Source organism: Eumetopias jubatus, unplaced genomic scaffold, assembly GCF_037043125.1.
Source record: "Eumetopias jubatus isolate StellerSeaLion01/CBP00866 unplaced genomic scaffold, mEumJub1_p1.0 scaffold_14, whole genome shotgun sequence".
Classification (NCBI taxonomy): Eukaryota; Metazoa; Chordata; class Mammalia; order Carnivora; family Otariidae; genus Eumetopias; species Eumetopias jubatus.
Genome location: NW_028274820.1, coordinates 2308141 through 2448098, shown reverse-complemented (window position 1 = coordinate 2448098; position 139958 = coordinate 2308141). Strand labels below are relative to the sequence as shown.

Sequence of the window (139958 nt, the reverse complement as noted above, 5' to 3'; positions counted from 1 at the left end):
AGCTTATTTAGATACATTCTTTATATTCCTGTCATCTCCACAGCAACCACCTCATGTAATAACTTGTCTATTTTAAAATTAATTTATGCCATAAAAAAAGTATGTTTTGTTCACAAAAAAATTAAAAGTGACATTGTATCACATTTGGTTTGGTAAACACTTCTATATTACAATGTAGACCAGAATTGAGTTTCACGTTATAGTCTTAAAATAGGCAGAATTGTTTGTAATTTTTGTATTTTACAACATTTCAAATACTTCATATTTTTCACATCTTGATTCTACATGTCAGGTTAAAAGCAAGTTTGCAGGTTCTTATTTGCTTTCCCCTTATTTGCTTATCCTGCTCTCCTCTGATAGACGGTCATTCCCGACAACTCTCCCCAGTTTCCTCTTTCTTCTCCGCAAAATAGCATTCCTCTCCTTTCTTCTATTCCAGTGAATAAACCCATGTTTTTTGTTGGTGAAAAAAAGCTGACTTCTATTTTTAAGGGTTAACGATCCCAATTTAAAAATTTAGATGTAAAACCATAACTCATCAAGGTGCTGTCATCAGAGCCAGGAGGGCGTTCTAAAGCCGCCCTAGGTCAGGGAGGTATACATTTAAGTGATAATTTTATTTAATCCTTTATAAATAAACCACTGATTTCATTTGTAATGTTTTACAACAATTGGGAAGAGGTGTCAGAAGGTTCTTTCAAAATGCGAAGTCTCAGAGCACGTCTCATTCCTGGGGGTTGAGGACGGCGGGGTCACGAGCAGCAGAGGCTGCTCACGCCGGGGCATGAGCCGAGACCAGCCCGCCCCGGGCCCGACCACAGACCCCACTGCATCCCGGCGGCGACGGGCACGGGGCCCCGGGCTCCGACCTCTCCGCATGCGGCCCGAAACCCGACCTCGCCTTCCGGGGATGCGACCCAGAGTGTGTGACCCTGGACCCCGCCTTCAAGGAGGCGTGACCCCGAGTGAGACCCGGGACACCCCTCCCCCGGGGGCGTGACCCCGAGTGAGACCCGGGACCTGCTTCTCCCGGAGACCTGACCCCAGGCCCGCCTTCTCCGGGCGGTGCAGTGGGACGCAGGACCCGCCTCCCCCGGGGGCGTGGCCCCGAGTGAGACCCTCTCCGCCCTCTCTCCCGGAGGCCCGGCCCCCCAACCCCGCCTCCCCCGGGGGCGTGGCCCCGAGTGTGACCCTGGGTCCCCGCCTTCCCCCGGGGCGGGCCGGGCGGCGGAACCAATACGCGCGCGGCGGCGTTTCCGGCGGGACGCTTAGGGGGAGACCCGGGCCGCCTCCGACCGACGGCCAGCGCGGGCCCGCGTCCCGTCATGAAGTTTCGGGCCAAGATCGTGGACGCGGCCTGTCTGAACCACTTCACGCGTGAGCGGGGGGCCGCGTCCGCCGCGGGGGGGCGGAGGGGGGCGGAGGGGGGCGCGGGGGGGCGCGGGGGGGGGCGGAGGGGGGCGGAGGAGGCCGCGTCCGCCGCGGGGGGCGCCGGGGGGCGGAGGGGGGCGCAGGGGGGCGCAGGGGGGGGCGGAGGGGGACGCAGGGGGGCGGAGGGGGGCGGAGGGGGGCGCAGGGGGAGCGGGGGCGGAAGGGGGCGGAGGGGGGCGCAGGGGGCGCGCGCCCGGGGGGGCGCGGGGGGCGGAGGGGGGCGGAGGAGACCGCGTCCGCCGCGGGGGGCGCAGGGGGGCGGAGGGGGGCGCAGGGGGCGCGCGCGCCCGGGGCGATGGGCAGGGGCGGGGATGGGGCCTGGGGGCCGCGGGAACGCGGGGTGTGGGGCCAGAGCGGCGAGAGTGCCCGTCAGCAGGGAGCCATGGAGGCGGATGGGGCTTCCCCGGGGTGGAGGGGCTGGTCGGGGCTGGGGCCTGGCAGGCAGGAGATCAGGTGCCAAGGTGCCAAGGCTTATTCCCCAAGTTGATTTGGATCACGTAGCTTCGGGCGCCGACGTGCCTTGGTGGTGGGGCCCCGGGGGCCGTGGGTCCTGCGGGTGCCCGGCCTGGCTCTGGCCCCCAGGCTGCAGCCCCCTGCGGGCCTCAGTGCGGGTTGAGTGAGTGAAGCCCTCAGCTAGGGGCCAGTTAACCCCCCAGCTGGCTTTCCTCATCCGGCCACACCTGGCAGGGCTGTGGGGAGGCCCGCATGACCTCGGTAGCAGAGGGCTTTCCCCGGGGGAACCAACAGACAGGGTTGTCTTCCCACCGGGCAGTGTCACCAGGCCGATGCCGCCGTCCCAGCTGAGTTAAGCTCTGGGACACTCGATGTGCTTCCCGCTGATTCCTCGCTTTACCCTGCCGCAGGGGTCAGCGCCACGATAGCCAAGCTTGCCAAAACCTGCACGCTCCGCATCAGCCCGCAGAAGCTGAACTTCATCGTCTCGGACAAAGCGGCCAGCGGAGGGGTGAGCATGTGGTGTGAGCTGGAACAGGTGAGCAGACGGTGCTGGAGGCCTGGGAACGCCACCCCTAGGCCGCCGGAGAGGCCACACAGGTCCCTTCTTTTCCTTCCCTTAGGAGAACTTCTTCAGTGAATTCCAAATGGAGGGGGTGTCTGCGGAAAACAACGCCATCTATTTAGAGCTGTTGTCGGAAAATTTATCTCGAGCGTTGAAAACGGCCCAGAATGCCAGAGCCTTGAAGATCAAGCTGACGAATAAACACTTTCCCTGCCTCACGGTCTCTATAGAGCTGGTGAGTAGGAGGGAGCATTTCGGACACTTCCCAGAAGGGATGCAAGTGCCTGTAAATCTAGGCTTTTCAACGATATGGAGAAAGCTAGTTGGTTTTATTAAAAGGAAAGATGTGTGCACACGTACTTGCTTTCTGTTGGAGTCAGGCTTCCTCGTATTTTAATAGTGTTGTGGTCATATTGCATTCAGCTGGGACCCTGCCTTTTCCCGAACCAGAGCACTCCTGCACCTTCTCATGTCTGCGTAACCCCGCACAGAATCATGCTTTCCATCCAGTTCCACCGTGGAAGGGTTTTCCCCCACCTCCTTTGTGACGCCTTTGGGTGACCTCTTGTTCTCCCAGAATGCACACATCTTCAGTGCTGCTTCCAGAAGCCTCTATCACCCGGCTCTCCTCGGGACACACACCCCACAGGCTCTCCTGGCTCACAGGACAGCGTTCACATGCCTTCTTACGGTGATGTCCAGAGCCCTGCACTCCTGGCCCCACCTGTCTTGGAGCCAAATCGCCAACTACCACCGTCCAAATGGTTTCCCAGAGTGTCCCCTTTTTGCCCAGCTCCCAGACTTTGGGGACCCTGGGGCTCCTGCTTGGAATGTCTCCCCTTCTGCCTCCCTGAAACCTGCAGCCTGGTGCTGCTCCTCCCCACCTTCCTTCACACTGCAGCTTTTTAAAAAAAGATTATTTATTTGAGAGAGAGAGAGCATGCAGGGGGAGCAGCAGAGGGAGAGGGAGAAACAGGCAGCCTGACACGGGACTCGATCCCACGACCCTGGGATCATGACCTGAGCCGAAGGCAGACACGCCTGTGTGTGTTGGTTTCTCGCTTATTGACCCACGTGGGCCCCTGGAACATGGCGACCTGTCTTACTCACCACATGTCCAACTCCTTACGGGACTCGGAGCAGAAAAGGTGCGCCATAAATATTTGGTGAATAGACTTTGATGAAGGAATTAAGAACATTCCACTTAGATTCGGTATCAGTGTCTGTTTATCCTTCGGTTACTCTGTTTGCTTATTTAATGTTGACACTATGTAAATATGTTTTAATTTTTCTCTTGGCAGTTATCTGTGTCGAGCAGTAGCCGCATTGTGACACATGACATCCCTGTTAAGGTGATTCCCAGAAAATTGTGGAAGGATTTGCAAGAACCTACCGTCCCAGTCTCCGATGTGAGTGAGGCCCATCGTCTTCCGCTCATGATGTGTTCTGTGGTGTGATTAGAATTCCCTGATGTTAGTTCTGGGCTCACAGTATATTTTATTTAAAAATTGTATAGTACCTGAGGGGAAACACTAGTCATTTTTAAAGAACACCCCAGGAAAAAACTTGCGGTATTTGCCTTTCATTGTTTACGTAAAACATCTTAGGACAGTGTTGCATATAGTAGAAACACCCCACTCTACACACAGGAGAGCGAAGTGCTTGGATCGTCGTGCTTGAGTAAAACTAACCTAACCTAGCACTTGCGGGGCCAAGAGGGGGGCTCCTCCGGTCCTGCTGGCAGGAATCCCAGAGCCCCTGAGAGGAACAGTGATACCAAAGGGCCCTCTGCCTCTCGCTCACAATTTCTGGAGGAAATGTCGAGAGGAGATTGGGTAGACTATTGACTCTTGCTGGAAGGCACCTGCGCCGACAGCGCCGTCTTGGGCATCGTTTGGAACCCAGTGCCAGCGCCGGGGCCAGACTTGCTCGCAGCGTCTGTCAGGGTGGGGGGAGGCCCGGCGCGTGGCTCTGGCCCCTCAGAGGACGGGCCCCCACGGGCACTGGGTGTCATCCCCTGGGCGTGTGCAGCGGCATCTCAGCTAAAGGGCTGCATCCTGGCCCTGGGAGGATGCCCCCAGGGACACGGTCGCCCAGGTAACCAGAGGCCAGCAGGAGGGAGCAAAGTTGAAAAGTTGTGTTTTTTTTTCGTGTTTTGAAAGGAGCTTTTTTCAGACAGCTTTCCAACAGGATTTCAGAGCATTTAAGCAGACACACATTCCAAATGCAGGTAGCGAGCACCTGTCAGTACTTGACCATGTTCATGTTTTTAACACTTCTGATGTGTCTTGTTGGTTTTGTAGGTTAGTATTTATTTACCAGTCTTGAAGACAATGAAGAGCATCGTGGAAAAAATGAAAAACATCAGCAATCACCTTGTAAGTGATGCCTTCTTTACAAAAGCGTAGTCCACGTCTTTCAGAAGTGTTCGATTCGGGCTGCGTGCCCTGGGAGGAGGCCTGGCCTGGCGGAGGCGTGGATGCCTTTACGCGCAGCCCGTGGTGTCCCGGGGGCTCCCGGGACCTGGCCTGTGTGCAGAGCCCGCCGACCCACAGCCGCCTGTGGATCCCTGTCCGAGCGCTTCTCCACCCCCTTCACCGGGGAGAGTTCCGTGTTTGCCTTCGTCCCTCCTGTTTATCTCCATGGCACATTGAGAGTACGTTCGTCAGTTCGGGCCTTGGTTCCTTGGACAGCACATTGCATATTTCATCTGCTAACGTGTCTCTCTCGACGGAATCACCGGTGCTGTGGCCGGGAGTGGAGTGTCCTGAGGCAGGGCTCTGCCCAGAATGTCCACGTGCTCCTGTGGCTCCTGTGGCTCCGGTTGTCAGGCTGGGAGCGTCCTCTGGGCCGGCTCTGGGCACCTCCGAGAGGCTCAGAGTGGCCCAGGAGGGAAGAGGCAGGGCAATTAATCCGAGGCTCTGGTGGTTGGTTCTTTCGGTCCAGTGGAAATGACTCAGCAAAGTGGCCCAGACAGAGTCATCAGAGGTGTTTTTTGTACCTCCAGAATGTGTAAAAACAGAGATTTCATGGCATGGCTGCTCCAGTCTAGCATACTCGGTGGAAAGTGTGTTCCAGAGTGGCCAGACGCACAGTGAGCATGACTTGGTGACTAGAATTCTGCGTCTGAAGGTCGTAGGGAGAGAAAGAGTGGAAAGGGAGGGGCTCAGCCCGGAGGTGCTCTGGCGCCCTCGCTGAGACCCTCGCCCTTTCCCCACCTCCTGCAGGAAAGAATGCGGCCCGTGGGGTGGTGCGCGGAGCACTCGTGCAGGAGCAGGGGAGAACTGCACGGGCGGGCAGGAGACCACGCCAGGCTTCCGGTGGTCCCCCTCCCGCTCCAGCTTCTGGGGTCTCGTGAGGCCAGCTGAGGTTTTGGTTCAGGAGGTGTGTGCCGGGGTCTGGGACCCGGTCCCGATGTGCTTCCAGGCACCGTGTCCGGGGCCGTGGTGGGAATTCTTTCCTGCTCTGCCTCGCCTCCTGGCTCAGAAGCACGTTCGCAGAGCCACACGTCAGCTTCGTGGTTAAATTAGGAGTGACGGGGTCGTGACATGGTGACAAAGGGGGAGTCCTCAGGGCCACACAGGTGCGGGACCCTTCCCAGCCGCATCGTGCAGCCCGTGGGACCCGTGCCAGGTGTCACCGGAAGTGGGCAGGATAGCGTGGCTTTGCCGGGGCCTTGCTGCTCTCTGGGCGCAGAGAGGCACTTCCTGTTGGGTGCCCAGCACACCGGGTCCGTCTTCCAGAAGTGATAGGTGATTATCAGTCAAGAAATCGCGGGAAGAAGTAAGGTGTTATCCAGACCCGTAAGAGAGAGAGAAACGCTGGAGTGGGGGGTGTTCCCGATGACAGTGACCAGTGCTCAGAGAACCAGCCCTTCATTCCTTCCTTCACTGCGTTTTGGTGGGGTGACACTGGGGGTGCTCAGGGAGGGGGTTTAATGTGGAATCACTTGGGTGTTAGGACTTGGAAGAAAGCCGAGAACAGCCTGGAGGGCTGAAGTGAGTCTCAAACCATGGCAAGCTGCTTTCCTGAATTAAATCTTTATATAAATCAGTTTTTCAAAAGCAATGAGAACCCACAGGTGGTTTTATATTATTTCAGTCAGGCATTGTTTCTGGATTCCAGGAGGGTGGGCTTAGAAATACGACAGCATATTTCTAGGTTCACTTATAAAGTTGACAGCAAATACTTAACATTTGAGGGCACGTTTCTGAGATGATGCAACGGTTAGTTGGAGGGCTGTTTTCTATTTAATTTCCAAAGCCTCTGGGGTGCCTGGCCAACTCAGTCCGTGGAGCATGTGAGTCTGTGCCCGGCTTCTGGTGGGCCTCCCACTCACGGTCTCATAGTCATGAGTTCAAGCCCCACATTGGGGGTAGAGTTGAGTTAAAAATAAAATCTTAAAAAAAAACAATCCTCAGAGATAAGTGCTCACTCAAGTTCAGACAGGTTTTCACGTTTGTTTCTAGAACGAGAAATACTCAAGAGTTCACCACTGTTAAGGAACAGGAATGAGGAATACTAGACCATGCTCATGATGTATAGAGACGTGGTGGCCCCAGAGCCGTGTGGGCAGGGCGCCTTCCACTGCCCCCCGGTCTCAGACCTCTGCCACCCCGCATGTCTTCCCACGGGCGTCCTGTGTTGGTGGGTGAACAGACCTCCGCCTTGCAAACGGCTACGTGGATTCCCGAAGACCTGCGGCCTTTAGGAAGGGGCAGGTGCCGACATCCTGGAGAGCAGCACACCGTGCCAAGGGTGGAGCTCTGAACTTCACTGGTGGATCTTGTCCCCTTACAAAAGCCCACTGGTTGGTGGGGGAGTCTGGAGCTTGAAAGGAGTGCTGTGTGTGACCTTGGAAACGTCACGGGCAGGGATGGGAAGGGAGGGCGGGAGGCGGGTACCAGAGAGCGGCCGGCGCCTGTCACCGAGCCCAGGTCACCGAGCCCAACCCGTGAGCTTGGTTTTTAAAGAAGGGGTTATGTTCCCAGGAAGTTCTCAAGGTTTTGTGGTGGTGGTTAGGATACAGCTTAGGCCGTTTAAAGAATAAGGCCGTGGGTGAGCGTCTAACTTCCACGTTCCCCTCCCGCTTGTAGCCGGTGCACCACGTCTCCGTTGTCAGAGTGTAGAGCGGTTCCCCAGGACTCTGCCCCCACAGCCCCCTGTAGGTGTGGGGTGCCGTTTGCACCCTGTAGGGACAGCAGACGGCCTGTGGGCTCGTCGAGCTGTTGGCTAGCGGGCCACTTGGGAGGGACTTGCGGGAGCCGCGTTGCTTCGTGTCCCCGTCTGGGCGAGGTCAGCTTGGCGGGATGGGCCACTCTGGCTTGCGCCGCGTGCTCTCTCTGCGTCACTGTGAGTAGTGTGGCTTTCGTGGTGGGACAGGCGTGGCGAGGGACCTTCTCTGGAGCCGCTGTGAGCCGCTCCGGCCGGTTTTCCTTAGCGCGCGGGCAGCAGCCCCCAGTCCCCCCGGTCCCGGAGCGCGGGCAGTGTCCCCTGTAGGTGCGTCCCTTCCCGCGCTTTGCCCCCCACCCCCCCGTTTCCGGGGCTCCCTGTGGACTGCAAGTCCTCCTTGTGTTTCACTGGGGTCCCCGTCAGGCCCTTCGGTCTCTGTTGCTGCCGGGCAGTCTCTGGGTCCTGTGTGTCGTCCTCACTGCCTCATTGCCCACTGCGGGGCCCGCCTGCTCCCGTCCTTCCGGTCTGGTCTCCGCTGGTGAAGTGTCCTTCCCTTTCCGAGTCCGCCTGTGCCTGCGTGAGGCCTGGCCAGGCACTTCTGAGCTCCCCTGACTCTGCCTCGGGCTCTGCGTTCTCCCTTCTGTCATTGGTGTTTTCCCCCCACGGGTCCTGATGGGGTCCCTTCCGCTCTGTGTCTCCGAGCGCGCCCTTCGGCCGCTGTTTCTGTCTTTCCTGAAGGTCTTGGTGTGGGGCTTGACTACAGTCCTACCAGGAATCCTCTTAGAGGACGGGTTTTCATTTTCGGGGTGGGAGTGGGACCAGCACGGTTTGAGCTCGAGAACTTAGGGTTCTCTGTCCCTTGTGAGCACAGCACGCTGCCTCCCCCGTAGCGTCCCCTTCGGCATCACGACCTCTCTCTGTCTGTCTTCCCCCCCCCCCCCCGTAGCGTCCCCTTCGGCATCACGACCTCTCTCTGTCTGTCTTCCCCCCCCCCCCCGTAGCGTCCCCTTCGGCATCACGACCTCTCTCTGTCTGTCTTCCCCCCCGTAAACCTCATGTCCCCGTTCTGCTCACCTGCGCTTTTGCTCCTGAGGCGTCCTGTCACCGCTGGCTCTTCCCTGGGGCTGGGGTCAGGCCTCCCGTGCCCTCTGCCAGTTCCACTGCTTCCAGTGGGGGTTTTGGAATGCCCCGGGTCTGCAGAGGCCCAGTGGGTCTCGCTGCCGTCGGGAGTGGTCTGGGGCTATGGGGCTGCCTCGTCACCTGGTTTGGCAGAAGCTGATGTCCCCCCCTCCCCTTTTGCTTCCCTTTTCTTAAGAATGTAAAATACTCACTTTGCAGATTATCGAAGCAAACCTAAGTGGAGAATTGAACTTGAAAATAGAAACAGAACTAGTGTGTGTTACAACTCACTTTAAAGATCTGGGGAACCCTCAGTCAGGTAAGGTTTTTGCTGGTTCATGTTTTTGCGTGTAATACATTGTTTCGGGTGGCACAGCTTGCTGAGCTCTCTGCCTGGAAAATGGGAGAAATCTCAGTTTCATGCCTGGGGAGGGAACAGGCAGCTGAGGCCCACGCGGGGAAGGTCGGTCTCCCCGGCCTGAGGAGTGGCACCTGCCCCAGTGGTCCCTGGGGGACCCTGGTTCTGGGTCTAGCCTGTTCTGCCCATTTTTCACCTGGAATGGCATGACGTAGACAAGGTTTGCTTCCTCCCACTTTTAGCCCCTAGTATTTACGAAATTAGATTAGCAGGTGGCAGCTTTCCTTGCCTGACCCCAGTTTTCTTCCCCTACACAGTAACAAAGACCATGGGACCAATTTAGTAGCGGCAAAGGACAGGGTAACTGACCAGACTGGGGGAACAGGGGGGACCCGAGTGGTGCCCACAGAGCTCGTGGCCAGGGACGGCGCACTTAGAGGGTGCTAGAGCGGTTGGCGGGCGGGGCCCCGGGAAGTCCGCTGATGATGTGCAAACTGGATTAGTCCCACGCATGTTCTTTTCTTTTCCCCTCAAGATTTTATTTATTTTAAAGAGAAAGTGAGTGGGGGGAGGGGCAGAGGGAGAGGGAGAAGCGGACTCCCCACTGAGCGTAGAGACTAACAACGTGGGGCTCCGTCCCAGGACCCTGAGATCATGACCAGAGCTGAAGGCAGATGCTTCACCAACTGAGCCACCCAGGCGCCCCCCCGCCACGCATATTCTTAACCACACGATAGACCCACCACTTTGCAGTTAAAATATGTAAGTGCAGGTTGGGTTATCAAAGGCCCATCAGAGTGGCACAGCAAAGGGTTTTACTTTATAGTGAAGCGTGTATGCCAAGTGAAGTGCACACGATTAAGGCTTTGCTAAGTGCTGGGTGAAATGACTGCTTTCAGTGTTACTTGGTTTATTTTAATAAATTACAGTAAGGGTCTTGTCTCTGATGCTTGCCCAGGGTCGAAAGGATCTTTTCTTTCTTTTCATTCCCCTTTCGAAGGAGCGGTCTTGGGTCAGCTCTGTGTGGTCCTGCTCCTCAGTACGTTTCAGGGAACTAATAGGGACCGGTTTCTTGGACCAAAATGGGGAGAGTGGGTCATATTTCAGGACACTGTAAAGGAAGATTCGCTGGGAATTTGCCTAGCATTTTAGAGAGAAGGACTTGGTACCTGCTTGCTTGGCCAGTGACGGTGTTCACTCCTTGGTGGTGTCTCCAGGCTGCGCCAGCCAGCGAAAACGTAAATCATTCATTTCAGCTGTCATCATGCTGCCCCGGCTTCCCTGTCTCGTCCCGAGCTGTTCATGTCTTTGTAGCCTCTGAAGATGCCTCTCAGGATAGAGACCCAGAGCAGATGGCTGAGGTGCACATAGATATCCGGAAGCTCCTGCAGTTCCTCGCTGGGCAGCAAGTGAATCCCACGAAGGCCGTGTGCAGTGAGTGCGCGGGGATCTTGTTCACGTTTCCGATTCCGTAATCAGAGGCAGGCTCGTGGCGGTACGCGGTCTCGTAGCGCAGACACAGCTCAGCCGCAGGGACCCGGTGCTCTAGGGCAGGTGGGGGTCTGGGTTTTCCTGGATTCAGCAGCTCCTGGTGGCCCACCGCCACGCTGGCTTGGCACGGGGCTGTGGCCGCCTCACCTGGCCGTCATGTGGGCGTGTGTACCTGGGGAGAAGCTTCCGGAGAACGGGTGCCCGTCGTCCAGTCCTGCCGTGTTGGTCTGACCGGACGCGAGGAGCCTCTGACCCCATAAATTGTGCTTGGACTGAAGGTCCCCTGCTCTGCCTTTGTTGCCTTTCCGGGTCTAAACCTGAGCAGTTCCTGCAGTTGTCCCATATCTGGGCGTCCGGCTTCCTCTCGCCTCCTGATTTTTCACAGTGGTCCCTTGATCGGGGTTGACCCCGTCTAACTCAGCTGTGCACCTGCCTCTCGGCTCTCGTCAGTTATTGGCACATGAGGAAGGGCTTACTCGCCCCCGAACTCTTTAAGGCTTTTTCTGTCTCCTGGGCAACGAAGAGGGAGGTCCGCCTTTCATGGAAGAACTGTCAGGTTGAGCACTCGGCCACCAGGGAGTGGAGCTGAGCACAGCCCAGGTGTGCACCTGACAGTTGGCAGATTGCCAGCACTCAAGACAAGGAATAGAGAATTCTAGGGCCCTGTGCCAAGGAACGACAGCCCTCCAGAAGGAGAGACATGCAGCGAAGCAAATCACAGGAAGGCAGTTAGCGCGTTCAGAAGGCACTAGATGGGGTGATGGGGCACAGGAGGTGGTGTGCGGAGGACAGAGGGCCCGGGTTAGGGATGGAGACGCTGGAATGGCTGGGTCCCGGGGCAGGTGCCAGTGTCCCCATGCGCTGCATCCTGAGAGCCCTTGGCCTGGCCTGTTGCCTGTTCCTGGGGCTGAGGGTGGGAGCTGCACCTCAGCGTGGGGTCCGCGCAGGCTTAAGACGGCCCCCGCATCTGCTGACGAGCTCCAGACAGGCTGCTGGCTGTGGTCCTGGCGAGCCCTTTGCATGGCTCCAGGGTAACCCAGCCGTGCCCCGTGCAGAGCAGCAGCCCGGTGGTGGGGTGGCATTGCCCTTGAGCATGCCCTCGTGGACCACTGAGGACAGAGGGCTTTCTTGGTTCTGGGCCAGGTGGCCAGCTGAGCTCCTGGTGCCCTCGGAAAGGGGACTTAAGGGTCCCCAAAAGTGGCAGAGATGGACCAGGAGATTTTGGCACAGCAAAATTTGGATTTGGATTTCTCCTACCCTTTCCTGCCAGTAGTTTCTTCCCCTGGGGTGGCATCTTCCAGGTGTCTGATCCACTGCCCCCACGCCCTCCGTCTCCACCTGCCGCCTCTCCTGGGGGGTGTTTCTGCTGGTGCTGTGCCCCTTCCCCACCCCCCGTCCCCTGGGACCAGTCCCTCTTCGGCCTGGCACTTGGCCTGGCCCACCCTAATGGGCTCCATGTGGTCCCAGCTGCTGGCCTCGGAGGCCTGGAGAGCAGCCTGCCCTCGGCTCCCTGTGCCACTCCCGTCTCCGCCTCTCACTGCGGTTGAACCGAGCGGCCCCCCGGGGAGTTTGCCCTTCACCCTGCGCAGTGCCCGACCTGGGCCTCGGCACGATATGCACCCCTCCTACACCTTGGCACACACCGCATGTGTGCCCTGGGGGAGGTGGGCCCTGGTGCTGGGCCTTCTCTGCACACTTAGGTTGCCCTTGGGTAGGAAACTGCATTTTCCTGGAAGGATCCTGATTTCAGTAAATGGGGCCTTTTCGCCAAAGTCCTGGGCCTTGTCCCCACTGCCTGCGGGCCGGTCCCGCGGCGGGGAGCGGAGCGCGGGGAGGCCGGGCTCCAGGAGGTGACGTAGGGGCTCAGGGAGAGGGGTCTTCGCGGTGACGGGTTTTCTTCTCTCCGCAGACATTGTCAGGAACAAGATTATCCATTTTGATTTGCTGCATGAAGACGTTTCCCTGCAGTACTTCATCCCGGCTTTCTCCTAGACCTCCTTGCAGCCCGGGAGCGATGTGTCTTCACGGCCACGCACATCTGTCCATTCTACTTCTCTTCCCTCCGTGATCTTTTAGCTAAAAATTGAGTTCATGGAAGACAGTTGGATAAACATACTACTTTATATGACTTCTTTGTTCTCGTGTCTCTTTTGTTGTCAAGACATGGAAAATGGGGACAAAAGCATGTATTTATCCAGACTTCAGGTAGGTTGAGGCTCCCAGACACTGTCCAACTCTGGCTCTGCTCCTCGGAGCCTGATAACTGGCCGGGGCTGCGCTCCCGCTGCCTGGGGCACGCAGAGGTCCCCCAGAGCAGCAGGGGGCTGTCCGGGGGTGTCCGACTGCGGCACGTGGAGCCTGGGGGCCGTGCCCGTGAAGGCCAGAGTCCCTGGGCTCAGCTGCTGGACCTGCCAGGGTTCCTGAAACCCGTGTGGGTCCCCAGTTACGGTCCTTACCACCCGTCTTCCACACGTAGCGCTCGGTCATTCTGGAAAGCACACCTGTGCATTTAGACAAAGAAGAGCTCCGCGAGCCTGTGTTCAGGGCTGAGACTACGTCTGTGTGTCTGTTTGCACGGGCGAGCCGGCCTGGGCCCTGCTGGGTCTGCTTCCTCATCCCTCACGCCTGTCTCATCACATCCCATGGTGGGGGAGTCTCCTCTGCCCTGTGGATGGGACACTGTGAACAGTGTTTTAACTCCCGTGACAGAGCCGAGCAGCGAGGCCGTGGTCTAGGGTAAGAGGAAGAAGGGGGAACTGCGCAAGTGGAACATTCTTTTGTGGCCTTTTCTGAGTACGGGGTCAAACCAGAACCAGTATTTGAGCCCATCTTCGGATGCTTATCAACGGGAGTTCACGTAAGATGTAATACTTGTTCAGGTAACTCTTGAAAGCCAGCATACCATTTTCATTTTCAAGCCTCTCTCCTCTCTTTGGCTGCCGCGGTAAAACTTAGAAATCATGATGTTCGATGAAGCAAGGTCTGAAAATAGTTCATAAATTTTTTTCTTTTTTTTTGGTTAAAGAAAATGTAGTAGTCAGTTACCGATCCGGGAAATTGGTGCCTTCTGATTATTTAAATGATGTTTAATGTATAATGAAATAAAATACTGGTTCTAGTATAAGTTAGTGGTAAAACGGCCCCTCTCTTCACCTGTCTGATGGCGCGCGTGCTCGGTTCTCTGCCCCAGCGCGTAGCATGCATATTTCTGGCATCTTGTCCTTAGGCATCCGGGGTGTGGGCAGGGCCTGTCCAGCCAGAGTTGCACAGATACTTGAGATTCTGGCAGATTATTTGGCAGAGTGGATCTCGTGGCCTGCCCGGGGCCACACGGCCCGTGAATGGGATTAGGATCCAGGCGTCTGACTTGCGATCGGTAACCCTCTCCTCCAGGCTCCGCTGCGTGGCCGGAATAATGAGTCCTGCGTTTCAGACTCAGTGTCCACCAATCATTTCATGAGTCTGGGAAGAGGGTCTTCGTTATAACTCTGCTTTAGTAAGGCAGCTTCGCTTGCAATTTCTAAGATGTCCTAAAACCACATGTAATTTCCCTCTGATTTATATAGTGTCTGTTTAAACAATACCTGATTGTGATGGTTTTAGGGACAGCCCGAGTCTCCGTGTGCGCATGGCCACGCAGGCCGTCCTTGGGGGTCAGGGTGTGGGGGTGTCTGTTTCTGCTTCTCGGCAGCACTCCTTGCTTCATGCTGGCCTGGGCCTCAGCCCCTTGGAGCCTTGACCGAGGATGGCCCCCCGCCATGGGCTTAGGGAAGCCACCGTGCTGCTTTACTGAGCAGTGTACCACGGTGAAGTTCTGTTAGCCTAGCTTGGAAACATGAGTATGATTTGAACAGGTAACCTATTTTCAAGACTAACACCTCCCAGTGCTGAGGTCTCTCGCCCGTGTCCTGCACTTTAGAGACACGCTCTGCTGGCTGTGATTGTATGGGGATGTCCCTGGTGCTCAGGCTCAGACGTGTTTAAGAATCCCTGACCCAGCACCTCGTGACTAATGTCCGGTGACTCGTCACCCTCCTCCCGGGTCCCCCCGGGCCTGGCAAAGACCTACTCAAGCGACCCTGGCACTTGGCCTCCGTGTTTTCCTGGGCCGGATGCGTGGTTCTGTCCAGGTGGTGAAGACGCTGAGTGGCATTCCTGTTCTTGGTGGATGTCGCCCAATGGGTGCAGCTGCATTTTGAAAAGACACAATCGTGTCCTTGAATGTGGATTCCAGTGGGGGGTCTGAAAGAAAGCCCAAGCTCCGGTGGGTTTTTCAGCTTCTCAGAGTCCTCCTTGAGCCAGGAGGCGGGAAGTCTGTCCAGATGGGATGAGAGGCTACATTAACCCCACAGATACCCTGGGGTCCGGTTGGGTATTGACTGTGTGTGGAAAGCCTTAAAAAGTCTGGTGTGCCCTTCAACCCAATACTTCTAATTATAGGAATTTCTGCAGAGATTATAATCAAAGGTGTTCTAGTATTCTTGTACTACAAAATCCTGAAGTATCCTAAATATGAATCCCTAGGGGATTTGTTAAATAGTCTGTCGTGTGCCAGTATTCCTGCTCTAAAAGTAACGTTACAGAAACAGTGTACTGATGTGGCTCAGTGTTAGGATGTGTAGTTACAGGTGTGTTACCGTCAGATTCCGGTTCTGAGAATGATCATGTGTGTGTGTGTGTGTGTTAGAAAAAGGTTGGAAAAATATACACCAGCACTTAAACCTGATTATTTGTGGATGTTTCATTTCGGTCTTTGTAAACTTAAGTATTTTCTGAAACTCTTATAATCGGTTTTGTAACAAAAAAATAAATTATTTTTTAGGGACTGAGTAACAATATTTATTATCTGAATGCAGTCCGTAATCGCTGGCAAAGGCAGTTTCCTCACCATTGGCCTTGAGACTCTTCGTCTTCACGCGTGTCCTTTCCTGAGTAGAAAAGTAAACTCTCAGGCGTCGTGTTGAAATCACAGGAGGGTCACAGCGCTGAGTCCCTGAGTCGTGCATCAACAAGGTAACAGTGCACTGCAGAACGATTGCTTCCCGGCCTGCGAAGGAGCCAACCCGGGGGTAGCCGCGTCCGTGGTGAGGAGAGCGTGACAGCCGCTGGGGCCCAGGCTACCGGGCTGGGGTGGGGGGTGCTTCGCACATCTGTGATGCCCGGAGGGAAGACCCCTGGGAGCCCGGGGCTGAGGCCCCTCCCCTGAGCCCTGCTGAGTGAGCCCTGGTTCCCTCAGAGACCCGGGGAGATGCGGGAGGACGTGGGGAGACGCTGGCTCTGCGTTCCCGTCCCGCCCCGTCCCGGGTTTAGCATCTCAGAGGCCGCCCCTGTGGGGTTGAAGGGAGCGCAGCCCTCAGGGATTTTCTGAGTGGCGGAGGGGGGTTAGAAACCAGAACCCCGTCCTTGTGGGCCTGCCCAGTGGCGCCCAGGAGGGTCTGATCAGCACTTCCCAGCACACCCTGACCACAGTGCTGCACTCCTGGCAGAGGGTGACCAGAGCCCCTCCATCCTCCTTAGGGAGGGAAACCGCAGGGCTGGTTTTCTGGGTGGGGTCCTCCCCACCCTCAGGCAGCAGGAGGAGCCCGGAGGGTGACAGTGGGACTGGGCTAGGGCGTCCCCTCCTGCTTTTGTACCTTTGTCTTGCTCCTCCCACTGGGGGCAAGCCTGCAAGGAGGTGGGGGGCACGGCCCCCCGCTCACCTTCACCCCCTGGCCCAGATCCTGCGGCCTGGGCTCCACCAATGCCTGGAGTGTGCCGGCTTGTCACATCACACGCTCAGGGTGATTTGGGGGGTGTTTGGTGGCTCAACTGCTCCTAGGGATGCAGGGCACCTCCCTTCGTAGTGGACACGTCTGAAGTAACCCGGAGAGTTGGTGGTGGCTCCCGCTCGGCTGTGCAGGAGCTTCCAGAGGCTTAGAGGGGCCCCTGCCCGGAGGAACCAGGGGCAGGGGTGTGTCCTGAAGCCCCTTGAAGGAGCACACCCAGTGTCTGACTTTCATCACATGGCCTGGGTGGTTGGACACAGCAAAGGCTTCCAAAGATGATGTTATTTCTATTTTACAGTATATCGGTTGTCTGTAACAGTAGTTTTGATGGGTGCAGATTTCAGGGAGAAGCTACTCCAGATGGAGGCTCAAAGGAAGAAAGACACCAGCAGGCGGGGCTCACGCAGCACTGGGGTGCCGGCCGCAGACCTACTCTGTTCAGTGTGTGTCGTGGACCCTACGGAATCCCCCCAATCTGTGTGTTGTGCTTTCCTTAATGACTGCCTTGGAACAAGGTGAATGCAAGAGTGGTGATGTTATTTTCCTGCTCATAATGTATTTTGTAAGAGAAAAATCAAAGTGATCACTGAAGTCTTCAGTCCTGAATAATGGCTTCTGTGATGAACTGTGTCCTGTCAGTGTCCCTGTGACTTTGCAGAGAAGGAGAGGGACGGGGGTGTGGGGGAGAAGGGGGGAGGGAGGGGGAGAGAAGAGGGGGAGGGAGGGGGGACGAGAAGGAAGGGGGAAGAAGAGGTAGAGGGGGAGAGAAGGGAGGGAGGAGGTGGAGAGGGGGAGGGGGAGGAGGGAGTGGGCAGGAGAGGGGGCGTAGGAGAGGGGAGAGGTGGGAGGAAGGGGGTAGGAGGGGGGAGGGCAGGCAGGAGGGGGAGGGGGGAGGAGGGAGAACAGTTAGGGCCCAGGTGAGGCCATCAGGATGGCAGCCCTACCCCCCAGGTGACCAGAGCGCCCCAGGCATCACTTATGATCCCTTAAAAATCCATTTAAATACTGACTTAGGGACATTTAATTTTCTTTCGAAGCCGCGGGGAGAAGAGGAGATCCTAGAGGGACTGATCCAGCGAGTGAGTGTGTAGGACAGTCGCTCTTCCAGTGCCAGGAGTGGCGGATGTTCCTCGAACCTGGAAAAGGACTTTGCAAGGACTTTGCCGGCGTCCTTTCCTGGCCTCTGCGGGAATGCAGGGCGCCCCCTCGCTGTCACCCACTTTATACGGCGCCTCCCTGGCTGGACCTACACTCTCCGCCGCTCGTTCACACCAGGTCCGTCGGCTCCTCTGAGGGGCGGGTGCCCGTAGGCCTCAATGGGGGGAGGGCGGAGCTGGGGGCGGGGCAGGGAGTGGGTGGGTGACACCCAGCCCCCCCCCCCCAGCAAGCTCCCGATTGGCCAGTTGGCCGGGGGACAAGGTGCTAAGGGCCAGGCCCTCTTCTGCTGGGACAGGAGAGCCGTCCAGCCGATACAGTCCCATTGTCGGTACCTGCCACAGTTTGGGGTGCGAGCAGGAGGCCCCATGGGAGCGGTCTGCGGGGGTCCAGGCTGGAGGGTGCTCCTGCGAGTCCTGCCCCTGCTCTTCTTGCTGCAGCCCCTTCCTGGGGTCAGCTCAAGGGAAGGTAAGTCCACATCTACCAACATCTTAGCAGCTCCCCTCACCTTTCCTGCAACACGATTACCGAATTCACCCCCCTCTGAGGCTGTGTGTGCTGGTGGGGGAGGCTTGGGGCATCTAAAGAGGACAATGAATGTGTGCATGCCCGCGTGTGGGGTCTCTGGGAGCAGAACGCACGTGAGGGTAGGAGTAATGTGCCTGGTGCGAGCCCAGCTTAAGCTCCATCCGGGGGCAGGGAGGGGGGAGGGAGTCCCGTCTGTGGTCACAGCAGAACCCAGATCTGCACTGAGGTGGACCGTGTGTGGACCATGCTGCCCTTGTGCACTGGGCATTAAATCCCAAATACGGAATTGGTAGTTAAAAAAAATTCTAAATAGGTGGCTTTTATTCATTGAAATTTAGCAAAAACCACAGGGGATTGGATGGCTGTATCGGGTACTTTGCCTCCTGGAAGGTTCTCCCAGGGGTTCAGTCCTGGTGCAGGGAAGCTGTGGGGAGAAGTCTCCAGGACAGGTAGGTGACTTCCTGGCAGAGTCGTGGTGGCTCCTCATGAGGAGCTTCGATGGCCGTTTCTTAAAGCCACTAACTGATTCCATCCGGAGCATCTGTCCTAAAAGCTCCTATGACATTGTCCCATCTGCTGCAGAGCGGGCCACCCTCTCACCTCCGTGGCGCCCCTGCGTCCTCAGGCTTCCCGTTCCTGGGGCGGCCTGGCCCACAGCCCCTCACCGGCCGCAGGGGCTCCTGGCACCCAGAATGTTCTGTGTCCCACACTGACCCTTGAAACGTGGCTAACGTGATGGAGACATGAAATCTTACTTATTTTAATGAAACTCAGCCCCAGGCGGCTACGGCGTGGGGGAGGGTACAGGGACATTTCTTCTCTCCGTGGGTCATTGGCTCCTTACTGTGTCCCAGCATATCGGGAGCTTCAAGCCCGGACCCCAGGGCCCGCCCAGGAGGGAACACCCAGGAGCACATTGCCCCCCTGCAGGTGCTCACGCCAGCTCGGGGGGTGGTGGAAGTGAGCCTTCATATCCCCCCGGGAAGGTGACAGCTGCAGAGCTTTGGAGAAGGGCTTTGTTTGCCAACTCGGTGGGTATTTGATTGCATGGATCCTTCCTGTGTGCACAGTTCATTTGAAAGCCTTTCATGGTAAAGCTGGAAAGTGCAGTTTCCCTGCAGAGAAGAGCCGAGGGGGCTGGAGGCTCTGGGGAGGCCCGGGGTCGGGTGTGCGGGCCCTGAACCCACCAGGGGCTCCAGGCCCTGTATACTCACCTGCCTGATTGTAGGGCCCCAGCAACACTCTAGAAATCACAGGACTGCGAGAAATCTGCCCCAGGAACTGGCAACCTCCTTAGTCTTCCTCCCGGGACCCTCCCACCCTCCCCACCTGGGAACCAGCTTCTGCCACCAAACGTGCCCCCATGTGGCACCCTGTCTTCTCCAGGGCCTTGTGCACCCATAAACACTCCTGAGCAGACAGAAAAGTGGTCTAGTTTTCTAGGGAAAACACAAAATAGGACTTCTGTAAAATCCCTATTCAATTCGAACGTCGACATAAAGAATTAAGGAAATTGACAAATAGACAAAACAGAGAGACTTTTATCCCGAGGCGAGCCCCGGGAACGGTGAGCAGTGGTGGGGCGCAGGTGGGAGCAGGGACAGGGCGGCGCCCAGAGGCCGTGGTCCCCCGTCAGCCCTCCGCCCTGACGTGGTGTCCGTCCTGAGTGCTGGGGTTTCTCTGACTCTGCCGCCAGGCGCCCTCTTCCCCTGGAGCGCTGGCCCGGTTCAGACCGACTCACAGAGACCCCTGCACTTAATAAGAGAAGCTTTCTGTGAAAGTATTAGGGAAGCAAGCTTTTCGGATGGGGAGCATGTTATTGGCAGGGTTTCTGCTCCGCCACGTGGGTCGGGTGTCTGGGTATGAGCATTAGCTCCCCCCCCCCCGACCACTGTCTTCCAGGGGACGCAGGGGGAAGCCAGCCCGCTGACTGCTGTGGCCAGAGCCCGGACCCAGTGACACCGGGAAGGACCTGGGTCCCGAGGGCCCAGGGATCCCCGAAAGGCTTTTCGGGTGATCTGGAGAGGTGAGCAGCGCTGGTCTCGGGGACTTTGATAAACTGTATTTTAAAAGGTGCACTCAGGACTTTTTCTTTCAAAAGAAATACTCCACGGAGTTAGGCTTAACGTGTTTGTGTATTTGCCCATGTGTGTTTGCCTGTGTGTGTGTGTGATTCTGTGTATCCATCACAGTGTGTGCTGTGGGTATGGGTGTGTATCCGTGTGTGCAAGTGTCTGGGTGTGTGCTGGCCTGTTTGTGAGTGTGCACATGGGTGTGATTACAAGTGTGTGTGTGTGTGAAACTGTGCCGTGTGTGCGTGACTCTGACTGCTCGTGGTCCCAAGTTCTTCCTCACAGGACCCACGGTCCCCTTACAGCCACGGGGCTCAGGGGCACAGTCCCTCCCTCGGAAACCACCCAGAGGCACCGGACATCCACGGCCTCTGAGGATTCTGTGACGTGTGACTCCTACCCAGGAGGTGGTGCTGGGGTTGATCCTGTTGAAGGACCTTAGCGGGGGGCATTCCCGGGGCACAGACTCCTAGCCCAGCCACTGAAGGAACAAACGCGGGAAAAGAACAAAAGGCAAAGCAGATAGATAGCGCTTCTGGGCAGCTTCCCCCCAGGGCCTGGCCAGATGCAGATTCCTCTGCTTCCCCCCCCCCCCCCCCGTGCGTCTGTTCACTCGGGGGGGGGTCTCTGCTCTCCCCCCTGGTGCGTCTGTTCACACGGGGGGGTCTCTTCTCTCCCCCCTGGTGCGTCTGTTCACTGGGGGGGGTCTCTGCTCTCCCCCCTGGTGCGTCTGTTCACTGGGGGGGGGTCTCTGCTCTCCCCCCTGGTGCGTCTGTTCACTGGGGGGGGTCTCTGCTCTCCCCCCTGGTGCGTCTGTTCACACGGGGGGGGGTCTCTGCTCTCCCCCCCGGTGCGTCTGTTCACACGGGGGGGGGGTCTCTGCTCTCCCCCCCGTGCATCTGTTCACACGGGGGGGGGGTCTCTGCTCTCCCCTCCTGGTGCATCTGTTCACACGGGGGGGTCTCTGCTCTCCCCCCTGGTGCGTCTGTTCACACGGGCGTCTTATAGCTTTGGGCGTGTGTAGGTTTTCCTTGATAGAGCTGATCAACAGAAGTGTCCCCCATACCACGTTCTCTGAGTCCCTGTGCCTCTCCCGCCCTCGCCCCCGCCCCCGGAGAAAGGCCAGGCAGGTGGGGGTGGTGCAGTCAGAGTCGGACCCGTGGGGTCCTGGGCTCAGCCGCCCCGCCCAGCCCTGGAGAGGAAGCTCTCATTCTTGGTGCTGGTGGAGTCTCCGTGGCTCCTAGTGAGGAGCTTTGATGGCGGTTTCGTAAAGAAAGCCGCTAACTGATTCCATCTGCGTGGGGGGCAGGCCTGGGAGGCAGGAGCCTGCCGTGGGTAGAGGTCCCCTGGGGCCTTCCCTGTCTGATCTGCCCCTGGTCCTCACAGAAATCCCTCCAGTTTTGCCGTAGGATGTGTGCCATTCCAAACGGTCTCTTTTCTGCTCTTTCCTTTTCTCAGTTCCCTGGCGTGTGGGAGATAGGTGTGGTCAGGGGTGGTAAGGAGATCCTTGGGATGACTCACTCAGCAGCTGAACGGAGGCCCTCCGCCCGGGACCGTCCCCATTTGTCAGAACTCCCGGGTTCCCCCCCACCCTCCGCTCACCCCACCCGTCTCCATAAAGGGTCCTCCTCTGCCCTCTGCTGGCAGCTACCTGGTCATTGCATCAAGGAGCTGGTTTCGTAAAAATAGTCTTCCCTTTGCAGAAGTCCTTGCTTAAATTAAAGTGCATACCCTCCCCGCTTCGCAGGCGCACAGAGAGGTAAGAAACCGCTGGCTGCAGAGTCTGCACGTGTTCTCATGGGGAGGCAAGCCCCAGCCTCGGGGATCAGGATTCACACCTGCAGTGCAGATGCATGTAGCCCTTGTGGGGGTCGGGCATGGGTGGCATCCCCGAATGGCACGCCATGGCTGGTCAAGACCCCAGTCCCCGCACCTCAGTTCAGGGCTATTTGATTTGCTGCACATGGATCTTTCTGGAAGGCCAGCAGCCCTGTGGACGCAGACGCGGGTGCCCCTGGCCCTGAGAGGCCACAGCATGTAGGGGAATAATGGCCAGTGGCCACCCCCCCCCCCACCACTGGGCTTCCCAGCAGAGGTCTGTGGGCCCAGGGAGCCCAGAGGAACGCGCACCGCTGTGCACCGCTGGACACGGGGCCACTGGAGCCGTGTCCTAAGCTCTGCAGGCGTCCCCTCTGGGAACGGGGGAGACTGCAGTGAATTGTTGGCTCTGGAGGCATCACGTTTAAAGGCAGTGCGGCTGAGCAGAGCTGTCTGTCTTCCACAGCCTCCCCTGATCTCACCTTAAAACGTACCTACACTCCCCCTCCCTGGTCCGTGGTGGGGATCACACGGGAGGGGTACACTGGCGCGTCGCTTTGTGACTGTCACGTGGTGCATAGTCTCATCCCCGCTGGCCCGGGCCCTTCTGTCCCGTGGTGGGTCAGGTTTTGCAGAGGGGGAGGAAGGTGGCCTGGGGACAGGGGAGTGGGGCGGGGGGGGGGGCGTGGGCCTGACCTGCTCTGCTTTCTGCTCCTCAGTGCTGAAGCTGGAGGGAGCAGGGAGGGAGGGAGGCCGTTTTACTATATTTTCTATTTAATTTTTATTTTTTAAGATTTTATTTTTGTGAGAGAGAGAGAGCATGAGCGGGGGGTGGGGGGGAGAGGGGAAGGGGCAGAGGGAGAGGCAGACTCCCCCGCGGAGCAGGGAGCCCGATGCGGGACTCCGTCCCAGGACCCTGGGATCATGACCTGAGCTGAAGGCGGATGCTTCACCGACTGAGCCCCCAGGCCTTGAGAGGCTGTTTGAAGTCACGGTTTGAGACCAGGCCCCACACTTGGAAAACACTGTCAAAAAACCGTAGAAAGAACTTGCCATCCGTGTGCAGCCAGTTGCGTCCTTTGTTCGTTTAGGCACAAAGCACAGATATGGATGGAAGGGGGGCACAGGCTGTCTGTGAATAAAACTGTTACTGAATGCAGCACCCTTCGTTTGTTCCCACCCCGTTAGGTGCGTCTGGGCCGCCTGCTTCGGGCCGTCCCACGGCGCCGCGCCCTGGAGAGCCTCTGATGGAGTGCCAGTCGGTAAGGGCCTGGGAAGGGGAGCTGGGACCAGAGCCGCTGACTGGGGATCCTTGTGCGGGGACCCCAGCGGAGGCCACAGCCCTGAGTCCACTCCAGCCCGCACCTCCGGGGAGGGGCCGTCCTAGCCCCGTTTCTGGTGAGGAAGTATGGACTAGAAGACACTAGGCTGCTTGCCCGAGCTTGCCAGTCAGGGATGCTTTGGGCTTCAGAACTCCTGTCTGGACCCAGACCCTTCCTTACCCACCTCTCCTGGGATCTCCAAACTCGAGGGCATCAGACTCACTGGGGGGCTCATTGAAACCAGATTATGGGGCTTGCGCCAGACATTCTGCCTCCGGGGTTCTGGGAGGGGGCTGCTTGCTGCTGGTCCAGGGGCTGCACCTTGAGAACCACTGAGTCTGTGGGGGGACCCAGTGGAGCCACGTGATGGGGGTGTCCAGGTTGGGGGGGTGGGATGCTTCATGGCCACAGTGCTGGGGTTTCCCCCGTGCTAACACAGGACGATATTTCCATTATTAATCTTCCAAAATAAAAATCTTAAATGGTTGCTTGAAACTAAATTTCCAGTGTTACTTTAGGTCGAAGGAATATTTGAGTTCTCCACTTGGACCATGCCCTTGGCAGACGTGAGGAGCTTTAAATACCAGCAGGGTGGATGTACATGGTGTGTGTGTTGGCAGGAGCAGGGTTCTGGCATCCGGACTGAACCCATCACGAAACTAACCCTCGTGATTCTTATGTGTAGATCGTGGGGAATGGATTTTTATTTATTTATTTATATAACAGAGACAGTGAGAGAGGGAACACAAGCAAGGGGAGAGGGAGAGGGAGAAGCAGGCTTCCCGCTGAGCAGGGAGCCCGATGTGGGGCTCGATCCCAGGACCTTGGGACCATGACCTGAGCCGAAGGCAGACACTTAACGACTGAGCCGCCCAGGCACCCCTCACTCAGCGAATTTTTAAAGAAGCCTCAGGAATATGGCTATAGGTTAATTTGGGTCGCCTTTATTAGCCTGAGGTACGAATCCACTGGAGTCTTGATAGTAATAGTGGTGTTGACTCAAAATATTTAAATTGGACTGGATGTCACCCTGGAAGGCCGGGGAGGTTGAAGGCCAGTGTTACTGCCCGGGCGGTGCTGGGAACGGCGCTGGGGGGGTGTCACTGCCCGGGCGGTGCTGGGAACGGCGCTTGGGGGGGTGTCACTGCCCGGGCGGTGCTGGGAACGGCGCTGGGGGGGGGTGTCACTGCCCGGCGGTGCTGGGAACGGCGCTGGGGGGGTGTCACTGCCCGGGCGGTGCTGGGAACGGCGCTTGGGGGGGTGTCACTGCCCGGGCGGTGCTGGGAACGGCGCTGGGGGGGGTGTCACTGCCCGGCGGTGCTGGGAACGGCGCTGGGGGGAGTGTCACTGCCCGGGGGGGGTGTCACTGCCCGGGCGGTGCTGGGAACGGCGCTGGGGGGGTGGTGTTAGGGCTCTGGTGGCAAGGTGTCGGCACCCACGGCTTGGCTTCCTGCTTCCAGTGGTGATGCGGCTGATGGAAGCCTGGGGCTGGGTGTTGGAGGAGCCCAGAGGGAAGCCAACCCAGAGCACCCCCTCCTTTCCACCTGTCATCCCGGTCCTGCTCTGGGGACCTGCTCTGGGGGCTGCATGTCTCCAGATAAAGGGTCCCAGGCTCTGCAATGGGCCAGGGCTCCGTAGAAATACTTCCTTTAGCTTTTGATTGTGGACGTTTCCAAGCATCTGCAGGACTAGAGAAAAATGGTCTCGCAAACACCCTTGAACCTGGCATCAGCTTCAGTGGTTTTAAGCCGTGTGCAATTCTTGGGTTAAAAATCAAAATTCCAGGGTGCCCGGCTGGCTCCGTCGGTGGAGCGTGTGACTCTTGATCTCGGGGTCACGAGTTCGAGCCCTGTGTTGGGCGTAGAGATGGCTTAAAAAAGAAGTTTCACCGAGTAAGTGGGAAGATCTAATTGGCTTTGTTAGGCAATTCATGACTCTGGCAACATCCCATCTAGCAAGAGAAGATATGCTCTCAGGAATAGTGCAAAATGGGAGATTTTTATAGGAAGGATGGTGCGACAAGGAAATTATTAGCAAAAGACAAGCGAGGATTGTTCCAGGCAAGGTGACCTTCCCTTAGGGGAAGGGCAGGGGGTCTTGTTAGGTGGATTACCTCATCTTCCTTTGGGGAGTGGAGGGGGCCACGTGCCACCACTGATGCTGACCCGGAAATTCCTGACTGACTGTTAAGACGGCTTTTGGGGGAGGCTAGAGGCGCAGTTAGGTTACATATGAAGCCCTGGTTTGCTGACTTGGCCTGAGTGGTTCCATCTGTGGCCTGTGACCTTCTTTCTAACGCTCCATGTGCTCCCGGCAGGTGGATCCTGGCCTGGATGGACCCAGGAGCTGGGCAGTGCACATCCAGAGCCCTCCCGTGGGAGCATCCTGGCTCTTAAACTTTGGGGCGTCTTACTGGTCTTCATGTTGGCCCAGCAAATCCCCGCCTGGTCTTTGGGACTGTGGTTCCCTCCGTTTTGTGACCATTTCCCTGATTTGGAAGCCTTGAGCCCTGGAGGAGAGAGGGACAGCCCTCTGGGTGCGGTCGTGAGCATGGGCTCTGGCGTGGGAGCTCCCTGACCTTGCCTGACGTTGGCTTACCTCCGAGACACTGTATTAGTGAGTTAGAAACAGAAGAGGCACCACACGTGGACACGGCCCCCACTCAGAGGCAGATCCCACAGGCACCCGACTCCATGACCCACGGGAAGGCAGGTGGCATTAACCCGAGTGTGACTTCTGCTCACGGCATGCAGGATGCGCCCTCTCCTGCCTGCACATTGCGGTCTTAAGACCTGGTTTTTCCTTTTTCTCTAGAGGTCTGCGCTAATCCCGCACCTTTTAGGAGCACTGAGAAGGTGAGCCGTCCTCCGGGTCCACTGACATGCGGGAAAGAAGACGCAGGACTGGAGCATCCACCCCTGCTGGTGTCCTGGGACGAGGTATTCCTGAGAGCCAGCCACCTCCGTACGTGGGGACCTCGGGCTTTGCTTCCAGAAACCGCATGTGTGTCCCCTTACTAAGGCTGGACTAGCTGGATGTAGGAGCAAATGCATCTGTGCATGGCCATTGGAACGGCTGCCGGAGGTGGGGCGGTGGAGGGCGGCACAGGCGGTCTCCCGGGTGTGAGGCAGTGTCTGAGCACGCTGTGGTGGGTGAACAGTGCGCGGTGGCCCAGAACAGAGCTGCCCGTGTGTGCGTGACCCTCTTCTGCTAAGGACAAGCTCAGACTGTGAGTGGATGGCGCAGTCGGCCCGGATCGTGTGTTTCTTGTCCTGACGTGAAGGGGCCAGTTCTGCAGATGCTCTCGGAACCTCTGCACCCCTGGCAGAGATTATCCTGCAGCTCAGTTTCCAGTGCTCCTAGTGGGGGCCCCCAATGCTCCTCACATGGGGCCCGCAGTGCTCCTGTTGGGGGTTCCCAGTACTTGTCATGAGGATCTCCAGTATTTCCCATTGGGGGGTCCCCAGTACTCATCATGGGTGTCCTCAGTATTGCCCACAGGGTTCCCCAGTACTGGTCATGGGGCCCGCAGTCGTGCACACAGTACCTCTAAGGGCATTTGTGTCTGAAAATTAACCGTATCTCAGTCCACCCCGTTCCTGTTGGGAACTCTTCCAGGCTTACCTGCCACTTTGGGAAAGTTCAAAGGGGGGTTTTCACCTGCCTGTGCCTTTGGGGTTTCCGTGGCGGTTCTCTTTGAGCCTGAGCTCACCCACGCCCGCACGAGCCCTCAGGGCCCTGCTCCCTGGAGCCCCAGCCTCAAGTGATGACCACAGGGAGCTGCATACCAGGGCCCTGGGCGGGTTTGATGATGAGGCGTTTTTTAGCATCGCCTCATGCAAACTTGAGACTCTGTATCGGCTTGTAAAATGCTTCTGCTCCCTGGGAAGAACGGATAGGTCTTTCTAACTTCAGGAGGTTATGTCGGGTGTCTCCTCTTGGTGGGGTCGATTACACCCCAATTAGGTAACAGTCACGTGCCATATCGGGATTTAGAAGAAAGACAGATTTGGTCATCCAGAGGACCAAACTATATTTCTCATATGGATGTGGTCTTTGTCCATGGCTTCGGGCTCCCTGCTCCCCAGACCCTTGGACTCCTGGGTAGCAAAGGGCCAGAGGGTGTTTTGGGTTATGTTAATGGAGACTTTAGACCCCTCCCCAGGGCTGGGAGGGCTGGTTGCCAGGGGAACCAGCCCTGTGAATCCTGGGTTGAAACTCCCAGTCCCACCCCCAGCTCCCACCTCTGGCTCCCTAAAAACCCCTGAGGACGGGATCACAGAGCTTCCAGGTTGGTGAGCACGTGGAGACTGGGGACAGTAGGCCCTCCCGGGGCCTGGGAGCCCCATGCCCCCTCTTCCTTTTCCATCTGGCTGTAGATTCGCATCCTTTATTGTATCCTTTACTGGTAAACACGACCAGTGGTTTCCCTGAGTTCTGTGAGCTGCTCTAGCGAATGAAAAGAACCTAAGGAGGAGGGTGTTGGAACCTGCCATCTGTAAGCAGGTAAAGCAGAGATGACAGCCTGGGCCTCCTGGCTGGCGCCTGAATGTGTCGGGGGCAGCGTCGGGGACCGAGCCCATCACCTGTGGGGTCTGACGCTGTCTCGGGTAGAAGGTGCCAGAAGTGAGTTGAATTCTTACTGGTATCTGAGAATCGCTTGGTGGTGTGGGGGGACCCCACCCCCCACTCTGGAATTGGGTCTGGGAACCGTAAAAGATCATAGTTTGTAGGTTAAATGTTACATAAAAAGTTGATGAGCGTATTTGATTTTCTGGAACAAACACAAATGAGTCAATACAGTTTCTTACCCCAAGTGCATGTTATGGGCAGTTAAGGTTATAAAACCCACTTCTGTAGTTCACGTGGCAGATCGGGCATGATTTTTGGTAAATACATCTTGAGTTTAGAATGACAGGACTGGACGCACTGGGGCACTGGGTGGATGAGCCGGGCCCTCACCCCATCCTGACTCCTGGCAAATCCTGGGCTTTTCAGGAGGGGAAGGCATACACCCCGTCTCCTTGTCTTCAGCACAGAACAGTAAGGGCTATAGCTTAGCACTTTCTGTTCTCAGGACGTCTTGTTCTTCTAAAAACTGCTTCCCGTTAAAGCTTGGGGCCCCCTGATTGGAATTATGTTTTCATTAATGCCAAATAAAATATTTGGGGCTTTTAGTAACATTTGTCTGATAGTCAGTCCTGCCTCCCACAGCCTCAGGGGGCCTGTGACTCAGGTGTGGGGGGGTCCTCGGGGTCGTGGGCGGAGGGTGGCTCATTGGCCTTCCCAGTGGGGTACCACCTTGCCTGCCAGCCCTCCCAGCCCAGAGGCATCCCCACCTGGTTATCTGTTGTTCCTTCAATTTGTCAAGTTTACCATTAGCACAACTGTTTCAGCACAGCTCTATTCCTGCTCAGAACACCCTTCCTGTCCCGGGGAGAACACAGCATGTAAGTTACTGCTGAGGCGTACACTTTGGGGAGAGGTGCACAGTTGGGCCTTCTCGTGTGAACTGTGGTGGGGTGCCACCCTGCGGACCACCAGAAGGTTCCTAGACATCTCAAGCCTTTCAAAGGCAAACAGTGTTTAAAGTTGCACTTGCTGATTTATTTTGTGCTCTGCGGGCATAATTTGATGGGTGCTGTAAATAGAAAATGGGTATAAATGCAGCATCGAACCTTGTAAGGATTCTTTTACACCTTTGTATCTCCCTAGATACGTTTTTCTGAGGTCCTCCTTGGGAACTCTTGAACAACCTGGGCCCTTCCCTGGAGAGCTGTCCTGTGGTGGTTTTCCCCAGTAGAAAGCCTGAGTCTCAGCATATGCACTGCACGCTCCCCCCTCCCCAAATTCCACCTTCTCAACAGCTGGAGGTTTTCCCCTCTGGGGAGCAGAGCATCTGGCCCGCACTCAGAGCAGGTAGAGAGCGCGTGTGGACAGTTCCGTGGGATGGGTCCCCGGTTGTTGGCTAAAACCACTTGTGCTAAAACTCACGTCAAGCTCTAGTTGAAGCTTGGGCCCTCAGTCCAAGGATGGTGGGGCACTGCTCGGGGCCTGGGGGCTCTGGGAGTGTGGGACACGAGGTGGCAAGCCCCGAAGGCTCTAGCGGCCCCTCCCCGCTGTTTGGCTCCGGAATTGTGGATTTTTGTCTCGGGAAGCCGCTCCCGTGGGGCATGGGGAGGCCAGTGACAGCATCACAGCCTGGTGCCCTCCGGGCGCCCCGCCTGCACCCTCCCAAGCCCTTGGCCTCGTCCCTCCGCTCTTCCTCCTGCTCTGTCCTGCTTCCGCCCCAGCAGCCCGTCCCGCCCGCCCTCGCTTCTGCTCCTCCGGTGTCCCAGCCCAGGCCCTCCTCGCCACCTGCTAGACCACCACCCTGGTGTGGCCACCCTCATCGGAGCCAGTCTTCTGCACGGGCTTCCCAGGGCCGCCGGGACAAATCTCCACTAACTGGGTGGCTTCCCGCAGCAGAAACGTGTTCTGTCTCATCAGTTTTCTGGGGCCGAAGGCAGGGTGTTGGCAGGGTCACGGCCCCGGAGAGGCTGGGTGGGGAGGGTTGTGCCTTTTCCAAATTCTGGTGCGGCTGGCATTGTCTCTGGTGAATGAGCCCCAGGGATGAGGCTCTGGGGCGATTTTCAGGAGTCAGCCCAGTGGCTACAGGAGGTAGGGATTTCTTGGGGGCCAACATAGATCCATACGCAGCTCGAGCTGGGAGTTCGAATCTCTGAGCTTACTCTTTCTCTCCCTGCTTTGTCCAGCGTGGTTAGGAGTAGCCAGCCACTCTCGTTATACAGACGGTCCTGGACTTAATGATGGCTCATCTTAGGATTTTTCGACCTTATGATGTTATGAAAACAGTAGAAACCATACTTGGAATTTTGAATGGGATCTCTTCCCGGGCGGGCGACGTGCGGTACATCCTCTCTGGGATGCTGGGTGGCTCCCCAGCAGGTGCCCGGTCCCAAGGGTCAACAACCCATGCCCTGGCAACCCTCTGCTCCCACAGAGCCGCTCTGTTCCTCGCCTTCAGTGCAGCATTCAGTCAGTTACAAGAGTCAACCCCTTATTATAAAATAGGCTTTGTATTCTAGGACCTTGCCCAGTGTAGGCTCATGAAGTGTTCTGAGCACATTGAAGGCGGGCCAGGCTAAGCTCTGATGTTCGGGAGGCTGGGTGTGTCAAATGCATTTTCCACTTAACAGTATTTTTAACTTACGATGGGTTCATCTGGATGCAGCCCCACCGTAAATCAAGGAGATCTGTGCTGGTTAGTTTGACACAAATGTCCTACAGCGCCCTGCCTCTTGTAAGGATTCCATCAGGGGTACCCAGTGGTGCTGCCTTACCCATATCAGCCCTGGAAACAGCCACTCGGGTCTCTAGGGCCGATGCAGTGTCTGAATTGAGAGCCAATTCAGAATATTTCCCTTGGGATTCTTGTCTCCCACATCCTTTTTCAATATGGCGGCCAGGCCATGGGTCAGATTATGCCACTCGGGTGCCCACACCCCTGTCTCATTCAGAAGGACATGCCGAGTCCCAGGTTTGAAGACCCCATCGGACGTCCTCGCCTCCCCCGGGAACCCCTACCCTCCTGGTGTCCACAGCTCTCCTGCTCTCCAGCTGGCTCCCCATGACCCCGAGACCATGGGCTCTGGGAGGACGGAGGGCTAGCCTGCTTTGTTCTCTGCCTGTTCGCTACAGCCCAGCAGGTCCGGCTGCTGTCCTTGAGTGAAATAGTGTTACTTTCCCAAATTCACTGGGTTCTTATAAGCAGCTCTCAAGTTACTACTCTTTGTCCCCCTCCCAGAACGTTTTGAAAACAACCAGCAGAGCAGTGCTAAGTGTTGTCAGCAAGAGGACGTGGGCTGCTTCGGATTGGGGTGACCGTGCCGACAGGTATGTCTGCGAGCCCTAGTGGAGATCTGCTCTGCACAGGCACGTGGGCGTGCAAGGACCTGCCCAGGCCAGGGTGAGCTCTGGAGCGCCGTCTGGGGTGCGGGGGGTTGCAGAGTGCACAGAACACCGACCTTGGTGGAAGAATGGGTGACTAGTCTTCTTGCGGGTGTGACACGGGTAAACTTGAAAACAGTGGCATCAGAGGGAGCCTGAGCCCGGGGCGCTAAGTGGAACAAGCCAGTCACGGAAGGATGGGTATTGCAGGATTCCATGTGCATGAGGCCCCTGGAGCAGCCAAGTTCCTAGAGATGGAGGATGGGTCGTGGGTGCCAGGGTGGAGGGCGGGGACCGAGGACCCGGTGTTCAGTGGGTGCAGGGTGGAGGGTCCGCAGGATGTTTAGGATGAAGAATCCTTGGGGTATGTTTCACAACACCAGGAAGGTACCAAGCACTGATGAAGTGCACATTTCAGAATGAGAAGCACAGTCGATTTTATGTTATTATTTTTTTTGCCACAGTAAGAAAGTAGCACTGGGCCATCAAAAATTGGAAGTAAGCATACTTCTAAAAACACGTGGCCTGCTCTTGGATTCTACCTCACGGTAGTCCTGAAATCTATGGTTTCACTCACCCTAACGAAAATTAAACATTGACGCATGCAGAAAACAGACGTGATCTTTCCTAAAGGAAACACCGGGTGCCCGGATACAGACATTTCTTTGTCCTTCCTGGTGATTAGCACATTTCCACCATGTTCGCTGCTGCCAGCCCCCCCGCCCGCTGCCCCGGGTGGCCTACCTGCCAGGCTGCTGTAACAGCCGTGTCCCCCAGGTCTCCCCCTGGACCTCAGTGCACCTGCTCTCCATTTATTTGCACCATTCCTCCTTCTCCACCAAACGCCATCACTATTGAGGCCCACCCTAGAGGCAGGGTTTGGGTTAGAGCGGAGACTAATAAGATCTTGTCCTCCACTGGGGGACCCTAAATCCAGTGCAGGAGGGAAGCGTAACCCAAACAGCAAATAGGGCAATGCGGGACCCTCCGGACCTGACGGAGATGCACGGGGGGTGTCGGCCGTGTCCACGGGGTCGGGAAGGCCTGGGACTGGGGACTGAGCTTGAGGAGTGAGCTGGAGGTCCATTAGGTGGAACCAGGGAAAGGAGTCATCCCAGCAAAGCGGGGCACGTGGCCCGTTTGGGGAAAGTGGGTAAATTGTAGGGACAGGTACTAGCCGCCCCTGAGAGCAGTGCTGCTGGGACAAGCCGCTCTATTCCGCTGGGGGCTTTGCCTGGTGACAAAGGCTCCTTTCTGTGTCCTCTGTGCCCAGACGAGGCCCTGCACCCATGGCCTCTTCCTTCTGGGATCTGGCTGAAGGCGAGCTGGATGCACATCAACAGTAGCACCTCTTGATGGCCCTTGAAGCCTCTCTCAGGAGTGGCTGGTGTCCCTTGGGTGCGAGTATAAGCCCCCAGCAGGGCGGGGACCCGAGGCAGCCTACCCCACTGCTACCCGAGCAGGGGAGGCCAGGGAGGGTGGGCAGGGGAGGAGGTGTGGGCGTGCGAGAGGTTTCAGCTCTGCAGCTGCGGGCCCGCAGGCTTCCGCAGGGAGGCCAGGTTTATGTGTGACTCTGACTTGTCACGCACAGAGCGGATGCACATGGCCTTCTGTGTCCCTGCGTCGCCCCGCCGGGCCTTAGCCGCTGCCCTAACACTGCAGAGAGCAGATTGGAGGGGGCGGGTGGAGGCCCACCCTCACAGAGCACACACACGGCAGGGGACCCAGGCCTGGTCCAACTGGTGACTATGGGGACACGGCAGGTCAGCCACTGTGGGAAAACCCAGAAAAATAAAACTGACGAGGGCCCCTGCTCCCCACACCTGTCCTTGTCCGGCTCCGCCAGCCCCTGTCACTGCTGGCTGCAGTCCTGGGGCGAGTGGGGCCTGCCAGGTGGTCTGTGAGCCGTGCCCCTGGGCGCGTGGCCCAGGGCGGTGGTGTCTGGAGTCCTCCGTGCCGACCAGAGCCTTCCTCCCCTGGGAGGGGCCGTCCGGGCATCTGCCTTGCAGGTGTGGTAGCTCCGGCCCGTTCGGCTGGCTGTCCCCTTGCTGGTACAAGTCACTGGGCGGACTGATGCGTCGTCTGGGGCCCTAGCTGAAGACTCACTCTTCCTCCAGTGAGGAACTTCGGGGTTGATTGTTGCGAAGCAATTTTGGAACTTAACCAGTGTGTAAGTAAATGTGTTCTGCTAGAGAGAAACCCCCGGTTGGAATTCATGCTCTCATGCGCCACCAGGCTCTCAGCAGGCCGCGGGCATCCTTGGCCCTCCGCTGCACGAAGCGGGTGCTGGGCAGCTAGTCTCAGCCGCGCACGCATGGGGGAGGGGGCCTTCCTCCCAGAAAACTCTGGAAACAGGTCTGAGCAGAGCAGCACTCTGGGGAGGCGCTCCCTCTCTGTCTACTGGAGGCTGTGCGAGCTCAGCGGAGACCTGCGGGGTTTTAAGGAACATCGGCGCATTAACAGCTAACAGGGTATGGGAATGGGTAGGAAGCCAGCAGCCAGGACAAGCGGACTAGGAACTGTGTCGCGGGAGGACGGCTGGCTTGACTGGCTGCAGAGCCCCTGGGTGGAGAGAACGGGTGACCCTGGTGTGCACAGGGAGGGCTCCCAGGACCTGTGGCGGCTGTGCTGTGATCTGAAGTCTGTGCCCCTTCCCCATTACCATGGCTGGAAGCTGGGCGCCCAGAGCCCAGATACTTCCTGCCCAGCGTTAGGACAGCCTGGGCCGGAGATGTTCAGCTTCACCGGCCCCAGGACAAGGACCCAGCCCTGTAGCAGAGGAGGGGGGTGGCGTCCGTGTCTGAGTGCCCTGGCCTTGACCAGCCTCAGCACATCCCTCCTGTAGGGCCCACGGGTCGAGGTAAACGGGGTCCTGTAACATGGGACACGAAGGAGACCCTCTAAGAGGTCCTCGTCCTTGCTGGCTGTGGTCATGCCCCTTGCATCCCATTCCCAGAACCTTGGAGGGCACCAGACTCGGTGAGCTGCCGCCATGCACGGGAGCAGCCCTGAGTCACAGGTGAATCCTGCAGAGGCCTGGCTCTGCCTCACGGGACAGCTCCCTGTGACCCGAGCCCAGGCAGCCACCCCTGGATGGCAGAGCACGTTAGGACAGTGACTGCCCTTCGGGTGAGCCATCTGAGGCAGGGTCCCAGCTGGGGACAGATGTTAGTAAATGGCTTTAAATATGCTTCTCCTCAGTGACACTCCTTTCCAGAACACTGGCGCAGCCTTTGTGCGTTCAGCTTCTACCTGCAGACACCCCGGTGTCACCCCGGCCACCGATGAGCAGGTGTGGGTCACAGAGAGCCCTCCCGTGGTCTCATGGCCACATGAGTGAGCAAAGCACAGCCAGCCTTCCTGTCTCTGCCTTTTCCCCTTCGTATCTAGAAACTCCCGGGGACCTTCCGTGACAATGGCGAACTTCTGGGGCAGCAGTGGCCCCTGTGGCCGACAGATGTGTGCGGCTGGGAAAGCCAGTGGTGACTTCTGTGGTCTTCGCCAGGTGGGTGTGTCTGCCTGACGTGGGGGAACATCTCCAGTAAGCTGCCGGTGGGTCAGGCGGCCCTGGGGCTTGGGGGTGAGCCGTATTTCCAGCTGCTAGTCCTTTGGACGCTGCTCAGCCGGTTTGAAAGTGTAATATGAATTGGATCCTCACTAGCAGGAAGTGTGCACCGCATTTTTGATGTCTGCAGGAGCATCCCCTCTCAGCCGTCCCCTGTGATTTGTAGCTGACCCCTATAAAGGAGCTCATTTGTGGTCACTTTGCCGGGAGCAGCGTGAACTCGGGACAACAATGGCTCCCCAGGCTCCCGGTGGTTGCCGCCAGTGTGCCCTTGGTCACGGTGCTGGCGGGTGCGAACCCTCTCCTGCACCCCGTCTGCAATGCACGGGGCCACCCTGAGCTAACCCACCTGGATGAGGGAGCCCGCAGCCTCACGGGGACCCTTTATTCTCCAGCTTCCTGACCATGCAGAGACCAGGCTGACTGACGGCAGCCTAGACCCCGTCACAACCCCTTACTCATTCACCTCTTAAATTCCAGTGCACCTGTCCCGCAGTGGGCTCCCGCAGCGTGAGCACGCGGATCCCCTCCTGCCCCCTGGGACGGCAGCGCTCTGCAGAGGACGTGGCCCCGGTGCAGCTTCCAGGGACCGAGGTCACAGCAGCCACCGTTACGATGGGGGCCCCCATCTGGGTGGCTGCGTCTGTTCAGACCCACACTCCAACCGGACCTTTTCCCACCTTACCGGGAAGGTAGGGTGAGGGTGGCGGGGAGGCCAGCGTCCTCCCTAGACCCTGATTCTGGAGGCACGCCCTGTGAGCTGGCAACTTCACTGTCTCCCTGTTCACCTAGTGGTGGTTGCATTTGTGGCCAGTTCAGCCCCAGCGCCCTGGACCACACAGCTGGCCACTGTTTTCCCCACAAGAGCCCATGTTACTGGGTGGGCTTTGTGTTTTGGATCGGGCACACGCCCATCCAGACTGGAGCTGTGAATGATTGCGTGTTCCTAGTAGACAGGCAGGGCACTCGCAGCAGGAAGGGCCGCCGGTGGAAAGGCTGGTGCCCAGCCCACGTTGGGCGTTTTCACAGAACTATCAGGTAGTGACTTTCAGGGAGCATACCTTGTAGGGCCCTTACTTCAGCGATGAGGGAGAGCATTTGCATCATGGCTGGGATTGTAGCCGGAGCAGGGGCTCTCAGATTGTAGGTGCCCTCAGCGTCCCCTCGGGCTTGCGGGCCCACGCGGGGCTTCTGACTCCACGTACCTTGCATTTCTCACCAGTGCCCGCTGATGCTGGCACCACTGGGCCCGGGACCCCACTTTGGGAGCCAGGGAAAGTAAGCCCTGCCATCAGGTTCCACAAAGCTTGCTCCCCTCCGGTCTCCGTCCTTCCCGGTAGGACTGTTGTGTTCTCTGAAGCTGTCCCTCCTCTCTCCCCACAGCTCCCTCGGCCACAATGGCTCAGCATCCTGGCCTTGTCCCAAGCAGCTCTGTCTCCTCGCTCAGTGTCACGCTGGAGCCATCTCCGTGCAAGTTCCTGCTGACACAGTGGATCCCGCCGTCCATGGCTTCCCAGACACGGACGCTCAGGCGCCTCCGAGTCTGGGCTTCCAGGTCCAGGTGGCTTCCCAAGCAGCTCTGTGTCTGGTGATGGATTTCGGGGACAGCTCTGGGGTTCAAGTGGCGATCCGCAATGTGACCGGAGGAATGGCGGTCACCGCCTACCACCAGTTCAGGAGAGGTAGGGTGCTCGGTGTCAGGATGTGAACCCAGGCAGGGAATGCAGGTATGGCAAGACCCCAGAGATGGCGCTGGCCACACTGGGGCCGAAAGGAGACCCCACTCCTCCTGGCGCCCCCTGGTCCGCACCCCCCCACCCCCCGTGCCTGCCGTGTTCTGGTAACGAAGGCCCGGGAGCCTGCACTCTGCCTGCTCCCATACACTGTTCCTCACTGAATCCCGCCATCGGCCCTGTTCTCCATTTGGAGGAGCATGGGAAGGCCACAAGGGGCAGGGATTTGTCCTGAGGTCACACACCTGGTGAGCCACGTGACCCCCTCCACAGGGAAAGCTCTGAGCTTTGGTGTGAATCGCTGACACTGGGTACACACACACACACACACACACACACACACACAACGTTGCACGCTTAATCTTCTGCACTAAATTGTCAAACACTTTGCATTCAGACAAAGTCACAAAAACCATTTTTCTCCAGACGTCTTGGTGCTGGAACCAGTCTTCATGGAGAAGCCCCCAGCGCTGACGTTGGGGGGTGGGAGCGGGTAAATTCCAACCTTGTCCTGCTCACCGGCATCATGTCACTGTTTGCTCTCTTTATTTTTTTAAATATGGTACGTTCTCAAAGTTCAAACCCCCACCTATAGGGAGGCATGTAGTCATGGGTGCCTCCTCTCAGGCGGCACTGCTCCTCTGTCTCTGAGATGTCTCATGCGTGTGCAGTACAACTATGATCTTTCTGTCTGGAACACAGACACGTGCACCACGCGGAGCCCCACTCCCTGTCGCTCACGTGCTCGTCGGCATCCAGAGCTCTTCCCACACGTGCCTTGTGGGTGCAGAGGGGTCCAGTAGTGCAGTACCCCAAATCTGTCTCACCATTCTTTCATGGGTAGACCTTGAGATTGTTTCCTAATCTTTCAATATTGCACATAACGTGCAGCCACTAAACGCATGTATGTGCTATTTCATAGAAAAGGGAAATTATTGCCTCAAATGCTAGGTACATTTGTAATTTGCTGGTTGTTGCTAAATTGCTCCCAAGAAGGGTTGGCTGGTTTATAGTCCCCGGAGCAGTGTAGACATCAGTGTAAAAGGTGAAAACGTATCTTTCTGCGGTTTTAATTTGCCTCATACTAGGCTCAATCCTGCGAAAGTGCCAACATTTGCCATATTTTACCAAGAAGAAGAGTACTTTCATGGTTCAACCTGATATGCTGTTTGTATGAGCACTTTTAGTAATTATGATAATTAGTCCTTTTCATCAGATATAAGCTGCAATGAATGTTTTTCTCATTTGTCATTTGTGTTTGGGCTTTGCTTATAGCTTTTTTTCCTTTCATGCAGCAATTTTAATTTTTAAGTATACTTTCTTTTTTCTGATATGGTTTCTGGGTTTTATGTCATAGAGAGAAATCCCTTCCTTAATCCAAGTTTGCAAAATAATTCTATCGTGGTATCTTGCAGTATTTGTATGATTCTGTTCCACACAGTTGAATATTTAGTACGTTGGAGTGTGCATTCTGATGACGAGTCTGAGAGGGCAGATTGCATTTTATTTTTCTCTGAATGGCCACCCCTGGGTGCTGCTGGCCCTGCCCCCGGGGATCTGGAGAGCGCCAGCCTCCACTGGCCACCCCCAGCCTCTGCCAGCCACCCTCAGCCCTCCCTCCCCACCCCTGCTTGTGGGTTGGGTTCTGCTGTCCATGCAGCTGGGCTCCCCTTCATTACTCATCCTTTCTAAAATTATTTTGGTTATTTTCACTTGTCCACTTTTCCACGTGGACTTTAGACTCCCACTGGTTCACGTAAAAACACCTTATTGGCATTTTTATTCGAATAACGTTAAATTCATGAATTGATTTCTGCAGACTATTTATGCTCAAGAATCTCCCTCCTCATGAAAATACCTTTCTCTGTCCAAGTGTTCCTTGGGTGTCTGGAAGCATTTAAAGGTGTCTTCATATGGGAAGTGCACAGTTCTCAGAGGACGTTTTATTTTTCGTGCTGGGGTGTATGAGATCTTTTCTTTCATTTTCTTTTCGAGTGAGTTGTTTGGATGTAGAAGAGTTGCTGGTATTAACTATTAATTTTGTACCGCTCTATCGCTCTGAATTATCACATTGTGTGTAGTTACCATGACGCTTACTCCTTAGTGTTTGTCAGTTATATGAACGGTATTTACAGACGGGTAGGTGCCATCCCTGCAGCTCCAAGCTGACACCTGTCCTGCCCTTGTCTCACTCAGCTTGGCTGCTCCTTCCAGAACAAGGTGGCTGAGGACAGATGACAGGGGCGTCTTTGTCTCAAGATGCTTTCGGTGTTGCCCATTAAACTTGGTACCAGATTGGGGGCTGATAGAGCTTCTCGAATGTTGAGGAGCTTCTCATCTTGGGCCCAAGTCCTTCTGATCGAGGCCCAGAAAAAATAAAAATAAAAATAAATAAATAAATAAATAAAACAAAGGAGCTTCTCATCTTTCCTCCTTTATCAGGACTTTTTTTTAATGTTTTTTTTTATTTTAAATTCTAGTTAGTTAGCATACAGTGTAATATTACTGCAGGTGTACAATATAGCAATTCAGCACTTCCCTACATCACCCGGTGCTCATCACGACAGGTGCGCTCCTTCCTCCCCATCACCTCTCTCCCCATCCCCCACCCACCTCCCCTCTGGTCACCAGCAGTGTGTTCTCGAGAGTCAAGAGTCTGTTTCTTGGTTTGTCTCTCTCTCTCTCTCTTTTTTTTTTTTTCCCTTTGCTTGTTTGTTTTGTTTCTTAAATTCCACATATGAGTGAAATCATCTGGTATTTGTCTTTCTCTGATTATTTTGCTCAGCATTACACTTTCTAGCTCCATCCACATCATTGCAAATGGCAAGATTTTATTCTTTTTGATGGCTAATATGCCATTGTGTATGTATAACCACATCTTCTTTATCCATGCATCAGTCGATGGACATTTGGGCTTTTCCCATAGTTTGGCTATTGTTGATAATGCTGCTATAAATATCGGGGTGCATGTGTCACTTTGAATCAGTATTTTTGTATCCTTTGGGTAAATACCTCTTAGTGCAATTGCTGGATCGTGTAGTTCTATTTTTAATTTTTTGAGGAAACTCCATACTGTTGTCCAGAGTGGCTGCACCAGGTTGCATTCCCACCAACAGTGTAAGAGGGGTCCTATGAAGGACTTTTTAATTTTTAAAATTTTTAAATTTTAAATTTTTAAAAGACTTTATTTACCTTAGGCACACAGAGGGAGCAAATGAGCAGGGGGAGGGCAGAGGGAGAGGGAGAATCTGAATTGGACTCCGTGCTGAGTGTGGAGCCCAATGTGGGGCTTGATCCCAGGGCCCTGAGACCACGACCTGAGCCAAAATCAAGAGTTGTATACTCAGGGGTCCTGGGTGGCTCATTCGGTTGAGCGTCTTCCTTCGGGTCAGGTCATGATCCCAGGGTCCTGGGATGGAGCCCCGCATCGGGCTCCCTGCTCAGCGGGGAGCCTGCTTCTCCCTCTCCCTGTGCCCCTGCCCGCTCATGCTCACTCTCTCTCTCTCTCAAATAAATAAATCTTTAAAAATAAAGGAACCAGTCTTTGAATTTCATTGACTACATTCGTCCCCTAAGTTTATTAATTTCTGCTTTTATCTTTACTGCCTACTTCCTGCTCTTATACAATGCTTTTGTTCTAGATTTCCATTTTGAGTTGGATGCCTACATTATTATTTATTATTCAAGTTTTAAAATTGCCACCTGTCGTATGGCCTTTCTCGTGTTCTGGCTTCATTATTAATTCATGGTTCCAGCCCGTTATGATGAGTGGATGTTTTCTCCCATTTTGCTTAAAAAAAAAAAATGCCAAGGTTGTCTTTGTGACTTAAAATGTGGGCAGTGTTAGGAATGAAACGATGACAGCTGGTGGGTTGTGGGGCTGCCATAGCCCCATGCCCCTCGATAGAGCGGGCGTGCTGGCTCCCAGCATCTTCATGTCCCCAGCACCCGCACTTACCCTCCGTCTGGTCCTTGTGATCACATCCCTGCCGGGAATGCGTGTGTGTGTGTGTGCGTGTGTGTGAGCGTGTGAGGAGGAGGAAGGGGGCCTGGCCTGAGGCAGGATTCGGGGTGTCCTCCCCCTCGGCAGCACCCTGTCTGGCCCACACCCCTGTGATGGCTGGATCCTAGAGTAAGGGTATATTTAGTTTTAAAGAAACCACCCAATTGTCCCCCAAAGCAGCTGCGCCATTTTTTTTAAGTTTATGCATTTATTTATTTAAGTCATCTCCGCCCCCAACGTGGGGGTCTGACCCACGACCCCGAGATCCAGAGTCGCACGCTCCTCGGACTGAGCCGGCCAGGCGCCCCACAGCTGGGCCGTTCTGCAAACCCACCAGCAGCGAGCGAGCACTCCTGGGACCCCACATGCTGGCCAGCAGTGGGTGTCATCGGGGCTGATCCTGGCCGTCCTCGAGGGGCGTGGTTCCCGCATGCACGGCCTCGACGCGGGACGCGGAGCGTCTTGTCACGTGCTCCTCTGTCGCACTGTCTCCTTGGGTGACGCGTCTCCGTCCGGAGCTCCTCCGTCCACTTTTTGAATCAGGCCGTCTGTTGGCTTATTTGTTGAGTGTCGAGAGTCCGTTGTATGTTTTGGATAGCAGCCTTTATCAGATGCGTGTTTTGGAACAGATGTGTTAGAAAGACTCATGGAATAAAATTCCCACTTCTTCCATATTCGAGGCTGTTATATGTGAATGGCAACTTGCTGGCTCTTCCGTCCATGGCCACACATTCTTTTCTCGAGGAACGGAGGTGTTTCTCTGCTCCAGTCTGGCCCGAGTGGGGTTTTTGGACCGACATCATCCGTATCTAATGTCAGGATAAAGTGCAGATTCTCTGGCCGCAGACATACAGACTCAGAAATGCAGGGGCTGGATCTCAGCCCTCCATGCTTCGGGGAGCCAGCCGCATGACCCTCCACACTTGCCATGCTATGGGGGCTCTACGCTCAGCTTCCTGTTTCCTCTGTCTGCATGACTTGATGTTTGGCTCAAAGTCATTGTTTATGTTTGCGGTCCCGTAACTTTGTGGAAACACGTCTCGGTGCTGGCCATTCCAGGTCAACGCGCTCTGGTACATGGTGTGCCTTTCCAGTATGTAAGTGTGCTTTGTTTTCCTTCATTTCAGGAAAGATTTTTGTTTAAGATTTTATTTATTTGAGAGAGAGAGAGAGCATGAGTGGGGGGTGGGGGCAGAGGGAGAAGGAGATGCAGGCTTCTGGGACCCTGGGATCATGACCTGAGCCAAAGGCAGATGTTTAACCGACTGAGCCACCCAGGCATCCCCAGGAAAGATTTTTCTTTTTAAAAATTATGTCTTTGAAACTATTTCTGTGCTGGCATTTCAGCTTTCTTTATGGAAGACGGGCCATGCACGTGCTAGGTCCCTTTGCTTCCCGAATCCTTTCTGCTCATTTCGTCTTGCTTACCGTTCTCGCCTTCCCTCCAGATCCCTCCAGTCCAGCTCTCTGGTTTCTGTTTCCCGCCTGCCAGCCGGCTCCGCCCCACACCTCGTGGCCCACCCCTCCCTTCATAGAAGGCCAGTGTGTGTGCGTGTGTGTTTGTGGTCGTCACAACCGCTGCATTCTTTTGCCTCGCTGCGGGGTGGCCGGTGTCTGTTTGCATCCTCGTGAATATGTTCGACTGCGTCGTTCTCGGGTCCCAAGGCGATGTGAGAATGCAGCACCCTCGGTTAACACAAATTATTAAGATGTTCATGACTGCGGAGCATGAAAGCACACGCCGAGCCCTGTCGTGTGTCACGTGCCCTGCACGGGTCCCCTGCCACAAGGCAGCCCCTCCTGCAAGAGAAAGCCACCTGTGCTGGGTCCGTGCCCAGAGCACTCACCCCTCATTGCCCTTGCACGGATGTTCAGTGTTGCACGTGCTTTTCATAGCTCATCATGTGGCTGCTCTTGTGTCTCTTCCCAGAAGGCGTCTATGTGCTCAAGGCACATATCTACAACGAGTTTTGTGGAACTGAAAAGGAGCTTGGGCCTTACTTTGTGGAGATTGGCCCTGCGACCGTGTCTGTGTTCATGAATTCCAGCAGCATCCACAGGGACGAGCTTCTTGTCTTTGCTGACTCCAGGACAGGTCAGAAGGGTAAGAGACACGAGTGGGTTCCGAAGCCCAGGCCCGCCTCTGCTGGGGGTACCTCCAGGTCCAACTGCTTCTCCGCTCAGACACGCCTTCAGCCTTTACCCCGCCTTGTCCAGGACACACTGATTGCACAGTACTGTGCTCTGAGGGGCACGTGAAGATGAAGTCCTACAGGTCCTGGTCTCAGGATTTACGGTCTACGAAAGGCATCGAGGTCTGTGTCGGAAACACAGGGCCTTGACGTGGTGCTGCCTCTCAGGGCGTGGCCAGGGCCTGGGACACGTCAGGAGGGAGGGTGTGTCACCGCGGGATAAGGCAGTTCTAGGGTAGGCGGTGGATCCATCATGGGCCTTGGGGAGGGGTCCAGCGGGTGTGGGGAGAGCATGTGGGGCTGACAGCTGGGCAGGAACTCCAAGCACAGAGATTTGGCCCCACGGGCGCTGGGGATGGATGAGTGCTCACGGGGGGCCAGGCGCTCTGCTTGCACTTCGCTCCCATCAGGCCCGACAGCCACCGGCGAGGGACTCCCCATCCGCTCAATATTGTAGGGGAGGCACTGGACTCGGGGGCCGGCGGGGTGGGAACGGAGAACCCCAGCCAAGTGTCAGCAACATGTGGAAGGAAGGGTCATGGGCACCCGTCGAAGACAATCCCAGAGTGCTCAGCCTGAGTGGATGGAGGGATGGGTTACGTTTCCCAGAAACGGGGAAAAGGGGAAGCCAGTGGGTGTGTGTCCAGATGTGCTCACTCACCTGGAGGTCTTTGTAACTTGTTCTCCACACTGACTGTGCAGCTTCCATGCAGTTAGCCTTGTGAGAGCCTCTCTACCCAAGAAATTAGAACACACATGTGGGGGCGGGGGGTGAGCCTGGGCCCGGTCGTTCTGTGTCAGGAGTTAGAATCGGAGGGTCCGGCACAGATGCGTGCGAAACGAGGTGTTCCCGTGCAGATCCCTATGTGTGCTTCCTCCTGCGGCCTGATACCGCATTCCCGCCAGAATGAAGCTTCAGGTATTGCTCATGGGATGGTGTCACTCTCAGTCATGGGGTATTTATTCTTCAGAAATTCTAAAGCACAGATGAATGAAACACCCACTCTGCGTGATCATTGTTATAAATGAGCATTTTCCCCCTCTAAAGGGAAAACCTACACAGGACAACAGTCTTTGAAAGAAAAGACCCACCTCCTTTCCTCATATAGACACATGGATTGTTCTGAGTCTTCCCAGACATGCCAGTCCTCCTCTGGGTCCCGGCAGATTGTTTGGTAGCTGCCCTCCTGGTGCACACATGCGCGCGCGTGCGCGCACGCACACACACACACACACACACACACACACACATGTTCTATATGTGTGGCACCTTGCATTGTGTGTCTGAGGGGTTACCAGCCCAAGGCTCGCCCCGGGGCCCCGTTGGGAACCTCATGCAGTAAACAGCCCTTAGCATGCCCTTCAGGGAGATCCTTCCAAGACAAGGCCAGCAGCAAAGGGATGAACACGCTCACTCCATGCAGGGCAGGTCTCAGGAGTAGAAAACACTTAAAATGTCAGAGACATTCTGGATAAGGCTCATGTTCTGCAGGCCTGTCTGACTTCAAGTCTCGCGCATCAGAACTTGGAGCTCGTGGGAATTCAGAGAGGGAAAGTAAGAGATGGAAAATACTGATCACCTACGGCGTGAGACAAAGGAATGGACTTTAAGGCCCTTACATGTGTTTCATTTTGTTTTGTCGTCCGTTCAGGCACTGTTGTCTCACATCGATTTCCAGCTGGTCCCTTGGGTAACGTGGCCTTCACTTCTCAGAGCCGAGCAGGGGGCAGCCAGGCTTGGCGCCGCGTCACGGTCGGGTATCACATGCAGCGTACGTCTTCACTCTGATTGCAGGCTTGTTAGGGTCTGTCGAGGTCACAAGGGCCCTGGAAAGCACCGGATGCTGTGATTAGCTCTGCTGAGATTTGCATTTGTCCTTGAACCAGCTCGGTGTTGACCCACAGTTCATTCTAGTGCTTTCTAGAAACCACATGCGTCGAGGCTTCGACCTGAAGGTGTGGGGTGGGTCACGGTGCAGAATCCTCTGCATGCCTCCGGCCCTGTCCTGTGCTCTTTCGAGGAGAACTCACAGGGATGATTGCTCTCATTTTGTGAGCTATGGTGTGGCCTTTGATCTGGGGCCAGAATCGCCCAGCGGGTTCCCCCTGCAGCCCTACATGTGGGCTGGGGACCCTCCCTCCGGCCGTACTGTGTGGGAGGTGAGGATGCTGGCGTCCCAGCACGGCCCCCGCCCTCCGCGCCAAAGCTTCTGTCTCTCTCCCACTCTCAAAGCTGTCTCTGTCTACACAAATGGAACCGTGTTTGCCACCGACGCCTACATCACTTTTCTGGCTGTTACCGAGGAAATGACCCCCCTGGAGTTCGTGTGGTTGTTCGGAGAAGGTCCCCCGGTGAAGACAATGTCCAGGAGCATTAATAAAAGACTCAGCGTCCCCCAGTGGTGAGGAAATGGGAGTCATTTGGCCTTAGCTCGTCTGCAGATTGCCCAGCTGTCGCTCGAGTGATTTCGGAGCGCTCCTGTGAACGGGAGGGATGCACGTGGAAGGTTCAAGGATGACGAAGTCCCTCCCGCTTGAACTAGGGGCGGGCGTGGGGCTTTGGAACTGGCTTCAGATCCCCCCTCCTCCACCTAAGTCGGTCCCCATCCGAGCGAGGGTCACAGGTGACCCTGCCGCTCTGCAGGCGACTGCGCAATGACAAGGGGGCGGTCCGGCGTCTCTGCCACCTCTCCCCAGAGTGGGGAGCCGTGAGGGCTGGGGGTTCCCTGCAGATGAACTGTCTCGTCCCTCCCCTCTCCCCTCGGGCTGCTCTCTCCTCTGACCTGCTCTTGTCTCCCCACCGCCCTCCCGGCCCCTCGGCGGTCCCACCGCAGGTACCGCGTGACGGTGCAGGCTGCCAGTGGGCTGGGCAGCGTGGCCTCGGAGCCCCGCCGCATCAGGACGCAGCGGAGAATCGCCGCCAACCGGCTTGTGTCCCCCTCCTCGGCTCTGCCGAACGCCAGCGTGACCTTTGAGTGCAGACTCAACTTTGGCACCGACGTCACTTTCCTATGGGACTTCGGGGACGGCACCGCGGGCCCCGGGGACAGCTCTGCTCGTCACACCTACAGCAGGTGAGCGGCTCAGGCCAGGCACGGCCCTGCGGGGGGCGGCCGGAACGGCCTTTGCGAGGTGTGAGCTCCGGTTCTCCTCAGCCGACCTAGCAGTCCACGCACTTGGCAGATACTGAAGAGAGACAGATAAACGGACGCTTTGAGCACCAGGACACATGGACAGGGCTGTGGGACACAGGGTGGAGGGCAGACGGAGGTAGAAGGTGCTCGGAAGGACTGCCAAAGGCTCACTGTCCGCCTGAGGAGCTTGGGCCGTGTCCTTTCATCCGGCATTTACTGAGCACCTGCTGTTTACCTAGAATCAAGCATTATGGAGATCCAAGCACAGCTGGGCCTGCCTGGGGGAGGCGGGCATGCCCACGGGAAGCCACCGGGGCAAACGTCAGGATCGCCACTGTCAAGGTCAGGAGGGTGACAAAGGGCAGGCCAGCCAGGTCCGAGCCTGAGTCTCCTCCCTGGCTGGAGGTGAGCCCTAGCCTTGGGCACCTGGTGGCCGAGGCTGTGGAGACCTCTGGATGGAGCTGAGCCTCAGGCTAGCGTGGTGCCATTCTTGCTGCTGTAATGGACTAGTAACATGTACAGAAGGGCCCAGAAGCGAGGCCCCCATGGCCAGCAGCAGCAGGGAAACAGCAGATGTGCCTCAGCGCAGGACTTCCTCGAGAGCCACTGTGGCCTCGCCACGTGCGAGGACATGCCCGAATGGCCCCGTCACTGGCTCTCAACCGTGCGCCTTCTCCATAGGAGGTGGGGGTTCACGTGGGGAAGGAGTTGAGTGATGGCGCCCAGGTAGGCTCTCTCAGGTGGGCACCTGGGCCCGGGACCTGGGAATGTGCTCTGTGGCTCAGGGATGGACATGCACCACTCTGCGCCCCTGCCTCATCTCTGGAGTGTCCCAGGGCTCCCCAACCACCTGGACCCTGAGGGGACCCCACAGGCTGCGCTGTGGTCAGCGGGACTTGCCTTCCTTATGGACGCACCATGACAGCGGGTGGCGCTCTGGTCCTGAGCCTCAGGGAGCAGAGCAGGAAGATCATGCCCAGACTTCCCAGTTGAGGGGCCGGGGTGCCCATCACCCCATGGTGCACAGAGGGGCCAGGCCATGGCCGCCGGGAGGTGTCCCCAGTGGAATGATTGTTTCTCCGTCAGCAGGTGACATTGGCTTGGGAGCTGGGCATCTGGCTTGCCCTGCACTGGGCGGGCAGCCGGCATATTAACTGGGCAGCAGGTGGCCCCTGTGGACACCAACCCCATGACCCGGGTGTCCTCTGTTCTCACGGATGGGCCATCTGGCCAGCGAGTCCTCTAATGACGCGGGTGGGGGAGGAGAGGCAGATGCCTGGCGGGCTGGGTGTCTTCAGTCCTGTGCGCTGTGGCCCTCGCAGGGAAGGACAGTTCACCGTCCAGGTACTTGCCTTCAATGACGTCAGCACCACCTCCCTGAGAAAGCAACTGTTCATCGTGCGGGAGCCCTGCCAGCCACCCCCTGTGAAGAACATGGGGCCGGGGAAGGTGCAGGTAGGGCCGGGCCTGGGGGTCATCTCAGCGCTGGGAACGGGGGTGCTCCGGGGGCCGGGGTCCTGCTGCTCTGGATGCGAGGGGGCGCCTCTCAGGGCTTCTGAGGGCCCTGGCGCCGAGGTGGGGGGCGGGCCTCATCCTGGCCTCCAAGGGGCCTTATTGGCCTCCGTCACTCTGGTGTTCTGTTCGGCCTGCTTTGAGGAAATGTTTAGAAATTGCTTGTGGAGGCTGGCCTGGGGGGCTCAGTTGGTTCAGTGTCTGCCTTCGGCTCAGGTCATGATCCTGGGGTTCTGGGATTAAGTCCCGCATCGGGCTCCCTGCTCCGTGGGGAGCCTGCTTCTCTCCTTCTGCCTCACCCCCTGCTCGTGCTCTCTCTCTCTCTCAAATAAATAAATAAAAAAAAAATGGCTTGTGCAAAGCACTCAAGCATTTTCAGGAGAAAGGAATGTTTGGATTCATGTGATGTCAACTTCCAAAGACATGATCAGTCCCCTCCCGAGTGCCTACTATGGGTTAGGAAACAGAGGGTGGCTTTTTCCTTCTTTTGCTCCTTTGAGGCCTCTGGGTTAGAGCAGGTTTCCCTTTTTGGGGCAGAAGTGTCCGTGGCACATGGGGATCAAAGCCGGGGCTCAGCTGCATTTCCAGACTTCGTTCTGTGCCTTCCATCACCAGAGGCACGTGCTGGGCCTCTGCCCGGGGTCTGCGGTCGGGCACCTCCCGCCCCAGGTGAGGGTGGGGCTCGTGGGGCACACGGAAGAGCCCCCAGGGCAAGGCCCGGGTGGTTCCCGGCCATGTGGGTCTTGTGGGACAGTGACGGCCCCTTATGGGCAAGGCCTGGGCCCCCGCTACGCCAGCACGCACCTGCACAGGCAGGGGGCTCTCCGGGTTGGGGAGACGGACAACACATCAAGGGGGACCCCAGCATGGAGACTGGGAGCGGCCTGGACCCGGGGAGAGGGGTCCGTGCTTAAATCCTGCCTCTGCTCTTAGGTCGAGGCACCGCACGGGGCTTGTTGCTGGTTAAGCTTGACCCAGGGGGATCATCCGTGGCATGTGGTCCAAAGTATTGATGGCTGTGTGACCCGGCGTGCTGTTCTAAAAGGATGGCCCCCCTCCCCCTCCCCCTCGGCCCTCCTCCCTCCCCCTCCCCCTCCCCCCCATCCCTCCTCCCCCTCCCCATCCCCCCTCAGCCCCCCTCCCCCTCCCCCCTCAGCCCTCCTCCCCTCATCCTTTGTCCCTCATCCCTCAGCCCCCTCCCCCTCCCCATCCCTCCTCCCCCTCCACCCTCAGCCATCCTCCCCCTCCCCATCCCTCATCCCTCCTCCCCCTCCCCATCCCTCATCCCTCCTCCCCCTCCCCATCCCTCATCCTTCCTCCCCCTCCCCCTCATCCCTCAGCCTTCTCCCCCTTCCCCTCCCTCCTCATCCCTTGTCCCTCAGCCCTCCTCCCCCTCCCCCCTCATCCCTCCTCCCCCTCCCTCATCCCTCAGCCCTCCTCCCCCTCGCCCTCATCCCTCATCCCTCCTCCCCCTCCCCCCTCATCCCTCCTCCCCCTCCCCATCCCTCATCCCTCCTCCCCCTCCCCCCTCAGCCCTCCTCCCCCTCCTCCCTCCTCCCCCTCCCCCCTCAGCCCTCCTCCCCCCTCCCCCCTCAACCCTCATCCCTTCTCCCCCTCCCCATCCCTCATTCCTCCTCCCCCCTCCCCCTCATCCCTCCTCCCTCAGCCCTCCCCACCCATCCCTCAGCCCTCCTCCATCCTCCCTCCACCACCCTCCGTCTTATTCCTGGGGCATCCTGTCAGGCTGGGCAGTGGGCCAGGTGGGCACGTTCTAGGGGCTGTGCAGGGGGGCACAGGGGGCTGGGAGAGGTAGACTGGCTGGGAGGGGTGGGGGTGTGACCCTTACATCCCCCTGTACCATTGTCTTTTGGCCTGTTAACATTAGCAAGTATGCTTTTTCATGTATTTATGTTCTATATCATGTTCATGTATTTATGAACTAAATTTTACGATTCTTATTATAAAAAAACTCTCAAATGTAAATAAAAGGAGAAAGGGAAGTGTGATGAACCATCAGCCACATTGAGCAATCACTAAAATGTCACTGTACTGGTTTCCTCTGTTGTTTTCTTTGCCAAAATATTCTAAAGTCCTTCCCAGATCGCAGCACATTTAAGCCCTAGGTACTTCAGTGTGGAGCTCTAAAAACTAAGGGTGGTTTCTTACCTACATGGAATGCTGTTATCAAAACAGTTAGCAGTGATCTCCTAATATAATCTAAACCTAGCTCATAGTCCCATTTTTCTGTCTCCAGAATTTCTTTTTTTTTTTTTTAAGATTTAATTTATTTATTTGACAGAGAAAGAGAGCATAAGCAGGGAGAGGGGCAGAGGGGCAGAGGGAGAAGCGGACTTCCCGCTGAGCAGGGAGCCCGACAAGGGGCTCGATCCCAGGCCCCTGGGATCGTGACCTGAGCTGAAGGCAGACGCTTAACCAACTGAGCCACCCAGGCGCCCTGTCTCCAAAATTTCTTAATGCAATTGTTTGTTTGATGTGGGATGCACACAAGTTTTTTGTTTCAAAAAGGAGAGAGAACAGAAGAAGAAAAACTTTTCCTCATCAGATAGACCTGTAAGTTTTCCTAAAATACAGTTTGTTCAAAAAAGCAAGAAAACAGGGCTTGAATCTTTCCCTTAATTCTCAGCTTTTAGAGTAAGAAGTTGGGCACCAGCCACCTCTGCTGGTGACGGCTGAGTTGTGTGTGATTTGTGGGAGACGGGGGAACAGAGGAAGCCTCTGTCTGTCTTCGTGTGATTGTTTTGCTAGCTGTCCGGTCCGATGCAGACATGATCTGTAAAGGCTCAGAGTGGCCCGTGTGGGGCCTGCCGGGTTCACTCTGGGCTGGGTCTGGTGCCTTCTCCCACATGCCGCTGGTCTTGGAGCGCTTCTGCCCGGCCTGCTGACAGCTGCCTTCTCGCTGGAAGTGGCATCTCACCACAGAGCCCCGGGCCTTCGAATGGGCAGCTGGGGACGGGACTCTGGCTCCGGGGGTGTTCACCGTTCCCGGGGCATCATCGTGTGCAAGTTCCTTAGTGTACACTGGTAGGAGATAGCTCGTTTGACATAAAATAAGTCGTGACTTCACCTGCTGTTTCCCCCCCAGGAACGTTACGTATGCAGAATTTACACGCTTTTGAAACATTTTATGCTTGAATTCTCTTGAATTAAAATCTCGACGTCTGGAACATCAACATCATTATTTATTAGCACTTTTCCTAACAAATATGTGAAATGTTTTCAAAGTAATAATACCAGTACTTCAACCAGAAATGAAACTACTTTGTGAGCTTTCAGATTTATCCGTGGTTATTTGGCCCTTAGAATATATCCTCACAATACTGCACATTAAAGTAACTTGAAATATCTCTCTCTTCCCTGTTGCTTCCTTGAAATATGGTTACATTCCTTTGTTTTGGCTCTCAATTATCAGAGAACTTTTTGGTTTCCTTTGGTTTTGTTTTTGCTTTTTGATTTGATTTTTGAATATATACAACATTTATGTGAGTTCATAGTCAAAACCATACAATAAAGTGTCAGTGAAAATTTTGTGATTTGCCCATGTATGTCTTTGCCCATTTTTCCATTGGAGACGTTGAAAATGTCTTAGTGATTTTAAACAGTATTAACTGTCATGTATTTTGCACAGCTGTTCTTTTTCTCCATTGGTTGCTTTTTAAAATGATTTTTTAGCAAGATTTATTTGTTTTAGAGAGAGAGAGGGAAAGAACAAGAGCAGGGGAGGGGCAGAGGGAAAGAGAGAGAAATCCCAAGCAGACACCCCGCTGAGTGCAGAGCCTGATGTGGGGCTCGATCTCACAACCCTGAGATCATGACCCAAGCTGAAATCAAGAGTCGTTCACTTAACCCATGGAGCCACCAGATGCTTCTCTGTGGCATTAGGCATAATGGACATTTCGAGACCTCTTTCTCTCTGACCCGCAGGTGTGGAGGTCTCAGCCTGTGACCCTGGGTGTGACATTCGAGTCTGAGATCCTCTGTGACATATCCCGAGGCCTCTCCTACACCTGGACCTTCTGGAACTCCCAGGGGTGGCCAGTGCCCCTGCCCCCTGCTGTCAGCACCCACAGGCAGACCGTCACTGTCCCCAGCTATTTCCTGGAGCCCGGGAACTATACCGCTCTTGCCAGGGTGAGTGGTTGGCTGACATATGTCCCTCCCGCCTTGGAGCAGGAGCTCAGCCCCTGGCCCTCCAACCTGCTCTATCCAAGAAAACGAGGGTTGTCACAACAAGTGTGGCTAGGCTCTCCAGAAATGGTCTTCCTCGGAGAGAGCAAACTGCATGTCCAAACGCAGGCAAAGTAATTGTGAAAATCTGCTTATTCTTTTAGCAAAAGCCTCCTGAGCATCTGCTTTGACTGTGTCGCTGAGGTAGTCCCTGGATGTCAGGGGAGTATCTGTATCTGGAAAAATGGTGAAAATATGTCGCGGTCCCTTCTAGAAGAGGCAGCTTTATGGAGCAGTCTGTTCGCAGGCAGAGACTGGCCCTGTGATTTCCTGCTGTCTGAAAGTTCCCCAGGGAGCTTGTCACCTCCTGGGGGAGGGGTGGCTGTGAGCCCGCCTCTGGTCCTGCAGTGTTCCAGGTCAGGAGAGGATTGCAGAATGGCGGAGGCCGTGGACGGTCCCGTGGAAGCAGGTGGGGTTTGAGGGGGTGGGCGGTGGGACACAAGGCTGAACACATGAGTGGGAGGTTCTTCTGAAGACCAGGGGAAGGCAGAAATGGAGGGTCGGGCTTCAGTGCTCAGCGGGCCATGTTGGAAATGTTGGAGGGACGCGAGGTGGATGTGGGGGAGGGGAGGGGATTGTGCTGGGGTCTCTGAGCACAGGACCGGAGCAGTGAGGGAGGAGCCCAGGCAGGCAGCCCTTGTGTTTTGGGGATGGGACAGGGGAAGGAGCCAGAAAAGGAGGGAAGGTTTGGTCTGTTCTTATGAAGCACCATAAGGATCTGTGTCACCGGTTTTATTTAAATTTCAAAATAGTGGAAATTTACTTAAATTTTAAAATAGAAATGTTTTGTTAGAGTCTTTTAAAAAAATCACTTGTTCCTGTAATGGTCTGTATTGTTTTTGGTTGAACACAGCTTAAACTCTTTAGTGTCCACTGTCACATCAGCAGGCGTGAGTAGGTATCCCGTTTCTGTGACAGATCGTGGGCTCTCCTTGTCCCTGAGGAACACGGGAAGTGACTCCTAGAAGGGTAGATTTCAGCTGGACTGACAGGGCCCAGAGCAGCCCCTGTGAGGTCGTGGTGTGGACCACGCTGCCAGCCTAACTTCCCGGTGTCCCGGCTGGGGCATGAATGGGGTGGTGGAGTGTTTCCGAAGCAGGCCGTCTGGCCAGCCTCCCCGAGAGGCCAACTGCCTGTGGTCTGGCCTGAAACTTTGCAGACCACAAATACCGTTGTCAGTTTAGTTAGAAATGGTCATTCTCGCAGGGCCTGGTTCACACTGTGTAAGGGCACAAGGGAGTGCCACGTGACCTGGCAAAAGAGGAAGGGACGGGGGGTCCCCTTCATCCGCTGCCTCTGGGCAGGGACGTGCAGTTGGATAATGTGCCCGAAGATGGGCATTGACACGATCGCTGGGGCCACGTGCGGGTAGCCTGTGTGTCCGTGCTGAGAGTCCCTTTCCCCAGGCCCTGGGCAGTGGGGTCACAGCACCCTCTCCTGCCCGTGTGGGAAGGTGAAGGTGAAGGTTGGCTTCATTGCTTGGCACACTTACTCATGAGCATGTCCTTGTCCGCGAGCGGGCTCCAGACATGTCTTTCTCCAGGTCGTGGGGACCTGACTCAATGAGGTGCTTTTGCCGATGATGTCTGAGCTTGTCATACGTTGCCTCTAGGGGTCATACCCTCCGATGTCCAGACCTCCCGCTGTCACTGCCCACCCCGACACTTCCCAGTCTTTGGAGGTTCCTGCTGGCTCCTCCAGCAGGAGGTGTTGGGCAAGCAGAGGTGGGAGGTGTAGGTGGGAGTGTGGAGTGTGATCAGACAGTAGTCAGTAGTCGTCAGGTCCCCACTTGGGAGAGCCAGCAGCACGGAACCACGGCTGCCTCTCGGAAGGAGAGGCGCAAAGGACCGGGGCCCAGACCAATGAAAAGAACAAAGAGCTCTGCTTTATTTATTTATTTTTTTAATTGCATCAAACTTCTCAAAGAGTCCTTTTGAATGGCCTATTTATAAAGTGTTCCAGTGTTCCTGAGTTTCAAAATATTTGTTTTAAAGTTCATTTACATTGCTTCAAGACCGTTGCATGGGGGCTAGAAATGTAGTTTGTTTGTTTTTTTTTAAGATTTTACTTATTTATTTGAGAGAGAGAGAGAGAGCAGGGGGAGGGGCAGAGGGAGAGTCTGAAGGAGACTCCCTGCTGAGCACGGAGCCCAGCGCGGGGCTGAATCTCACCACCCTGAGATCATGACCTGAGCCAAAATCAAGAGCTGGACACTCAACGGCCTGAGCCAGCCAGGTGCCCCCAGAAATGTAGTTTATAGAAAGCCAGCTAATGCCATCCAAGACCAAGACCATGGACAAGGTTCCTGTCGGCGGACCGGGGGACCCGTGTCATTGCAGGAGTACCTGGGGAGTCCCAGCTCTGTGTGCCCCCCAGACGTGAGCACGTGTCTCTGCCCTCCTCCGTTCCAGCCACTTTGCTTCCACTGGGCACACGGGAGGCTCTTTCTCTGACACAGGTGACCAGTTGGGGTTCACAATTACGGAGCCCTTGGTACAGCGCTGGGGGCACGTTTACACTCATCCTTCCAATGTTATCCTACTTGTTTTTAAAATTTATTTTTTTTTAAGTCATCGCTACACCCAGGGTGGGGCTCGAACTCACGACCCTGAGATCAGGAGTCACAGGCTCCACCGACGGAGCCAGCCGGGCGCCCCAGTTTCCTTGCAGTGGTAGAAGGGCGTCTGGCTCCAGCGTGCCTCCTGCCCAGTGCCCTGGGTGACACCCCCTTGCCGCCGCGGTCCAGGTTCAGGTGGAAGGCAGCATGGTGCACAGCAACTACAGTGTGGCAGTGGAGGTGCGAGCCCGGGCCCCCGTCAGCGTCATCTCCGAGGGCACGCACCTGCTCCTCTCCAGAGCCCCCTCGTTCACCGTCGTCCTCACGGGCTCCCAGTCGTACGACCCAGACCACCCGGGGGCCACCCTCAGGTGAGCCGTGGGGAGCTGAGCTCGTGTCTCAGCTCGGGATCCTACCAGGAGGGAGTTTGGGGAAAGGGTGTCACTCAAACGTGAGCATTTTGAGAAATGAAGTTTAAGGGTTGTCCCAGTCCCACAGCCTGCGTAGCTTATATACAGTGGACGCTGCTTTCCGTGGACTCAAGGCTGGAAGGCCAGATCGAGGGGCCGGCCAGTCGGTGTCTGGGGAAGACCTGCTTCCTGGTGCCTAGCTGGTTCTTCTCATGGGGCCCTAGCGGGGGGCAAGGGGGGCTCTCGGGGGCACCGCTGTAGGAGCCCCACCTGTCCCTTCCCGAGGCTCCGCCCTCACGACCTAGTCCCCTCCCAAGACCCCCGTCCCCACACCGTCACACCGGGTGTTAGGTTTCCACATTTTAGAGGAACGCATTCAGTGCTTGGCAAACATGTTATGCTGTGATTAAAATTCTTGCTGTGCTGTACGGGGGCTTGATCTCCGAGTGTCCCACATCCCTTACTGTTGGAGGTCCCCTTCACCATCCACATGCCCTCCCTGGCGGCCTCACCCAGTTTCCTGATGTGGACGTGATCCACGCGATAGTCACCTCGAGCACGGATCCTCCACGGATGCCATCCAGAGCCCATGGCCTGGGAGCGCACATCTCTGTGGACGCCGTCCCCTCGAGCGTGTGCATCCTGCGTCCAGTCATTCTTGGCCTCCAGGCTGGGTGTCCCACCATCTCTGCAGCCTTCCTATCTCTGCTGACAGAAGGATCCTTCCCATCGTTTGGGCCAAAACCTTGAGCAGCTCTCTTTTTCTCTCCCACTTCTCGGCCAGTCTGTTGGGAAAACACATTGGCCCCGTCTGGGCTGAGTGGCATCTTGGGCTTCCTTCCGTAAGGTCTCCTCCCTGGTCCCTGTGGTGCTCCCGACCGCCATCAGGCCGTTCTTCGCAGAGTGGGTGGACGGAGTCTTTTAAAGCCCTTATTGTCACCACCCCGCCTCCTTCCATCTGCGCTCAGACATCACATGCCCAGGGAGGCTTCCGATGACCCCATTGACGGCGATGACAATCCTGTGCTGACCCTGCGGTGTCTTTTCCCATAGCCCCTTCTCCCTGTGACATCCCATACTCGCTCACGTACTGCGGTCACCATCCGTGCTCTGGCCCGGCTAGAATGTTCGCTGAGGACGGCAGGGCCGTGACTTGGCATATCGCTGTGCCTGGCACATAGTGGGTCCTCAAGCAGTATTCCAGAAAAGTTAGAGGAGCTACTTTGTTCTCTTCACCCCATGAGCACGGACATTTGCTGCGTCCCGCGTGCGGGCTTTGGTGGAGGCGAGAGGCGGCCCGTTGGACTCGCTGGTCATACGCATGTGTTCTGGACAATGCACATGGCTGGCTGTGTACCTCCCGTGCCCCGGCCGCAGGAGACAGAGTGGGGTCTTGTTCACTCTGCACCCTCCCCTGAGAGCCCTGCATGGCGCCCACGAACAAGAGTTCAGTGTGTGTCTCCTGAAACGGGCTGAGTCTGCTCCCTGGGAGTGGGGACTGTTCCCACCCAGCCCTGGAGGAGGGCTGCTCCCCCCACCCCCAAGGGTCTGAACTGGCCTGGTGCCGACCAAGCTCCTACAGGCTCTGGAAACAGGGAGGTTTAGAACCAGCGCCCAAGTTCTGGTTGCTTACAGTCCAAAGAGGGCAATGAACTTGGAGGAAGGAGCAGCAGTGTAGACTTTGGGGGTGCCGTGTGGGGTCCCTGCCCCTGCTCAGCCCACACTTCCTTCTTCCTCGCACCTCCTGGTGGGGCTGCTGGTCACGGCGTGTCCGCCCAGAGTAGGACCTGCTCCAGGCAGGGACTGGGGCCGGCTTCTTGGCTGTTGAGTGCAGTGATGACTGTCACAGGGAGGAAGGCTGTGCGTGGGGGAGGTGCTGGGCGCCCATCTCCTGGCCGGTCCACCTGCGCTCCAGGACGGGCAGCTCCTGCGGACTCGGCCTTCCCACAGTCAGAGGCATCGTGCTCCTTGGGGGCTGCAGAGATGCCAGTGGAGGTGGGAGGTGGCATGCGTGGGGTCGGGAGGGTTAAGTGACCAGAGCAGGGCCCCGAGCCAGTGAGCCAGGCGGGGCAGGGCCCGGCCCCTCACCTTGGCAGCCCTGCTCCAGTGTTGGAAGCTCCCACCTCACCGCCATCAGAGAATAAGGGAAGCATCGTGTCTCCCGGCCCGCCTGCTCCCCTGGGGCCCCAGGAAAGCCCCATGAGTGGCCTGGGGGTGGTCACCTGGCTGCCGGAGCAGGTGCATTCAGTCCCGCGGTGGCTTCTTCCACAGTTATCACTGGACATGCACAGCGGCCAGCAGCCCCGGGCACTCGTGCTTCGCTGCCTCCTCCCCACGCAGCCTGGGTGCTGGGGCTCCCTCCCTGGCCTTCCCTGCAGACTCGCTCAGCGACGGCTATGACCAGTTTCTCGTGACGCTGACGGTGTCCAGCGCTGGCCGGAACTCTACAGCGGCGCAGGTGTTCCTCTCCCCTCGCCCGGACTCGGCTCTCAGGTACCGCCTGCCCCTCGCTTCCTGCAGGCCAGGTCCGAGGGGTGTGCCCTTCTATGCCCTGCCCAGCAGGTGTGGGAGCCACCTGAGGGGCCTGCTGAGGAGAAAGGGGGCTGACCAGCGAGGTGGGGAGACCCCGCTCTCACCTGGCCCCGGGGCAGAGCCCTCCAGGCGAATGCTGACGTGTGGGGGCTCCAAGGAGGAGGTGCCCCTCCATCACGGCAGCTGCCCCAGGACAGGGGTCTGCTCTGGGGCTGGGGGCTGGGGCTGGGCAGAGGCTAAGGTGTCACGGGGCTGGGCCAGTTGTGATGTGGGGGCAACACCGGGCGCGGGGAGCAGGGACATGCTCCGACCGCAAACCGGACCTGCGACATGGAGGCCGGGCTAGCACCCGAGTGAGGGCCTCGCTGAGCCGCAGACACTGGACGCAGACTGGTGTGTGCCACAGCTGCTCTGTACGCCCCCAGGGGGGCAAGCGGGACACCTGGAAGGACTCGGGCGAGCAGGGCTGCTCCCGTACGTGGACCCTGCAAGGGGTCTGGGCAGTTACCATCGCCTTGTTGTATACAGACAGCTCAGGGTTAAAAGTGCGGAGACCAGGGTGGGTTCTGGAAGGCTGTGCCTGGCCGGGACCAACACAGAGGAGAGGACGTGTGCTGTGACATCGAGGTCAGACAGATGACTCTGGTGGAGACCCCCCCCCCCCGCGGGGTTCAGGTTCAAGCCCATGAAAAATACGTCTCAGCACACAGGATTGGGCACCTCTCCAAGGTCCAGACAGACCCAGGCCACCTGCACGTTTTAAGGCTCCTGATGTGTATTAAAAGTGGAGGAATCCAGGTTCCAGCCTGGCTCAGTCGATACAGCACGTGACTCTTGATTTCGGGGTCATGAGGTCAAGCCCCATGTTGGGTGTGGAACCTACTGTAAAAAAAAATTAAAAGTAGAAAGTCTGGTGCTCTCCCTAAAATCTCCAACCTGGTTTCACGGTGCAGATTCGTCCACATCTCCTGGGTCAGCTTTAAGGACATGTTTGTTAACTGGAATGAGGAGCTTTCTTTTCAAGCCAAGTGTGATGAGTGTGGTGAAGGGCTCCATCTGTCTTACTCCTGGGACCTCTTCCTGGTCAACGCGACAGAAAGGACCCGAATGGAAGGTAAGGTTGTAGCTGCCTTCATTTTATTAACCCAGGGGAGGACTCGGGTATTCGGAGATCGCTGAAAATGTGCAGACGCTGACTCGTCCGGACCAGTGTTCCTGGTCGTGCCCAGCACACCCCCAACCCCTCTCCTTTATGCTCACGGGGATGGAGATGCCTGGATGCTGTGGCTCAGCCTCTTGCACATGAACCCGGACCCAGGACTTGCCTCTGTCCCTCGCGGCTCCTGCTGTCCTTGGGGCTACTCCTTGCCCTGGCTCTGCAACCCGAGACTTCAGGCACTTCTCTGAGACATGGTTTTCTTGGGTGGGTTGGGGTCCTACCCAAGAAAGGCAGGGCAGTGGCCATGTGACATGAGATCACGTGTGAGAACATGCCAGCTCTGGGGTGGGACGTGGCCTGGGTGTGAACCAGGAGGGAAAGGGGTTCTCGTCGGTGGCATCTGTGAAAAGAGAGATGATTGTGAATGGCAGACAGTGGAGCTTTGGTTTCCGAGCTGGGTCCAGCTGGTTCCTGGGACAGAAGCTTGTGCCCAGCCCTCAGAGACCCACACTTATTTATTCTGAATCCATTCCATGGGGCTGCACAGAGCTTCCATACACGGGCTCTGAGTGCAGCTGACCTCACAGTGAGGGGGACAGGAACACATGGGGCCATTTTTATTGTGCCCTTCTTTGCAGGGGAGCCGTTCCCACATTCTTGATGTAATGGGGTTTTCGAGAAGCAAAGCCGGTGGGGAATGCATGGGAGGAACTGGCATGAACACCCGTTGGTTAAACTTGCAGCCAAGCCAGTGACTGTCCGAAGACCATGGGTCTCCCTTTAATGTCACAGAATCTGGCTCTGTGACGGCAGTGAGCACAAGCTCACTCTAGCGAGATGTCCTTGTGTTACATCCGTAAAAATTTTCTCTTTGTCGTTCATCCTTTCTCATAAATTATACCAGTGCTCTTTAGAGTTGTTGCATGAGATGCGGACAGGTGAGTGGGGGTTAGGAGCCCCACGTACCCAGAGTGTGTCTAGAATAGGCGTGAATCACCGTGCCAGGTGTGCAGGTGCAGGGGGAGCCCGAGGTGAGCAGATCCCAGGGGAGCTACACCAGCCACCCTCCTGCTTCCGGTGGGGTGGTCCGCCTGCCTCTGGGGGAGAACTGTGCCCAGTTCTCAGACGTGTCCTTCTCAGATGTGGATCACGTTTGTTAAAACGGCATGCTGATGTAATCGTAGACCTTTTTGTTTATTTACTATTATTTTTAAAAAGATTTTATTCAAGAGAGAAATGGAGAGCACAAGCAGGGGGAGCAGCAGGGGGAGAGGGAGAAGCAGGCTGTCTGCTGAGTGTGGAGCCCGATGTGGGCCTCGATCCCAGGACCCTGGGATTATGACCTGAGCTGAAATCAACAATCAGACGCTCAACCAACTGAGCCACCCACGCGCCCCCATAGACCTTTTTAAACCACATAGTTTTTCTGGTCCGAACGTCTCACCCTGTCCCGTATTTGTTCAAGTTCCCTTTTGTAGAACAGTGGGGCTGCTGGGCGCCGCCGGACTGGGGGCCGTTTCGAAGCTGCCAGAGTCCAGCGCACCGTCCACGGAGCCGAGCTGGCTGGAGCCGCATGCAGTGGGCACACCATCTTCACGGGAGCCATCACCACACACCCGGGGCCTGACGGGGAAACCCTCCTCGGGGCCCGCGGTCGGCCGGCACCGGGTCCCTGCTGCGGGTGACCAGGGGTCCCCGGGACCCACCCCCCCTGGGAGGCCGTCCCCCCAGAGCCCATGCCCTTCCCCCTCTGGTAAGTGCCGCTGTCCTGTCATGTCCGCCCGGCTTGTGGGATGCTCCTAGGGTCTCAGGGCCTTCCTCCCTAACTGCAAACCCTGTCCAGGCTCTGACAGCCAGCCGTCTGTGCACACGGCCTCCTTCCCAGCCACCAGTCCCTTCACTCTACCCCTGGTTTTCAGGCTGCCCAGACACTGTTTCTGTGCCCCAGAAGTTGAGGGAGGAGCTCGTTGTCAGGGAGCAAAGTTCTGGCCCAGAATCCGCCCGTCCCTCATTGTCCCTCCCCAGTGACGGCATCAAGACTGTGCTTTCCCTGGGCTGCGGCCTGGCAGATGCCACCCCACACTGGGGCCCCCGGGGCTCAGGGCAGCCGCCGTGTGGGGCCGGGGCCGGGGCCGTGACGTCTGCAGCAGGACACGCTTGTGTCCACTTCCGTCCTGAGAGGAAGGAGCGCGAGGCTCTCTGAAGGGGCAGTGGGAACTTGGAGAGCGCGGGGTCCTGGCCTCAGCCCTGCGCCCAGCAGCTGGCTTATCCCGCGGAAGCCGCACACCCAGACACCGGCCTCCTCCACTGTCGCGGTGACACGGTGACACGCGCAGAGCCAACTGTGCACTCGACACTCAGACCTGGGCAGCCCGTGTGCGCCGTCAGGAGCGTCGTATGGACTTCAGGGGAGTCTGTGGCTTTAAATGACATGTCACGGTTTTCTCCTCCTGTGTAGATTTTGAAGCCTATTACAGTGATATTCAGGAAGCCGTGCCGACCCGAGGGAGACAGCCCGCCGACTGTGAGTCTGTGATTGGGGCTCCCCGTGTCCCCGCGCCAGTCCAATCTCCGAAGCCTCTGAAATCAGGAATTGCCCCTCTGCTCCCCCATGTCACGAGCTCCCAGAGACGCAGGGCACCATCTGACCCGCATCTTCTAGCTCACCCACTGCTGCACTCCAGGTCCCCTGTGCTTCAGAACCCCAGGTAGCCCCAGGCCCACAGGCAGGCGCTGCTGGTCCGTGAGTGAGCGATACAGAAGACACCCCCTTAGCGCCCTTTCCGGGATGTCACCGTGGAGCGCTGCCTCCTGTCCGGTCGGCTTCTGTTTCTTCCTCTGTCCCCTTTTTCTTGTCTCGTATCCCCTTGGATCCTGTGGCAGCCCAGCATATACTTGTCCTGCTTGAAGCAGGTGCATGTGGTGCCCGCAGCTCTTTCCCTGGCTGTCTGGCTCTAGCTCTCCAAGGACACGTCCAGGGCAAGTGTGGACCCCCATCCCAGACGATCATGGTGCATGGAACCCTGGCAATACAGCAAGCGTGTTCTCGAATGGACAGATGCGTGGTTGGTGGACGACGTGTCTGTGGACAGAGGCGCTGGACGGTCAGTGGACGACGTGTCTGGACAGAGGCGCTGGACGGTCAGTGGACGACGTGTCTGTGGACAGAGGCGCTGGACGGTCTGTGGACGACGTGTCTGTGGACAGAGGCGCTGGACGGTCTGTGGACGACGTGTCTGTGGACAGAGGCGCTGGACGGTCAGTGGACGACGTGTCTGTGGACAGAGGAGCTGGACGGTCTGTGGACGACGTGTCTGTGGACAGAGGCGCTGGACGGTCAGTGGACGACGTGTCTGTGGACAGAGGCGCTGGACGGTCAGTGGACGACGTGTCTGTGGACAGAGGCGCTGGACGGTCAGTGGACGACGTGTCTGTGGACAGAGGCGCTGGACGGTCATGGAGGATTTGACCGTGGAGTCTGCTCTGTTTTCACCGGCACCCTCCTCTCCTGCGTCCGTGGTTTCTTCATGACTGTCCATGCTCTCTCCTGTGCCCACACTCACGTGTAGAGGATGCCTCCACGCTCACGGCGGGCGCCTAGTAAATAACACCGAATGAAGAAAAAACACTATATAAATAAAATTGCCTGACGGTGACTGACTCACAACGGGGAGGTCGCGTTCTCCCTGCATCCTCTACCTGTGGCTCCGCGTCTGGAGCCAGCCGGCCCTCCGCGGTGTCGCGACGTGCCGTGTGCTGGACCTCGCAGGAGCCCTTCCTCGGTCTCTGCTCCCTGCCTGCTGCCTGCACAGACAGCCCCGGCTGCTTTCAGGGCACTCCCAGAGCCCCCTGCCTCCAGGCCAGTCCTGGGCGGATTTTCGGTACTTTCTCCCATCTGGTTTCCTTCTTTCCCATCTCCTCCAGCCACATCGCCAACTGCTCTCCAGTGTTCACTCCAGAGCCTCTGTCTGCACCTCACCCCCCAGGGACCCCTCCCACCCATGGCCCACAGCCCACCGGCTCTAAGCCAGCCCCTTCCCCTGCCCCCCACCCCTCCTCACGCCCTGCTGTGACTGTCTTCGCTCACGGTCACCTGGCTCCCTAGTCTGGAGGCAGCCAGTGTCATCTGGTTTGCTGGGTTGACTTGCTCTGCTGGGCCCTGGCAGCCGGGCCCCTGTCACTCTGCTGAGCGGATCTGCCCTGGACCGGCTCCCGGGCGCAGCGAGCAGGGTATTTGCTGAGCAGTTGAGGATGGGCAGGAGGGGATAGGCCATCACACCACCCACTGCGCGGTGACAAAGGACAGCTCTGGAGTGTGGGTGGTTGCTGAAGACATTATTTCGATATGACGCATCCAGCAACACTGGTGCAGTTATGAATTAATATTTCAGAAGATCATTGGCACTTGCTCCCTGACCATGTGTTGGCTTGCCTTGTCTTCCTAGGGGCTGATGCCAGCCTCCCGGGAGCAGGCCCAAGTTCAAGTGCTGACGGGGACAACCTGCTGGGCCCCTCGGCCCCCCTGGCCGCTGCCAGGCCCACCCTCACGGTGGACTGGCCCAAGTCCCCGGTCGGCCGCGCTCGTTTCCACGGCTACACCTCCTCTGGTAGGAGCCCTCTCTTCAGATCCGGGGTTTGCAGCCGGTTCACAAGCATTTGGGGACCAGCCCCTCTTTTTTCTGCAACATTTCCTTTCGGTAGAGAAGTCCTCAGGGTCATCATGCCTTTTCTACTTGCGTGTGTCCCTCCGTGGACGCAGGCAGAGGCTCTTTATCAAAGCCCGAATGTGCCTCTGGAGCCCGCCAGGAGCCACATCTGCAGACGCACCCCGGTGGAGGCTCTGGGCCTCCCCTGTCGTCAGAAGGCTGCCTCCTCCCCCTTCCCCGCCCCGCCCCTATTTTGGGAAATGATGGTTTCCCCTTGAGACCACCAGCCTGCATTTCGGGGTCAGCCTCTGCCCGCTAAGGAGGGGACCCGGTCACCAGTGGGCAACAGCCACACCCAGATTTGAGAAATGGTTCAGTCTTCAAGACGAAAAACTCGCTTTGAAATGCCTTAATCATGCCTCATGGACAAAGTCAGTGTGTCAGCGAGCCAGGTTGGACGTGGAAGCCACCACAAAGTGTACAGCGTGAGCTCCCACCAGCATTCTCTTGTTTTTGGGAGCCAAGTGTGACCCAGGAACCCCCCCACCCAGGCCCCAGCTCAGGGTCGCTGCCCTCAGACAGGGGAGGCCAGAGGGGAGCCTCCAGCTCTGTATAGAGGGTGGGTGGCAAACATCTGGGGGCATTTGCAGGTAGGAACAAGCCTGTTCCACGGGAGTAGGGGGAAGCCAGCACAGAAGGGGTCTATCTGCCCCCTGCCCTGCAGAGCCTGCTGATGGCCCTCTCCCTGTGGCCTCTTCTCCTCAGGTATCACGGGGCACACGGTGACGATAAAGCCATTCTCCCTGAGCCCTGGGGACACATACGTCCTGCAAGCCTCTGTGGGTATGTTACACGCTCAGGGGGACCTGGGGCATGGGAGGATGAGAGTTTTCATTATATTCAGATTTTTTCTGGAAATTGCAGCCACTTCTGACCTCCCGGGCTCTTTTCCCAGAGCGTCCTGAGCCCCCCTCGGTCCCCCCGGCCCGCACTGCTCATTCTTACCTCCTCCTGTGTTTCTGATCCTTACGGGATCAGGTGGGGGTTCGGGTCACGGTAAAGGTTGAGATGGTGGCCTTTAAAAAAACCCGGAACGGGGTGCGTGTTTATTTGATTTCTCCAAGACAGCTGTGTATGTTGATTCTTTCCCTGAATTGGTTGATAATCCCGACGCATATATGAAACCCAGGGAGGTGGAGGTGTTTGTGGGGTCCGTGTACGTCAGCCGCACATTGACCCGGCGCCCTGCTCTGCCCCGCTTCCGGCCTTTCCATGACTCAATCACCTCTTCCTTTTGGGGCAGTTTTGGACCTTCTGCCCCATTTCTAGCGGTTTTTAGTTCCATATGACAAGCGCAGATGATCCGACAGTTCATAAGCACAGAGGGGTTGGAGTCAGAGTCCACATGTTTGGGCTACTTGAAACCCCTGGTGCATTTCTAGGCTTGTCTCCCATGTCACCTTCCTCTCACGAGAAGCATGAGGCCAATGTCTGTGGGAAACCCCTCGGTAGGGCCCCTGGGGTCCCCGAGCTTTGTTCTCTTGTTCTTTCCCCTGTCTCTGCTGACAGCTCAGCAAACGTCCGTCTGCCCGTCCCACGGTGCGTTCAGAAACGGACCCCCGGGCCCCTGTGTTTGGCACGAGAGAGACAACACTGCTTTTGCTTTCACAAACACGGCAAAGCAAACCTTTGGCCCTCCCTGCCATTGCTGCTATTTGTCCAAGTGACGAGACTGGGGGCCGTTTTCTTAGGCAGGTCGCACTCCTTCCAGGTGGGGGAGACTCAGCCTCTGCGTGGGAGGCCCGGGGTGTCCCCGCGTGTCCCCACTCATCTCCCCGTGCCCCCTGCCCCCAGCAGCAGCACTCACCCCCTGGGCTCCTGCACACACTGGGCCGAGCCATGGAGCAGCCACTCCCTTCTCTTTGACTTGACCTTGTGATGGGCTCCTTGGCTGCGTCCCCACGTCCTGTGCCCTCCAAAATCCTGCGGAGGGCGAGTCACATGGATGACCGGCTCCACACCCTGGCAACCGCCCGGGGTGTGCTGTGAAGACATAATCATGCTGCTGTCTTTCTCCAGCGTGGGTTTTAATCCTCGCCCTCCTGTCTGTAGCTTCCCCGCACCACTTACTGGGGAGAGCTCAGCTGTACATGACGCTCAATCCGGCTCCACGGGACGTGGCCTGCCAGGTGCAGCCACATCGCGGCCTCGAGGCTCACACCGTCTTCAGTGTCTTCTGCATGTCGGGGAGACCGGTACGCTTGGCCACCCTGAGTCTGTCCCAGAGGCTGGGGTCAGAGGCCGTCCTCAAGGGGTGGCCAGCAGTCTGGGGAGATGCCACGGGACGCGAAGCCTCATCCCGGGGTCTGGCGGCAGGAGAGCCGTGACATTGCTCCCCACCCTTTCAGGGACACACCGCCCCATTCCTGTCCTGATCCTGCTCCGTCTCTCCGAAACCCACCACGTGCGTCCCTGGAGGGTCTGATCCTGGCCTCCCTCAGGCCCCAGATGCCCTGCTTTTTTTTATTATTACATTTTATTTATTTTTTAAGGTTTTATTTATTCATTTGAGAGAGAGAGAGAGCACAAGCAGGGAGGAGAGGCGGAAGCAGACTCCCCGCTGAGCACCCCCTCCCCCGACGCGGGGCTCAATCCCAGGACCCCGGGATCATGACCTGAGCTGAAGGCAGACGCTTCACCAACTGAGTCACCCAGGCTTCCCTGTTATTAAGTTTTAATTTTAATTACAGTGTAGTTCACATACAGTGCAGTATTAGTCTCAGGTGCACGGTACAGAGATTCAGCACTTCCCTACATCACCCTGTGCTCATCACGACAGGTGCGCTCCATCCCCCTCATCTGTTTCCCCATCCCCCACCCACCTCCCCTCTGTGACCCGCACTGTGTTCCTTGTAGTGAAGAGTCTGTTTTTTGCTTTCTCTCTCTTCCAATGCCCTGTTCTGACACCAAGAGTGATTCACATGAGCGCCTCTTCCCCAATCCCCAGTCTGTATCCCCTTCACCCCAAGGAGGCCCAGGGATCTGTGTCTCTGTGGCTAGGAGAGCACACAACCCCGACTGACAGATGCAGCCCCTGTGTGGGGTAGTCGTGGCTCTAGGAGAGGGGCTCTGGAGGGGAGAGGTCACGCCACATGCATGTGCATTCGGGGACAAGATGTCAGTGCCTGCCCCTGCCTGTCTGTATACGACACTCTCGGTTGGAGTGAAGGATGCAGGGGTGTGTATTTATTGGGGATGTAATTCACGGTTTATTCATCTATACACTGTTTTTTCCTCCACGTGGAACGGATCCTAGGACTTCCGTTACGAATTTAGTTATCAGATAGGAAATGCCTCCAAACGCACTCTGTACCATGGGAGAGACAGCCAGTATTATTCCATGCTGCCAGCTGGCGAGCCCTTGGACGATTATAAAGGTAAGTCAAGCCATGACTTTTTTGGGTGGCTGGCTGTCCTCACTTACCGTCCTAAACCTTTCCCCCTGGCTCCCCAAAACAAGAAAATGTTAAAACTGTGTATTTAGAAAATAAAATACTTATCTATTTGTCTTAAAAAGTCTCATGCCTTTTAGAGTAGGTGGATTACCTACTTTTTAAAATTTTTTTAAGAAAGATTTATTTTTATTTGAGAGAGAGAGCACATGAGCAGGGGGTAGGGGTAGAGGCAGAAGGAGAAACAGGCTTCCCGCTGAGCAGGGAGCCCAATGTGGGGCTCGATCCCAGGAGCTGAGATCCCAGGACCTGGGCTGAAGGCAGACGCTTAACCGACTGAGATCTTAAATTACAACTGAAACATAATGTAAATGCCAAAATGCCAAAGCACAGCCTGTATTTATGAATCAAATGTTTGAGACCAACCTGTCCCTTATTCACTAATGAAGTTTGTGGTATCTGGTGAATCCTGCACTGGTTGTCAACAGCACCAAATCAAGGGGCTCCCACCATGAAGAAAAGGCCAGGGTAAAGGGATGCAGGGTTAGTATGTGTTGTTCTCAGAACAAAATCAGTTCTGCTGTGCTGACAACTTCCCGGACCCCGGGAGCCTGCCTGCCCTGAGCCCGTTAGAGACACAGCCGTTTAGGAAAGTGGGCCCATCTGTGGAACCCACTCCCGTTGAATAAAGCTCAGTGGCCGGATGGTTCCGAGGGACAGGCAACTTGGAGTTCCTGATCTAGAACTTTCTTTGAGCTGGCCAGGTGAGATTATTTCTGCCTGAGGTCTGAATTCACTCATCCACTCGGTTTCCTTAAACCTCTCCTCTCCTCGAAGCCCAGCAAGAAAGGTTCCTTTTTCATGAAACCTTGCCTGACTCCCAGTTAGACACATGTGCACCTCTCCTGGGTGCAGGTCAGAGACAAGGAGCAAAGGCGTCCTGAGCTGCACACTGTGATCGGTGAGGATGGGCACATCCCCTGTGTGTCACAGTGAGTGCAGTGCGCATTGGATGGACAGACGGGGGTGGTTTTCATGGGCCTGCATCATAAATTCCTCCATGGCGAAACTGCGCATGCCCTCTGTCTCCTGGAAATTTTCCTCCAAATGGATGCTCGCCCCCACCCCGCCAAGCCCTCCACTTGCTGGTGTTGGGTATGAAGCCCTGCGCTTGGTTCAGACCCGGCAGGTCCCCTCCCCAGATGCCCGCCTGCAGGGCCGTGTGGGACCCCGCCTGCAGGGGCCTGCAGACCACAGGGCTGGCCAGACGCCCACATAAGATGTTGGGGGCAGGAGCTCAGCTCCGTGTTGGATGAAAGGGTCCCTTAACGTGAATCTGTAGACCCAAATTTCAGGCCACAGTCACCGAGCGGTGTCAGTGTGAGTGATGTCACTCAGGCCACTCCCAAAGTGTGCATGAGGCATTACAATGGTGAATGCCAGGATGATCGATGCTACAAGTATCCGACTGTCACACGAGGGGGAACGCGAGCACAATAAATACAGTGCGGTAGCTACGAGATCCTGTCCTGTCCCGTCTCTTGCGAGAAGGTTTCCCACGGACTCAGTGTCAGGTTGGAGTCTGGCCTGAACTCTGCTGGCGCTCTTGCACTCTCTGCGTCCAGCCGGAGGACCCGTGTTATCCGCGGTGGAATCCCCGCCGCACTTGCTAAACTGTCGCTGCCTCACAGCTGGAATAGGGGTCCACCCTCACCTACTGGCTCAGAATCCCGGGAGGAGAGGGTGGAGCCCAGCATTTGTTTGTAGTGCTGATTGGGTGGCCCGGTGTCCAGGGGCCACGTTGGGAGAAGCACCAACCCTCAAAATTAAGTCCCAAATCCTTGGCTCTGTGTTTCGGGTTGAGAATGCTTTCACGCCCCTGGCACACTTCGGGTCTGCCTTCTGCGTGGTTCCTGCGGCTGGCCCTGCGGCCTCCCCGGGGAGCAGCATCTGCACGTCTCTGCCCCACAAATCCCAGGCCTGCATCCTGAGGCCCCAACAAAGCCGTTTCCTGCCACGCTCCTGGGACCATATGCAGACTTTGCTTCTCCGCCTTTCTCTGCACCTGCCCTGTTTCTGGACATCACTGAGGAGCTGCTTAAAATGTTACTCCAACCCTTGAGCCTCCGTTGCTGAGCGTGGGTTTCATTCTCGGGGTTTCCCACTGCCCCGGTTTCCCGTTCACTGGTGGGGTCCTGCGGCCCCTGGCACACAGGGCCTGCAGGTGGGATGAGTGAGCAAGTGAGTGGAGCACTTCCTGGCTCCCGTGGCCTGTGGCCACTTCTGCTCCATCCTTGTGACCGCTCCTGTGTCCCTGGCTCTCCGGAGCTCAGTGCTCAGCACTGCTGTGTGGCACTTGATGTTGGAACACTGGCCTTGCCGCAAGGATGGGGCAGCCTCGCGCTCAGAGCTCGTGCCTGGCTGTGTTAGGACGTCACCACCGTGGGCACACAGGTCCACCCCGCAGAGATTCTGGTTCCTGAGGGCTTGATCTCCACCGTGACCCTCCTCTGCCACGTTCCCTTTCAGTCACACTGTCCACTGAGATCACAGATGGGGCGGGCTCCCGGGTGCCACCATGCGCCGTGACAGTGACCGTGCAGCCCCGTTTCCACGGGAATCTCTGCCTGGACGAGGACACGTGAGTAAGCCACACGGAGACACCCTCACGCATGCATGCCTGCGTCTCCTCGGGAACGGGGTCTCCCCCAGGTCAGCCACAGGCGGGGGGGGGAGACCCATCTTCTCAGGGCGAGCAAAAGAAACAGCTAGGGTTCCGCAGTCCTAACTGATCTGCGCGGAGTGCACGCAGGTGCGTCAGAGCCTGCAAAGCACAGGTCGAGCTGGGCTGCCATCTGTGTGCCATTGGTCCCTTGGCTTCAGGGTGTTTATAGACCCGCATCCTGATCCCTAGTGTTTGAGCATTTCCATTGTCCCCCTAAACCCGTGGGCTCGTTAGTGGTCACTTTCCTTCCCCCACAGCCCCAGACGGCCGCTAGCCTACCTCCCGTCCACAGATTGGCCGGTGCTGGACATGTATGCAAACAGGGTCACAGCCTGCGTGCTCCTTTGTGCTGGCCCCTTTCACTAGCTGGGGGCGTCTTTGAGGTCCATCCATGCCGTGGCGCCATCACAACCCCGTTCCCTCCTGTGATGTTTTGTGGATCCGCTACGAGCTGTCTGTCCCTTCCTCAGTTGGCGGACGGGTGGTGTTTCCACTTTGGACTATTAGGAATAGTGCTGTTAGAACAGAGGTGTGGACATGTGTTTTCGTTGTTCTTGGGTAGATACCTAAAGAACTGGTGCTGCTGGCTCATAGGGTCACCCCGTGTGTATCACGTGGGGGAAGCAGCCAGCCTGTTTTCCAGAGTGGCTGCACCATTCCCACGAGGCTCCGTCTACACCACACTGCTAATATCTCTCTTTTCCATTCTAGCCACCCCAGTGCCGCTGAAATGGTGTGTGTGCTGTGCCTCTGACGTGCATTTCCCTCATGACTAACGGTGGAGAGCATCTTTTCATGGGCTTGCACATCTCGCTTGGAGAAATGTCTATTCACGTAGTTTGTTTAAAAATTGGGTTGTCTTTTTCTGATTAAGTTGTAGGAGCTCTTCACATATTCTGGAAGCACGTCCCTTGTCAGAAACATGATTTGCAAATATTTCTCCCCAGTCTGTGGTTTGTATTTTCTCTTCCACGTGGTGTCCTTTGAAGCACAGAAGTGTGTAATTTTGATGAAGTCCCACATACTTATTTTCTCTTTTATTGCTTGGTATATCCATAGGATTTATTGCTGTGTTTTCTTCTAGGAGAGTTGTAGTTTTTGCTCTCCCACTGAGCTCTGTGATCCGCTTTGGGCTAATGTGTGTGTGTGTGTGTGTGTGTGTGTGTGTGTGTGTGTGTGGTGTGAGGTAAGGCTCCAAGGTCAGTTTTCCATAGGGAGCTGTCCAGTTCTTCCAGCACTGTGTGTTGAAAAGGTCAGTCTTTCCCCATTAAATTATCTTAGTCCCTTTGTCAAAAGTCAATTGGCCATAAATGCTGTGGAGTCTCAATTCTACCCCCTTCTTCTGTGTGTGACTTCCTGTCAGTACCACACTGTCTTAATTACTGTAGCTTCGTAGTAAAATTTGAAATTGGGAACCATGAATGCACTAACTTTGTTTTTTTTTTCAAGATTATTTAGATATTATTCTGGATCTCCTGGTTATTATTTTGTCAATTTCAGCAAAAAGCCCCCTGGGATTGTGATAGGGATTGCGTTGAGTCTGTCGATCACTCTGAGAATATCGTCATCTTGAGAATATGAAGTCTACCAATCTATGAACAAAGTTTTCCCTTTATTTAGATTTTAATTTCTTTCAGCAGTGTTTTCTAGTTTCTGGGGTACAGGTATTGAATTCTTCGGTTAAGTCTAACTATAAGCATTTTATTCTTCTTAATGCTATTGTAAATTGAGTTGTTTGCTTAAATTCTGTTTATGGATTCTTATTGCAAGTGTGTACATATACAATTGATGTTTATATGACTGATCTTGTGTCCTGCAGCCTTGCTAACCTCATTTATTTGTTCTATTAGCTTCTTAGTGTATTCTGTGGGGTTTTTCAACGTGGAAGAGCATGCCATCTACAGAAGAGCTTTACTCCTTCATTTCCAATCTGGATAACTTTTTTTTTTTTCTGGCTTAATTGCCCTGGTGAGACTCTTCCAGTTCATTGGTGAATAGAGGTGGCAAGTGTGCATATCCTGGTTTTGCTTCCAATCTAGGCCAGGAAGCATTCTGTCTTTCACCACTGAGGGTAATGTTAGCTGTAGGTTCTCCGTAGATGTATTTTTTGAGGTTGAAGAGGTTCCCTTGTATTCCTAGATTTGGGGTATTTGTATCATGAAAGGGTATTGGATTTTGTCAGTGCTTTGCTGGATCTATTGAGATGATTATGTGGGTTTTGTCCATTACTATGGTAATTACCTTGACTGATTTTCATACTGGAGTTCCTCTTGCATTGCTGGCACAAACCCCACTTGGCCCTGGTGCGTGGTCTGTGATCATGACACAGTGTCCGAGTACAGTCTGAGTGTGCCCCGTGCCGAGTTCGGGTCCTTGCGACCCTCCAGCCTGCTGTGGCCACAGTGGTGTCTTTGTCTAGATCAGCCCTGTCCTCCCTTGCTTGCCACGAAGTGTCTCTGTCATTCTGCTTGGCGGCTCTGCCCCTCTCAGTTCTAATCCAGGGTTGTATGGAATTCTGATGTTCTGCTTCACTGTGTCTTTTCCGAGTTTCTCTTGCACAGACCGTCTGTCCTCTGAGCCACCCCCTGTCTGTCCTGACCCACCCATGGAGCTCTCCCTAGCAAGCACCCCTCCTCTGCTGGTAGGCAGGCTGGAAAGTTTCGCCGTGGGTGGGAGCAATCCTGATGACTCTTCGATTTCCTTCAGCTATAACTCCAGCCTGAAGCACCTCTCCACCCTTCAGCTGATGGGCAGTTACACAGAGGTCAGGAACTACATCACCGTGATGACCAGGGTCCTGATTCGTTGGGCTGCGGAGGACAGAAGTCCCTCGTGTGGCCAATGGTCACGAATACAGGATGCGCTGATTTCTTCTGTGTGCAGACTGCCTTTCACAGATCAGGTGCGGGCTAGGGAGGGCTCGGCGCCTGTAGGTCGGCATCTGCGTGGATGGCTGGCTCGCCTTCCTTATGATACACAGTCAAGAAATGGGGTTTGGAGGGCCAGCCGGCGAGGCCTCTCCCGTCGGCTCATACCTGCACAAACAAATGCTTTTGGTTCCTAAAACAGACCCTGTGCACAGCAGTAGCATGCAGATCATTCTGCTCACGTTTCTCTAAGTAAAGTGATGTGAATCCCATCTGACTTTACCTCGCCAACAGTGAGATGATGGAGTTCAATGTGTGATGACGTGCGGCTTCTAAGGAAATGAGCACGTGGCATTCAAATGCCGCTGTCCTGGGTCACTGGCATCTGCACTTCCTGCCCCCCCATTGCCACTAGAGGGCGCCCGCATCTCAGCGCAGGCCTCCTGTCTCTGTGACCTTGATACTCAACCCATTCTGTTTCTCCCTCCAGGACACCTCTCACCCTTTTCCAAAATTTCCCTGAGCTCTGACCTCCTCCTCCCTCCCCTCCGGTCACACTCCTGCTGGGCTAGAGGAGGCTAGTGTCCAGCGGACACCCAGAGGACACGGGGCCCTAGAAGGCAACGCAGGTCAAGGGGATGGTCCCTCCCCTGTCTCTTAGCTCAGAAACCCAGGACTGCTCTGTCTGCAGCAGCTTTGAGCTCGGTCACTAACTTGTCCCTGCTGTGTGTTTGCTTGTTTCTCCCGGTCAGGAAGAAATGAGCGCTTCTGTTCTCATGTTAAGGGACCTCCTACGCTTCCCTCACAAGGTGAGTGCTGTTTCTTTCCAAGTCTATTTTCCTGACCATTTTTTTGGGAGGGGGGCCTAATTGGGAGGACTCGATCAGTTCTCAAAGAACCTACAGTGCAGGGTTACGTTTTGACACTTAAATTAGAACCGGGACTTGCCCTGAGAATTCACGTGAATAATATCTCCCGTCCCAAGTCACGGGGGAGGAACTTCTGCCCTAATACAGAAATTAGAAACCCCAACGTAGAAATGGACCCTGACAGTACCATCCGCGCTATAGATACTTCTGGTAAGGGGACCACTCTCTGTTCTTAATCGAGGTACTGGGTTTTCCAGCTCCCCGCTTCTTTCTTTGTTTTCAAGTTTTTATTTAAATTCCAGTTAGTTAACATGCAGTGTAATCTTAGTCTCAGCTGTACAATATTGTGATTCAACACTTGCCTACATCACCCGGTGCTCATCGCGACAGGTGCGCTCCTTCCTCCCCAGCACCTCTCTCCCCATCCCCCACCCAGCTCCCCTCTGGTCACCAGCAGTGTGTTCTGTTTCTTCGTTTATGTCTCTCTCTCTTTTTTCCCCTTTGCTTGTTTGTTTTGTTTCTTAAATTCCACATGTGAGTGAAATCATATGATAATTGTCTTTCTCTGACTGACTCATTTCGCTTAGCATAATAGTCTCTACTTCCATCCACATCGTTGCAAATGGCAAGATTTCATTCTTTTTCGATGATGGAGTAATACTCCATTGTATATATATATAGAGAGAGCACATATTTGTTATCCATTCTTCAGTCAGTGGACACTGGGCTGTTTCCATAGTTTGGCTATTGTTGATAATGCTGCTCTAAACATTGGGGTGCACGTACCCCTTCGGATCTGTATGTTTGTGTCCTTTGGGTAAATACCCAGGAGTAGAATTACTAGATCATATTGTAGCTCTATTTGTAACTTTCTGAGGACCCTCCATACTGGTTTCCACAGTGGCTGCACCAGTTTGCGTTCCCACCAGCAGGGCACAAGGGCTCCCCTTTCTCCGCATCCTCGCCAACACCTGTTGTTTCTTGTGTTGTTGATTTTAGCCATCCTGACAAATGTGATATCTCATTGTAGTTTTGATTTGCATTTCCCTGATGATGAGTGATGGGGAGCATCTTTCCATGTGTCTGTTGGCCGTCTGGATGTCTTCTTTGGAGAGATGTCTGTTCATGTCTTCTATCTGTTTTTTGTTTTTGTTGTTGTTTTGAGAGAGGGAGAGCAAGAGTGGGGACGGGGGAGGGGCAGAGGGAGAGAATCTCAAGCAGACGCCCCACTGAACATGGAGCCTGACACGGGGCTGATCTCATGACCCTGAGATCACGACCTGAGCCAAAACCAAGAGTCCTAGTTTAACTGGCTGAGCCACCCAGGCACCCCCAACCCTTCTTTCTTGTCAAATCCCCGGCTCCTGGTCTTGAGCTCTTTGCTGCTTTTTCCATGTCTCCTTCGCTGCAGGGCAGTCCCCAGCTTGGTCAGAATGTCACTTATTTACGATCCCTCTGGACGCCACCCCATTTCTGTGCCCCTCCGCAGGGCGGAACCTGCAGAAAGCGGGCTCTTCGCCTGCTGTGGCACACGCATGGTTAAGCTGTCAGGATCTGACTGCCGTCCCCACCTCCACACGGAGCCTGCGAACTCCCCTGCTGCCCAGTCTGCCCTATCAGGACCACCCCCCCTCCCCGGGGACAGCCTCTTTGCCTGTGGCCACTGTGGGCTCCTCCCTGCCCCTTTGGTTGGTGGGTGCCCGAGGGCTGTGTCCCTGGCCCTACACTCTCTCTGCACTTTCTCCCTGGGAGGGGGTCTCCCAGCCTTTTCCATTAAATCCAAGTGATGGTGACGCTGCAGTGTGGTCTCTACCCTGACCCTGTACCCAGAGTTGCAGACTCGTCAGTACACGGGTCCCGCATGGTGGTGTCTGGTGTCTCTGCTCCCCCGTCTTCCTCCCCCTCCCCCCATCCCCTGCTTTCCCTGCTCAGGGGCACAGCACCTCCCACTCCCCAAGTCAGCCAAGCCCAGGGGCCACCAAAGAAGCCCTCTCTTCCTCATCTGTCTCTGTGAGTAAAGTCTGGTCAGTTCTTCCTCAGAAACATACCTGGAAGCTTCCTACCTCTGTCCTCCTGCGGCTGTTCTCCCAATCCACGCAGATGACCCTTCTCATTCCAGACTATCTGGCTGTGTCCGACTGTGCTCCCTGCCTCTCTGACTGTGCTCCCTGCCTCTCTGTGCTCCCTGCCCCCCGACTGTGCTCCCTGCCCCTGACTGTGCTCCCTGCCCCCCAACTATGCGCCCTGCCTCCCCGATCATGCTCCCTGCCCCCCGATTGTTCTCCCTGCCCCCCGACTGTGCTCCCTGCCTCTCTGACTGTGCTCCCTGCCTCTCTGTGCTCCCTGCTCCCGACTGTGCTCTCTGCCTCCCAACTGTGCTCCCTGCCTCTCTGACTATGCTCCCTGCCCCCCGACTGTGCTCCCTGCCCCCGACTGTGCTCTCTGCCCCCCTGACTGTGCTCCCTGCCTCTCTGTGCTCCCTGCCCCCCGACTGTGCTCCCTGCCTCTCTGACTGTGCTCCCTGCCTCTCTGTGCTCCCTGCCCCCCGACTGTGCTCCCTGCCTCTCTGACTGTGCTCCCTGCCTCTCTGTGCTCCCTGCCCCCGACTGTGCTCCCTGTCTCTCCGACTGTGCTCCCTGCCCCCCGACTGTGCTCCCTGCCCCCCCACTGTGCTCCCTGCCCCCGACTGTGCTCCCTGCCTCTCTGTGCTCCCTGCCCCCCGACTGTGCTCCCTGCCTCTCTGACTGTGCTCCCTGCCTCTCTGTGCTCTCTGCCCCCCGACTGTGCTCCCTGCCCCTCCGACTGTCACAAGCGGCACAAAGGCATTTTCTCAGCCTGAAACCACGAACACCACCCCGCGGCTCTCAGTGAGGTCAGACCCAGGCAGCTGGCTACGTGGATCCTGCCCTTACCATCTCCCCCTGACTGTTCCCTGCACCCCGGGCAGCCGTGGTGTCCCTCCCTGCCCTGCTCACAGCCCCTCAACGGCAGAGAGCTTTCCCTTCACTCAGCTCACGTGCTCACCTGTCACCCCACGGAGAAGTGCCGGACCCGCAGCCTGAAGTCACCTTCTGCCACCGCTTAGCAGCTTCAGGACCTTCCCAGCCAGCAGCTGCCTCATCACCTCCCTGCTACCCCCCCACCGGAACATTCCCCCACGCACTCAGGGCCCTTCTGTTCTGTGCACCCCATAACCACGGCCGTGACGCCAGCCCAGCGCCACAGACAGAGGGAATGAGTGACGACGTGGACGGCCCTGTCACCTTGTTCCCCCCCTCCTGCCTGACTCGCATCCTCACCACCTTGAACTGCTCCACGGCAGCGGCCACACCTGGGCAGGAAGGCCGGCCACATCCCCACGCGAGTGCCGGAGCCGTCCTCAGAGCAGACGCATCAGCCGGTGACCCTAGCTGCCTTTAAAGTACTGGCGACTTCCCAGCAGCTCGAGGACATCGGTTCTCCTGCGTCTCACCCCTGCGCTCGACCTGTCTCCAGCTCCTCTGCCGTCACCTTGCACCTTCCCCACGGCCACCTGCCATGCTCCCGTCCCTGCACATCTCTCGTATCCCTGAGACGGCATGTTCTCCCTCAGCCTGAAGTGCTCCTACTAACACTAGCACTGGTTTCTCCTCCAGGCGAGGTTCAAATGCCCCCTGCTCTGTGGACTCCAGAGCCTGGAAGCCAGAGTCCCCTTGCTCTGGACAAACCCGCGCGTGACTGCGTCGGGGCACTCTAGCACCTGCGACTCACGGTTCCTCTCTGCTCATCTGTCTTACACCTCAGACTGGACTGGGTCAATAACGGACCAGCCCTGGCATGTCGGCAGCCCGACCCGACCCAAGCCTGTCCCCACCACACACGCAGGTGTTTACTAGGTGGGCTTCCCGGGGTGATGCAGGGACGCGGCTCCTTTCAGCTCGTGCTCCCCTCTGGCTTCCAGGCTGGAGGAGGGTGTGAAGGGGCACCACTGGTCGACAGTGTTGCCTGGAGGTGCCACTCCTCACCCCGTCACGTCCCCCGGGAGGTCCCGTCCCGAGGCCACTCCTGGGCTCCAGGCTCCCAGGGATGGAATTAGCTCAGTGGTGCACAAACCTGAGCATGCCTGTCACTTCTAGAAACCATTTCCAATCGTTTGGGTTGAAAAACATCCAGTGTGAAAACTGACCATGATGTATTCCTTAAAGCATTTGTTTGAGTTCAAGTAAGAGATTCTTCTTTCCATTTGGATGATAAGTCACTTCGGGTACAGTGCCTTTAATAGGGGTGTCAGTGTGTTTCCAGACTAGTTTAATTTTACTGCTGGCAAACAGGGTTTCATTGCAGGGAGTATTTCCAAAACATTACCATTTTGGTTAAACAAGCATGACTGCCAGATAGTGGGATCTGAATTTCATCTCATCGATGTGTATTTATTAGTAATTCCCGGGAGCTGCTAAGGCACAAAGCAGATCATTTAGTCCTGTCTTTTGGGCACCGATGAGTGAAGCTACATGTGGGAACACATATGCTTCAATAAACATGCCAGGTCCTGTAATGACGAGATGACAGAGTGTTCTAGAAAGGTGCTGGTGCAGAGCACTTCACGTGGCAGACGTTTGAAATTGTTTTTAAAAGGTAAGTGGGAAGAATCATGATTCATCTTGTTCGAGGTGACCATGAGCTCATGGGCGTGTCTTTAGAAAGAGTTCTCATCTGTCAGCAACTGACGTGTTGGTGGGTAGAAATAATACCTGAGATTTGCGTTTAAATATTGTTTCAGAAGTCCAAGGAGGGATAGAACATCTGTTGCGATGAGTCAGGGTCACAGCTGGGAGGGGGCCTGTCATAGCACTGTATTATTCTCTCTACTTCTGTGTGGGTCCAAAAATGGTCCCTGTTAAGGGTTAAGGAAAAGAGAGGAGTAAGGTTTTGCCAGCGGATGCAGCGTAAGGGCATTGCGGGGAGACGCCTTGGTTCTTTGGGAACCGAAGGAGGGTCTGTGCGCTCAGATGCCTGTAGGAGGCGGTGGGGCCCATTTCAGGGTTTGTGAAGCGGTTGTTGGGTTCAAAGCAAGTAGCGTCTTAACATAAATGGCCGTCAGAGACCTTTATTTTCTGTGGTGGTTTCGTGGGTCAGGAGACCGAAGACCAGAGAAGAAATTGGCACCAGTGACGTAGGCCAAGAATCCACTAGACACCAAATCCAGGCTTGAACCCCGCCCTCTCGAGCCGTGGTGCTGTTTTTTTATTTCCAGCAGTGATGGAAGAGGCAGGTATGGGAGACTCTCCATTTGCCTTCTCTCTTCCTGCAGTTAAGCTTTACGAGTGCGGCTCTCATCCTCAAAGCCGCCCGGGCGCTCCAGGCTCAAAGCCCACTGTTGGGGAGGCTCGCGGTGGACGAGGGGCCGAGGCTTGAGCTCATCCTGCTGGTGTCCGAAGTCTTGGAAGCATATGACCAGGACAAACCGAGGACTGTGGGATGCCTGCAAGAAGAGGGGATTAAGGTCATCTCAGATCTCTTGTTGGTAAGCCCGACTTTCTCTCCATGGGTAGCAGCCATCTCCTCTGTAACTGCTTCCAGAAACCAAAAAGAGAATTGGTTCCGGAAGTACTATGGTGATTGTTCTGGGTGGTCGCGGGGTCCTTGGAAATTTTGGGGTTGAATTTCAAGTGTTTCGTGCGAATTTTATCATGTTCCTATGAAATGTTTCTCTGCTCCATCCTTCTGTGTTTTGGGAGATTTCCTTCTGGGATGTCTGGGGCAGCGCTGGACTTAGAACCAGCGTTTTTTAGCACACTTTCTGCTTCTTGAGGAGTGAAGAGAAGTAATGCAAAGGATTTCTAATGTGCGTTAGTGTAAAGAGCAGCCCTCTGATACTCAACTACAGAAAAATCCGCCCAAGTTTATTTCTGCTGCAGTAACTATGGGAAAGTGGGATTTACTGGGTTTTTCCCTGTAAGAAATGGCCAACACTTTTAAGAAGCAGTAAGTTAATAGGCTCTGTCTCTCCTCTCCTACTCATTTATCTTCCCTCGTGCCCAGACCTACTGGTTTACCTTACATTTGGGAAATCAGAAAATAAACAAAGGCTCACTCTGAATCTCGTAATAGCGACCAGGATTAGCAACTCTGCGTGCGTGCACTACACATCCTTACACCTGCCCTCGCTGACCCCTACGGCGTGGGGCTTAGGTCCACTGCCAAGTCCATGGGGTGTTCAGGCTCCTTCTGGATGGGCCAAGAAGCTGCAAAAAATATAACAGAAGTATCACACTTGTTGCAAAATGAATAAGATTACAGGAAGATGAGTCAAAACCAAAGAAAGCAGTTTGCATTTTATTGTTATTGGGCATTTATAGCTTTATATCAAAATAGTCGCTGGGGCCCGTGAATCCCAACCACGCTGAGGTGGGCCACCTTTCCCATTATTTGCCGCCTCGCCCCTGGTTCCGGATCCCAGACAACTTACTCATTTGCACTGGGAACGTTTGACTCTCCCGGCTCCATTTCAGGATGGCCTTTCTGCAAACAAGGAGAATCGGCTCCACATCAGCACTGGGCAGATGGAGTTCCACATGCTTCTTCATCGCGACCTGCAGAGCTGCGTGCAGGGCCTGGGCTCCGTCCAGGTGCATTTCCCTGCAGACCTGGCTAGACAGAGTCCTGCAGGGGTGGAAATGCAGAGCCCATGCTACATTAGCCACCTCGTGCTCTTCAAGAAGAACCCGTATCCAGGGGGCCATGCTCCTGGTCAGGTACAATATGGCGGGTGACTAGCCCCTTCCAATGACCACTTCCAGTGTGCAGTAATGATGCTTTGATGAGGAAGAAGGGACCAGGGTGGTGGGGCACCTGGGTGGCTCAGTCAGTTGAGCATCTGCCTTCAGCTCAGGCCATGACCTCAGGGTCCTGGGATCTCTGCTCAGCAGGGAGTCTGCTTCTCCCTCTGCCTCTGCTTCTCCTCCTGCGCATGCTCTCTCTCTCTCTCTTTTTCTCTGTCAAATAAATAAAATCTGAAAGAAAGAAAGAAAGAAAGAAAGAAAGAAAGAAAGAAGGAAAGAAGGAAAGAAAGAAAGAAAAAAAAGAAAGAAAGAGAAAGAAAAGAAAGAAAAGAAAGAGAAGAAAGAAAGAAAGAAGAAAGAGAAAGAAGAAAGAAAGAAAGAAAGAAACCATCTGAAGGACCCCAGGAATGGCAGGGAGCTGGGAGGGCAGAGCCTGGCATTTTCTGTGTGTTCCACACCCCCAGCCTGGCTCAAGTACCTGATGATGTCTGATGAATGAATGCACCAATTAATGATGGGCAGCTTCTTTTGGTAACAAACGCTCATCTTATAGAACATTGACCTTTTATTATTTTTGTAGGGAAATAGAAATGGTTAGCCAGCATATGAAAATCATATGAAATGGTTAACCCGCATATGAAAATCAGACTAACGAGCAGTAAGGAAATAGAAATGAAAATGCTTTTTTAGTGCGCAGCAGTGCAGTTGTTTAAAGAGACTCACCTGTGTGGAGGTGCAGCAAACGGGCATCCGAGATGTGTCCTCCCTGAGCGGTGCTCCCCGAGCAGTGCTCCCGAGATGCTTCAGACACCGGACCTGCTGCTGTACTTGCAGGAACCTACAGACGAGATGAGCAAAGACTTACTCAAAGCAAGATGTGTAGCTTTATTAATTCAAAGCAACATGGTTCATGATAACCCAAATGGAGTTGTACCTGCATGTTCAACGGGGGCCCAGCTCACTGGTGATTTAAGTGAATTATGATCATCTATATATAGCCAGTTAATGATGTCAGCCGGGGAATTTTAGTGACTTTAGAAGCTTTTATGCAAAAAATGCAGAACGTGCATTGTGTGCCGCATACGTAGCTGGCACATAGAGATGGTTTCAGATGTGGCGTCCCCAGACGGGTTCTCTGAGCGAAGGTGTTCTAGACCCCTTTCTGTCCCTTCCTGATTGTCTGTGATCTGCCGCTCTTTCTTTCATATGAGCTTTCCAAGTAAATAGCAAGACTACCGGGGCACCTGGGTGGCTGTTTGTTAAGCATCTGACTCCTGATTTAGGCTCAGGTTGTGATCTCATGGTCCTGAGATCTTGCCCTGCGTCAGGCTCCACAGTCAGTGGGGAGTCCGCTTGGGATTCTCTCTCCTCTGCCCCTCCCCCCTCAGTTAAAAAACAAAATAACAAAACTGCTTTAGAGACTAAAAATTATCAAGGTAGTGAGAGTGATCATCCAAGGGCAGCATGGCGTCCCCCAATCCTGCCATTCTAACCAGCTAAAGGAGCCGCGTTTTTCTGCACTGCCCCCTACCATCAGGTGCCCAGCATGGCCCACGGGAGGGGTGTGACTGCTGGCCCCCCGCTCCTAGGCACTCTTGTCTCCGCAGATTGGCCAGGTAGTCGCCCCGTCCCTGTTCAGCTGCTCCAGCAGGAGACCCATCAGCAGGTGGCGGCTGAGGGAGCCCATGACCGTGGAGTTCAGGGCGGAGGATGGCCTGGTGAGGGGTCTTTCCAAGCTGCCCTGAGTTCATGCAGACCACGCTGGCTGGCTTTTCCTGCCTTTGCTGACCTTGCTTTCCATTTGGGGACAGGAAAATAGAAATAAGACGACGTTTGTGCTGCTCCGGAATAGAGTGAATATTCATCAGTTCATCGGGCATTCGGCAAACCCCCAGGAATCTCTGCACATAAGGATAGAATTTTCTCGGCCTGTTTTGAGAGCTTTCCCGGTCATGGTGCTGGTAAGGTGTGTTGTGGGGGGACCGCCACCATGGAAGCCAGATGGCAACAAGAATGACAACATGATTCATGATAATTGTGAACATCTCGTGAAAACCAGGGAGTGAAATTCACTTTCCATGCTGTCCTGAGGCTCGTGGTCCAACGAAATTATGGGACATACACTTGCTTGGGGAGGAAGCTTCCTGCCTTGTTTCCCTGAGATTGGATTCCTGCCCACTGAGCTTGTTAGAGTAAGAAACACCTGAGTGTCGGTGACAACACCAGGGGCCTCGTTTGGAATCCAGTGCTCTCTCCCAGTATAGACCTGGGTCCGAATTCTATTTTTTATTTTTTTTAAAGAAAAAATTGTGTCAGGTGATGTGTCAGAGGAGACTCGATAAATGAACCCTGTTCCTCAACGGTGTTGAGTTGGTGAGGCTTGGGTAGGCCCATTTCACGAACAGATCACAAGGGAGCCCTGAATAAATGGCCACTTGGGAAGGTTTTTTGGAATCCTGCATCGACAGTGTCACCGGAAGCCACCGGCTCTGGGACTTCGTGGTCCGTCTGGATGGGCCCGGGTTCTGTTAGATCATCTCTCCTCCCCGTGGGCTGGGTCCTCCCTCTGTCCCACTGCCCTGCTCGGGTGGGGCCCTCAGCCAGGTGGCCTTCTGCAGGGGGATGTCTACACCGCGTGCACCATGGTCTCCCTGTGTATCGTTGGCTCCACCCTTCTGCCACATGAGCCGAACCGTTATTGGGAGCAAATCTCTTTTCTCCTTTGGGTTTTCCCTTAATTCTTTAGGTCACGCAGGTAAACGGTCAGTTGGTTCTGACCAGGTTCTCAATGACTGCGTGGGGCTCACTGTCCCCCACCCTCCTGTTCGGGCTGCTCGCAGTTACTGCGAGGAGGTAACTAGGACCAGCAAGTGCATCTGCCTCAGCGCCCGCCTTCCCGAGTGTGCGGAGCAGTACCGTGTTATTCCCACAGGCTGTGCCATTTGTGTTTCGGACTGAAGGTTTTCTCCTGTAATGAGTGAGGAGGGACAGTGTCGTGTGGCTCTTATCGAAAGCCCAGTGGTGCCGTGGAGTCCCGGCCTGTGTCCTTGTCATCAACAGGGTGTTTTGCTCAAAATCCTATGACTAAAGTCTTTGGGAGGAAAAAGCAAAACAGAACTAGACACTGTTGCATTGTTTTTCCATCCTAGGTTCTCTGAGAAACCTACTCCTTCTGATTTTCTCGTGAGGAATGTCTACATCTGGGATAAGCAGACGGTGCATGTGTATGTACCTGCTGGTCCTCCGAGAGGTCAGTGGACAAGGTCCCATATGTTTATTTTCATTTTGTTACAGATTTTATTTATTTATTTGAGAGAGAGAGAGAGAGAGATTGAGTTTGAGCCGGGAGGGGCAGAGGGAGAGAGGAAGAATCTGAAGCAGATGCTGCACCGAGCGCGGAGCCCGACGTGGGGCTCGATCCCATGACCTGAGCCGATCACGACCCGAGTTGAAACCAAGAGTTGGACGCTTAACCAACTGCACCCCCCAGGTGCCCATAATTTGTAGTCGTCCATGTGATGACGAGAGCTGTTAGAAGGGATGCACGGAGAGCGGTGTCTTTCTTCACTCGTAGTGGAGACAGGAAGCCGCGTCAGAGCAGGTGGCCCATCTCGGCGCAGCCCGACCGCAGTCACCTCTGCACCGCATCAGCACTCCATTCTGGCCAATTTGGTGGACCTTCCCCAGCCCCCAAGATCTCCCTGCTGGCTGCTCCTCTGGCATCTGTGTTTGCCTCTCTCGTTTGCCACTCTGCCACCCGGCGTCAGGGGCCTGACTCGAGGGCCTCCCTGCAGCTCCCGGGCCCCTCCCAGCCCTCACTGGGGTCTCTGTTCTCCCCCAAAGGCAAGAAATGGGTAGCGTGCTTCAGGGGTCCACACGGCATAAACACACAGGTCGGGCTGATTCTGCAGGCTGTGGTCCTTGCTTGGGGATTGGCTTCCGACTGATACCCCTGTCTCCTGTCTCTTCATTTGTATGGGATGTGACTCTTTTCCTCTGAGAACCGGTCACTCTGAGCTCTTGGTTTCTTTTTAAAATGGACAAATCTGTTATCAAATTCAGATTCTCAATGGCAATTTATTTTTTTAAAGATTTTATTTATTTATTTATTTATTTATTTATTTATTTATTTATTTAAGAGAGAGTGAGTATGAGCAGGGGGAACGGCAGAGGTAAAGAGTATCTTCAAGCCGAGTCCCCACTGAAGCACGGAGCCCAATGCAGGACTCGATTCCAGGACCCTGAGATCATGACCTGAGCCAAAGGCAGCCACTTAACCACCCGTTTCTTTTTGTCAGGTTTTACTTTCCTTTCTTAGAATACATTGTCCTGAGTACATGGTCAAAAATTACTTGAATTAATTCTTTTCGGTGTAGACTTCCGCTGACAGTTTTATGGACTATTGGGTTTACTGTTTTTTCTAAATATGTTTAATATGAAGCGTTACTGTTCTCCATTTGCTTTTTCTGTTTGTTTGTTTTTAAGATTTTTTTTATTTTTAAGTTATCTCTAACCCCCCAACATGGGACTCGAACTCACAACCTGGAGATCCAGAGTCATGTGCCCCACTGACTGAGCCAGCCGGGCGCCCCGATCTCCATTTGTTTTTATCTAATTTTTTAAAAATATGTGAGACATTTCTATTGCTCAAATGTCTAAGCCTTACTAAAAATGTAGATACTCAGGGGCACAGGAAGTGTCTAGATGCAGTATTCTAGGGTCGAATGGTAAACGTGTGTGCAGTTTCCGTAAATATTGCCAAACTCCGTGCCCCCCCCACTATGAGCATAGGGCCTGTTTCCCCACAGCTTTGCCAACAGAATGTTTTCAAGATTTTGAATTTTGCCAGATGGATATTTGAGAAATGGTAGTTTTAATATGCAATTTATGTTGTGATTTGAGCATTTTTTTCATACATTTAAAGGTCATTACCTACTTTTTTTTTGGTGAACTGTTCATATACATCCATTTCTCTCTTGGGTTTATTTTTTCTTGACTCCTAGAGTTTCCGACTTTGTTTTTTGCTTTTGCTTTGCAAAATCTTTTTGTAAAAAATAGTATTTATCAACTTTTTAAAAATTACTCTTAGATTGTGAGTCCTTGTTAGAAATTCATTCCTTATAAGCCCAGGTTATGAGAGAAAATCATTCATATTTATGTTTTCTTTTTGTGTCTGCACGGTTCCATGTGTGTTTACATTTAAATCTCTGATTGGTGCTTATTACTGTAGGTGGCATGAGATACAGATCTGATTTCCTGTTTTTACAAGTGGTTAGTAGCTAATTGTCACAACATCACTCATTAAAAAATCTTAGGGGAATGGGGCGCCTGGGTGGCTCGGTCAGTTGAGTGTCCTAAGTCTTGATTTTGGCTCAGGTCATGATCTCAGGGTCGTGGGATCGAGTCCCGCTTCGGACTCTGCTCTCAGAGGGGAGTCTGCTGGAGATTCTCTCTCCCTCTGCCTCTGCCCTCCCCCGCCCACCTCTCTCTCAAATAAATAAATAAATCTTAAAAAAAAGTCTTAGAAATTTTAAATAAATGGAATGTTAAATATTTTTACTTCTAAACATAAAAAGTTACCCACAAGTGGTAGGCTAACAACACACAGCCACTGCGTTGTCCTTGTGGGGACCGCTGCAGACCCAGGACTGGCAGCTGGCTGATGGGGCCAAGGAGAAGCAGGAAGGGGTTGTGTGGAGCTGGGGAAGCTGCCTCCTGGGTCTTGTGTCTCCCGGGCAGGGGGCTGGCCCATTCCGGGTGTCCAGAGGGACCTGGAATATAGGCAAACGTATCCAACACTCTGCCAGCCCCCATGAAAATCGGCAGCGGGGAGCCTGCCTGGACCCATTTGGCTCGCAGTTTACATGCCCTGGGAGAGGAAGCACCAGATGGCCCCTCCCCTGGCCCACTGCCCCCTGCTCTGGCCGCCTGGGAATGCATTATGCCTTTCTGCAAACTTCAGGTGTATTTATTTTTTCTCTTTTTAGACACCAGCTTGGGATATTTATCCTTACTAGACGCTGACTATGACAGAAGCCCTCCGAACAAATACTTCGCGCAGGCAGTGAACTACACGGTGCATTTCCAGTGGGTCCAGTGCCTCTTCTGGGAAGCGAGAGAGTGGAAATCTGCAAGCTTCTCTCCACAGCCAGGAGCGTCTCCAGAAAAAGTGACCTGCAGGTACAGACGTACTGTTGAAGACAAACTCGAGACTTTTAGAGGCTGACTGCATTTTCTTCTGCGCGGGGCTGGGTGCCTGAGCCTCCCTGGCCGTGGGTCCCTGTGAAAACGGCAACAGTACCTGGTGCTTGCGCCCCTCCCCATCTGCAGCCTGGCTCTCCCTGGGCTGCAGCCTCTAGGAGAGCAGGGGCTGGCTTTTCAGGGCTCACCCCTGAGGTGACAGCTGTAGTAGGTGTCCCCCGATGTCTGTTGAACCACACAGTGGGTGTCTGGTTGGTGGCCGCACGTCCACTCGCAGTGGGGCTGGGCTTACGCCTGCCGGCCTCTGGGCTGAGCAGGACCATGCACAGTGTGGACACTGAGCCGTCTGCACGAAGTTATATTTACTAGAACCTGTCCCCCTTTCTGCCCCTCCTTTAACCCATGCACGCGACACTGTAGACTGCCGGCACACGTTTGGCGTCCTAACCCGCGTCTCCTTCCTGTAGCTACGACCGCCTTGTGCCCGTCTCTGTCGCAAGAAGAAACCTGAACACCAGTTTTTCAGTGAGTGACGTTTCCAAGTGGCAGAGGTGAGTTTCGCTTTGTAGATCACAGTGGGGTCACGCGGGATGCCCACGTGTCATCCCGCAGATGCCAGAAACCCATGTCACCTGTTACTGGTTTGCATTTTGGAATCTTTTCTGTCTGTACCTACATCCGCAGACAGGAGATGCAAAAACACGAGAAAGTCAACATACTTTCCATCAAGCTCAGCTTTGGCTCATGAACCTGGTCAGTCGGCACTCACTGGGTCATTCTCGTCAATGAGGACACAGTGGTTTGCCCATCCTGATTTATGCATATTCATAGCTCCCTCTTTCTCTTCAAAAGTGTCCCATTTTATCGTATTATTATTATTTTTAAAGTTTATTTATTTAAGTCATCTCTACACCCAACATGGGGCTCAAACTCATGACCCTGAGATCAAGAGTCACACGCTCTTCCAACTGAGCCAGCTGAGCGCCCCCAAAGTGTCCCATTTTAGATGAGAGATTTCAACTCAAGCTTATTTCTGTGGCCACTCTTTTACCTGGAACAGGTGTATTTGGATTCTGAACTGTGGGTTAGTAGAGGGTGCGCTTGTGCGGGCAGGAGCCCTCCACCTGGTCACCCACATGGAGCACTGACCGGACTTGGCCACAGCAGGCACTGAGTGGGTGTTTGCTGGATGAATATCCGTGGCAGGGTCTGCATTTCCTGGTGTGTGTTGGGTCTCTCTCACGTTGATGTAATGGGGAACTCTACCCCATACCTTATTATTTAATCGATCATCAAAGAGTTGATTGCTTTGTAGACCAGTAAGTGGATTGCTGACACCACATGTGCTGGTGACAGTGAGGTCACCAGGAATCCAGTGAGTGGGACTCAGGACAGCTGTTCAGCTGTGGTTTTAGATATGACTTGGGTGGGGAGACAAACCGTCAGGAGAGGGATAGCCCTTGGGACACCCAGATAGAAGGCAACACCTCGAGTCAGGCAGGGGCAGGTGCATTCTGGGAGGACAGCATCCTTGCAAAGCACCTGCCTGCCCTTTGAAACCCTGTCAGAATCCCATAAGACTCTAGGTTAGGGTCCTGGCACTAGTGACTGGAAGTGGACCCCACTCTGTGGGTCTGGAGTGTTCGGTGACTCCCCAGCCCCAGGCAGCGAGGGCCAGGTGCAGTGGGGAGCAGGCCGCCCAAGCACACAGGGCGGGAGGGATGGGGCAGTTAGGCACGGTCGCCGGGAGGGAGGCAGCGTCCATTATGCCCACATATCGAAGCACTTTACAGACATCGTACTCCTGAGTCTTCATCGGAGCAGCGAGATCAGTGTTCTTGTCACGTTTCATCAAGAAAGCTCCTCAGAGAGAGGCCATGAGTGGCAGCACCACACGGGCTTCAGATGCAGAAGCTGGTCTGTCACCAGGCGTCTCTGTCTGAGTCCCTGCTCCTGAGTCAGCCTCCAGCAGCTCCTCCCCTGAGGGGCTCAGACCCATCCTAACATGGGGATGACAGAGGCCACGCCATGCCCTCCACCCTTTCCTTCTTGGCCTTCCCCGTAAGAATCTACTTTCTCCTCCCAGTTACAAGACAGACAAGCATTTACAAACATATCAGTGAAGACCAGCAGAGGCCTCTGTGTGTGTGTGACTGTGCATGCGAGTGTGTGAGCATGAGCCAGTGGGGGGGGGGCATTGGTTAGTCTTTGCCTGACGGTTTGCTTTCATAAGTTACCATTTATTCCCCTCCTTTCATTTACAGACACCCAGAGAACCTGCTTCCCAGTATTTTGGTGGTTGTTTTTACGATTCTTTATGCCCTTCTGGTTACTAAAAGCAGACGTGTAGATCGTCACGAGAAGAAGAAAGCTGGTTACATTTTTCTGCAAGAAGGTGCTCCCCCCGGCCACCAGCTGTATGCGGTTGTCGTGGACACGGGCTTCCGGTCTCCTGCCCGCTGTAGTGCCAAGGTGAGCGGGTCATCCTGGGACTCGCACTTTGTGGTGTGCAAGGCTGTGGATGGTGGGAGTGACGGCCCCACACACACCCTGTGTGGAGACTGGCCTTCCCAGCTGCCCCATGTTCCTCCATCCAGAGTGGGGGGCTCCTCTCCACCTCGTGCACACCCGTGCGAGCCCTCCCCGCCCTCAGGGCTGCCCCCTCGAACCTTTGTCTCTCTCCACCTTCTCCGTGGAGAGCAGCCCGCGTGTCCAGCCCCACGTGAGGAGAAGGACCGATGGATACATGGGGCAGATGGGCATCACGGGGGCAGCCCCATGGGAGGAGCAGGGGCCATTCCGCAAGATATTCGGGGACCGTGGCTTTCCCTGTGGAAAAAAGCACTATTAAACAACTCTACTTCACATTACACCCCAAAGCAGCTCCACAAGACTGGAGACTTACAGATTAAAACAAAATTTAGAAGCCTCTCGAAGAAAATATGTGCTTTGCGATAGGGAAGGATTTTAAAAACTGGAAATAAATAAGGCACTTCCTTAAATGAACGATTGATCTTGTGTTTCTGGGCCACTGAAGCCACCCCACCGGGGAGGGGCGAGCCCCACGCGGCTGAGACTGTGTGTCTGCAGGGTGCCTCGCACACCCCAGTCATGGTCGCAGCCCCCTGGGCAGCCCTCAGGCCTCCCCGTGTCCCCTCTGAGCCGAGGAAGGAGGACGTGTCCACTGTCTGTCCACTTACTCCCGAGACAAGCTCGTGCCCTAGTGAATCCAAGTTGCCGTCTGTCTTTTCTAGATCAAACATGTAGAAATCCGGCCAACCTGGAAGGACAGGTGCTCCTTCCTGGGGCTCTCCTGGGGAAGTGTGGGAGGGGCCATCCAGGGATGGAGCAGGGTGTCCCCTTGGTCCCTCGGGGCCGGAAGGTTCTGGGAAGGCTGGGGGCTGGGAGACGGTACAAGGACTCCCCTTTCTGGCTCAGCGTAGTGTCCTGTGTCCAGGATCTCACACCTCCACCCTGTGTCTTTGTTTTGAGGTTTACATTGTTCTCTGTGGTGAGAATGGGTTTTCAGAACCCAGAGAACTCTACTGTCCAGAGAGGCCCCTGTTTGAAAGGAATTCCAGACATACTTTCGTCCTGAGGTGAGCGAGGCCCGTCCGAACCGTGTGGCCCTATCATGAGCCCAAGGAAGCAAAATGCACAATGTCACTGTCCAGTAAGGAGCGTCAGCTTGCACACGGACGGTCTTATAAAGTCGTTCGTGGTGCTGTCTGATGTAGATTCGTGCGGGAGTGAGGACGGGTGTTGGTTCACACGCTGCCGACACTCAAACGGCGCGGATCCCGCCCAGCTAATTCAGGTCCTCCTAAATTGGGAAGAGCAAGGACACGTGGCCGTGCAAAGACCGTTCACTTGGGTGGGGAGGGATCACTGATCGGGTGTCCAAGCACCTGCCGGTTTCAGAAAATGTGGAGAAACTGTGCTAAATGCTTTTTCTCCTGGTGAACCTCGTGCACGGTCTGTATCGGTTCGGGCCGCATCTTCACTAAGAAGAGGTGAGCTCCAGACTTGTTCACGCCGGACACAGATGCGTGACGGAGCTGGAGTGCACGGGGTTCTGGGGAGCCTGCAGGCATGTGGGAGCTGGGTGTGGGGTCCACACCCCATGCTCCAAAGCAGCTCCGTAGGTCACTCTGCGTAGCGCGCGTGTGCTGACACGTCCAAGGTGCCCCCAAGGGTGAGAATCAGGGCTGGGGCCGCCCTGCAGGGGCCCCCACTGCACAGACCCCGGCCTGACCACGGCTGCTGTGTGTGTCCTCAGCGCCCCCGCCCTGCTGGGCCCGCTCCGGAGCATCCGTCTCTGGCATGACAGCCGTGGGCCCTCCCCGGACTGGTACGTGAGCCACATCATGGTGAGAGTGCTGGCCCCCGGGCATGGACGGAGCTCGCTCTTCCCCGCTGAGTGCTGGTTGGCGGCGAGCAGGCAGGACGGCCGCGTGCAGCGGGAGCTGGGCTGTCTGCGCCGGGGTCTTGGCTTCTGGAAGGTAGGTGATCAGCCAGCCGGCTGGCTGCAACACCAGCTCTGCTTCCGCCTGCAGCCGTTTGACTAACTGCACTAAAGTTAACCTCAAGGTGGCCATATCCTAAAGGATGCCACGAGCGAGCGAGCCTGCGGGCGAGAATGAATTCATTCCAAATCTCCCAATTTAGGAGGACCCTTGCCAGGCGTTACTACCGTGACGATTTTCCTGTAATAACATTCACGGAATTTACTGTTGCCTGTGGTCTGTGGAGTCCAGAGGGCCGCTAACTAAAGACGGGAGTGCCCTGTGTATCCTGAACCCCAAGATGACCAGTCAACAGTATGGGTGTGATCGGGGGCAGAACAGCAAGGGATCAAGAAAAAAGACAAAATCACCTAAAATCTCACAAACCACCCATGAAACTCGCTCTGCGCGTGCTCCAATCTCTCCCCATATGGGAGTGTTTGATCTAGTTGTGCCGACACTTACGTATTTTGTGCTTTCTAATGTATTATCTTCAAGAATATTCTTTAGAAACATCACTGAAGGGCCATGTTGGATGTTGTGATTCTCTTTAGTTTAGTTGTAGAAACACTTTGATGGGGGCTTTGTGTTTCTGGGGACCAGTTTCGCAAGCTGGTCTCAGACGGGCAGAGGCCAGTGAGGGCTGGCGTCCTCCCACGCCACCAGATCCTTCCTTCCAGTGTGTCCCTGTCGCCACCCGTCATGGGTGCTGCCGATCGAGTAAGAAAATGATCACAGTGCATTGGCAATGTGGAAATTCTTCAGCTCCCCAGAGCTGAATGCCTGGCTCAACCGGCACTTTCCTTAGATAATTATTCAAAATACAGTCACATTGTTTATTCTCCAGCTGTTTTGCTTGAGAACTTGTGCGGAGAAATCTGTAGTGTATTAGTCATAAGACCACCTGTGGGCCGGTCCATTGATATGAAGGTATAATTCTCATCTCCTTAAAACGGTTCTCCCTCGCTTTGCTTCTGTGTTCTGCTGCTCATCACCGCTTTTCTAGAATAGCCTTGAGCACCGAGTGTTCCTTGAGTTGAACTGATCCTTTGGAACCCAGTGCGGTTCTGTAGGTAACATGCCGCCCACCATGTGGCTGATGCTGCAGGGCTACTGAGGACACCCAGGTGGCCCGGCATGCTCCAGGGCTGCAGTGTGCAAAAAGCCCAGTGAAAATGACCTGTGTTGCAGGGAAGGTGCTGGGAACAGGGAGGGCTTGTAGACAGAGGCTCCAAAGAGAAGGGCGTGAAGACCTTCAAGGGTGAGACAGGAGAGGTGGAGGGACAGCTTGTCCCAGAGCTGCGGACGCCCCAGCGCAGGTCCAGGGCGCTGAGCGCATGGTGGGTGAGGGTCTGTGGGGACCCAGCATCCGGCTGAGGAGCTAGCGGCATCACCCAATCACTGCTTGCCCGCCAGGAGTTCTCGCCGTGGTACCAGCATCTCTCTTCTGGTCTGTTTCAGCTCCTGTATTCAAAGTTCACGGAGTATCTGGAGGATTTCCACGTCTGGACCTCCGTGTACAGCCAGCCCTCCCCCAGCAGCTTCCCGCACACAGCGCGCCTCACCGTTGCCTTTACCTTGCTGTGCGCGTATGCCTGTCTCACGGCCCTGCTCACGGTTGCAGGACAAGAGCAGGTGGGGGGCACTGGATTCTCCTGGAAGTGGCTTCCAGTTCCCAGACCTGCCATGTGACACGTTCTCAGCCCAGGAATTAGCAAAAACGGCAGTCCTGGCAGAAAGGTTCCAAGCAGGGGGAGGGACCCGGCTGTCTTGAGCACTGCAGAGGGGATGTTGGGCTGGATGGAGCCGGGGGGTCTGCTGGGTGGTGGGCTCAGGGTGAAGCCAGCACAGGCCTGCCGTCCCTGACCCCTGCCACGCAGAGCTCGCGCCCGCCTCATGCCACGGAGTGTGACTTCTCCGGAGGGGTCAGCAGCCTGGACTGTCCCAGAGCACACTCCTGGATTTTTTTTTTTTTTAAGGTTCGCAATTATTTCAAATTTTAAAAATCCTCTGGCCAGAAAAGACAGGGAAGAGTTCTGATGGCCACATTTGCCCTAGAGATGCCACTGGCAACTCCAGCCTCACCGTCACTCACAGGAGGGAGGTGAATTATAAATCAGCACAGGCAGCAAGAGTGGGGACCCTGCCTTCCTATGGAAGCACAGCATGACTTTTGGGCTGTGGGGAAATAGTCCATTTTGCTTCTGTTGACAACCCCGTGGCCACTCATGGTCCCCCCAGTGGCTGGGAATGTGGTGAGGGGCTCTTTCCAGAAATGGTGTCCAGCAGAGAGCACAGTGTAGAGTATGTGTGAGAATAGTAACGGATTGGCAGAACCTTTAAAACAGAGTGACAGGTGCATGGAATTTGTAGGATGGTGATAAATCACACCAGGCAGCAAGAAGCTGAAAGGCTGGGTCCACCTGGGACAGGAACGGGCCCGCGGTCCGAGAACCTGAACTCGCCCTCCCCCTGGGCTCGACCCTTTGTCTGATCTTCTCTGCTCAGCAACGCGTCGGGGTTACGGACGCCTTCTCATCAGATTGTAGCAAGGACTCAGCCAGGGGCCCACGAGGCATGCCTGGGAGGAAGTGGGCACGCAGAAAACGTTCATTCAATCTGGAAAATTGTGTATATTGGAAAAACAAAAGGATTCCTTGTGCGTTGCCATTGTTTCCAAGGGTTCAGGGAGACAGGGCTTTGGTTAAACGCAGGGTACACGTTCACATCAAAGACCTTGGTGGCTACAGTGGATGCATTCCGGGTGCCTTGACCACTGCTTTCCTACAGCTCCTGTGGGCTCTCGGTGCCCCCGATGCCACCGCCGGGTCCTTCCAGACGGGTCTCCTGTGCACCCTGCTGGCTTCTCCCGGGGCACAGCTCTTGTCGCTGCTCTTGAGGCTCAGCCAGGTATGGGCAGCCCGTCCGTGTGCCCTGCTGTTCCGGGAACTCCCACATGGTGGGATGCCTGCCCCAAACAACCCCCTTCCTTCTGCAGGAAGCCAGCAGGCCCCTGAGAAGAGCGCCCTCGGAGGCAGCTCAGGGTAAGTGTGCATTTAAGAAAAGCCTGGAAGGTGTTTTCTGTTTGTTTACAAATCACAGCAACAGCAAATGATGAGGTCTCCCCAGTCCGACCCAGCTGGTCCTCTTCGAGAGGCCAGCTTGTGAAGGAGACCTCGGGTCTCCTGCTCCCCGTGTTCACTGCTGTTCACTGCTGTTCACTGCCAGGACAGAGAGCTTCACTCCATCTGCGTGAAAGGGGCCGTGCAGCCCTCGCCCAGATGCCACATGGATGGGCCACACTGGCAGCCACGTCCTGGGTCTCAGGGAGGCCCGTCCTGGTGGGGCCTCAGGGAGGGCTATTTCCTGAAGGATGCTCTCTCCCAAAGAACCCTAGATCCCTCCTTTAATGTCATAACCTGGACTCCGTTTAAATCAGGCCCTCACTCCCGGGGAAGGACGGCAGACGCCCAGAAGACGCACGAGGTAAATACAACTATGTTTCTCTGGTGTCTCCCTCGGCCATGGCCCGGACGTGGCTGGTCGGGCCCAGGGGGAGACCCCACGCAGGGCAGGTCCTGCAGAGAGAGGGGGCTGCTCCCCAGGGAGTTCAAGGCCCACTGTCCGGAGTCCGAGTGGAGGCCACACGAGAAGGGGTGTGGTTGCTGGTCGGTGCGGATGTTTGGGGCACGCATGGGTCCTTGTGCTTTTGAATCTCCGCCTCCCCGCTGAGAGCTCCTGTCCTTCATGGGCACGCTGTCCCCAGGCGCGTGTCCAGGCCTCGGCCCCCTCTGCTCCCCTGCGTGGGGCTGCCTCTCTGCCCTTCCGCGGTGAGCCTCGCCCGCCCCCTGCTCGGGCTTCCGGAGGGCAGGTGGCACTGCTGTTGGCTGCAGCCGCCCCGTCAATTCCCGCAGGCGCCCCACCACCCTCTGCGGATGCAAACGAGCTGGTCCCAGGGCTGCCCGTGCCTCCTCTCCAGAACCTTCTCCCCAGCCTGAGGCTTGCGGAGGTGCTGGCTCAGCTCCTGAGAAAGCTTGCAAGCTGTGCTGCGGAGGACACAATACAGCACGGAGAACTGTGGGTGCTGAGGTGTTAACCCCGTCCCCATGTTGTCTCTTCCAGTGTCACGGTCTCTCGGGGTGCCCCAGGGCCTGCAAGGGGGCAGTGGGTGGCCGGAGTGCGGGCTGTCCATCCCCAGAGCAGGAGACCTGCGGAGCTGACGCCGGCCAGCAGGCTCCGAGGGAGAAGGGGACCCGCGGCGCTGTCCATGTGCAAGGTGATATTGGGGCTGGGGGTGCAATGCTGGGCCCCTTCCTGTGTCCTGGGCCCCTGGGAGACACAGGGGCCGCACAGCGGGAGCTGGGTCCAATGAGGCTGGACACTCTGGTCACATGGACACCAGGCCCACCCGAAACAGCCCTGAGTTTTGCTCCAAAGTGCTGGCCATTTCTGCTGTATACTTACACGGGTTTGCTCACGTCTTCTAAAGTCAGGAATACACTCTTCACGTGCTGTGGAGTAGAGTGCCTAGCGACAGCCTCGGACGAGGCGGTAGCTCAGTGGAGAGCCAGCTGGGACGGGGCCCCCAGGGGGCAGCCAAGCAGCTGGTCAGTGTTGCCCAAGGGGGCCGTCCGGGGCCTGGCTGGGCAGGTGCACGTGGCTGTGGGGCCTGGGGCTGCGGGGTGCATGAGCAGTGTGCTTCCTGGCTCTAGGTCGTCCAGGTTCGGGCGCTGGCCGTGGACACTGCTCCACGGACCGCGGTTGGCGAGGCGGCACCGGTGTTGGGAGGCGGCCAGGTCTGGCTGGGCTGGTGCACACAGCACGCTACGTGCTGGGGCGTGGGGTATAAAATAGCTGGTTTCTGTGTGCGGATGGGGCCTGGGGCCAGCAACCTGCCGTGCCGGTGCTGGCGGTCACACACCCAGGGAATGGAGACCTGCACCCGACAGCCCGGCACACGCACCCGGCCGGGAGGGAGCGGAGGAGAGCCAAGGGACTCGGGGGAGGTTCTCGACAAAGGACAGCACCTGGGCTCAGTGTCCCCCTTGTACGCGTAGCAAGTGTCCTTCCCTTGCCTCCTCCCTGGCGGGTGCTCCTGACTCCAAGTCAGCGTCAGCTGCCTTCTGCCTCTAGACGGGCGCTGGGGCGTCTTCCTATTGGAGCAATCGCCTGAGAAAGCAGAGCTCCATGGCCTCCTCTTGGAGACATGGGATGTGGCGGGGGACCCTCCGACTGTGTGCTCAACTCCAGAGAACTTACCCAGCAGAGCCCACGAGAGGCGGCTGCTGCCCACCTGCTCCTCCTCCTCTGTGTGGCTCTTCTCACCCTCCCCTTGCTCCTCCCTACCCCCCTCTGCTCTTCTCCTGGTCCCTCCCCCTGCTCCTCCCCTTCCCTTTCCCCCACACTCCTCCCCACCCCTCCACTTCCTCCCTCCCCCTCCTTTATATGCACAATGAAAACTCTAAACTGTGGCCCAGGCACGGCATCATTTTGATGCAGAATGCTGAGTGTAAAAAGCACTCTGCCCTGAGAACGTGAGAGAGTGAGGCCCCTTTTCATCCAGGCTGAAGATGGTGGTACCTGCACGCAGCTGCCACGTAGACGCAGCTGCTCTGCACAGAATGCAAATCTGTTAACACCTTGCACGGGGTGTGTGCAGGGGTGCATGTATATATACAAGGAACTGGCTCGTGCGCTCAGAGGCCGGCTGGTCTGATGAAAGCTGGAGACCCAGGAGCTCCAGTGTTTCAGTTCAAGTCCAAAGACAGGAAAAGGCAGGTGTCCTGCTCAAAGGCCCTCAGGCAGGAGGAATTCTCTCTTACTCTGGAAGGTTGGCTTTTTGTTATATACCAGCCTTCACCTGACTGGATGAGGCCCACCCACTGGGCAGGCAACCAGCTTTACTCTGTCCAGCCATTTACATGTCCATCTCTCCAGAAGCCCCCTCATGGACACGCCCAGAATACTGGTCACCCAAATGTCTGCACACCCACGTCCCAGGCCCGCTGATAGAATTAACGACCGCATTCGGGTGGACAGAAGTGATGAGGCCTGTTACGTATACCTCTTCCTGCTCTCCTTTAGCCCCCAACAGCGGATTTCGAGGACTTGCTGAGCTTCGGTGGCCACGGGCTCTGTTGCCTTGGTCAGGCTGCGCGGTGTGGGCCATTTGCGGGATGGTTTCCGTGGCCTGTGGCTTAGGGACGGCGTTTCTAGGATACAGGTGAGCGGTCACGGTTTCAGATGTCCCCGGCTCTTTGGATGGGAGAGTCTAGCACTTAGTAAAAAACCTCCCTGCATTTCTGGGAATGCATTGGGTGGGCCCAGATGGTCTATTGCTATTTTGGTCCTCATTTCTCCCTCCCACGCCCTGGGGGTGAGGAATTTGTGTACAAACCCCAAAGGGCCGCTGGGCCTGGCCGGCTCTGGGAAAGCAGCTCGGCCTGGATGGAGTCCCTGTGTCATGAGAGGCCACGAGACCCTCCCTCAGGAAGGAGGGAACCCGGTTGCAGAGCTCCCAAGAAGCTGGGCCTCAGGGTCAGGTGTGCTGGTGCGATTCGGACTCTGTCCGTCCACACTGTGGCCTCACCATCTCGTTCCCGGGCAGCTCGGGCCCCCAGCGTCCCCGGGGCGGTCCAGCGTGGCTCCTGTGGGTCCAGGAGGGGCAGCTCTGAAACCAAGACGCATCCCTCTCCCCTGCCCCACCCCTCCCTCTCTTCAGATGCACGAAATGACTCACACGATGATGGCTGATGGTGGGCAAGTTGCTTAAGAAACAAACTCCTCTCCGTGACTCAGTTTGCTCAGCTGTGAAATGGGAAAATTCACAGGGTTTTAGGAGGAGCTAATGAAATCCTCCGTGCCCGGTGCCTGGCACCTGCTCAGTGCTCTGCAGATGCAAACTTTGTTGTCGTTGTTGTAATTAAGCCCCCCACCCCCTCCGTGCTCTCCGCATCGCTGGGCTGGCTTTTCCTTTCTCTCTCACGCTCAGCGGCTTCACGGGGTTGACGCCCCTCGCGACAGACAGAACTCCCTCCGCTGGGCAGAACGATGGGGTGCCTGGCTCACGGCCCCCTCCCCGCCTGCCGTCACGAGGACGCGGGCCCTTGGGTGTGGTGTCCCTGTGCGCGTGCAGGCGGGTGCTGACGGCCTCTCTCGGGGGGACAGGTTCAGCCCGACGCAGTGTGTGCGCTGGCTGCACCTGCTGACGCTGTCCGTGCTGTGCTGTGTTTTCATCTCGCAGCCGCTTCTGGTGAGCGGGGGGCCTCCTGTGGGCGCCACTCTGCGTCAGCCTGGGGCTGGGGCTGGGGCTGGGGCTCCACGTTCCTGTCGCATTATTACATTTCTTCATATTTTGACTGAGTGTGAGGAGAACCTGGGAGCCAGGCTGCCCACAGACACCTCCCAGGAAGGTGGGGGGGACCTCTTAAACCCCATTTTTCACTCGAGGACACGGAGCCTGGGGAACGGGGGGCCCGGGAATCCCAGGCAGGTGACACCAGCTTGTGCGGGATTGTGACCGGGAAGCAGGGACGTGGGGCAGTGACCGTGCACACATCGTCGGGTCTCTCCTTCCAGGTGGGCCTTGTGGCCGTGGGCTTTGCCTGGAGAAGGAGAGACGACCCGCACTTCTTCACCGAGTCTCTGCGCGCGGCCACCGAAGACCTGGACGCTGAGCTTGAGGAGCGAGCGAGGCCCCGCACGCGCCAGCATGCGAGCCCGATGGAGGAGGTGAGGCTGCCCTCCGTGCCCCATTCCAGCCCCATCAGGCCGATCGATCTGCACTTACTCTGTGGATTCAAATTCAATTGCATTCTAGAGTGTGATTTCATTTCTTATGCTCCTTTTTGTGCACGACACGATGGGTGAGCACACAGCATCCATTCCCTTCCCTCTACCCCTATCCCAGAGAAATCAGAGCATCGAGTACGTGAGCTTATTTTAAATTATTGAAGCAAAATGAGACCTAGAATTCTTGGCCACAGTTTTAGAAAACTCGTAAGTCATTTACATTTCTGTGGACCCACAAGAATTTCACTTCCTCCCCGCTTCCTTGTGATGGTCAGTGGTCCCCATCGTGTGTGGGGTAGGCTGGGCAACAGGGAGGAGGAGAAAGGTCTCCGGCGGGGACACGCACAGGCTCAAGGCCACCTCAGTGCAGTGACCTGTGGCGGGCGCTGTGTCCTCGGGTGCAGTGAGCAGTGGTGGGCCGTGACCAAGGACGCATCCCAGGGTCCCGACAGTCAGACCGCACCCCTCCCTTCTCCCCCCTGACTGCCATCCTTCCAAAGGTGGCCAGTGAGCTCCTAATGACTCCCCTCCTCTAAGTGACCTGTCGGCGCCCCCGGGACCCCGTCGGTGACAGTGACAGGAGCAGACTTCGTAAATGGCCCACTGCCCACCGGCCTGCTGTCGGTGGCCCGTATGAAGTGTCCCTGTCCCCAGCCCCAGGAGGCACGGACAGCGCTGCTGCTCCCTGGGCCTGGCAGGAGTGCCAGAGCTCCCCAGCTCACAGCACTGCCGTCCCCACAGATGTTGGCCGCCCGACAGCAAGCGCGCCGCCTGCGCTGGGCGCGTCCGCCGTCTGCAGCCCAGCTCAGCGTCATCAGGGAGAGGATGAGAAGAGAGACCCGCACCAGGGTGGCCCTGAGGTGGGTGGCAGCCGGCCAGGCCTTGCTCTTCTCCCACGGCCCCTGGGAGCGGGGTGTGCAGGTGGGGGCCCAGCTGCAAGGGAGGGGACACCAAGGGGACAGCGGGTCCAGAGACAGCAGGTCTGGAGGGAGGCTGAAGCCGCTCCTTCTGCATATGCTGTGCCCAAAAGTCTGGAAAATCCCACAAAAGTGAAAATGAGAAAAGCAGACAGAAGGGAATTGAGTAAAGTAACAGGTTAAAACACTAAAATGCAAAGCCCAACGTCCTTCATATATGGACAGTGAAAGCCAGTAGAGGATTTGCCAAAAGACTCTTTAACGTGGCCAAGGAATAAAACACCACAAACACACGTGGGCATCACGTGAGAGGAAATGCACCAAACTTCCACAGGAGAAGTGTGCGCGGTCCTGAGAAGCACAAATGTCACTCGAACATCACGTGTTCTCCAGCTCTGTCTAAAATTGTGTCTGACTTCAACACAGTCCTGATCAAATGCCATTGGACCTTTCTTTTCTTCCTTCCGCTTCCCCTTCTTTACTGGATCTGGTCAGTTACGAAGTCCCTTTAGAAGAACAGCCGCAGAGAGCCGGTCAGGAAGACCCGAGGCAGCGGAGTGAGTGGGGGCCACGCCGTGCTGGACGTGCCTGCAGAGCACAGGCCTCTACTAAGGAGTGTGGCTCTGTGAACGAACAGAAGACAGCCCCGTGGGCCAGGATTGGAAATCCAGAACCAGACCCGAATACAAATGCCACGGTGCATGAGTCTATGACGGAGGCGTTATCTCAGCTCGTTGGGGAAAAGATGGAATTTTTAATAAGGAATAACTGAATGGGCATGAGGGTAGTGTAAAAAAACGAATGACCAGATGCTTTTGTCACAATGTACACAAGTTCGTTCCACATGAATAAAGATTTAAATGTGAAAACAAAACCATACATGTCCCAGAAGAACATGCGTGTCAATATATGACCTGTGGGCAGGGAAAACCTCCTGTGACTTAAAATCCAGGAACTAAAAGAGAAAACAAATTTGGTGACATGTAACTTGAAGAAGAAAAATCTCATATGACAAATGATGCCATACGTTATGTAAAAAAGCAGTGATGGACGAGGGAAAATATCTGTAGCAGACAAAGGCTTAATCTTAAAATACAAAGAGTTTCCAGAGAAATGAAGAAGACCAACCGCCTCTTTAGAATAAAACTGGGCTCAGGAAGCCGACAGTTCACAGAGAAAAGAAATGCAGATGTCACTTGCACTTACGATGAGAGATCACAAATTTAAAGTACAAAAGTCTGGAAGTGAGACCACACGCAGTGGCTGGTGAGCTTGTGAAGACGTGACATCACGTGGCGCTGGTGTGAATGCAGGCTGGTCCCACCTGTGGGGACTGGGAAGTCCCTTGCATGTCACAGATGCACGTACCTCCTCCCAGCACCCCTGCTGCAGGGAACCCATCAGCAGAACCCGAGAAGACCCAGGTGCAAGGCAGGCGATGCGGGACCCCTTGTAATAGAAACAGCCTAAACACTGGGGCACCTGGGGGGCTCAGTCAGTTAAGCATCCGAATCTTGATCTCAGGGCTGTGAGTTCAAGCCCTGCGTTGGGCTCCACCCTGGATGTGGTGGAGCCTACAAAAAAAAAAAATAAATAAAGGGCGCCTGGGTGGCTCAGTTGTTTGAGCGTCTACCTTCGGCTCAGGTCATGGTCCCGGGGTCCCGGGATCGAGTCCCGCGTCGGGCTCCCTGCTCAGCGGGGAGTCTGCTTCTCCCTCTGTTTGTTGCTCACCCAGCTTGTGCTCTCTCTCTCTGACAAATAAATAAGTAAAATCTTAATAAAAAAAAAAAAGGAGAGGAAGAACCAGATATTATGTGTCTTCTGATGGAAAACACATCACCTAGGATGTAATCTACCCCAAATAGCCTGGTCTTTATCTGAGCACATTTTTGTGCCAGCATGTTGTTGACAAGAGAGCACACGCTGTGTCCCTAGGAAGCAGGATACAGAGAGAGAGGTAGCAATAGAACCAGTTTTCTCAGTAAATAAGCCACAGAGACCAACTAGGGATGGAGGTGCTGCCTCTGGGGTAAAAGAGACACAAGAAGGAAATAGTGAATTGAAACCACGGTAGTACCAGACTAGTAAGAAAAACGTTATGAGGGGCGCCTGGGTGGCTCAGTCGTTAAGCGTCTGCCTTCGGCTCAGGTCGTGATCCCAGGGTCCTGGGATCCAGCCCCGCGTCGGGCTCCCTGCTCCGTGGGAAGCCTGCTTCTCCCTCTGCCGCTCCCCCTGCTTGTGTTCCCTCTCTTGCTGTGTCTCTCTGTCAAATAAATAAACAAAATCTTTAAAAAAAAAAACCATATGATCATCTCAGCAGATGGAAAAGAAACCATTTGACAAAATCTGACATCCATTCGCGGAAAAGAAAAAGAAAAATCTCAGCGAGCTAGGAATAGAAGAGAACTTCCCTAAACTAATAAAGGGTATCTGTGAAAACCCTACACCTAACCTCACACTTGCTGGTGAGACAGTGTGTGCTTTCTAAAAATCAGAAACAAGGCGAGGAGCTCCTTTCCCCCCAACTCTGGTTAAACCTCACATGGGAAGGCCCAGCCAGTGCCACAGGCAAGACCAAGAAACACAGCGTTTACAGGTTTGAAAAGAAGAAATACAACAGCCTCTTGCAAGAAGACACGAATAGTCTATGCAGAAAATCTCAAATATTCCAAATAAATCTAAGAAAACGTGCAGAACTGATAGGCCGAAAACCACAAGACACTAATGAACAAAATCAGAGAAAATCTAAAGAAACGGAGAGACACGTCGTGTCTGTTGGGACACTGGTGTTAAGGTGCCCACTCCTAACTCAAGCTGTACATTCAGTCCCAGCCAAACCCCCACAAGCTTTTCTCTAGATATTGGCGAGCTGATTCTAAAATTTATATGGAAAAGAACTAGAATAACAAAAACAATTCCGGAAAAGAACAACAAAGCCAGAGCACTGATTGTACCCGACTTTAAGTCTCCCTACAAAGCCAAGCCATGGTAACCAAGACACCAATATTGGTGATAGGTCGGCACAAATGTGCTTAGTTGATTTTTTGACAGGGCAAGGCCCTTCTCGTTGGAGAGTGGATTTTTAAAATGGTGCTAGGAAAACTGGATGTCAGATGTGCAGAAAAAATGAACCTCAACACACACTTCACACCTTATCCAAAAATTCACCCAGAGATTTAAAAGTCAGGTTTAGACATCCAGGGTTGGTGTAGATGCTAATTTTAAAATGTGTTTCTTGTAGAGACATCTGCATGTACACCCTCATGCTGCTTCTGCATGTGTTTATACTTTGTGGGAGATGCTCCCAGGGTGAATATTCTCTCAATCAAGCCATCCGGAATGAGTTTACAAGGTAGGATGTTTTGTCCACCTTCTCTAGACCCCCGGCCACCGCACTAGGAGTGGTCTGTTCGTGGCCAGCGTACGCTGACGGGGTTACCCAGAGACCAGGGTTTCGGGACGGTGGAAGGCACCTTCTCTGGGCCTCCATTTTGCAGAAGTAGAACATCCTGCGGGAGAGGACTAGATGGTCGCCACCATCCCACATAGGAAGTACGGAAAAAGTGGTCGAATTGACTTGGACATTGTTTGCCCCACTGTTAACAGGAGGCCTCTTTTTGCAGACTTTGGGCACGTTCAGAGCATCTCATTTTGATTAATAGTGAAATGATATTTTGAGGCACATTAAGGTCTGGGCACCAAGACACTAAAACAGGTTATTGGGGTGGCTCTTTGGTGGAGGCCGTCTGAGTTCCTCGACCAAAGACTCTTGCGATTTGCAAGAAACGGCACACGATTTCCAGTGGTGGTAATTCCCCTTGAGCTCAAGTGCTAATTGGTCTCTTCCTACTTTTAAAAGCAGTAGATGTTGGGGCACCTGGGTGGCTCAGTTGGTGAAGTGTCTGCCTTCTGCTCAGGTCGTGATCTCAGGGTCCTGGGTCGAGTCCCGCATCGGGCTCCCGGCTCAGCGGGGGAGTCTGCTTCTCCCTCTCCCTCTGCCTACTTGTGCTGTCTCTCTTTGTCTCTCTCTGTCAAATAAATAAATAAAATCTGTAAATAAATAAAAGTAGTAGATGTTCATTGTAGGTAAGCATCGAAGAACTGAAAAATAGAAAGCAGAAAAATCTCAGTAACAGTACCACCCAGAGGCAACCACGGACACATTTTGTCGTGCCAGAATTTTCTCCGTGTTTCAGCATTTCTGAAATTGGAACAGGAACTGTATCAAGGTGGATACTTTCTTTGTGTGGCATTCTTTTTTTTTTTTTTTTTGACAGTTGTTATTAAGTGACTTTGTTTTCACCTGCCAAAAATATTCAGTCTGATAGTTGTTTCAAAAAAGTTTGGCTTTGAGTTCTGAAGTGCATGATATGAACTCATACTGATTCTTTACTATGGCAGAAGTAAAAGACAGTGTTCTAAGATTTACTTTCTCTTTCCATGGAGAATATTTTATTTTGTTTTTTAAGGATTTTATTTATTATTCTGAGAGAGAGAACATGAGCAGGGGGTAGGGGCAGAGGGAGAGGGAGAAGCAGACTCTCGGCTGAGCAGGGAGCCCGACGCGGGGCTCGATCCCAGGACCCCGAGACCATGACCTGAGCGAAGGCAGACACTTAACCAGTTGAGCCACCCAGGCATATCTCTGGAGAATATTTTAAAATACATTCCTGCATTTTTTCTATGACTATGTTGCCCTTGACTAAGTAATTCAATTTGATGTACTTTACTTTTGTTGCTTTTGCGGGGGCAGAGGTGGGTGGCTGGCAAATCTATTTAATTTTATCTATTAGTTAAGGGTGTATTTCTTTTTATCTTCCTGTGAGAAAGCTGGTGATTAATACCCACCCAGTTGACGGGCAGACAAATGTAGAGTTAGGAGCCACTAGTGAAGATGCCCGAATTCATGAGTCTGGACTCCCTGCAGAGCACAGTAATGCAACTGCTCACCGCTGAACATTCTAGCAGTGGAACTGCCTCCCCCTTTGCAGAAACGGCTGTTCTTTCCATGAAGAACATGGAACATTGTCAGCTCTCCAACCACCCCCACATAGGGACAGTTTGGGCCAGCAGGGGGCGCCATGCGCAAAGCAGAGTGACCATGTGGGTCGGCCTCTCTAAATGGAAAGGAAAACCTGAGCTATTTCTGGCCTTCATCGTTTAGTTTTGATCTCATATTTCGTAAGTCAGCACTACTTGACATATTTCTCATACGAATTCTTGCCTCTTGGTACTCAAATCAGAAATATCGCAGCTGAAATAATATTTGTGTGACGTGTCCCGTGCAGAGCCATTGATATATTTGGATTCCTGGCTCAGAGGCTGGCCCCCTGGGTGTGCATGGGCCCATATTTCCTACTACAATGCAAAATGCAAAATCCCATTACTTCTGGTGTGCTGGCCACCAGGCAGGGGTATCTGTGTGTCCGGGTTTGTACTGGGATATTCAAGCTGGACCCTCTCCCCCACCATCCCCTGGTGCCTGATCCTGAAACTTCAACAGCATCTTAGGGTTTAGAGTTTGCCAGCATCCAGGAAGAACAAAAGCACAGTTGGATCAAGTCTAATTCAGGGACCTGGCTTTGTTCCACTTTGTTCAGTTAGCAGGTGACTTGGGCAAGTCCCGACTCTGGGCTGAGTATCCCCAATCTGCAAAGTGAGGCAGTTGCGCTGCTTGATTTCTTAGGTCTTCACCAAAAAAATGATCACGATATTGGATTCCGTCACATTCAAGTTTTCTTTGAAGTCTTTCTGGACTCAATCAAGTCTTCATGAAAGTCCAAGTAAAACAGAAATAAACCACCGAATAAAGCACCAATAAATGAAATAAATAGTCACTCTGTCCAAGAGCCATAAATGGGATATAACTACTGACTTTAGTTTTGCCATGTTTCGCAAGCTCTGTAGGCCTGTTTTATTTAATAGCTCTAATTAATATGGAGTGAGAACATTCTTGGATGGTTTGGCTCACTCCCTGCTCTCCGCCTGTGTCGAGAACAAGGCGTGAGTTGTGCACAGTCTGGGCGTGTGACAGCTATCTCTGGTCACATCCAGGTCTTTCTTTTTTTTTCTTTTTCCTAAAAATTTTATTTATCTATTTATTTTAGAGAGAGCTCGGGGGGTAGGGGAGAAGCAGAGGGAGAGGGACAAGCAAACTCTGTGCTGAGTGCAGAGCCCTATGTGGGGCTCGATCTCAGAAGCCTGAGATCATGACCTGAGCCGAAACCAAGAGTCAGATGCTCAACTGACTGAGCCCCCCAGGAGCCCCCACATCCAGGTCTTTCTTGAAGACTTTGTTTCCTTAACGTCATCCCATTGAGGAGCGACCATCAGAAAGCGATACTATTTCCTCCAAACTATGGTTCAACCAGGGCTTCGCTCAGTGTGCAGTGTATAACCAGCACCTATGAAGGGTCTGTTTGGATTAGGCTCTAAAAATGGACAAACCAAGGAAGGATAGAAGTCATGTGTGAGTGAGTCCGTAAGGAGAAGGAGACAGAAGCAGTAAGATAAGTGAGCTCACCAGACTTACATCCCCACTCCACGGACGTGTTTGAACATATTTATAGCCCATGCGAATGTTGATTGAGATCATTTGCTTTTCTCTATTAATCTATGCACTAGTGACTTATTGCTAACATGTCACTAACAGGACACTTCTTCCTCTTTGATTTATTTTCCTTTTATATTGTCCAGTTTCTGTCATGACTGTCAGGTTTTAAATCACTTCCTAAGTGTCTCTAAAATCGGCCTCAATCAGCAACATAGTATCTGCCCCAATCCCTCTCCGAGGTGTGGTGGTAAGTGTAACACGGGCTCTGGGGAGCGACAGCACCCACCTGTCGCACCTGCCCGCCTCTTCCCGTGCTGTCAGCGCTCCCACCACGGTCTGTTTCGCGCTATGGCCGTGGGTGCGGAGCCGGGGCGGCGGGTGGCGGCCGACTCTCAGGGGCCGCTCAGGGCTGGGCCCCGGCCACGTGATGGCCCGACCTTGTGCTCACATCTGTTTAATGAAACCAGAAAGGTGTTTGAAGAGCTCATCATCGCTGTGTTCTTGGGGGGGGGGGGTGGGGTCTAGATTTGGTGGCTGGACGAGGCAGGACGATGAAAATTGTGTCCTTGGATGACCAGAGTCTAGATCTTTTCCTAACTTCTCATTGCTCTCCCACAATATCACCTCCCGAGAAGCATTCTGGTCTCCCCTTCTCATGGAGGGACACCCGGCTGCAAGAGCCACCGGACGCCCACTGGCTTCTGCCGTGGGGACGTTAACCACACACCATCCTTGCCTTTCCCATGGGTCCTTCCTGCGAGGCCACGTGGAAGGAAGTGTCTTAGGGGTGGGTGAGAAGTATTTTGCTCTCTAAAGAAATTTACCTTTTTCTTTTATGTCTGGCTGAGCAGCTTGGAGCTCCTGATGCTCTGGTGTGTAGCTCGGTCCGTGTGTGTGGCTCCACCGTATCATCTGAGCGAGCGAAAACGATCAATGGTGTCGGTCTGAAATGATTTCAGGGCTCCCTTAAATCAGTCCCTTGTTGGAAAGTGAAACAGATATCTGATAAGAGTAACACAGCTTTGTCACAGGGCCCTCTCCCCGCCTCCCGCTGAGGAACAAAGTGGGCTCCGGAGTCACGCTGTACCTGAGACTGCGCATGACTTTGCTTTCATTCCTGCAGTTACCACCAATTCGTGTCAGAGAAAAATCGCTTTTTGTTTCTGCTCTTGTGCTCAGGGGTGCCAGGAGCGTCTCTGGCGGCCTGAGAAGTGTGGGTGACTGGTGGGGCTGGAGTCTGAGCACGCTGCTGGACGGCCTGCATGGGGGAGGCGCCTCCACGGCCGGCCCGCCAGGCGCTCAGGTGGGCTTCTGTCTGCTGTCCACTCAGACATAGCAGGGGAGTGCGTCGAGGTGGGGCAAGGGTGCCAAGATGCTTGACCTGCAACACTGCACACTCTCTCTTTTTTAAAAGATTTATTTATTTATTTTAGAGAGAGAGAGCACAAACAGGAGACGGACAGAGGGGGAGGGAGAGAAAATCCCAAGCAGACTCCCTGCTGGGCTCAGAGCACAACACGCGGCTCGATCTCGCGACCTTGAGATCACAACCTGAGCCGAAACTAAGAGTTGGACGCTTGACCGACTACACCACCCAGGCGCCCCCACTGTGTGTACTCTTGGATGACCGCTAGGTTGCAGGCCAGTGGCTCTCTGCTGTGGGTACATCCCATGGCTTCTCCATCTCAGCATACCCGCCTTAGCCACACATGCACCCCCGGACACCAGCAGGTGCCAGGCTGGACTGGACGCAGGGCATGGCGGGTCCACATGAGCTTGTGGGCCAATGGGGATGGCTAGATCAGTGAGCAAAATGCTGTGACATGGGGACACAGGGCACTGAGGGACGGGGGGGCATCCAGAAAGAGGCAAAAGCCCTTCCCCAAATTCTGAGAAAAAAATTACCAGTGAATAGCATTTCACAGAATATGAAGCTAATAAAGGCTCTTTTGGGACACTGCTCCGTCCCTCTGACGTCTAAGAATATGGCTCGCAGCATGTTCCAGCTTTGCGGTCTGTCCAACGGTCTTGCGTTTCCCTTCTTCCTCCAGCCTGGAGCCCTTGGTGGGAAGTGCTACCTACTGGGCACTCCGGTCATCCAGCAGCTGAGAGATCCTTCTGGCGGCGTGTGCGAGGTAAGCCGCTCTCCTCCTGGTTATTTCTTTGTGTGTGTGCGTCTTCTCCCAAGCATCGCTCTTTATTTATGTATTTATTTTATTGAAGTAGAGTGAATATACCATGTTATGAGTTTCAGGTGTACGATACACTGATGCAGCCATTCTGTACGTCCCCTGCCGCTCATCACGACAGGTGCACTCCTGAATCCCCATCACCTGGTTTCCCCATCCCCCGGCCCACCTGCCCTCTGGCAACCGCCAGTGTGTTCTCTGTAAAATACAGTTAGAGTTAGAAAAGTCTTGGAGACATTGGGCAGGAAGGCCACAGACTGCAGGAACCCTCTCTGGGAGCCTGGCTGTGACTTGAAATCATCAGCGGCCACGGTCCAGGACAGCCAAACCTTTCCCATGCCCTCTGCCGGTCCTGGCACGCTGTGGGAAACCAGGACATCTCTATCTAAAATACTGAAAATACTCCCAACCAAGAGTCTCGTATCTTTTCCTGGTTGGGAGAGGCTGCTCGAGGGCGTGCAGCTCACCCGTGTCCTCCTGCGACGAAGCCCTTCTGATGTCCAAGCCCGGACGGGTGCACGGCTCAGGTGCCAGCCTCCGCGTGGTGGAGCCCTGATCCTTCGGGCTCAGCTGGACCCCAGGGAGATGAGGGGGCTTTGAGGGAGCAGGGGCTGTGTGCGGCCAGCCTTGGGCATCCCAGGCCACAGGTTAACTTTGAAGCAAGCGTCTGATTCTCCCTCCGACTGGTGGTTTCTCCTCCAGCTTCCCAGCCCACCTTCAGCGCTTTCCGAAGACTCTCCTCCTCCGCATGGCCCCAAAGTCGGAGGCCCTGACACCCCCTCCGTGGCAGATCCCGCCGTCCAAAGAGTGGCCCCGAGTGGCCCCAGAGGCTGTGGGGCCGGGGAGCCCTGGGTGCTCAGCCTGGGCAGCACAAGGTCAGTGAGATTCAGAGGTCGGCTCCACCGGGCCTGCCCATCCATGGCTCCGCGCGGCAGCTGGATGCCACGGCACGCCCACCCCAAGGCAAGGGCAGGTGTGTTCGCACTGCAGAACGACAGGAGTGAGGCCCAGGGCAGGAGGCCATGTCAGAAGATCAATGCCAATGGAGGGCTTCAGTCTCTGAGCATAAGAAGGAACGAGCCGAACGTTCCTCTAGAATTTGCCAGAGGTCTGGAGGTCAGGGAGCCTAGTGGACACTTGTCCTCGCTGGCTCTGTGCTGAGTAGGATGCTCACGGGGCCTCATGGTCCTCACGTGGCTCTGCGAAGGAGGCAGTCCCACCTTGGTCTGGCGTTGTGCGGATGAGCCTCTGAGTTGCAGCCACGGTCAACGGTTGGTGGCCCGACCCTCTGGCAGCCATGGCAGCACATGACCTGCGTGGGGGTGGACTGTCTGAGGGTGACATGGGACCCTGGGGCAGGTGATAGGTGCCTCTGAGTGATGCAACAACACAGAAGGGAGATTCTTTCATTGTTACCAAACACAGACAGGTCACAGTTAGCTTCTTCCCAGGACCAGAGTAAGCCCACAGCAGAAAAGATAAAAGAAGATTCTAGAATTCTAGAGGCCTTGCAGAGAGAGGTGGTCACCTCTCTCCGAGTTGTGCCCGTGAGAGAGGGAGGGCCTCCCTCCCCTGGAGCGTCCCTGCCTCAGGGGCCCGGGCAAGGAGTGGGGACACGCACAAGTGTGTCTGTCCAGCCCCAGGAACCTGGGTGGCCTCAGGGGCCCCGGGGCGCGAGGCTGGGGGCCAGAAGGCTCCATGCAGGCTTTGCCCCGACGTGCACCACTTTGCAGGCCGGCAGCCCACGCAGCCCTCAGCAGCCTCCGGGCCAGCAGGTGGATCGACCGCAGCACCAGAACCGTGTCTGTGCACTTCGCTCTCTATAACCCCCCGACTCAACTCCTGTCTGTTGTGTCCCTTTGCGCCGAGCTTCTCCCTGCGGGAGGCCTGGCCTTCTCCCCGCTGGTGGAGTCGCTGGCTGTCTTCCGCAGTGACTCGGCCCTGTGGCCCGGCCCCACGCTTCCCGAGGTGGGTCCTCCCGCCCCTGCCCTGCACGTGGACCCCGGGGCTCCTGCGGCCTGCTCCCCACCTCACCCGGACCCGCAGGGTCGCAGAGCCCGGCACTTGGCACCGTCAGTCTTTCTTTGGTTGACACGAACGCTGGCCCGCACCAGCACAGCTCCCCAGAGGGACAGAGCAGTGTCCCCAAAGAGGCTTTATTAGCTCCAGAGTGTTAACCGGGAGGGTCCAGGGGAGCTCAGCAGGGCCGACCTGCCCAGGGACTGCGACGGCTTTAGCTCCGACCCTTACTAAGCTTCCTCTCGCGGCTGGCGCTCTGAGTGAATGAACGCAGGCCAGCAGGAATGCACAACGCATCCAGGCAGAGATAAGCATAAGCAGAGCTTCGAGAAATTCCCTGATACAGGAGCTTCGGAGGCTGTATGTCGCCAAGGAGCGGATAATAAATAAATAAATAAATAAATATCACAAATAGGAGAAAACTCATCTTTGGAGCTGGGTGAGGACGGGCCGGGAGGACCCTGCCAGGTCACGCTCAGGGTCTGCTCGTGCGCGGGGCCTGCGGAGAGCTCACCCGCGTCCCTCACCCCGGCACGGAGATGGGCGGGCGGTTCTGCTGGCGGAGGTGCCTGGAAAGAGCAGGCTTACCGTCAGCACTCTGCAGAGCCAGAGATGGGCTTAGTGCGGAGCTCGGGAAACCACGTGTCCCGTCCGTCTTTCTGTTTGCTCTGCTCTGTTTGTGTTCCCTCCACCAGCTGGCCTTCCTGCTGCTCAGCCTGACTCACCTCTGCTTGCGACTCTGCAGCCTGGCCGAGAAGGGTTTCCGCAGCTACTGGCGCAAACCAGGGACCTGGCTGGAGGTAGCCACTCCTGTCGTTTTCCGTGGGAAAAGCAGGAACAGTGAAGTCCTTACCTGGAAATGAACCTGTTTTTAGTGGGAAACTGCTTATGCCCTGGCTGATTCCAGCTGTCGTGAGGTCTCCCCACGTCGTGTTCACGACAAATAGCATGAGATCAGTGTCCACTTCCTGCTCTCGCACCGACGTTGCACCCTGAGCCGCTCGGGGGCCACGGTGGGCCCCTCCCCCAGTGCCCCCTGAGGCTCCTTTCTCTTCCCCGCTGCAGCTCGCCATAGTGGGAGCCGGCCTCGCCTGCCACGCAGCCTCCAGCCACCTGGCCACGCTTGCTGGGGAGGTGACCGACCACTTCCACAGAGGACACTTCCGAGGATTTATGGATCTCACTGTGGCGGCCTTGTGGAATCAGGTACAGCAGGGCGTCCAGGTGGGTCCATGCCCTGTGACGCTGTCCAAAGGAAGAGGTCATACACGTTCTAGAAGGTTCCAGACAAGGGATTTGTTCCATATTGAGCGAAAATGCTCTGAGCTCGAGGATGAGGGTGAGCGGGACAGGGAAGGGCTGGAATCCATGTTGCGGGCTGGGGTGCCTGTGTTCTGTGTGCAGCACAACTCAGAGCACGGAGTTGCTCCAGTGACTCCCTGTGACCCCACCTGGGGGAAGGAAGCAGGTGTCGAGGTGGCAAAAAGGAGGCACCGGCAGACTTAGGCACGTCAGGTCTGTCCTCCCTCTTCCTTCTGCGGCCATCCCAGAGGCGGGCGGTGTGAGCCGGTCCCACCACGGGGACAGGTGGGGCTGCATGTGGGGGTCAGTCCATCAGAGGAGGGGATGGGGGCTCCATGAGGCGAGCAGAGCCAGACCAGTGCACATCAGGGCAGGCGAGCCCAGGCAGGGGTCCTGCGGGGGGACGTGGATGTAGGTGGGCAGAGCCCCCATGGTCCGCTTCCTTGTCCTGCTGCCTCAGAGCTCACCTCCCCCATGCCGCAGGACTCCTGGAGCTCCCTTTTCCACCCAGTGAGGGCTGCCAGGGCTCCAGATGACCTCATCCCCCCGGGCTGGGCCCTCCTAGAACAACCTAGAAGAATGGGTTATTCTGGGGCGCCTGGGTGGCTCAGTCGTTAAGTGTCTGCCTTCAGCTCAGGTCATGATCCCGGGGTCCTGGGATCGAGTCCCACATCGGGCTCCCTGCTCAGTGGGGAGTCTGCTTCTCCCTCTCTCCGCTCATGTTCCCTCTGTCTGTCTCTTTTTCAAATAAATAAATAAAATCTTCAAAAAAAAAAAAAAAAAGAATGAGTTACTCTGTGAGCCAGGTGCTGACTGGCCTCCAGGCTGGAGGGGGTTCGTGCACAATGGGGCCCCGAGGTCAAGCTTCACGTACAGGTGCTGGCACAGTGCACCCCCTCCCGGCCTTCCTGTCTCTGTTAAATGTCATCTTATCCTCATGGCGCTTACCAGCCTCCACTATGACGTGCGTTGTACTGACTTGGTTAAAAGGCTGGAGGCTCCAGGAGGGCGGGAGATGGACGCTCTGCTTCACTGCCATCGGGTGGCTGCTCTCTGGGACGGACGGCAGGCTCCGGGTCTGCCTGTCACGGCGTGTCCGCGCTCCTCGGCCCTCCTCCAGCTGGATTCTAGCTTGGCCATGGGCGCCACCGCCCCCGCCCCGTAACCGTGGCTGCAGTGCCTGGCTTTCCCTTGCCGGTTCAGGGAACCACGGGCCGGTGGCCGGCATTGCCCATCTCTGTGCCCGCCTTATCCGTGGCTCACGGAGGGCTGCGCCTGGGCCTCAGGAAGGGGCGGTACCCACTCTCTACGTGATCTTCTCGCCGGTGTGGGCAGGGTCGGTCCTGTCAAGGGGTCACCGTGGGGCGACAGTGAGTGTGGTCTAGCGTGACTGCGTCTGTGCACCGTCCGTAGCCGGTGGGACACACTGACCTGCCCTGTCCTTCTGTCTCAGAGGGTGACTTGGCTCCAGGGGACCCTCTCGTTCCTCCTGACGCTGAAGTTCATCTGCCTCGTTGGCATCCCGAGCACGAGGGCATCCTGCTCCTTCCTGCTGCGTCGCTCTCTGGCTGGCATCTGCACGGCAGGGGTAAGGGTTATCTCCCGACAAACCAGCACGGTCTGGGTTCTCTGCAGTGAGCTCTTTCTCCACGGAGACACGAGCTCTCAAGGTGAGGCCCAGGCGTCCAGCATCCCGGAGTGGTTTGAGGTCAGGGGTGCAGGGGGTTCCAGAGTGAGGTGTGCTTGTGAACACGGGAGCCCAGACGCACTCCACACGTGCTCTGCCGCACCCCTTCCCGGAGTACTCATCCTTACGACTCATGCAAGGAGCTCTCACCACCCACGGAGCAGGTTCTGCACACCAGGAATAGCCCCTGGCTCTCTAGTAATCCCCGCCCTGATGATCACAACCAAGCACGGCAGGTGCCAGGTGGGGGGAGGGGGACGGTTCTTCCTCCGAGAGAGGAGCGGGGTGCTAATGCCAGTGACAGCCCCCACTTCCCTTGCTCCTAACTCTGGTCCTGCACCCGAAAACCCCCCTATGAATACCTAAAACCCACTTGAGTGCTGTTTACCCCCCACGTGGAATCGTGCCTCAGTGGGCCGCAGAAGAAAGCACACGTGTAGCGTTCTGGGGAAGCCTGGCTCCCACCCTGGGGGGTCAGGTCTCAGTCCAGGGCTGGCCCAATCTGGCAGGCTGTTGACACCCAGAATCAGGAGGGCCAGAGCCCCACATGGGATGCTGGCCAGATTCTGGGGTGCAGGTGGTTCTGACCTGGCCCCCAGGGGGAAGAGCTTGCACCAGCCCGGTGGCCCCTGTCCTGCCCCCGCAGTTGGACTGTCATCAGGGCAGCGGGAGGGTGCAGACTAGCAAGTCTGATGAGGGGGTCTGGCTGTCAGGGTCCCAGGCTCAGGCAGCTCACAGGGAACCAAGCACAGATCTCCAAACCCTGCTGGCCTTGTGCTCAGTGGGACAGACTGCGCAAACTGGGTCAGGAAAAGCTGACCCAGGAGTTGGAGACCTGGCTTCAAGCCCGGCTGCACCTTTCCCGAACCCACTGTCACAACCGTGGGACCGTTATACGAGCTCCAGCTCCGGAAGCTCCTGGCAGGTGTGTGCCTGGAGGGGTACCACGGGCTTAGAGATTACATGTATGTGGAACTTATGTATGAAATTGGTCATTGTTATACCACATAGCAATGTGAAGAATGCTTTTTTTTGTTAAGAAAACACAGAGTATCATAAATAGTGTCCAAATTAAGTAACAGAATCTGAACCGTTCAGAAATTAGGGGTGTGCACGGAAGGGTGACCACACTTGCTTGGTCCAGATGGGGGACCGCTGGTGGTGTGCGGTCCCACTTAGTAAACAGTGGTGAAGTGCGCGCCAGAGTATTTGTAGGGAGGCCTCGGGTGCAGGGCCGGGGTTAGGAGCGAGGGAAATGGGGCCCCATGGGGGCCTGGGACAGCGGGCTCCTGGCTTGTCATGCAGGTGCGTTAGATACACACACATACACCCTGGGCCCAGGGTACAACCCCAGGCTCCCAGGCCAGGTTCCCAGCCTGCGAACAACAACCAGACCACAAAACTCCACCTGAACTAAACTTAACTGCCTTTGCTTCTGAAGTGGTTTATTTTACTGAGCCCTTGCTGGGTGCTGGGGACGCGAAGAGGGTGAGAGAACCAGCCCCTGGGACAGCGTGGCTGCCAGCACCCAGGGCGGAGGGCAGAGAGCAAGCAGGAGAGATGGCCCCCCCCCAGTTTGAGATGAAGGAGGGAGGGCAGTGGGTGGGGGTCTGGGGGAGGGTTGGGGCAGGGAGGGAAAGGGAGAGCGATAGGGAGGGGAGGGAGGGGAGGAGGAGGGGAGGGGAGGGGAGGGGAGGGAGGGAGGAACAAGGGAAGGGGGGAGGGGCAGGAGAGGGGAGCAGGGCCCCAGAGGGTGTGCGAGAGACAGAGCCGGGCCACTAGGGATGACCCGATCAACGCTCCAAAAACCGCTTCTCCAAGCTTGTTGTTATTTTAAGGCACTTGGCAGCCTGCACACCAGTCTTGGGCTCCTAGGCGCAGGGCCCAGAGTCACAGGTCTTTCTCCCTGCAGCTGGTGGGCGTCCTGACACTGGCCGCCCACTGCCACCTGCGCGCGGTACCGCTGGGCGCCTTCGCAGACTTCTCCCGAGGCCCGCTGTTCCGTCTTCCGGGAAGAAGCCAAACAGACACATCCCGCCGTCCTTCTGGGTCTGACCTGTGGGCCCCGGCTTGGTGCTGCGGGGCCCTTTTCACAGTAGTGAGCACTGCGTGGTGGGGAATGGTACGTGCACACATCCCAGAAGTCAGGGTGTGCCGGGGATTCACCTGCTGTCGGGGCGAAATTCTCCGTGGCCCGTGTGCACCTTTCCGCATGGCCATGGCTTCCTGAGGCCCACCTGCCCTGCACTGGGCAGGGCTGGACATTGCTGCAACCTGAACAGGTCCAGCAAGACCAGCATCCCAGGGTGCCGCCTCCTCCAGGGAGCCCCTGGCCCTCCAAGTGCTGAGCCACACCCCATCTCTTTCCCAACCTCCTCTCATGGTCACTGCTAACTCTTGGTTGTTATTTCAAACTTCCCATCTTATAAAGATTTCACTCCATCAGCCAGCCTTCCCTGGATAGGTTCTCTGGCCTCGGGGCTGAGTTAGGAGTGGGGATCCCTGTTTACCACCTTCCTACTGATATACCACTTGCAAACAGTCATTTCACACACACACACGTCCCAGTGTAAACTCAGACCTTGACAGTACTCAGACCTAAGCCCTTTGTTTTTTCCAGGGTTCCTAGCTCCCTGCTCACTGCTCATTCGTCCATCTAGTCTTCCATCTTCCCACCCACCCATCTATCCACCCATCTCTCCCTCCCTCTCTCCCTCCCTCCCTCCCTCTCTCCTTCCCTCCCCCATTCTTCCATCCATCCATCTAATTTTCCATCCACTCATCCATCCACTCACCCATCCCTCCACCTATCCACTTAACCACCCATCCATCCATCCATCCATCCAAACATCCATCCATCCATCCATCCATCCAAACATCCATCCATCCATCCATCCATCCACTGACCCATCCATCCAAACATCCATCCATCCAAACATCCATCCATCCATCCATCCATCCACTCATTTGTTCATTCATGCACTCATTCAGCAATTACTTAAAGAATACCTATTCTATTCAGGCAATGGTGAAACAACCATAAGAGGACATGGTCCACAGTCCATAGAAAAAGACATGTATAAACAAAGAGTTATAGCAATTTTTGTATTTTTGATACATTTCTTTTATTGGATATGTGGTTTGCAAATATTTTTCCCATTCCGTGGCTTGTCCTCGTCATTCCTCTAACAGTTTTTTTTAGCAGAGGTTGTTAATATTTATAAAGGCCAATTTATCAGTTTCTTCTTTTATAGATTCTACTGGTGTCCTATCTAAAAATGAATGGCAACCCCACGGTCACACACATTTTCTCCTATGTTTCTTCTAGAACTTTTATTGTTTTGTTTTAGATTTAGGTCAGTAGTCCATTTTGATTGATTGATTGATTGATTTTTCCATTTTGATTTAATGTTAGTGTAAGGGACAACTTTTTGCTCAGAGTGAATGTTCTTTCCTGTTTGGGATATCCAGTTGTTCCAGCACCATCTTTAAAAAGCATGTTGAGGGGCACCTGGGTGGTGCAGTTGGTTGAGCATCCAGTTCTTGAGTTCGGCTCAGGTTGTGATCTCAGGATCCTGAGACTGAGCCTCGTGTCGGGCTCAGAGCTCAGCACAGAGTCTGCTTGAGATTCTCTCTCTACCTCTCTCTTCCCCTTTGGCTCATGCTCAATCTCTCTCTCTCTCTCTCAAATAAGTCTTTTTTTTTTTTTTTTTAAAAGCATGTTTTATTGCCAGTGTATCTTTGTCACAAATCTGCTCGTGGTTTCCGTGAGTCTGTTTCTGGGTTATCTGTTCTAGTCCACTGATCTATTCCGTCGCCAATCCCACACTGTCAGGATTACTAGAACTCTATAGTAAGTCTTCACATAGCGCAGGTGAGCCTTCCAGATTCGTTCTTTTGCAGTTTGGGCTGCTCTAGTTCTTTTGCCTTTCCATATGAATTATAGAATCAGCTTGTCGGCATCTATGAAACAGCATGCTGGGATTTTGCTCAAGATTGCTGTGGATGCGTAAATCAAATTTGGAGAGAACTGACAACTTCATCAGAGCAAGTTTATCAACCCAAGAATCCTGTCTGTGTCTCCATTCATTTAGAGCTTTCACGTCTGTCTTCGGTGTTCAGTAGTTTTTAGCAAATTATATGCAATTTTATTTTATTTTATCTTACTTTAGAAGTATTTATTTAATTATCTGAGGCATCTCCTCAAAGGGAAGAGCACCTGGGGGGGAGGCAGGCATCACAAGAATGAAGATGGTGGCGAGGCCCATGCTGGATTTGGGAACGATGCTTGGAGCCAGGCATGGCGGGCCCTGAATGTCACACTAAGATGATGAGGTGCTTGGGCTTTATCATGAGGAACAGGAAGGCAGTGGTACCCGGGGGTCCCTGAGAGCAGGAGTCGGGGCGCGTTACCGCGGGCTCCTGAGGCTCCTGTGGCTGGTAAAGCAGGGAAGCCGCAGACCCACATATACTGTCTGAATGGACAGTGCCCTGTCCTCAGGCACCTAGGCCTCCCTGCAGGGTTCTGACACATGGCCAGGCATTCAAGGGATTTAGGGCTGATCCAGGAAAAAGATAAGACCACGAGAGACAATAATGCACACAAGCTGTATGTGGCCACGTCCTGACAGGGGTCACAGTCCAGGACTGTCCAGTGGCTGTGTCTCAGGGCCACCATCAAGAACCAGGGAAGGGCAGGGGGACATGGGGAGGGGTGGGAGAGGGGTCTTCTGTGTGTAGATGTCACCCAACAGCAAGTGGGAAGTCTGAGTCAGAGATCCCAAGGGCAGTGGCATGCTGGAGTCCAGGAACTGATAACAGCTGTCTGTGATATCCGCAGGGTATGCAAAGCAGGCTCTGAAATGGCTCAAACTTTGCCTGTTTGGACTATTTTTACAACAGTTGAACGCATACAACTTTGAGTTTGGTGCCTACAGGCTTTCTGAGCAAGCAGGTCTCAGCCTGTAGTAAAGAAGGAAACAAGCTGGGGCCATTCTGCAGAGAGCATGTGAGCTCGTCTTCCTGTCTCCTGGGCACAGGCTCAGGCTCACGCAGTGGGGCCCCCCCAGAGCCTGGCGGGGCTGCAGAGCACCCCGAAACCAAGTTTGCATGTGGAAATGCACACCATGTTGACAATCTTCATCCTCAACTTTTAGAGACTGAAAAGAGCCTTTATGTATATATCCATTTATATACCCATTTTGATTGTTGAATTCACCTTGTTGCAATTTAGTTCCATGCACCCTATTTTTTTTTTTTTTTTTTTGCTAAGCAGTTGCTGTCTTACTAAAAGGTCATAAAATAGCATCATCAGATAGAATCCCCATTTTATAGTCTATCACATTAACGAAGCCATGTTTTGGTTGATAACATGAAATTTGTCTTTTTTTCCTCTCCCCAGCTGAGAGATTCCCTCGTGACTCTTGCTCGAAAAAGGAAATCTTTTCAAAGACAGTCCCTCATGAGCCTGGCCGATGTGACTGCCTGCGTGCAAGGGGCAGCCCGGGCCTGGCTGGGGCTGGAGAGGCCACAGCGGGAAGAGGCAGAGATGGCTGAGAGGCAGGTAAGCTGTGGGTGTTGGATTAGTGAGCACGATGTCTCGCCCGGACAGTTCTTCTTCCTTGTAGAACCTCACTTCCGGTTATTTAAGCACGATGGGATTCTGTGCCCCCTGTCATTGCAGAGCCATGGCATTTCTAGCACTTAGCAGATTACCAAGCAGGTTCTCTTCCCTTAACTCATGATATCCTTGGATGACCCTGTGAGGTTAGAAAGACTGAGTTTATGATTCCTCCCCCCTTCCCTGTAACACACACACATACCCCACTATGTCCCTACAGAACAGCCATTTGCTTTTGGTTTCTGCCAGCAGTGCCAAACTTCTCCCCAAACAGGGGGATGTAGGTCAGCCTAGTCCCCCTGACATGACTGCAAGCAAACAAAGCAGGCATTTGCACACTGAATGCCCAGCTATCCTTCACGACTGATACTTACGTATCTCTGAGTATAGTTCCAAAGCCAATCATGTGCAATTGTGATCTTGGGCATTTTTTAGGGCTTCACTCTTTATTATGTATTTTACCATCCCTTACTGCCTTTAAACCCATGTGATAGTCCTCATATAGGCATTCTGAACCCTAACTCTTACCTGCATGTGACCCGGGACATCAGGGATGAGTGTGCACAAACGTACATAACCTGGGGCATCAGGGATGAGTGTGCACATGTGTGTGAGCCAGGGAGTCAGGGATGAGTGTGCACATGTGTGTGAGCCGGGGAGTCAGGGATGAGTGTGCACATTTGTGTGAGCCGGGGAGTCAGGGATGAGTGTGCACATGTGTGTGAGCCGGGGAGTCAGGGACGAGTGTGCACATGTGTGTGAGCCGGGGAGTCAGGGACGAGTGTGCACATGTGTGTGAGCCAGGGAGTCAGGGACGAGTGTGCACACATGTACGTGACCCAGGGCTTCAGGGACGAGTGTGCACATGTGTGTGTGAACCAGGGAGTCAGGGAACTGAGGTCAAGAACTCAGGCCCGGCACCGAGGTCTCTGACTCCAGTGAGTTTTCTCACAAAGCACAATACCATCTAAAGTCAGTACCACGAAATGCTTCAGATAATAGAGGAAAAGAAAAAGTTTCATTTCTTGAGGGCATTCACTAATCTGGCTTTCTTTGCTCCAGAATTACCACCTGGATGAAGTTTCTGATCTGCTAGATGAACTTCTGTGGAAAATTCATGGTTTGTCGGACAGCCCACGACGTCCTCGTCCGGAGCAGCGATTTGGTGATACGGGAGAGGCCAGGGCAGAAGGCCGTCCCTCGGTGGGCGTTTCTGCCTAACAAGCCACTGAGGTAAGCAAATGAGAAATTATTTTTATCGCTCTACTTTAGAGCAAGGATGTTTTTTAAGTTCTAAGGGAGATAGGAACTGGTTTCCACTCCAGATCATGAGGTCCGTTTGCATAAATATCCCCTCTGGGCCCTCTGGGTAGGTAGCTGGTGGGAAGGTGCGCTGGTCAGAACTGAAGAACTGCTTAATCATGGAAAATGTGTCCTGCGACTTCCAGCTTATGATGGTGGCAGAAATATCTCTGTGCTCCCTGACCTCTGATTAGAGCTGGGAACAGCAGAGCTAGGGAGAACCAGAAATGGAAATTCCATCCTCCCAAACACCAGGAAATATCTGTGCTCCAGAACAGGACCAAGAATCCCCCAAATGGCGGCCACTACAGAGAAAATTAGACCAAAGGGGGAGAGGATCCTGCCACTTCCCAGAGCACACAGAGTTCTCCAATCTCAACAGTACGTGAGGGGGGTGGGATGGCAACCAAAGAAAGGCCCCTGGTTTGGATGAAAAGATAATACAACACAACAGAGTTAAAGGAATCCCCTGGAACATGAGTGTTGGGGACATGGGGCTGGAGGAAAGCCATCTGTTGCAGAAACCGTCTGTTGATGTGTAGCCAGCAGAGGGGCTGTTGGTGGCCCACAGGTCTGAAGCCCTGAGATGCACACACTGCGGCAGATACACAGTGAAAAGCCAGATGAGCACTGGGCTCCACCGTGACGTGTGTTCGTGGGGGGCTCCCTGAGATCCAGAGAGACACCGTGGAGCCCAGACCAGCCACCATCACACAGCCCAGTGGCATGGGCATGCTCCCTGGCCACAGTGAGATGGACCCTTTGTGCAGAAGTGGACGCTCATAACAAACACAGATCACCACAGGGCGATGCAACATGCTGCCCAAGAGAGCAGTCGCTAAAGATGACCATAAGGGAAGGAGATGAAGAGCAGGCCTGCAAAGGGTTGCCACACACGGGTGAGACTGTAGGCAAGGGGTTCTCTGCATGCAAGCCTAAGTGCACAGAAAAGTTCCCTCTCTGAAGTAAGAGAGCAGAGCCAAGATGACAGAGCTAAAAGTGGAATAAAAGCACAAAGGAGAATGGGCAGAGTTGAGGAAAGAGAAGAAACAGATGCCAGAAACACGGGCTGAGCAAAAGAAAAAAGTAACAGACTCACAGAAAAGAGAGTGAAGGATCCAGATGGCAAGTTTGAGAACAAAATGAAATAAAAAAAAAAAAAAACCTAAAATTGATTTTACGGAAAATCATACACATAGAAGTCAGACAAAGAAGAATATGCATAAGGCAGAGAAAAGACGTGTGTCATTAGTGTCTCCCTCCACCCACCCCAGAGAAGAAAGCACAGAAAAAAAGTATTAGAAGATATAATTTACGAAAACTTTCCTGAATTAAAGATATAGATCTGTACGTTTAAAGAGTAATTGTATCCCAGGGAAGAAATGGATTCAAATCTATTAAAAAAAGGACAAATCTTGATAAAGTAACTAGAGTAAAGAACTAGAGAGTCTTACTGACAGCCCGATACCTTCCCTACCTATCCCCCGAAAATCAAGTCACTTCCAAGTAATTAAAATTATTTAAAGGTTATTTACTAATAATTATTTAAATTGTAAGAAAGCTATTTAAGTGTGCACATCATTAGAAAATTGGGCAAATGATAGGAAAACATAATTGTTACAGAATAGGAAATACGATGTCCAGTTGTGTAGAGAACTTAGAAGAAAATCTATGAAAACAAAAGGACCGGTGCCCCTTACTGTTTGTAACATAAAATGATGGAAAAGTTCAATACAGAATTTCAGGAGAAAGATGATTCTGTGCATTTGTATTCATTCATACCATAAGGTTAGTGCTATTATCTCTAGATTCTAGGGTTAAAACAAAGGACCATGTATACCGCTAACTTGGTGCTCAGAGGAAAGTAGGGTCTCTGTTATGGAGCACAGCAAATGAAAGTAAATAAGTCTTCAGCTGAAATCATCAGGGGAAATGTGCATACGCACACGCATGCACATGCACACACATGCATGCACACACGCATGCACGCACATGCACACTCACACGCAATGCACACATGTGCACACATACACACATGCGTACACACGCATGCACAAACTAAGCATTTGTAAAGATGAAAATGCAATTTAATTAAATTAGCAAGAAATAGCCTGAGATTAATCTTTTAACAACAATTAATTATTAGCTAATATGTAGCTAAATATGATGGAAGAAAGTGCAATAAATGCATAGAATAAAAATGGGAAAGCAAAAATTAAGGAAATTCAGTGAACTATAAAATATTTGGAACGCAAGAACAGCTCTCAATACTCCTTATGCACCAGCTAACTCGAGTCAGACAGAAGCCTCAAGCAGCGTGTGAAGACCACCCTTCCAAAGGCACCTTGGTTCCGATGGTCCCACAGGTGACATAGTACCAAACTACAAGAGACGCATACGTTCAAAATGTTCTTGGACTGTTGCAGAGCACAGAGAGAGAGAAAGCCTCCAGATGTGCTTCTACGAATCTAAGTAATGTATTAATATCAAAACTGGGCAGCAATATCTCTAATTTAAACAGACAAAACAACCACATGCCAGTTTACTGATTTTGATACCAGAATACCTAAATTGAGAAAACCCTATAAAGGTGAATGAATCCTATCAATGAAACCAAGGATTCCAGGGAACCACGCATTGCCGCAAAATGTGGAACCCCTTTTCTCCATTGAAGGAGGGCAGGAAGCTTGCAGCTCTGTGGTCTTCACACCAGGCCACGGGCTCTGTGTGGAGAGAGGACCTTCCTGCCCCTCCTCCTGGAGCTGGTGGTGTCCCAGTGAAGAGGGCGGTGAGGCTGCCTTCCAACATGATTCCCGGGGCATACTGATCCTGATTGCCTAGAAGCAAGTATCTAGAAATCATAAAAAAGGACTTTGGGAATTTAGCATTTTCTCAGAAGAATATTGTTGTGATTGAAGGTTATGATCTTTATTAAGAATGTAATCTTGCTGGGGCGCCCGGGTGGCTCAGTTGGTTGAACATTGGACTCTTGATTTCAGCTCAGGTCATGATTTCAGGGTTGTGAGATTGAGCCCCATGTCGGGCTCCATGCTGAGTGTGGAGTCTGTTTGGGATTCTCTCTCTCTCTCTCTCTCTGCTCCTCCTCCCCTGCTCATGCTTTCTCTTTCTCTAAAAAACAAAACAAAACAAACAAAAACAATGGCAAATTGAATCCAGCATCAGATTAAAAGAACAATAAGAAAGAACATTTAAGGGATTTACCGGTCTCCTTCCTGGACACGCCCGAGTTGATACATCTAATAGCGGACAGCCACACTTCCCAGCGTGGTTGCTCGTGTTCCCCACGCACAGCGCAGCCTACGGTGGGTCCTCGGATGGGGCACCAGCCTGTGCCGTTCAGACCAGTTTCCTGAGGTTCGAGGACAATTGCCACGGAGGCACGGGGCTGCCTGTAGATCCCAGTTCCTGCGCCACAACCTGCTGGCCCCACACGGGACAGACCCTCTTTTGTATGATGTGATCTGAGCAAACAACCCATTTGAATTTCCTAACTTCAGGGTAGCTGTTTTTCATCTTAGCCTTTAATAATTCAGATTCGTATCGTTATAAACTGGAAGGGTTGGTTTCCTGGAGCTATGCGAACCACCTACAATCACATTGTTCTTTGTCTTTTTGGAGTGACTCAGTGCCGCGACATGCCGCGGGGCTGCCCGTCTCTGCGCTTTCATCCTTGCCCGCTTGGCAGCCGCAAGTACCTTAGCACGCTCTCTGCTAGGCTGTGTCGATCCCACCCGGGGAGAGCTGCACACCAGAGGACTTTGCCCCAAATTCTTCCTGATGCCCGGACCCCGTCACTTCCCCCCGACCCCACCACCCCAGGGACCCACTGCTCTGTGGGAGTGGCCAGGCCACTGAGACTTCAGTGCAGCTTTGAGGGGCCAGAGGGGTTTTTCCTGCTGATTTTCCTCTGGATTCACTTTTATGAATATGGCTGAGTCAGGCAGGAGCATCCAGAAGGTCAGGAACATCCCGACCTCAGGTTACAGTCTGCCTGAGCGGTTTTGGTCCTTCTTTACAAGGACATGTCATTCCTTAGCACCCACCTGCCAGGAGGGAAGCTGGGCATTTGGTGTAGCCGTGGAGGATCCGGGGCTCACTTTCCACCTCCAAGGAAACCTTCGGAGAGGTTTGTGTGTGCCCTGTGAGTCAGTGACTGTCAGGACTCGGGGAGCCCTCAGAAGGGTGAGTTTTCATCCCACTCCTTCCCTTCCCTTTGCCAGTTTGCGGGTGGCCTTAAAAGATATTTGGAAGGCTTGGCCTTTCCTTAACGTGGACAGCCCATGAATGTCACAGAAACCCGCCCAGGAAATTTGCTGAGCTCCCCCTCTCCCCCAAATCCAGGACTTTTTGTGGTCCTAATCGGGTTCCATAAACCCAGCTTTCTGGACTCATGAACACACGGAACTCGAATCCTTGAGAAGAAAAAAGGTTATGAAGGGTTGGTTTAAGGAAATATCCGCTTGGCCTGAGAACACAGGAAGTATGGGCTCCCGGGGGAGGCAGGTGGGGCTGGTACTCGAGCACCTGCTGAGTGGGATTTGGTTTTAGGCGCTGGCTGGCTGGTGGGTGGGCCTAGGGTAGCGACTTAACATCCTGAACCTCAGGGTCCTCCCGGGTGAAGGACCGAGTGCTATGACGGGCACAGCTCCCAGGGGCTGGGGACAGGGGTCCAGGGATGTCTGTGTCTCCCGAGAAGACACACTATTCCTGGAACTTGGAAAATACAAGTCTCAGAATTGGAGGCAAAGTTCTCAGCAACTCCGGTGCCCACTTGGATCTGCAGCATGAAGGGCCTCGTCATGGGAGGCTGCAAGGGGCCATTCATGATGCAGATGCTGGGTTACAATGAGGTCTCGGGGCGCCCGGCTGGCTCGGTTGGTGGAGCCTGCGGCTCTTGCTCTCGGGGTCATGAGTTTGAGCCCCACGCTGGGTGTAGAGATCACTTAAAAATAAAATCTTTTAAAAAGATAATAAAAAATTAAAACGACGGGGCGCTTGGGTGGCTCAGTCGTTAAGCATCTGCCTTCGGCTCAGGTCATGATCTCAGGGTCCTGGGATCAAGTCCCACATCTGGCTCCCTGCTCAGCAAGGAGCCTGCTTCCCCCTCTGCCTCTCCCCCTCTCCCTGCTTGTGCTTGCTCTCTCTCTCCAATAAAGAATAAAATCTTTAAAATAAATTAATAAAGTGAGGTTTCCTAGGAAGAATGCACTCCCCCATAACTCCCAAGATTCACTCAATATGTAGCAGGAGATTGGCCCTGGATTTGACTGAACTGACCCAGCATCCCACAGGTCTGCCCGTGAGCTGTGTCTCACCCTCTCCTCTCAGGGCTTTCTACAGAGCCTGGTGCTCACTAAATACGTAGTAATTGGTGATTGGCCAAAAGAAGCTACTAAAATATGTATATGGGTAGAAAGAAGGAAAATAAAGTAAATAGGGCAGAGTGTTAATATGTGATTCCAAACAGAGGTATAGGAGCGCTCAAGTGAACTATTCTTGCAAGTTTTCTTGTATGTTCAAGATGATTTCCAAATGAAAAGCTTTGGGGCGCCTGGCCAGCTCAGTCGGTGGGGCGTGCGACTCTTGATCTTGGGATTGTGGGTTCGAGCCCCACGCTGGCCGTAGAGATGACTTAAAAAAAATAAAAAATAAACGAAAAGGCTCTGTTGAATCACTGCACGGCAAGATGGCAACATGCTGGAGTCAAAGCTACGGGTGTGATTAGCTGTGATGGTTCTTATTGTTTTTCTAAACTTTTCTCCACGTCTAAGAATACCTTGGAATTTTTCCCTTCCGTGGACATCACAAGAAAAGCTAATTAAATTTAAGAGAACTATTCAGCTGTGATTTACAGATGCATAATATATCAGAAGTGGAAAGAACCAGACAAATGTTGAAGCCGAAAGTCTTCGGAGATAAATTTCCTCTGCTTTCGGGATTATATTTAAGTTTGCCCCTGATAACTTCCCAAGATGGAGAGCTGTTGTCGGACTTTGTCGGACTTGATTCATTGCTTCCTGGCAGCCCGAGCTCTGGCCAAATTGAAATATTATTGTTAATCCCTTCTCCATTTCATGGTGTGCTGGGGTAACACTTGAGACGCGATGGATAGAAACCAGGACTTCTGTGTGCCTGTGAAAACGTAATTTATTTACGTGAACCAAATTATCTTGTCGTGGGAGCCAAGGAAGCTGGATTCCTAAAGACTAAATGGCACTATCAGCTGACTGCCTTCCGAAGAAGTTTCTGTTTTAGCTGAGAGTCTTTCAAACTACGGTTATGTCCCAAAATAATAAGCAAAATACTGCATTTGTTTGCCGGGGCGGCTGCAACAAAAGCCCAGAAACACAAGCGTAACGTGTCACAGTTTGGGAGCCCCGGGATCTGAGATGGGGTGCCACTGGGCCTCGCACCCTCTGAAGGCGCCGGGGATGGGTCTGTGCCAGGCCTCCCCACCTCCCCTGCCCGGCTCCTCGGCTTGGGGACCCCCAGCTCCTGTTTTCCTGGGGTGGCCCCCTGCGTTTGTCTGTGTGTTTTATAAGGACATGGTCACCTGGGGTTAGGGCTCCCCCATGGGACCTCATCTTGATGTGATCATCCATAGAGTGAGGTCGCATCTACAGGCACTGGGGTGGCACCTTGGCATCTTTGGGTGGGGGACCCATCACGAATACCTTTGAGCAAATGTCACTACTTGAGGACAAGGGCTATATCGTTTCAATTAATTTCAACTTTTTGAGGAATTTCATTCCACTAGGGTGAAAAAAAGTAAAACAAAAATTTCACAAGCTTTCTATTTTTTTACTCCGCATAGATCCTCCTGTGGGGAGGCTTTCATAGGACAAATGTTTGCATCTTAGGACATGCTGATTATCGTAAAAACTACAGAAGGAATGAATCATCCGAGTTCTTGGACCCTGAAAAAGATCAGGTGATAACCAAAAAATGAATTCGTTTTTGCCACTTGAAATGGCAGTTTAAACTAGGAGCACGATGGGGCACCTGGGTGGCGCAGTCGGTTGAGAATCCGACTCTTGATTTCAGCTCAGGTCATGATCTCAGGGTCCTGATACCGAGCCCTACGTCGGGCTCCGTGCTCAGTGCAGAGTCTGCTTCTCTCTCCCTCGCTCTGTTTCCCCTCTAGCCCACCCAGGACTCTCTCTCTCAAATAAATAAATCTTAAAAAAATATATATAGGCTCACGATTGAGCCTCCCCCTGAAACCATGGGTGTCTGGATACCACACCTTTAGTAAAGGACTGACCCCACTCCCCAGCAGCTCAGAAGGAAGTGTCTAGTCTGGGTGGGTTCTAGTGCAGTGGATCAAAGCAGGTGCCGCACTTGGGGACGTGTCCTGAGGAGCTCATCCTGCCTCATGACATTGAGGGGTGAGGCACGTAATTTGCAGTGGGACCAAGGAGAGAGGTGGGGCAGTGGCTAGACCTTCCCTGTCAGACCCCATGCTCCCTTTCTGGCATCGCCAAGTCTCTCTTGGGTGGGAGAGAAGGGGTCCTAATTACAGCAGGCACCGTGGGCATGCCAGACCCAAGCACGTCCCCACTCACTGCCCCGGTGTGGGAAGGTACTGGGCCGGATCTGCAGAATTAGAGTGCTTGTAGAAGGCAGCTGTGGAAGTCTCAGGGACTGGGGACCCCTGTTCTAGGGCTGGCTACCTTCTCCCTGATGTCTCCCGCTGCTGTGGACTGTCTGGAACTGGCTAAAGAGCACAAAAATACTAGCCTTTGGCCTCGGAAATGTAGAAGCCTTAGGAAGGCTTTCTGTGCAGTGAGCAGAGCTCAGTTGTTTTCCAGAGATCGGTGCTGGCCAGAGGCACCTTCATAACTTACTGCATTTCATTTTCACCATCTTCCTGGTCCTGCTGTTGGGCAAGGAGCAAGGAAACTGGATCATCAAATTTCAGGAATGTGACTGGAACCTTTGGATGACCTTAGCATACCCAGTGCCCTGCAGACGGTGAGCGGGTTTGTTCCCAAAGCTGTGGATGACAACGTTTATAATCCTCAGAGGTGGCTGGTTTCTTGCACGCTGAGTCAGAGGAGAGGGATGACCATGCCGGGTCGCGGCAGTGGTCAGGACGGTGATGTGGGGCAGAACAGACACAGAGGTCATGGGGACAGAGCAGAGAATCCAGAGATAGAGCCATGCAAACAGGCCCAACCAGTTTTCGACAAAAGTGCAAAACAATGCAGTGAAGGAAGAACAGCCTTTTCAACAATGGTGCTGGTGTAATTGGACAGCTGGAAGCAAGAAAAAAGTGAAAAAAAAATAGTGCTTCAATCTGCACCTCACACCTTAGACAAAAATTAACTCAAAACAGATCAGGGACTCAAAGGAAAAACATAAAACCACAGCATTTTTGAAAAAAGAAGAACCAAAGAAGCAAATCAGCACAATCCATAAGATCAAAATTAAAAGCTTTGCTCTACAAGCTACCTTGGGAAAAGGGTAAACAAACAACTAGAGATTGCAAACCACACATTCGACAAAGGGCTAGTATGTAGAATATATAAAGAACTCTCAGAACTCAGCAATAAATTACAAATAATCCTGGTAGAAAACGGACCAAAACATGAACGGACATTTCACTGAAGAGAATGTCCAGAAACTCACAAGATGTGAGCCTCAGCAGCCACGGAGGTGACGAAGGGTGGGACCAGTGAGGCATCACCCCACACCCATGACAACGGCTCAAGTAAAAGTAGTGACACTTCACGGGGCGTGCACGCAGAGACCCGTTCTCGCATCCATTGCTGGTGGGAATGCAGAGGGGTACAGCCCTTCTGGGAAATAGGCAACTTCTTATAAAATGAAACGCAAGAACTTAGGATCCAGAAATGGTACCAGAATGGATATATTTATCCCAGAGAAATGGAGACTGGTGTTCACACAAAACCCTGTGCGTGCACTTTCCTAGCTTCCTTGTAATACCCCTAAGTGGGGAAACCTCCCCGATATCCGTCACTGATTAAACAGCGAAACTATAGGGCATTTGCCTGTGGAACACTCTGCCGGAGTGAAGAGGAACAGGGTATCCGTGCGTGTGGCAACCAGGGTGCATCTCCAGGGAATTTCGCTGACTGTCAGAGCCAAGCTCGGGTTACGTACTATATGATCGTGTTTATGTAACATGCTTGAAGTGACAACATTACGAAGTTGGATAGCAGACTCTAGAGCAGGAGGGAGAGACATGCAGCTAGAATAAGGCAGCAGGGGGGACCCTGGGATGGAATGTTCTGTGTCTTAACCATATCGGATGTAACATCCAAGTTGAGATGGTCCTGTGGTTGCGAGAGACGAGATACGTTACTGTGAGGAAAGCCAGGTAAAGGGTTCATGGGATCTCTGTACAAGGTTTTTACAATTGCACCTGTACCTACAATCTCTCAATGAAAAAAAAAAAAAGTTTAAAAATAACTTAAGATTGTTCTAACATGCAAAACTAGCATGATGGAAATGACACTTTATAATTAATAAAAAATGTAATGCTTTCTCTAGCAGACAAGAGAGTGGCCCCAATCAGAAATGTGCTTTACAACCCGCGCAGCTTCCCGGTACCTCCTTCCTCCAGCCCGGCCCAGGGTTTATCCCTTGCCTCCATTATCTTTCCAGCGTGAAAGTTCCAGAGCACAGAGGCATCTGCGATCCTCCAGGGGGTGGCCGTCCCCAGTGCTCTGATCTGCCTAATGAGGTCCAGCCCCGTGTTGGGCCCCACACCATCTGTTTCCACTTCCTGTTGTACCAAGACTCAGACAGGGGAGATCCCATGCCACGGTGGATCCTGGAGAGTCCCTCTTGGAAGCTCCAAAACTCAGGAATATTTGGGATCAGAGTAATATGTTTGTGTCAGTAACCAGATATCTGCAGAGAGAACGCTGGCAGAAGTGTGCGTGGAAGAAAGATCAGGGCATCGGCCAAGCCTGAGAGATACAGGAGTTCTGCCTAAAGCCGGAACCACCCTCCCTGACATGGCAGCTCAGCGAATGGGCAGCTTGCTCCTTACCAAGCAACATGTTTCCGCCATGACAGGCTCCCTGGCATCCGAACAGCATCAATACCCCAGAACGAAATGGATGAAGGAAAGCGACTCAGCCCAGGACCATGCAAGTTCAATGTCCACATGCACCACTAAATACTTGGTCTCTGCTCTAGGGCGGCCCACTTGACGGGACACGCAGCCGGCGGGCTGACTGGTGGGCCATCTGTCCGCACGGTCGAATACCTCCTCCTTCTGGATCCACATTCGCTGCCCTCACCTAAGAAAGAAGCGGAAATCCTCGTGGTGCTGGGCAGGGCTGAAGCTGTACTTCGGTCGTGCTTTAGACCAGATAAGTTAAGGCTATGAGAGCATATTGTCAAAGACCGTTGAGTTTCTCCATGGGGCAAATGTCCTGATTGAATTACTGATACAACAGTTTGTCAGCTCAGCTCATGTTTAAAAAGGTACAGCCACCAGTTTGTTCTGTGGGCAAAACTCCTTCTGAGATAAATAGTCTTGCCTTGCATTCCGGGTAGGTCTGCTTCAAGATCCAAGATGCCTCTGAGGTCAGTAGGAGCCACCACAGACCCCCGTGTCGGGGACGGCAGTCAGGGGGCAGAGACCAGCACACATGGGACTGAGACATGCGAGATGCCACGAAAGAGGAACTTTTAAGTCACTAACCGATGTGCCAGTGATACAGCCACATTTCCAGTGCCCTTGTCCCTAGTCCAGATTTAAATGCACTGAAAATTGGTGGCTTGGGTCAAAGACCTCAGCACATCAAACAACAGAAGTGGCTTTATTAGTTATTATTTGTATTTATTATTTATTATTTGTGTTAGTTATTGTTTATTATTTGTAAGAGAAATACTTTCCTCATTCCACCCAACTGTAAACTATATTTTTTGATGATGTCCCCATCTCCACCTGACATTGCCCCACCCCCACCGTCCCCATGAGCCCCTTCCCTTGCCTGCTGACTCCTGGCGATCCTCCTCTGGCCCTGTGTGTACCGTCTGTGTGCCCAGAATGATAAACACTAGTCCAGGAACAGGACGGTCGGGGGAAGTCCTGTGTTGTGGCTCACGGGAGTCTGGTTTTCCTTCTCATCAGCCCGGCTGGGGTCCTCTGGCCTCAAAGAACCAGCTTTGGTTTCATTGCCTTTCTCTGTTCCAGGCACTGATTTCTGCCCTGATCTTTAGTATTTTCTTTCTCCTGCTGCCATTAGGTTTAATTGGTTCTTCTTGTCCTTCTTCAGATAGAAGCTGAACTCCCTGGCTGGAGATGTTTCTTCTTTCCCATTGCAAGCTTTTAGTGCTATGGTTCGCTCTCAAAGGATGGCTTTAGTGCATCCTGCGGGCTGTTACAGGCTGCGTTTTCATTTTCATTTAGTTCAAAATACTAATTTCCCTTTTGGCTTCTTCTGTGACCCCATATGTAGAAGCCTGCCTTTTAGTCCGCATGTATTGGGATTTTCCAGATGTCCTCACGTAACTGATTTCTAATTCTGTTGTGGTCAGAGAACATACCTCGTGTGGCTTGAATCCTTTGACAATTCCTGAGACTTGTTTTATGTCCCTGAACGTGGCTGGACGTCCTAAGGAGCATGTCCCCTTTGTCGCTGGGAGAGCACTCTGGCTGTCCCTGAGGGAGGGCTGGCTGACGGCTTTGTTGGAGGCTCGCGCACCTGCTGATTGTCTGCTGGAGTCGGTCAGGACGTGGGGACTGAAGTCACGTCCTGCGGCTACTGATTGTCTGCTTCTCTTTGCAGCGCCGACAGCTTTTCTTACTTTGTTCTTATCCTCATTCCTCTGTATGTAAAGTGTTCTTTATCTCTGACCACTTTTAAGATTTCCTCTCTATCGCTGGTTTTGAGCAATTGGAGCACAATGTGCTTGGGGTGGTTTTCTTCCTGTCTGCGATGCTCAGCCTCGCTTGGATCTGGGGATGTACGGCTTCCATGAGAACTGGAAAATTTGGAGACATTTCTTCAAGTATTTTCCTGACACCTGCCCCACATCCTTCATGGCCTCAAGCACCTGTCAGGCCCCCTGACGTTGTCCCACAGCTCACGGGTGTCCTTTTCACTTAAAACAATCTTTTTTTTTAAATAATTTTTTATTGTTATGTTAATCACCATACATTACATCATTAGTTTTTGATGTAGTGTTCCATGATTCATTGTTTGTGCATAACACCCAGTGCTCCACGCAGAACATGCCCTCTTTAATACCCATCACCAGGCTCACCCATCCCCCACCCCCCTCCCCTCTAGAACCCTCAGTTTGTTCTTCAGAGTCCATCGTCTCTCATGGCTCGTCTCCCTCTCCGACTTACTCCCCTTCATTCTTCCCCTCCTGCGATCTTCTTCTTCTTCTTTTTTCTTAAAATATGTTGCATTATTTGTTTCAGAAGTACAGATCCGTGATTCATCAGTCTTGTATTAAAACAATCTTTTTTTCTCTTTGTGTTTCATTTCGAATATTTTAAATAGCTATATCCTCAAGTTTGCCAATCTTTTATAATTAAGTAATTAACCCAGTGTCTAATCTTCTGTATCCTCAAGTTTGCTAATCTTTCTAATTAAGTAATTAACCCCATGTCTAATCTTCCCTGAATCCCATACAGCATGTATATTTATACACACACACACACATCTTATCTCAAGCTTTATAGGTTTCATCTCTAGAAGTTTGACTGGTTGTGTTTTTTTTTTTTTAAGATTTATTTATTTGAGAGACAGAGAGAGAGAGGTGGGGGGAGGGGCAGAGGGAGAGAATCTCAAGCCGACTCTGCGCTGAGTGAGGGGCCCCACACAGGGCTCGATCTCACAACCCTGAGATCATGACCTGAGCTGAAACCAAGAGTCGGACGCCCGACCCACTGTGCCACCCAGATGCCCCTGATTAGTTGGGTTTTTAAACCTATCTTCCACGTCTCTACTTCATTTCTTGACTATCTAGAAATCCAGTTATAATAATGTCTTTGGTTTATACCCTCTAATTCCAGCATCCGTGTCCCCTCCGCATCAGCTTTAACTGTTTGATTTTTCTCATCTCGGTCACGTTTCTCCACTGCTTTGCATACCTGCTATACCACACTTGTGAGTCTTACCGTGTTGAACGCTGGATATTTTGTATTTCTGTGAAAACTCATGGGCTTTGTTCTGGGATGCTGTTGAGTTCCTTGGAAAGACTTTGAGCCACGTGACTCTTGCTTTGCATACATGTGAGGCAGGCCATGGGCAGCCTTAATATGGAGCTAATCGTTGTCTCTGCAGAGATGAGGCCCTTCTGGAAGGGCCTGCACAAGGCCACGCCGACGATGAGGTTGTCCACTCCGGCCCCGCGTGGGCACCGGGCACTGCCCTAACCCGCTCAGCTGCTCTCGGCCTGGCCTTGAGGAATTTCCCCTCGCAGACGTGTGGAGGGCCTCTCTGGGCCTCTCTCCTCTGTGGGCCCCCTGCGAACGCCAGCTGCCGGGACCCCCAGGCCCTCACCTCTGCCCCCCAGCCCAGGGAGCCTGCCGCGCCCTGCCTCTGTGTGCCCTCCCTGGAAACTCAAGCAGCGGGCCGTGTATCCTGGGGCTCTTCTTGCTCGTTCCCTGTCTTCCAGCAAAAGAGGGATGAACCGTTGACTCACGGGATGATGGGGACGGGTCCCCGTGAGCCTACGCTGAGTGAAAGCAGCCGGACGGCTAGAGTCCGCAGGCACCGAGTGCTTCCGTTCAGACGCGATTCTGGGGCAGGAAAATGAGCGTGTGGTGACAGAAGCCCGACCCACGGCTGCAGGGGCCTGGGGGTGGGGGATGGCGGGGCTACAGACGGCCATGAGGAGACACTTGGGGGCCACACAGACGTAACAGCCTTCAGTGATGTCATCGAGACATCGAGCTCCCGAGCCAGCGTGCTGGTGGCCTTCCCGACCAGCCCAGAGACACGCGCCCGCATCCACAGGGGCTCTGAGTCAGAACCCGCACAAAGTCCGGGAGACAGCAGGGCTCTGCTCATGCCCTCCACGGGGCCGACGGGCTGTTCGGCCTTGGCCGTGGCCGTGGGCAGAGCAGTGAGGGCCCCACTCCTCACCGCAGCAGCCGTGCTGGGGACCTCTTTCCTTCCATCTTGGTCAGTCCACTGTGCCAACTAGCAGGCCATTGTCCAAACTCACATTTCTTTGATTACTGGTGAAGTTGAGTATTTTTTTTTTTTTTTATGTGTGCTGGCCACTTTTCTTTTTTTCAGTAAATTGTTCATGTACTTGGCCCATCTTTCTTTTCTTTTCTTTCTTTCTTTTTTTTCTTAAGGTGTTTTATGTATTCATTTGGGAGCAACAGAGAGTGAGAGAGAGCATGAGCACAGGGTTGGGGGAGGAGGGACAGAGGCAGAGGGAGAAGGAGAAGCAGACTTCCCGCCGAGCAGGGAGCCCGATGTGGGGCTCGATCCCAGGACCCCGAGATCTTGGCCTGAGCCGAAGGCAGACGCTTCACCGACTGAGCCACCCAGGCGCCCTGGCCCATCTTTCAATTGGAAAAAATACTTACTTTTGTGTCTGATTAGAAGAGATCTTTATTGGGCACCTGGGTGGCTCAGTCGTTAAGCATCTGCCTTTGGCTCAGGTCGTGATCCCAGGGTCCTGGGATCGAGCCCCACGTCGGGCTCTCTGCTCGGCGGGAAGCCTGCTTCTCCCTCTCCCACTCCCCCTGCCTGTGTTCCCTCTCTCGCTGTGTCTCTCTCTGTCAAATAAATAAACAAAATCTAAAAAAAAAAAAAGATCTTTATTTAGTAAGTGTGTTAATTTGCTAGGGCAGTCAGAACGCAGTAGCACAGATCATGTGGCCCGGATGGAAACGGGTTTCCTACCGGTGCTGGAGGCTGGAAGTCCGAGATCGGGGTGTCTGGGACTGGCTGTCCTGAGGCCTCCCTCCCTGGCGGGGAGACACCATCTTCTCCCTCTGTGTCCTGACCTCCTCCTCTTATAAGGGAACCAGTCAGATGGGATTAGCACCCATCCCAACGGCCTCATTTGGTCTTAATCACATCTTTAAACGCCCTATCTCCAAATACGGTTATATTCTGACGTATGAACATGGACAGGACTGTCAACATATGAATCCCGAGGGGACGCAATTCGGCCCATAACACCAAGAATTCTAACTATTCTACCTACTTCCTTTTTTGCCTTTGAAATTCTCGTTGATAACAAATACAACAGACCACCTATGTATGTGTGCGTATTCTACTGTTGCTTGCCACATGCCAGCCACGGTTTGAAGTTGTTTTTTTACAAATATTAACTAGTTGAGTCTTCACACAGCCCTGAGAAATAGGTTTTATTAGCCTCTGCCTTTGTGTCAGGGCACAGAGGGATAAAGTAATGTGTCGCGGGTCCCAGAGCGAGAAGGCGGTGACGCTAGCACGTGAACCAGGCACTGGGGTTCTGGAACCAGCATTTACGCATCCGGACATCCTGCCTCTTGGGGGGAGCAGAGTCCACGGAAACCTCACCCCAGGATGGACTCAGCTTCTGCCCTTGGGGTTCACTGCACAGAACCTTCTCCGTCCTGACAGATCATAATACGGATTCATCTTTCTGTCTATTTATTTTAGGTGGATTTGGGATTTGTTCCGGTGTAAGATGGTTTTCATTTTTTCTTTCTGGCCACCACGGAGGGAGGACTCACGGCAGCCCGGTGCCATGCTAAGGTGCTCTCAAACATCTGAACCCACACAACACCGTCTGCAGCCGACATCGGGCTTTATAAGGACAAGAATCAAGGTTCCAGGAAGGCACCCATGATTCAAGTTCACACAAGTATACGGAAAACTAAGTCACAATCGAGGTTTGTCTGTCACCAGACCATCACTCAAAACCCCCCTCCCAATAGTCCATATTGGGGTAAGAGTCCATCTCTACTGTTTTCCAGATGGTTCCTTTCCCAGCTGCCCTGGAGCTACGTATTGTTGTATTTGTTTGCTTATTTGTTTTACTGAATCCGTCCTGGTATCAAAAGACTATCATCTTATTGTGTGACGTTTCTGTTCTAGCTGTTGAGTCTCGGTTCCTATAAGGTAGCACATAAATCTAATAAATGCAATAAAATGGACTGGGATGGGGGCGCCTGGGTGGCTCAGTCGATTAAACATCTGACTCTTGATTTCGGCTCAGGTCATAACCTCAGGGTGGTGAGATCAAGTCCCCCACTGGGCTCCCCGCTTGGTGGGGGATTTGCTTGGGATTCTCCCTCTCCATCTGTCCCTCCCCGCTTCCCTCTCAAAAGAAAAGAAAGAAGGAAGGAAGGAAAGAAAGAAGGAAAGAAAGAGAGAAAGAGAGAGAGAGAGAGAAAGAGAAAGAGAGAGAGAGAGAGAGAAAGGAAGAAAGGAAAGACAAGACAGAAGTATTGGACCAGGATGGGATTTTGATTTTTAAGTAGGGTTTTTCAAATAAAGTCCTCATTTTGTAAAGTTAGCAATTGAATCTTGCCAGATTAATGGCTCTTATTTTTCCTGACTTACTAATTCAATGTAAAATGGTTATTCAAACTGAACTTTGAAGTTGGCTAGGTTGATATTTTGAATCCATTTAAAAACCTCCCTGCTCTTTTTGCAGCTTCTTGGGGTACAAAAAAAAAAAAAGAAATTTGAAAACGATGTGAGGTAATGATGTTATGGTGACCACTTGCAGCATATATAAATATCAAATCATTACATTGTACACCTGCAACTAATATAATGTTACGTGGCAATGATGTCAATAAAAACATTAAAACGTATGATACAAAAAAAGTTTTTTAGAAGTATTTTTATTGCAAACAATGAATTCTATGTATTTCTGTTTTTCTTTATTCTCTTTATACCTGGCTTCTCTCCAACAAAATGAATAAATGAACAAAATCTTGAGACAGTGTATAAACAAGAATGTCAATACCGCACCGTAATCAATAAACCAGCTGGGGAATAAAACTCGTGGAGGAGAAAGCAAACAGTAGGTTGAGCGTCTGACTCTTGTTTTCTGCTCAGGTCAGGATCTCATGGCTCATGGGATCGAGCCCCGGGTCAGGCTCCACGCTTGGTGGGGAGTTTGCTTTGAGGATTCTCTCTCTTCCTCTCTGTCTGCCCCTCCCTGCCCCACACTCACTCACTCTCTCTTCCTAAAATAAATAAATAACTCTTGAGAAAGAAAAAGAGAAAAGAAAACTGAATGAGGTTAAAGCAAGCTGTGCACCTGCCTCGTGAGGGGATAAAAGGCAGGCAGAAGGAATAGCAAGTGCAAAGGCCCTGAGGTGCTCCCACCTCCCACCTGCAGCAGAATGAGACAGAGGCAGAGACAGAGAGAGACAGGGCATGGGGAGTCTTGCGGACACAGTACGATTGTGAACTTGATTCTCAGTGTGAGCAGGGAATGGGAGGGATGATCGACGAATTTTTAAAGACCTGTCTCTGCTGCTGCGTGGACCAGAGGCTGTAGGGGAGCAAGAGATGAGGGAGGGGGACTGGCTGGGAGGCCATGGAGTCACCCAGGCAGAAGGTGGGGGTGGTTTGGTGTTGGGTGAGAAATGGCCGGTTCGAGGAGCTTTGTTTCAGGGTAGAGCTCTCAGACTTTGTGACTGGAGTGGGCTTCAGGTAGAGGAGTCAGGGTGGCCCTGAGCGAGGCTTTGAGCCAGAGCAACTGGCAAAGTGATGTACGCGGGACGGAATGGGTCCTTGACACGTCCATGGGGAATTCATGGTGTTGAGACCATTGGTGTCCACGTGTGCGGAAATGAATTAGATTCATGCCTCACACTACAAAAAAAGAGTACGTTCCCAGTGCATTTGAGACCTAAATGTAAGAAGTAAAACTTTAATATTTTTAAAAGAAAAATAAGAAAAATTAGTATGGCCTTGTTCACAGCAGAAAAAGTTTCTTTTTAAACAAGACACAAGCAAAACTCAAAAAACTGAAAAGTAAATTTTATTATTTATAGCTTTTGCCCAGCTTCATCAAGATATAATTTATAAATAAAATTATAAATATAACAATCTGGTATACATATGCATTGTGAAATTATCACAATAATTTGCTAATTCACACATCGGTTAGCTCACATACTTATCATCTGTGTGTGTAAGAACACAAGACCTGTTTTGGCAAATGCCAAGTATACAATGCGTTATCATTAACTATTGTCACCATGCTGCCCATTGGATCCCTCTAAATTACTCGTCTTATAACTGAAGGTTTGTGCCCTCTGACGGATGTCTCCCCGCCCCTCCTCCCGTCCACCCCGGGTCGCCACCATTCCATTCTGTGTCTGTGAGTTCCAAGTGGTTAGCTCCCCAGGTAAGTAAGATCCTGCATTATCTGTCTTTCTGTGCTTGACTTAAATTTCACTCAGCATGATGTCTTCTAGGTCCATCCATGTTGTTGCAAATGGCAGAACTTCCTTTCTGAGGCCAAATAATATTCCATTATGCGTATACTACATCTTCTTTATCCATTCATGGGCTGACAGACACTTAGGTCATTTCCATGTCTTGGCTACTGTGAATAATCCTGCAGTGAACATGGGGTCCAGATATCGCTCTGAGACAGTGACCTTATGTCCTTTGGGTAAATACCCAGAAGTGGGATTACTGGATCACGGAAGCCCTATTTTAACTTCTTGAACCTCCATGCTATTTCCAAAACGGCGGCACCGATTTACATTCCCACCAAAAGTGTACAAGGGTTCCCTGTTCTCCACATCCCGCCAACATGTAAGGTCTCTTGTTGCTTTGACGACGGCCATTTCCAGGCAGGTGTGAGGTGGTATCTCATTGTGGTTTGGATTTGCGTTTCCTTGATGATGAGTGATGCTGAGCATCTTTTCACGTACCTGTTGGCCATTTCTATGTCTTCTTTGGAAAAACATCTCTTCAGTTCCTTTGCCCAGTTTACAGCCAGGTTATTTTCTCGTTTGCTTTTTACTACGAAGTTATGTGTGTTATATACACATACCAGGTATTAACCCCTTATCAGATATACGCTTTGTAAATACTTTTTCCCATTCTGTAGATCGCCTTTTTAATGTGGTCGATGTTTCCTTTGCTGTGCAGAAGTTTTTTAGCGTGAAGTAGTTCTGCTTATTTATTTTTTTTCTCTTTTGTTGCTTTTGCTTTTGGTGTCAAATCCAAAAAACTCATTGTCCGGACCAGTGTTAAGAAGCCTCGTCCCCAGGGACACCTGGTGGCTCAGTCGGTTAAGTGTCTGCCTTCGGCTCAGGTCATGATCCCAGGGTCCTGGGATCGAGTCCTGCATCGGGCTCTTGGCTCAGTGGGGAGACTGCTTCTTCCTCTCCCTCTGCCGCTCCCCCTACTTGTGCTCTCTCTCTCTCTGACAAATAAATAAATAAAATCTTTTTAAAAAAAGAAGCAACCTCTTCCCTGTGTTTTTTTTCTAGCAGTTTTATGGTATCAGGTCTTACACTGAAGTCTTTAATCCATTTCAAGTTATTTTTTGTGAGTGGTAGGGGTCCGGTTTCATTCTTTGGCATGTGGATGTCCAGTTTTTCCATATTATTTATTGAAGACTGTCCCTTCCCCATTATGTGTTCTTGGCACCCTTGTCAAAGATCAGGTGCCCGTGTCCGTGTGGATGTATTCCTGGGCTCTCTATTCTGTTTGTGGGTCCACATGTCTGTATTGCCGGTACCATCCAGCTCTTTAACATGGTTTGAAATCAGGAAACATGGTGCCTCCAATTTGTCCTTCTTCAAGGTCGCTTCAGCTGTTTGGGGGGTCTTCTGTGGTTCCATGTGAATTTGGGGATTATTTTTTTCTATTTCTGTGAAAAATGCCATTGGAATTTTGATAGGGGTTGCATTAAATCTATAGGTCATTTTGTGTAGTATGGATACATTAACAATATTAATTCTTCCACCGCAAGAACACAGGATATCTTTCCATATATTTATGTCTTCTTCAGTTTCTTTTTTTAAAAAGATTTTATTTATTTTATTTAACACAGAGAGAGACAACACAAACAGGGGGAGTGGGAGAGGGAGAAGCAGGCTTCCCGCCGAGCAGGGAGCCCGATGCGGGTCTTGATCCCAAGAGCTGGGATCATGACCTGAGCCGAAGGCAGACGCTTAACCACTGAGCCACCCAGGCGCCCCGGTCTTCAATTTCTTTCATCAAAGTCTCATAGTTTTCAGAGTATAGATTTTTCACCTCTTTGGTTAAACTTTTTCCCCTAGTGTTTTATTCTTTTTGATATCATTATAAGTGCGATGTATTTTTTGTAATTTCTTTTTTCACATTTAAAACAGTAACAC

General features: G+C 54.1%; 2 protein-coding genes across 5 annotated transcripts; both read left to right on the top strand.

The window, feature by feature from the left end:
- Positions 1 to 1273: 1273 nt before the first annotated feature.
- HUS1 (HUS1 checkpoint clamp component) lies at positions 1274 to 12717 on the top strand. Of its 4 annotated transcripts, XM_028108869.2 has the most exons (8): positions 1274 to 1377; positions 2295 to 2422; positions 2508 to 2684; positions 3751 to 3858; positions 4753 to 4827; positions 8960 to 9059; positions 10413 to 10532; positions 12499 to 12717. In XM_028108869.2, exons 1-8 carry the CDS (start codon positions 1326 to 1328, stop codon positions 12579 to 12581), a joined length of 843 nt encoding a protein of 280 aa, XP_027964670.1. In that variant the 5' UTR covers positions 1274 to 1325; the 3' UTR covers positions 12582 to 12717. The 4 variants fall into 4 exon arrangements, with proteins under 4 accessions (XP_027964670.1, XP_027964672.1, XP_027964673.1 ...); XM_028108871.2 differs by lacking the exon at positions 10413 to 10532; XM_028108872.2 differs by lacking the exon at positions 12499 to 12717 and having other exon boundaries at positions 10355 to 10433.
- Positions 12718 to 35379: 22662 nt separating this feature from the next.
- Positions 35380 to 136402, top strand: PKD1L1 (polycystin 1 like 1, transient receptor potential channel interacting). The gene is made up of 49 exons (XM_088018674.1): positions 35380 to 35456; positions 36148 to 36446; positions 42431 to 42604; positions 44345 to 44464; positions 44926 to 45094; positions 45527 to 45766; positions 47149 to 47281; positions 51281 to 51487; positions 54330 to 54511; positions 56822 to 57043; positions 58036 to 58196; positions 59707 to 59994; positions 60700 to 60765; positions 62687 to 62848; positions 63653 to 63730; positions 65000 to 65142; positions 66204 to 66324; positions 68869 to 68980; positions 71771 to 71966; positions 72684 to 72740; positions 78091 to 78303; positions 79292 to 79534; positions 81169 to 81279; positions 81373 to 81527; positions 82711 to 82811; positions 85549 to 85741; positions 86230 to 86313; positions 88027 to 88234; positions 89255 to 89361; positions 90042 to 90264; positions 91729 to 91902; positions 93058 to 93311; positions 94416 to 94543; positions 96352 to 96490; positions 97435 to 97519; positions 97846 to 97998; positions 98800 to 98918; positions 102217 to 102327; positions 106708 to 106831; positions 107580 to 107663; positions 108420 to 108592; positions 109451 to 109685; positions 110432 to 110536; positions 110802 to 110942; positions 112492 to 112626; positions 114638 to 114847; positions 118127 to 118288; positions 119408 to 119578; positions 135274 to 136402. Exons 1-48 carry the CDS (start codon positions 35380 to 35382, stop codon positions 119564 to 119566), a joined length of 7536 nt encoding a protein of 2511 aa, XP_087874800.1. The 3' UTR covers positions 119567 to 119578; positions 135274 to 136402.
- Positions 136403 to 139958: the final 3556 nt, after the last annotated feature.

Coding starts and splice junctions, on each gene's coding strand:
- HUS1 (XM_028108869.2), top strand. CDS start 1,326: ATGAAGTTTCGGGCCAAGATCGTGGACGCGGCCTGTCTGAACCACTTC. Junction 3,859..4,752: donor CTACCGTCCCAGTCTCCGAT/GTGAGTGAGGCC, acceptor TTGGTTTTGTAG/GTTAGTATTTATTTACCAGT. Junction 9,060..10,412: donor TCTGGGGAACCCTCAGTCAG/GTAAGGTTTTTG, acceptor ATGTCTTTGTAG/CCTCTGAAGATGCCTCTCAG.
- PKD1L1 (XM_088018674.1), top strand. CDS start 35,380: ATGGGGGCCCCCATCTGGGTGGCTGCGTCTGTTCAGACCCACACTCCA. Junction 62,849..63,652: donor CCACGGCTACACCTCCTCTG/GTAGGAGCCCTC, acceptor TCTTCTCCTCAG/GTATCACGGGGCACACGGTG. Junction 96,491..97,434: donor ACGGCGTTTCTAGGATACAG/GTGAGCGGTCAC, acceptor TCGGGGGGACAG/GTTCAGCCCGACGCAGTGTG.